General features: G+C 39.3%; 1 pseudogene; it reads right to left on the bottom strand.

Annotated features, from left to right (window-relative positions):
* Nucleotides 1-80,137: 80,137 nt before the first annotated feature.
* LOC138847565 (elongation factor 1-alpha 1 pseudogene) lies at nucleotides 80,138-143,726 on the bottom strand (annotated as a pseudogene).
* Between the last annotated feature and the right edge of the window lie 453 nt (nucleotides 143,727-144,179).

Genomic DNA, 144,179 nt, shown 5'->3' with positions numbered 1-144,179 from the left:
GTTGTGTGAATCAACTCCTTAAAATACATCTATCTATCTTAGTAAAAAATAAGAATGGGAATAGGAGAAAGAGGAGGAAGAAGGGTGGGAGTGTGGGTGGGAAAGCAGGTACAGTGGAAAGAATCACTATATTCCTAAAGTTGTATTTATGAAATGCATGAAGTTTGTATACCTTAAATAATAAGTTTCTGGAAAAAGATCAAATAAATAAATCTATCATCTATCAGATGTGTACACACACACACACACACACAGAGAGAGAGAGAGAGAGAGAGAGGCCCCTGTTGGTCCCATTTTTCTTGGAGAACTCTAATTAATACACTGAATAAAATGAGAGAGAAGACCAGATACATGGTTCAGGTATAGGTGATTTGGAAGATATGATCATGAGAGTTTACAAAAGTTATTTTTTATTGCTTCAGTAATCTCATCATTTGACAGTGAGAATGAGGAAAGGGGTATTGGGTGACTGGAGAGAGATTATGGAAAACTGTCTCTCAAGAGAGAGGAAGTAAGTGAAAAGGGGGAATATAGATGGATCAGGGTTTGAACATCTTATATGCACATGGTTGTGTCAGCCTAGCTATTTACTAATATGCATTTAGATCTAATCATACCTTCTGGACTGAAAGGTTTTCTGTTGAGCTACCCATGTCTGATGTATCCCCGATGCTTAGTTCCATGCTTATCTTAGTAGGTGCTGAGTAAATAAATTTTTAACAAATGACAAATTATTGGATGCAACTGAGACCCTGGGTAGAGGGATAGTGATAAGTGTTGGTAGCCCCTAAAGCCAAGCTTCTGGTGTATCTAGTTCTGTTTCCATTCTGGGAAGTAAAAACGAATACTTCAGCTTCTTCTCTTGACTAGTCGTCTGTATCTGAGATCCAGAGAGTGGAATACTTCATCCAAGCCAGTGGTTTTCAGAATGTGGTCCCCCAGCAGCAACAATATCATTTGGGAATTTGTTAGAAATACTAATTCATGAGCCCAACCCTATGCACACTGAATGAAAAGTGCTGTGTGTTGGGCCAAATAATCTGTGTTTTCACAAGCTTCCAAGGGAATTCTGATTCACGCTCAAGTTGAGGAAGCACTGGCCAAAAGTAAGTGTGACTTACCTTGTTTGGCTTACAGGTTTAAGTCATTCTCTGTTAATCAGAAAGTCCTTGAAAGCTGGAGTATTGGCACATTCATCTAAAACAAGGAAAGGCTTTAGTCTCCCAGAATGATGGATCAAGCGCCTCTCAAGGAGATCATTGGTCAGTTTTATCTAACACTCTCTTCAACATTTTCATTTCCCAGAAATGTTTGATTGGCCTGAAGGATTTGCACTAATTATAGCCATTTATAGAAACCACTTAATATTTTGGCCAAATTACCACACAAATCATTAGACATGTCTTACTTTAACTTTGTAGCAAGTGTTATTTGATTATAATACTAATTTTCTCCTGTGTGCTCTATCTTCCCAGTTTATCATTCATGTAACAGGTCCATCTGCTTCCAACTTAGAAGAATTAAAGAGATCTAAGAAAATATTGACCTAATTAGTCTGAACACATGAAGAGAACAATTACTAACTCCCTGTCCTTGCATAGGAATAGGTTTTAAATAAACTCAGTGCACCAAAAATCATACTTATAAAAACCAATGATGATATTCACATTAAAGAAAAGATATTTCAATTTACAAGAACTTGTTCTACAATAGTGATCATATTATGTTAATGCAAAACTTAATTATATATGCAAGTATGTGTAATTTAAGCACTAATTTTCAGAAGCATACTTATAACATTAACAGGGGGTATACATATAATATTCTCAGGCTGTTGCTGGGCATAAATTGAGAAGTTCAACAGCACTATTTGGATTCTCAATTATTCTGAGGCAGTTCTGTTACAGATATAGTCTGTTCCTGGAGTTTTCTCACTGATGACAAGGGCAGCTTCTTTTATGAAAGCTAGAAAACCTGGCAAGGTATGAATTATAATACAGTAACTCATGTCTTCTGGTTGATTCTTGGGAGTGCTGAAGCCTAAGTGCCATCCGCACAACTATGTGAGAATCAATTGGTAGCAGTTTGGAGAGGGAAGAAACTTATGATTCTGTGCTCAATTCCAAAGTGTTAATTTAAAGAAATATTTGTATTTTTACAAATTTTACAGCAGCTATATAAATCTTGTGGATTAAATTATCATGTAATGAAGTCATGGCTCAGAATTCTGATTAACCCACCAGGTCACTCAATTTCTTCTGCCCACTTTATAATGACAAATAGTCCATGAAGTATTCCATCTGGAAATGGACTTCCTCACAGTGTCTTTCAGAATCAAAGGGGAAATCCCTTGTCTTGCAATTGAACTTGATCCTCAATTATGTGATCAGCCTAAGCTCTGCTGTCCATGTTTCTCTGCGCAATAAGCTTTCCTTCCTGCACGCTGGTTCAGGACTCAAGTGCTAAGCAGACCCAAAACTTAATGTAAGAGGCCTCTTCCTGGGAGTCTTATTGGATGCTTTAAATTTTTTTAAAAAATATTTTCATTTTATTTGTAAAGCAGAGAGACAGAAATGAAGAAAGATATTCCATCTGCTGGACTGCTGTCAAATGCCTGCACCAGCAAGGGCTGAGCCAGGCTGAGGCTAGAAGCCTGGAACTCAATATAGATCTTCCACAAGGATGGCAGGGATCCAAGTAATTGAGCCATCACTTGTTGCCTCCAAGAGTGCCCATTGGCAGGAATTTGGATAAGAAAGAGAGAAGCCAGGATTTGAACCACATATTCTGATATAGGATATGGACATCCCAAGCAGTGACTTAACCAATGTACCACACGCTCACTACTCTTCTTAGAGTAATATCTTGAAATTTATCCCTTTTAGCTCCTCCCTTTCAGCTGGCTCAATTTCAAATCAGACTGTATTATTCTGCATTTAACATACTTCTTTGTTAAAGTAACAAGAGAGGGAAGAAGAGGAAAAGGAGGAAGTTTACATAAACATAGGGCTCAGCCTTAGAAGGAAACTGAATCATTGTCACAGCAAGAATTAAAAGCATTGTAAATTGTCTTTCCAATTTGGTGGGTCTTTTACAATACTTATTTGAAAGGCAGAGTGACAGAGAGAGGGGCACACATGTATGCACACATACACACACAAATTGATTTATTGATATTCCGTACACTGGTTCATCCCCCAAATGGCTGCAATAGCCAGGGTTGAGCCCTGCTGAAGCCAAGAGCCAGGAACTCCATCTTAATGTCTCCCATAGGTAGCAGGAACTCAAGTACTTGAACCATCATTTCTTACTTCTCAGCTGCATTAGGAGGGAGCTGTATCAGAAGCAGAGTAGTTGGGTCTTAAACCAACAGTTCAATGTAGAATGTGGGCATCCCAAGCACTGGCTTAACTCACTGTGCCACAATGCCCACAATGCTAACTCATCTGGTGGTCCTTAACCCTTGGGGGTGGTTTTAAAATCCCTAATACTGGGGCCAGCACTGTGGCATAGTGGGTAAGACTGTTGCTTCCAGTGCCAGCATCCTATATGGGCAACATTTTGTGTACCAGCTGCTCCACTTCTGATCCAGCTCTCTGCTATGGCCAGGGAAATCAGTATAAGATGACCCAAGTCCTTGGACCCCTGCACCCATCTGGGAAACTGGGAAAAATTTTCTGGCTCCTGGCTTCACATCAATGTAGCTCTGGCCATTGCAGCCAAATGTGGAGTGAATGAGCGGATGGAAGACTTCCCTCTCTCTCTCTGCCTCTCCTTCTCTCTCTGTAACTCTGATTTTCAAATAAATAAATAAATCTTAAAAAAATATAAGAGTGGGCCCTTGTCCTGACTGTTGATGTACAATTTAATACTTTATCCCTTTTAGTATTTTTTTGTTCTAGTTAATACTATTGGTTGAACTCTGTAATCAACACACATTTATTCTTAGGTGTTGAAATTTAACTGAAAAGTGATCCCTGTTAAATATAAGAGTGGGAATAAGAGAGGGAAGAGATGTACAGTTTGGGACATGCTCAATCAGACTTGCTCCAAATGGTGGAGTTAGAAACGTGCCAGGGGATTCCAATACAATCCCATCAAGATTGCATGTACCAATGCCATCTCACTAGTCCAAGTGATCAATTTAAGTTCACAATGGATCACACTGATAGGTCTAAGAGTCAAAGGGATCACACAAACAAGACTCGTGTCTGCTAATACTAATTGATAGAATAAAAAAGGGAGAAAATGATCCAACATGGGAAGTGGGATACACAGCAGACTCATAGAATGGCAGATGTCCTACACAGCACTCTGGCCTCAGAATCAGCCCTTAAGGCATTCGGATCTGGCTGAAGAACCCATGAGAGTATTTTAGGCATGGAAAGCCAAGACACTCTGGCAAAAAAAAAAGGGGGGGGGGGACCTAAATGAAAGATCTCTGCGAGTGAGATCCCAGTGGAAAGAATGGGCCATCAAAGAAGGAGGTACCTTTCTCTGAAGGGAGGAGAGAACTTCCACTTTGACTATGACTTTGTCTAAATAAGATCGAAGTCAGTGAACTCAAGAGGCTTCCATAGCCTTGGAAACTCATGACTAGAGCCTAGGGAGATTTCTGACGCCATAAACAAGAGTGTCAAATTGCTAAGTCAACAAAGGAGTCACTGTGTACTTACTCCTCATGTGGGATCTCTATCCTTAATGTGTTGTCCAATGTGAATTAATGCTATAAGTAGTACTCAAACAGTATTTTACACTTTATGTTCTGTGTGGGTGCAAACTGATGAAATCTTTACTTAATATATACTAAATTGATCTTCTGTATATAAAGATAATTGAAAATGAATCTTGATGTGAATGGAATGGGAGAGGGAGTGGGAGATGGGAGGGGTGCGGGTGGGAGGGAAGTTATGTGGGGGGGAAAGCCATTGTAATCCATAAACTGTACTTTGGAAAATTATATTTGCTAAATAAAAGTTTAAAAAATATATAAAATCCCTAATACTGTGGTGAAATCTAGAGCTCTTTTGCCTAGAAATATGCTCATGTGTGTAACACAATTAACAATTTATTTGAGTTTATAAACTTCATATGCTCCATCAATAGCTCTCAAGTCAAAAGTCATCAGTAGTGGCCAACAGCTCTCCATTATGAAATGCAATCACACTATCTGTGATTTGTGTGACATTTATTAGAGAATCATTTTATGAAAACAATTTATATAACTTAGAGTTGGCTGGTTTCCTAGGTTCTGTTTGGGATCTCCCTCTGTCCCCATTATCTCCATGTACACTCAATCACTACAAAGGGGTTAACTGTTCCCTGTATCAGTGGCTAATGATTCTAATCATTCTCAGTCTTCCTTGCCAAACTCATTAAAATTACAAAACTTCTATCCAGAAACATGCACATATGCATATACTCATGTCTCTGTAATATACCCTCTGACCTTACAGGCCCTCATATGTCCCCTGGTCCACCCATGGGCACACTGATAAGAACCTCCAGCTTAGAGGAGCCACATATCCCTCTACAAAATGTATTCATGCATTTTGCATTTTAACTTTCAGCTTAAGTCTATGCCAGTAATTCATAGAAACTGTATTAGTCCATTTGGTATTACTTTAAGTATCTAGGGTAGGATAACTTTATGAAGCAAAGAGGTTCAGTTAACTCACAGTTATAGAGGTTCAAGAGCATGGTACCAGCATCAGCTTGGTTCTGATGAGGATCTTATGGCAGATGACAATGGTGGGAGTTCATCAAGACAGTAAGCCAGAGAGGCTGAGCTTCCACAATCCCTTTTGAGGTCACACTTTCAATTGACCTAAGGAACTTCCTCTAGGCACGAATTTTAAAGCTCCACATCACTTCTCAACATCACTGCACTGAGGACCAAGCCTCCAACACATGAGTCCTTGCGGGATACAACCAAACCATAGCCATGCCAAAGAAAAAAACAAAGTTTGAATTTTCAAAGAGCTATATTTGTGTCAGATATTTCAAACTTCTAAATTGATTATGGAAATCCTGATCAATCCCCTCCAGTGATAAAAATGCAGGTGACTCACACATACCTCTGCAAAGCCAAATTTTGTTTCCTCAGACCTTGGCACAGTACTGTAGGGCACTGCTAGTAAGCAGGAAGGCCTTGGGCTACCATGCTCAACTGGGGACTAAAACAAGTTGCTTCCTTATCCTACAAAACCCCAAGTCTTTTATTTTGATACTATTTATAAGATAACAAGATCTATAAAGCCTAGTCATGAAAAAGATATATTGCTTGTAATGCATTCTAATTTTGAAAGTGGATCCATCTCACATCACTAGCTAAACTAAATATTACTGACCTGCCTTAACCTTGTTTGTAAATGTGATGCATTTGTACTCTTGACAATAAATATTCACAAACTAAGTTAAATTTCTTCTAGAAATCCAGCCCTTTCAAGTGTAAAGTGGAATGTTAAAATTGAAACAGCAGCTTTGGAGGTGTGTGGAAAGTATCTAAGTCCATGTTCTATCACTTCATAGCTGAATTAAATTATTTAAGCTTTCTGAGTTTCAGTTTCCCTGATCAGTAAAATGGGGCTAGTAATGGCCTTTTTGCAAGGTTATTTTGAGGACATAAATTAAATGAAGACTCACAAAAGGACTTTGTAAATGTGAAGTGTAAGATTATAGTTAATGTTTTCTGTTTAGGCACATAAATACTTTTTAAAAATACACATGACAAATATGGGAAAAGAGACTAATGATGTTGAACATTACTCAACAAGTATTAGTGGGAACTCATAGAATTCAGTTTTTTTTCAGTATTGGTATTAACCTTTAAGGATAAAAACACAGTGTTTCCTAGACTTTATGGAGACTAAGCAAATTCCACTGTTGCCAGTCTGATGTTCCCTTTGCAGTCAATGTGGTTTCAACTAAGGGGAAAAGTCACTGGCTAAGAGGTGGGACCTTCATTTCTAATCTGAATTCTAGCAGAACTGTGCCATTTCATGTCTTCAACATCTGCAATAACGTGCCACTCAATGACTTTTCTCATCTGTCAATGGCGCTAATACCATCTGCTCAAGTTATTCAGCATGATTAAATTGACTTTAATAATCAGAGAAAAGAGAAAAATATCTGAAGAATGTCAGCACAGTGGAGGGAGGAGAAAGAAGAGAATGTGAAGAAGGAGATTAAAAACAGTTAATGCCAGCAGCAGCATCTCTCCTCAGTCTTCCATGAGAGCAACAGGCAGAGTGGCAACCAGAAAATAAGATAAGAAAGAAACTTTTCCAAATTGGTAGAGAGAAAGCAAGCAGGAAGCATCATCCAAGGAAAGATTTGACATATAGATCCACTTCAAAACCTGAACAGAGATCGTGTGCAGGATACCCTGATTACTAATCCAATAGGCAAGAACCCTAGGGACATATTTGTTGTAATTAAATTCCCAGAAAGTAAAGGAGATTGATAGAAACTTCAGATCAGCAGAAAAAAAATGAACTTCTTTTGTAGGGTACACTAGGAGAAAAGACAGCAGGAATATGCTGGGAAGGATTCTATGAAATAGGTTCAGGTAACATATTTTCTTTAGGAATCTAACCATAGACTTAGGAGAGGTTTGAACATGAAGATGATAAGACTGTGACATATAAAGAAAGAAGTTTGAGATTTAAGATTTGGATTCTTTAAAGTGGGAGGGAAAGTTTGGTTCAATTCACTTGAAGGAAATCTGCCTTGATAACTTAAGGTCCTAGGCCTTAGGTTACATGTGATGCAAAGTTTTGGCCACTTGATAAATATTTGTTGCATAGCCACTAGATATCAGAGTGTGCAGCCTAGAATGTACTAAACATTGTATACTATAAACATATTCAATCTTCTACTACTCCTGTGACTGGGCAATCTTATTTCTCCCATTTTAGACAGATGAGCAAAGTGTAAAATACAAGATCTACATTTCTATCAAAATGACTGATACTCAGCATTGCATGCTTCTCCAACACCAGATTGCCCCCATTCCATTCATTGGAATAGGGATTTCAGATGGAGATGAGAACATTTAACCAGGGTCCTTTGACCATCACTGATATTGAGTCAGATAATCTTTTGTTGTGGAGGGTTATCCTAGGCAATGTGAGATGTTTAGCAGCTTCCATGTACTCTAACTGCTAGATGTCAGTAGCACCAACCTCCTATCAGCAATATGTTCTTTAGAGGGAGGGCAGGCAAAATTGCCCCCAATGAGGAACCACTTTGTTCCAGCAATAAGGAATGCCATGCATTATATACACATCTGAGGATGGAACACATGCTTTTCAGTCCCTCCCTTCTTTCTCTCTATGCCCCAGCTCAAGCCTTAAATATTCTACATTATGTGAGACTAGCAAATGTTCCTGTAGAACTTCTTCCTCCTATTGACCACTGCAAAGTGCTTATAAGCCCCATCTTATTCATAATGCATGTCCTTCTTTGTATTCAGCCTTGTTTCTTAATTCACATCCTGTTTCTTTGTTCTCAGAGTCCCACAGGCTATGCATGGAGTTTCCTGGGTTCTTATACTATTTGCATATCTGTTCTGAGAAATGCTTTCCTCCACTGGTGTGATTTTAATTAGTCCTTCCAGGTTTCCTTTGACTGCTCTTGTTTTCCCTTCCTCCTGTGTAGCCTCCCCTTAGTGGCTACTCTTCTGCACTTGTCTTTGTCTCTTCTTTCTTGAGCTGGCCTTATCTACCTTGGATCTGCTCTGTCTCTTGTCTTGTTCTCCATTGGTTTCTTGTAGGATTACATCCCCTACCTGCTCTACCTCCACCGCTATCTGATACAGTTTGAATATTGTTAGTGTATATTTAATCTCCGTTGTATCATATTAAGAGGAAATTTAAGCTGAATGTGATATTTAGAGGTGGGTCCTTTGGGAAGTGATTAGGATGGGATAAAGTCATCAGGATGGGGCCCACAAAATTGAATCCAGGTAGCTTTATAAGAAGAGGGAGAGATACTAGGAAAGATACATATGTGCACTCCCTGTCTCTCAGGAATCTTCTAGCAAGAAGGCCAGTACTCAATTGAGCGCTGAGCCTTGGACCAGAACTGTGAGCCAAAATAAGCCTCTAAAATAAGCCTCTACTTCGTGATTTACTCAGTATGTGGTATAGTGTTATTTGCAGCAGAACACTGAGTAAGACATCTATCCTGATCTCTTTCTTAGTGAAATATTACAAGTTATCTCTCCTGGAGGAAGAAATACTCAGCTTCCATTCCCTATCCCAACATCCTTTCCCTGGACCCTCTTGTTCCTGCCAAGCTTCTATCTTTGCTTTTATGCTTTATTTATTATCTATTGCAAGCTGAAGTCCAGCTTTTTATTTTTGGTCTTCTTTCATTTTTATTTTCATTTTAATTAATTTTAGCAGATTCAATGATTTGTAGATACAAGTCTAAGAACATAACGATATTCCCTCCTTCACTCCCTCCTTTCTTCTACCTTTTTTTTTTAGTTTTTGAGATAACATTTTAAAATTACATAACATAAAAAGACAATGCTCCTCACCTCACTGTCACACCAAAAAGAAACTCCACATACATCAGCATTCAATCCCCCCTCCTAAAATCTTCTGGCAAACACTAATCTATTTTCTGTCTCCATGGATTCGCCTATTCTGGGCATATCATATACATGGAATCACACAATGGATGGCTTTTTGTGTTTGGCTTCTTTCTCTTCACATAATGTTTTTAAGGATTATCCATTTTACAGCATGTACCAGAATTTCATTCCTATGTATGCCTAATGATATTAAAATGAACAAAGAGGCCACATTTCACTTATTCATTCACCAATTAATGGACATTTGAGTTGTTTCCACTTTTAAAATGTTTTGGATAATGTCTTATGAACATTCATGCACAGATTGTTGTGTGGATGTGTTTTCAATAATGTTGGGTATAGTCTTAAAAGTTTCATTGCTGTGTCATAATTTGATGTTTGAAGGAACTATGAGACTGTTTCATGGTAGAGAGTATCTATAGAGGGTTCCTATGGCAATATGAGTTAAGAATAAAAGATACATCAGTTTGGTGTTTTCAAAAATATTTCATTCCCCCCCACACACACACACACAGATGCTAGAGTGTAAAAGATCTATGTTGGGGCCAAATCTGATCATGTGACCCCTAAAATGAATATTAAAGGGAGAATAATCAAAAGTTGCTTGAGGGGTGATGATGAGAGGCAATGCCAACTGTTTCAAGATGACAGTGTTAGAGGTAGGAAGAAAATGTCAAATGTCCTTGGACCCCTGCACCCCCATGGGAGACTTGGAGAAAGATCTATGCTCTTGGCTTCGGATTGGCACAGCTCTGGCCATGGCAGCCATCTGGGGAGTGAATCAGTGGATGGAACGCCTCTCTTCCTCTCTCTGCCTCTGCCTCTCTGTAACTCTTCCTTTCAAATAAATAAATAAAATCTTAAAAAATTGGCTTAGAAGAATGCTGAAATAAAGGCTAGTTACTGATGCTCTCCAGGAATAAAAGCTACAACAAAGAAGTAGATTGAGAGAGTTGCTAGGAAAAAAATGCTAGAAGAATAGGTGCTGTATAATCAAAAGGAAAAGAAATTGACTTCTCTGATTATGTTCTAGTAACACGAAAAAAATTTCTCAAAAGACAAAACATTTGACATTAATATAGGAATAATATAGAAATTTCTATTAAAAAGACAGAAAAATTACATTATGGCAATGAAGACAATCAAGGAAAGTAATGCTTTTCTGTCTCCCAAAATGTCAGGGAGTTCTGAGACCTGCTAAAAAAAGTGAAATTGCCAAGGTCACAAGAGGTGTGCTTTCAAGAGATAGTTTCACATCTGAACTCTACGAAACTGTATTATGGGAGAATCAGCCCTTCTAAGGAGAACAGCAGCCTTGCACGGTAAAGGAGGGAGATTTTTTTTTTACTCAGGCAAGCTATAAAGTCTATCTTTATGACCTTTGTCAAGGTGCCCAACTCCCTAAGTCTCAGTATGTTAATCTGTAAAGTGAGAATTGTAATAATATTTAACTCTTAGGGTTATTGCCTGATTAGATGATACAACATCTGTAAAGAGTTTAGCATCTGGTAGGCATTCAATATGAATGTACAATAGCTCTTGGTATTATTATGGGGTATAACTACAATACTTGTAAGAGAGATGAGGGATATTAGAAACTGAATACCATCAGCATTATTGAATATAGAGTTACCAGCAAATATACACAGGACAGGCAAGACTTGCAGTGGACCTTATTCAGAGATAACTGATGGACTTGAACTTAGGATATTGAACAAAAAATGCCCATGAAATGAGGTTGAATGGATATTAATTATGAGTAAATAAAGAAAAAATGATTTGATTCCCAACAAATCTTGACTTTCTGTTCATGTCATGATATGGTGGGCTATATAATAGGTACACTGTGATTCCACGTGGATACTTGACAATGCGTTGTGCAGCCCACTCCTCTACTCCTCTTCAGCCACACCAGCCTATTCCCTGTCCTCAAACCTTGCAAGCCTCACACACTTCATGGCTTATTCACCGCTGTTCTCTCCACTTGGTACTTTCTTCCGCATGACATCTGCATGACTTGTGCTCTCATTTCCTTCAGGCCTCTCCTCAAATGTCACCTTCTCAGTGATGCTTTCCCTGACTGCCTGGTTTAAAGTTACCGCAGCACTATTGTTTATGTTTATGTTATCTCTTTTGCTGCACCATTTGCCATCTGCCTAATATTCTGTTTAGTGTCAGCTTCACCAGGGAAGGATTATCATCTCCATGGTTCATGGTTGAAAATTCGGTTCCCAGAACAGCATCTGGAATATGATAGGTTTGATAATATTCCTTAAAAGAATGATTTTATATACTATCAATACAATCACATGCTCAGGATCAATGGTTACAAATGTCAGAATAAGAACAGAAACGAATGTGAATCAAGGAGTGAGGCAAAGCTTCCCACAGAGACCCTTCTTCCATGTGTTGCTTATAGACTGAGTGATAAGGCCTACTGATTAGTGAAGATAAAAAACAATAGTTGATTATGGTTTAAAGGGGAGACCAACACATGATGCCTGGTACAAGTTTGAGATCCCTTCTATTTTGCTTTATTCTCAAAGAAGTAAATCTGTATTCCAAAACAGCAAGTATGATAAGGATGCAGTTTTGAGGTCAGCTTTCCAGCCCTCCTAGGCATCTCTCAAAGGCATGTTCTGAGTTTCGTGGTATTCACAGCTCACAGAAGATGTCCACAAGGTCAGAGATGTTTTGAACATTGTTTTTCACACAGTGTTTGCTGTTATTCATGCCTTTGGTGTTATGGAATGAATGTACATTTCCTCCCCCTCAGAATTCATGTGTTGAATCCCTAACCCTCAATGCAACAGTATTTAGAGATAAGGCCTTTGAGAAATAATAATTACAGTTGGATGAGGTACTAAGGATGGTGCCCTCATGACAAGATCAGTGTCCTTATAAGAACATACAGCTTAAGTCTCTTTCTTCACATGTGGTTTCATAGGAAAGGCAATAAAAACACACAGGCATCTAAAAACCAGGAAGAGAACCCTCATAAGAACCCAACCATGCTGGCATCTTGATCTCCAAATGTTAGCTTCCAGAACCCTGAGAAATGAATTAATTTATCCTGTTTATGCCATCAACTCTGTGGTATTTTGTTACAAAAACCCAAGTTGACCAGTTCAGCATGTGTTCAATTGGACTACCCCTAATGGTAGAGTTAGAAATGTGCCTGGGGATTCCAATTCAATCCCATCAAGGTGGCATGTACAAATGCCATCTCACTAGTCCCAGTGATCACTTTCAGTTCACAATTGATCATAATGATAGGATTAAGAGTCAAAGCAATCACATAAACAAGACTAGTGTCTGCTAATACTGATAGGATTAAAAAGGAGTGAACAATCCAACATGAGAAGCGGGATACACAGCAGACTCATAGAATGGCAGATGTCCTACACAGCACTGTGGCCTCAGAATCAGCCCTTAAGGTATTCGGATCTGGCTGAAGAGCCCAGGAGAGTATTTTAGGCGTGGAAAGCCAAGACACTCTGGCAAAAAAAAAAAATATGACCTAAATGAAAGATCTCTGCGTGTGAGATCCCAGCAGAAAGAATGGGCCATCAAAGAAGGAGGTGCCTTTCTCTGAAGGGAGGAGAGAACTTCCACTTTGACTATGGACTTGTCTAAATAACAGCAGAGCTGGCGAACTCAAGAGGCTTCCATAGCCTTGGCAGCTCGTGACAAGAGCCTAGGGTGATTACTGATGCCATAAACAAGAGTGTCAAATTGTTAAGTCAACAACAGGAGTCACTGTGTACTTACTCCTCATGTGGGATCTCTTTCCTTAACGTGCTGTACATTGTGATTTAATGCTATAACTAGTACTCAAACAGTATTTTTCACTTTGTGTTTCTGTGTGGGTGCAAACTGTTGAAATCTTTACTTAGTATATACTAAATTGATCTTCTGTATAAAAAGATAATTGAAAATGAATCTTGATGTGAATGGGATGGGAGAGGGAGCAGGAGATAGGAGTGTTGTGGCTGAGAGGCAGGTTATGGGGGGGAAAAGCTGCTATAATCCAAAAGTTGTACTTTGGAAATTAATATTTGCTAAATAAAAGTTAAAAATTTAAAAAAAATAAAGCTTTATTTTAAAAGTTAAAAAAAAAAACAAATTGACTAAGGCATTTAGTATTTAGCACCTAGAAATAAGCTACACTATATATAGTATTCATGAAGCAGATCATCTGGCCTCAATGTCTGTGTTTTTTAAAATTTGAAACTCCTCTTTTTCTAAATTTGATGGGGCAGTCTCCACTTTTCTACACCTCCACAAAAGGGCTTAGAGTTTAACATTTTGGTTCACATTGGAGCTTCCTTGGTGAAGCCTAGTATGGTCAATCACACCAGTCACAACTGATATAGCTGATGTGTTATATCACATGGCAAGAGGAGTAAGATGGAAAGTAGCATGTATTAAAATATATGAAGAGTAAGCTTAAGAAGCAGGAGTCAAAATTGGTGAAATGAGACATAAAGTAATAAACACGAGGACTCAAATGAAAAAGTATCAGTGTTCAAGATACAAAGGTAGAAAGGGTTATCAGGATGCTTTACAATCATTTGAAGAAAATAATGCTAAAAGAAATTGTTCTTCATGAAAAAAGGAATCCGAAGTGGATAGGATCATTTGGAGGATTTGGTAGATTGTCATTGGGAAATTGTGGAACTACTCAAGAATGTCCTATGGAGGTCAGACCAACATGGATGATATCTATTTATCCATGTATATAGCTCCAGAACAATAAAGGAAAGGTCACATTTCCAAGGGACTTACTGAGGGAAAACTTCAGCAAAAAAGTGGCGGGAACAGCAAATAGTGCAGAGACTCTGAAAATCAGCAGAGAGAAAGGAACAAAGCATTCTGCAGTCACTGTAGTTGCACCAGCTTCTACACTGGCTCCCCAGCTTGGGGAATGACATCTTGTTGGGATAATGAAAGCAGAAAGCACCCTGGCTCCATGCCACCACCACAGACTGGAAGACATAACTACATGAGAATTCCACAGTGCTCACTGACTTGAAATCCAGCCTAAAGAGTTAACTATTGCCCTGGCTCCTATTTTGCTTCAGAATAGGAGCCCACACTGCCTCCTTATGCTCCCAAAGCCCCAGGCTTTGAGCTGCTGTGGGTACTTTTCAGTGCAGTGAGAAGGCCCCCTGCTGTGGGAATTCTGGGCAGAAGACCTGAAGATACATTTTCTTGTTCTATGCAACCCAGGAAAGTTCCCTCACAGGTTCTTGGGGCTCAGCTCCAGCAATAGCCCATAAAAAATCCAAGAGGACCAGACAGGAGGAAGGCCACTCTGCATTTCTTAGCACACAGAGTTGGATTCCCAGTGCAAAAGTACATTGCAGACCTGAAACTGTAACTGTTGGTGCTACAATTCCTGGAGAAACTTGCATTTATCAACTGTATCTGGAGAGCCCTATTCTCATCCCTCTGCTTCAGGCTGGTAAACTGGCAGTCCACAATCTCCAACACAGCATTACCCTAAGAGACCTGGGTAATGACTCTACTGCATCCTGAAGTTCCAGAACTGTGACTTAATATTTGATTCCTCAGAGTCACCAGACTGTATCCTGTAGGACCTCGGGAAGAGCCTACACGTATTACAACATTCCAGACCCACACTTAACAGGGACAAATCCCCAGTATATCTTGTACTCAGCCTGTCAAACTGGAGCAATGTTCCTTTCACATCCTCAGTGCTTTAACTAGGGACTTTTGTGCTATCAGACCTAGCACCAGTCACAATTTCCCAGCAGGACATGGGGAATGTCCCATCCAAGACATACAATAAAAGAGCCACTACTACAAGCTATAGCATCACTCAGACTTTCCTAGCACAATAAGAGGACAGTTTCTTCTGTGTCCCACAGCACTAAGAATGAGGTCACAGGTGTCATAAACCCTAGGGTGACTGATACCAAACTCTCTGGGAACTGAAGATACCTACCCTGTCAAGCCTACATCCACATCATACTCATAATTCTTCCTCCACAAACTTATGCAGACTAGAAAATCATGGCACGCACAGACCCTGTAGACATTAAGCTAAAAAAATCACTCTGTATTTATACTTTTGGGCCCATCTAGACTCAAACTTCAAGCAACAATCCAAGTGATATTTTACATTCCATCTAAACAACAGTGTCTGCCAATGAAATCTACTACATAAAGAAGAAACTGTATGACAGATACACAAATTTCAATTTAGGGGAAAGAGGGAACAAAAGGAACAAAATGTAACACCTACAAAAGAAAATATTAGCTCCCCAGAAATAGATCCTAATCTAAAAGAAATAAAATGCCTTAAAAGATTCAAAATAATCATATTAAGGAAACTCAACAAGATGTAAGAAAATACAGATAGAAATGAGGAAAACAATAGATGATTTGAGTGAAAATTTCAATAAAGAAATAGAGTCAAACAGAAATTTGAGGGCTGAAAACTTCAAACAATAAAGAAAAGAATATAATCGAGCTTTAATAACAGAATTGACCAAGTAGAGAGATGAATTTCTTATTTGGAGGACATGACTTTTAACAAACCACTCAGGCAAAAATAAAGAGAAAAGAATTAAAAGGAAAGAAAAAGGCCTACATGACATATGGATTACCATTAAGCAAACAAATATTCATACGGCAGGCATACGTGAAGGAGAAGAAAAGGAAGAACACATTGAGAACCTAATGAATGAAATAATAGTTGAAAACTTTGAAAGTCTTGAAACATGTAAGGACGTCCAGATACAGGAAGTTCAAAGGACCCCAATGAGACGAAAAAAATTATATATGTGAAGGATCTCTGTGAGAGAGACCCCAGGAGAAAGAAGGGGCCACCCAAGAAGGAGGTACTTTTCTCTGAAGGGAGGAGAGAACTTCCACTTTGCTTATGTCCCTGTCTAAATACTGACAGAATCTGTGGTCACAAAAGGCTTGCATAGCCTTGGCAGCTCATGGAAAGAGCCTCGTATAATCACTGACATCATAAATAAGAGTACCAATTGTTAAATCAACAACAGGAGTCACTGTGCACTTGCTTCCCATATAGGATTTTTGTCCTTAATGAGTTGTACTATTAGAATTAATGGTAAAACTTCTCTTCAAACAGTACTTATACTTTGTGTGTCTGTGTGGGTGCAAATTTTGGAAACCTTTACTTAGTATAGAGTTGGTCATCTGTATATAAAGTTAATTAAAAATGAATCTTAATAAGAATAGGATGAGAAAGGGAGCAGGAGGTGGAACAGGAGTGGGGTTTGAGGGCAGGTATAGGGGGAAGGACCGCTGTATTCCTAAAGCTGTACCTATGAAATTTATATTAATTAAATAAAAGATTTCTAAAAAAATAAAAGGACCCCAATGAGATTCAGCCAAAAAAGACTTTTAAGAGGTATATAATCATCAAATTGTCAAAAGTTAAGGACAAGGAGTGACTACTAAAGATGATAAAAAAAATGTCAAGTTATATATAAAGGAAATCCTATTATACTAACCAGTAGTCTTTCCAGAAGAAACCCTACAGACCAGAATAGAATGAGATTATATATTCAAGGACTTGAAAGGAAAAGACTTTCATCCAAGAATACCAAATCCAGCGAAGTTATCCTTTGAAAGTGAAAGAGAAATAAAGTATTTCCTCAATAAGCAAAAACAGAGAATTTATCATGAGATCAGCCTTATAAGGATTCCTGAATGAAGTCCTATATTAAAAGTAGTCATCATGAACAGATATGACCAGGCAAAATTTACTAACAGAGCAGATACAATCAGTAACCAATCAACAAAGTGACAGGAGTTAGTGCTCATCTCTCAATATTATGAATATGAATGGATTAAATTCCCAAGTCAAAAGATAGATTGGCCAAATGTTTAAAAAAAGAAAAACAATTATGTGCTACCTACAAGAAACTCATCTCAAAGGTAAAGACACACATAAAGTTAAAGTGAGAAGTTGGAAAATATATTACATACAATGGAAACAATAAATGAGCTGGAGTACCTATACTCAAACCAGAGAAAATAGTTTTAAATCAAAAAACAAAGAAGGAAATGATATATTGATTAGATGATCATTTCAGCAAAAATATATAATAATCATAAATATATATGGACACAACATAAGACCACCATGATATATAAAGCATATATTATTGGACCTTCAGGGAAAGACAAATTTTAATACAATAATAGTAGGGGATTTCAACACCCCATTCTCATCAGTGGACAGATAAGACACAAAATCAACAAAGATACATCAGAGTTTAACCATACCACAGAGCTAATGGATCCAGTGGAAATTTACGGAACATTTAACCTAAATGCTACAGAATACCCACTCTTCTCATCAGCTTTCGAAATACTTTTAGGGTAGACGATATATTAAGCCACAGACTATAAATCAATAAGTTTAGAAAAACAGAATCTTATCAAGTGTCTTCTAAGATCACAAAGGTATAAAACTAGAAATCAACAACAGGAATAGAAAATTTACATATTCATGGAAATTGAACAACATTCTCCCTTTTGACTAATGAGTCAGTGAAAATTTGAAAAACAAAAAAATTCTTGAAACAAATGGAAAGTACAACATACCAAAATCTGTGGGGTACAGCCAAAGCAATATTAAGAGGGAAGTAGGTAGCCTGGAATGCCAGAATCCCATACGTGTGATACGTGTGCTAGTCGATGTCCCGGATGCTCCACTTCCTATCCATCACCCTGATAACATAGTATGTTCTTCAAAAAGTTCACTAAAAAGTCATATTGTGAAGAAACTATGTATGGTTTTCAATGTGGGGTTTTTGCACCACAGTAAACTTATCTTTTATTTCAAGTTTTCCACAAGCAATGTAAAGTACAATCCTATGTACTGTATTTGAAGGTCAGAAATACCACTTGCTTGATCACTGAAAAGCCATATTGACAGTGCTGTTGAAATTGATTGATGTATAGATATTGACAAAATCACAGCAAATTAGCAACAACAGAGTATTTCTATGTTGAATAAACTCTTAGTCACGTGTATCAAAATTCAATTGGCCTGCTTATAATTTAAGTTCATCTCTTACCATTACTAATCCACCTGAGCAAGGTTTATCTCTGCCTCTTCCTAAAATTCCTGATATGGCCTTTTGTAAGGCCTACTATATGCTATACATTGTTCAAAACTTGGAGTGTAGTTTTAGAATCAGAAAAAGTATTTCACATCTTCAGAGATCAAAGTCTAGCAGGGGATTGAGTTAGGACATAAACAAGTAAACGACCCAACAAGATCTTTTCAAGTGGTAATATGTATTATAAGATAGTAGAACTAAGTGATGAGAGGGGCATGAATCAGTAGTGGGAGAGTATGGAAACTTTAGACATATGGGCAAAGAGGACTTAGTTCCTCAGATTTATTTCATATGCAGAAACCAGCTCCAAATCAAACTGTTAGACAGAATGTACAAAGTACAGAGAAAATTGTTCATCAGCAATTAAAAATAATGAAGATCATTTTTGAAAACACTGTGTTCAACAACAGCAGCATAATGTGGGAAAAGAACATTGATACAGAAATCTAAGCCAGTTCTATTCCTAAGTGATTACTGCTACGGGCAGTAGACAATCAACATATGATGTCCCCTCTTAAGCCTAAATGGCAATGACAAGATTAGGATTGGAAAAAATCTATGTTCCAACAGAATCCAGGGGAAGAGACCAACTCACAAAGAATGCAATATTTCTTTATTTTTTTAAGATTTATTTATTTGAAAGGCAGAGTAAGAGAGAGACAGAGAGAGAGACAGAGAGATCTTCCATCTGCTGATTCACTCCCCCAAATGGCCACAACAACCGGGGCTGTTCCAGGCAAAAGCCTGGAGCCAGGAGTTTCCTCCAGGTCTCCCATATGGATGGCAGGAGCCCAAACACTTGAGCCATCCTCTGCTGCTTTCTCAGGCCATGAGCAGGGAGCAAGATGGGAAGTGGAGCAGCTGGGACCCAAACTGGAACCCACATGGAATGCTGGCATTACAGGCAGTGGCTTAACCTGCTATACTATAATGCGGGCCCCAGACTGCAGATTTCTGTACCATCATTCAAGATTCCTACTTGTCATCTAGTGATACAGAAATTTCACACTACTTATTCTTTCTTTCCAACTTTCTGTGGTTTGTTGGCTCTTTCCCACCAAGATTCACATGGATTTTAATTCAGTATGAGAATAAAGAGATAAATATGAAAGAATAATAAAGTTCAGTAAAAAATATTATAGTCTTGAATTTGAGTGTGAGAATATAATATTCCTAATTCTCCAGACTCAAGAAAGGAAAGTACTTTATGTTCCTTAGTCATAGTTCAAGCAGTGAACAGGAACCACCAGTAACGGCTTTAAACTACTGGTGTCAATGAGAACAGTGTCCAAGTTGGGAACAGAATTTGTTAAATTAGCATTTTCCTTGGTTTCCTCAGTATCTACTATGAGTCAGTGGTACCAAAAGCATTATCTTCCCAAGTAAGTCTCCAAATTACCCTGTATAAAGGAGATCTTGATATAATGTTGAATTTGCACACAGAAAATAGAAGTAAATAACTAAGTAATTATCACAAAGCTCTCTGTACTCAAAGAGTTTGAAAAACAAAATCATATGTAATGTCACATGATTTGAAGTATTGGACAGCATCCTTTATTTTAAAGACAACATGTGCCACAATTTATTTGTATTTTCTATTTTTCTATTGTACTGTAGTCCATCCATTGACTTCCTATTCATTTTTTGCTGCCCTACTTCTTAAGATTTGTACAAATAGTGATTTTATTGAACCTAATCACACATAATTTTTCTACCTTCTGCACCAGTTTGGGAAGTGGAAAGATATACTGAACAAAGGGAATTACATTTCAAATAAGAGGTGGAAGGAGGGAGATGGGGGGAGAGAATGACTAGAGAGAGAGACAGAAGGACCAGATTACTTAGTGACTATTACTCATAATAGAATTATGCTTACAGGTAATAATGTAGGGTATTTGAGTTCAAAGAAGAAACACGAAAAAAATGGAATTTTACAGTGCCTTGGAATAAAGCAGGGGTATTAGAGATAAAGAATCAGTCATTGCTGAAAGAGTCAATTGTTCTTTAATTTCTTCAAGGACACTTTCAACAAATCCCAAGGTATATGGTATTGAAATGGTTACAATATTAAAAAGGAACAAAATATTACAATATAGGGTGAAACTAAATATCAAATGATGATAATTTTACTCAAATAGAGTATCTATTAGTAACTATGATTTTCTTGCTAACCTTCACACATGAAATGGTCTCTTAAAATTTAAATTTTCATTTCTTTGTTTTTCTTTTTAAAAAGCAAATAATTCCTATATTGGTAGGAATATAGCCCTCTTGTAAAGAACATAATCTAGAGTAATATGTGTATACATTCTCTATATGAGCCCTTAACCTTAATTTACTAATATACAAAGTCATTAAAAACATGACTGATTGACTTAAACAATTAAGAAAATCCAGGAGGGAACAATTTTGTTTGATATAGAATAGATAGAAAATTCAGTAAGGCATTTCCATTTCCAGGTCAATGATTTAGAAGTGACATTATTAACATTTGTGATAATACATAAACTATGACTAAATTAATTCTGAATAGTTAAATCTTTATTTATAGCTGTTGTCAGCTCCACATTTCTTAAGAAAATTTTTAATCACCCACAGTACAAACTGCCAACCTGTGTGATTTCTGCATGGAAAACTATTGTTCCCTAGTGAAAAGGGAAAGAGAAAATGTCAAGCAATTGAATCAGTGCACCCTGATGATGACTTCCTCCTCAGAGAAAACAAAACTTTTACCTTTCATAGCCACAAATCAGTCACCCATTGGTTGCTAAAGCTATCAGATACTATTTCAAAGCCAAAGAAGATGCTGTAGAGTGGGCCAAAACTCTGACTTCCCAATCTCTGTATCCCCAAGGCCCAGCACAGGGCCTGGAATGGAAGAAGTACTGTGTGAATGGTGTTGAATGATGTCTCATCTGTGTGATGACTATCTCTGCATCAGGGACTACATGTTACAGAGGTACATTTTGCCAAATTATCAGAGTATTATCATAAGCTAAGTGCCTTTTCTTCAAGAACAAAACCATAGTAAGTTCTCAGAACTACCACTCAAGGATATTGTCCAACACTTTGGTTATTTTTTGCCTGTCAAAAGGAAGCACAGAGCATCCCATGTCAGAATCACCTGATTCAATCACGTAATTAGATTACAAGATAGATGGTCACCAAGATGAAAACTGTATGGTGACATAATGGACCCACAGTTCACTTTATCTTCATGTATGTCAAAGAAACTATTAGCTTGCCTATGACTATACCTATTCTGGAGAGCTACCAAGAAAGATTCACATAAAACTACAACATAGCTCATTTGTTGTACTTTTGTCAATGGAGATGTGCAGCTGAGTATATATAATGTGATCTGATTGATTCAGTTTTCACTGTGATTTTAATGTTTGTCTTAGCTGAAAGGAATACTATAATAGGAATATAGCTTTAAAATCCCATATGTTAAATCATGCAATCTAAAGATAATGGCATTGAACTGTTCTAAGTCTCTTCATCATTATAATAATAGCAATATGATTTTAAAAGGCCATGAAAGAAGGTACATAAATTTTGTTAGCCTATTTATTCAAGATGTTCAAAGAACAACAACCACTAGGAAAACATTGATTTTAGCTTTACATAAATATGTAATCATCTTGGTAGAGATATTTGCTGTAAAACAATACACAGACTTTTAGCTTTGAAGTCTCAAAGTGATGCCCAAGGTTACATAATATCTGTTCCTGTCCTTTGATAGATGGCATTCTAGTGTAGGTCAAAGGCATCCTAATTCAGGACCCTCCCCTGCTGTTTTCAGTAGAGACTGATCAGCAAAGTCTTTTATTTATATATCCTTCCTTGAAACTCTAGTTCAAAATGATGCATATAAGCTTACTGCTCTTGAGGAAAAACACTTAACCCTATTCTTAATCCTTACTCTAACCTGAAATCAATTTGGTATACAAAGACATAAACTACAACAAACTTTAAAAATAGCAAATAGAATAAAATGTTAAACATGAATTGTCAGACATTAGTCAAGAAGGTAACCTAAAAGTTTAGTCTAAGAAAATTATCAAAAACAGTGGAAATAATGAATTGTAGTAGTGTTACCTTCTCTTTAATGTTCTTTCCCTAGGCTCAGCATAGTAAAATAGTGTTAATTCTCTTTTACAATGGTCTTAAATGCCAGACTTGATATAATGTTGGAGTTAAGAAAATGGATTCTGGATCAGACTATCTGGGTTCAAATGCCAGCTCTAAATTTAATCAGCTATGTGGTCATGGTCAGTGAACTTCCCAGTTAAGGGAAAGGAAACATACACATCAAAGAGCTGGATGATAACTACATAAGATAATATGTACAAAATACTTAGAGTAATGTCAGATATGGAGTAAATGCTGCATATACTTTGCTATAATCATTACTAAGGGTATTTATTCCCTCTCTCACAATATTTTTTTAAACATTTACTTATTTATTTGAAAGGCAGAGTTACAGAGAGAGAGGGAGAGACATACACAGAGAGATTTTTCATTAGCTGTTTCACACCCCCCTCACATTCCTGAAGGTAGGAGCTTCTTCCATGTCTCCTATGTAGGTACAGGGGCTCAAGCATTTGCATTATCTTCTGTTGCTTTCCCAGGTGCATTAACAGGGAACTGGATTAGCAGTGGATCAACAGGGACTTGAAGGGACACCCATATGAGATGCCAGTGTTGCAGGCCACTGCTTAATCTGCTATGCCACAATGCTGGCCCCTCTCAAAAGAATTTATCTTTAGCTAATGATTACCTCTCTACTCATGGGTTCACCCATTTCTTCACACACTTCATAAACATTTTGATACTCATTGTACCTTAATAACTGTGCAAGAAGCTAGAGTTTCAAAAGTGAAGAATGAGGTTACTGCCTTTCAGAGGCAAACCCTAACACCATCCCTAATCATTACCCTGACCTGGCTCACTCAGGTATACAAATCCATAAGATACAAGGTATTGTTCTGTTTTTTTTTTCTTTTCTTTTTTTTTTTGACAGGCAGAGAGAGAGAGAGAGAGAGAAAGGTCTTCCTTCCATTGGTTCACCCCCCAAATGGCCACTACGGCCAGCGCGCTGCGCCAATCTGAAGCCAGGAGCCAGGTGCTTCCTCCTGGTCTCCCATACAAGTGCAGGACCCATCTTGGGCCATCCTCCACTGCCTTCCCGGGCCACAGCAGAGAGCTGGACTGGAAGAGGAGCAACCAGGACAGAACCAGCACCCCATCGGGACTAGAACCCGGAGTGCCGGCGCCGCACACAGAGGATTCGCCTAGTGAGCCATGGCACCGGCCACAAGGTATTGTTAATATACTGTAGTTGCTAAGATCTCAGCATGCATCTCATAAAATGGTGGTCTTAACTCCTCATCTCTGACATTCATTGGCTTTCTGTGCATCTCTGCCTCTTTGCATTCAATTCAGATCCATCCAACAAAATATCTTAAGCCACTAATGTGTAACAGACAATGTTTTAAGCACTGAAGGTATTTGAGTGAGAAAAATATACAAAAATTCCTCTCTCTTATGCTTCAGTGAGAATAGGGTTTGGTAGGATAGAAGATAGATTATATATCAACACATTAATTCTACATGTTACCAGGTTATAAATGCTAAGGGAAATATACAGCCCAGTAAGGAGCTAGAGGATATGGGTGACACTATTAATATGGTGATGAGGTTGGATCTCACTGAGATGATAACATATGAACAAAGACTTGAAGGAATTGTGGGAGGTTGCCCTGATGATATCTGGATGAAGAGTCTCAGTGGTTCAGGAAGAGCAACCAGCTAAAGCCAAGGCCCTGAGGCAGCAACAAGGTGTGCAGTATCGTTTGACTAATGAAAGTAATCAAGGGAGAGAAACAGGAGGTCTAAGAGACAACAGGGTGGATGGGTCATGCAGGGCCTCAGAGGCTACCATGGAGTGAGTTAGTGTTTTATTTTCCATTGGCTAATACATTTTATTTGGAAGACAGAGAGAAAGAGAGATGTACAAAAAAATCTCCTATCCTCTGGTTCATTACCCAAATGCCCACAAAAATCAGGGCAGTGGCAGGCTGAAGTCAGGAGCCCAGAACTCTATTCAGGTCTCCCATGTGGATAGCAGGAACCTGCATACTTGAGGGACCATCTTTCTCTCGGGTTGCACATTAGCAGGAAGCTATACTGGAAGTGGGGCCAGGGTTCAATCCCAGGCACTGTTACATGGGATATCAGCATCCCAAGCAGTGACTTAACTATGGTGCCACATGCCTACCCACAGGAAGGTTTTGGCCAGAGGATTCTTCTCTGATTCACATCTTATCAGGGTCACTCTAAGAGAAAGAAGGTCTGAAAGAGGAGTGCACAGAAGCAGTAACACCAGATAGGAGGCTACTTCAGCAATGCAGATGAGACCTGATGGTGGCTTACACAAGGCTCATAGAAGTGGAAGATCAGGTAATGCTCAGACTGAGGAATGTAATTTAAAGGTACAGCTATACTTACTGGGATAATGGTTGGTCTAGGAGTAGGCTGTGAGAGGTATCAAAGGTGATGCCAATTTTTAGCCTGAGCAACCAGAAGAATGGACTGTTGGGAAGGGGTGTGGAAGCTCAGGATTTCGATTTGGAGCCTGTTAAATTTAAAATGGCACTTAGCAATCCCAGTGGAGATATTAGGGAGTCAGCAGGATAGATAAACCATGAAGGACTAGGTGTGAACAGACTATCTTGGACCGTTTCTCCCACAAGCATCACAAAGGAGAAAAGCTGCACTCCTTCTTTAAATCCATAGACAGCTGTAGCAAAGAGGTGGGGCTACACTGGAAAAGCACTAAGTTTATAGTGAAGAAACCTGGTCTAAAGGACTTAACTCTTGCTTCCAGGAGCAAGTCCTTTCAATTTTCTGGATCTCAGTTTATTTACCTGTCAAAATGGGCATAGTAACACCTACCTGTCTATCTCACACACTGGTTGAAGACTTGAATGAGTGTGTGGATGGTAAAATGTTTTATGAACTGGAAAGTACTGCTTGGAAGTACTAAATAGTATATTACCTAAAATTCCTGGGCTCCAGAGTAATCACCCATCTTTGCTTTGAGGGGTTCTGTCCTTTGATCACTTGAAGTAGCACCCTTTCCCCCACAGGCTGTTTGCTCTATGTCTCTGCAAGGTCTTAGGGGACCTATGCTCTATGCAAAGAACTTGTAGTGTAGCAAGGATTCCTGTGGAATTCTTCAGGGAGAAGTTGGTTGATGAGCTCCCGTTCTTACCTGCCACTTCCTCTTTTTCCATTATCTGGAGACGGCACTCACCACAAGACAGGGGGGTAACTCACTCAACACTAAAACAGAGGACTTGCACTGGACCAAATGAGGGACACTGCAACAAGGAATGAAGGAAGTACCATTTCCCTCATTTACAAAACAAGAACCCTGTGCGTCAGACCACTGGAATGACTTGCTTGTGGTCATGAGACAGTTAAGTGGCAAAGCCTTAGGGTTTTCTTGCCATTTTATAGATAAAATCCATGCAATTTTAGCCCACAGAGAACACCTTATGCCCTTTAATTTGGACAACAGCTGGCCATGTATCTCTGATAATTCACCAGAAAATATGTGTGAATCTGCAGGATGCTCATTTACTGAAAATAAATAGTAAGGATTTTCAGTCTTGGGGCGGGGCAAACATTAAGTCCATGCACCATAGTTTCATCGCCTTTTTAGGATATTGTCAGAGTGAGGAGAGAAGATTGGGGTAGGGGTGTGGGGCAACATGGCTACCTAGCCCACAGACTTAAGCTTCAGAGATGGGTCATTGACTATCTTTCAACCAGAGACCAACCGAAATAACTGCCTTCAGGGCTGAGATGTCATACCGAGATTTCAGATGAAAGCAGAAGCCAGGTAGTAGCTTATGAAGCAATAGAAAGTCTCTAAAGACAGCTTGCAGTCCTTCCTGTGTATGTAAATAAGTATGTGCATGTGTATGTGCAAAGTGCACAAGCATGTTCAGGAGCACTGGGACTGGTTACAAGAATAATGTCATGAAGTTAAATGGCTCTATTAGATTTGTTCTACCTGAAAGTAAAAGATTTTCCCTTTGTGTAAGTACCCTAGCTTTTCCAACTTGATGTAATCTTAAAAATTGAAGTAGAAAGTCTTTCCTTTTGTTTACTAGGCTGAATTTCCAAAGATACAATGAGTACACTGTGAAGTACTTAAAAAGATGCAGCAAATTCCATGAGAAATCGATCCACTTCGGACAGTATTCTAACAGGATGCTTAAAAGCAACATAAACCTTGGTTAGTATTTCTTTTCTTTAACATGAGGCACCCTAAACAGCCAAGCATGTGAGATGGCCTCTGGTGTAGACTCATCAACAGAGGCCAAAGGGGGCATTGACAGGTGACTTCTTACACAAGCGGCTGACGAAATGATGTGAATTAGAGGCAAAGAAGCACACAGACAAGTTTGTCTCAAACAGCTTGGAAAATTTGACCAGTCATCTAGGAATAGACTTGTTTTCTCCTTTATCATGGAAGATACCTGATGAAACTGGATCCAATTTCCCAGCCTAGGATCTTGCACTGCTGCTTTGAAGCATTCCAACTTAATAGCTGGTCATAAAGCCATGGAACAGCAGGATATTTTTTCACATATTAATATAGGCTAATAAGGCATTGAGGCATAGCAGGTTAATCCACCAATTGTGATACAGGCATCCCACATCAGAGTGCTGGTTTGAGTTCTGACTACTTCACTTCCAATATATCTTTCTTCTAATGAAATTGGTAAGGCAGTAGAAGGCCCAAGTACTTGGATCCTTGAGATCTCTGTGGGAGACCAGGGTACACTGCCTGGCTCCTGACTTAAGCCTGGGTCACTCCCAACCACTGTGGCCATTTTGAGAGTAAACCAGCAGGTGGAAGATAGAGCATTCTCCGTCTCTCTCTCTCTCTCATATATATATGTATATGTACATATATATACATATATGTATATGTATATATATATAAAATTTCCCCATTACTCTTTCAAATAATTAAATCTTTAAAATTTGGACTAAAAATAAATTAGGTGACAGCAGCTTAATACTTCTTTAATTGTGACAACTTGATTTTGGAAGGAAGTATAGCATTGTGAAGTTAGGGACATAAGCTTGAATTACAATTCTTTTAATTTTCTGTGTGGCCATGAACAAATGGCTTAACCTCTTTCAGGCTCAGTTTTCTTATTTTAAAATGTCAATATCCTACTTGATAGGGTGAGGATTTGATGAGATCATACTGCATGGAGTCATTATCTCAGTGCCTGGAACAGAATGGATCTTCACTTAATGATAACCATTGGATAGAGTTCAAAACAGTAAATCTGTCAGAGGCTAAATATTTACTTATGTTGCAAAATATTATAAAGCAAATAGTTCCAACCTCCTAACTGATATCCCTATTCAGTTCCTATCTAACTCTAGCCCATATTCCCTGATTATTCTCAATTCAGAAACCAGCATGATCTGATAAAACTTCCTCTTCTCCAAATGCTTCTGTGTCCCTCACCTCATTAACGCAAAACCCAAGTTCTTTTTGGAGAAGGAAAAGTCGAAATTAAGTTGGGGTCCATACCGAGCAGAGAGCAGGCTGAGAGCCACGAGCCACGTGGAGCAAGCATTTGGTTATGAGCAGCCAAATGTAGCTTAACATGAGCAGTGAAGCGAAGGCGTAGAGAGCAAGGGCAGCCCAAAGTCCGCCCACCCCGAAGGCATGGGACAACAAGTGAATCCAGAGCAGCACGGGAGAATAAGGGCCAAGCCCACCGTGCTTCAAGCCTTTTATCCACTTATAAAGGGGCGTGGTTAATTAGTCTGATTGGCAGGTGGGCATACAGGTGTGGTCAGGTAGGGGGATGAGATCACATAGGGGTGTGGTGAGGGCATGGTCTTTCAGCTCACAGATCTAATCAATTTTATCCTATCTGCCTGCCTACATCATTGCCCCTCAGAGAGATTCCAGCCCTTAATCCTAAGAGCTGTTGAAGGGCATAGAATCATCATATCTCAATAGCTGCTTCCTGCTTATGAGGTGGGGTAGTGCAGGCCCTGCCTTCCCTGGGTGTGGAAATCTCTATATCTCATCTAACACATTTACTTTACGAGCTGGAGCAGTCTTGGTCACTGCCAATGGCTGTGTCCCCTGCATGGTCAGTTATTCCCAGAAGCTGAGTTCTGAAACATATTTTTGTTAATTAGCATAAGCAAAACTGGAACAAATTCAATTGTAAGTGGTGTGCCCCTTAAGATGGAAAGAGTATATCTCGCCATCTCCCAGATGCTGGGTGGTTATAGACTACCCCATGTAGATTATAAACCTGTTTGCTTGAGCATAGAGAATTATAATTGAAGAACTCATTAGGAATTTTATTGTCAATAACAGTTTCCAGAGAGAATCAAAAGAAGAGGAGGCAGGTACACCATGTTTGCCTTAAGGTGTAGCAGTTTTGATGTGACAAAAGTAAAGGCTTTACTTATCTTTTTGCTTAACATCTCTGATTGGCTTACAGGAAAAATCAGGTGTGTCTTTTGAGTTCACCTGTGAAGACTTAAGAGCTAGAAGTTTAATAGTAATTTCACTGAGGTAGTTGTGCTCAGTAGCACCTGGTAAGGTCCATGACATTTAAGCTGCAAATGATCTGAAGAGGATCTTCCTATGAATGGCATGCTCAGAATATCTAATATTTGGAGCTTCTATTAAAAGCTCTTTCATTCCTCAGAATACCTTTTGTAGCTCCCCTGTCCAGTACCGTGTGTCTGTGTCAAGGGCTTTTTAAAGCCTCATACAAAGGCTTGGAGTCCAAATCCTGGAATCCATATTCCATAGAATCCTACCATCAGCAATTCCCAATGTTGGAGCTTCTGTTAAAATCTGATTAATTCTTTGGAACAACTTTTGTAGCTACCCTTTTCAGCACAATGTCTGTATCAGGGCCTTTTACAGCTCCATACGAAAGCTTGGAATCCAAATTCCACAGAATATTGCTGCTCCCAGAAATATCCTTAGCTGCCTTTTTAATATAGAATAGCTTCCTTTCTCTTGACTTAGAGAACACACTTTCCGAGGTTAGAACATATCCCAGGTAATCTACCTCTCGTTTAAAACTGAGCTTTGTTTGGGAAGTTCTATATCCTCACTACCCCAGATTTTGGATTTAGTAGGATGTAGAAGAAATTATCCCTTAGGCAAAGGTTTAGCATGCAATAAAATGCATTGAAACAACTGTCTCATTAGTAGTCCTGAGGCCTTTAACCATTCTGTACTCTGTATTTGACCTTATGTTAAAACATATGAGGTATGAAGATCAGAAAGAGACATGTATCCAGAAGTTCATGTTTGAGACACTTAATAAACTTTTAAAAAACACCTGAGAATACAGGCAATGGAGTTTGACACTTAGACATAACCTAAACTCACATTGTTACCAGAACAAAGTAAATCTGGCAACAAGGTTTATTATCAAGGATAATACTGTAGCTCTTTGAGGACACAGGTCCTCAAAAACCCAAGTTCTTAAGAGGCCCTTTAGAATCCTTTCTAGCCAGTCCTACCCCCATTACTTTTCGAAATTCACCTTAATACCTATTTCCCTCTTCCCTCTGACTTCCACATCTCCTGTTGGCTGTTCTCCAAATAACCTAGGCAGACATCTGCCCCAGGGCCTTTGCAATTTCTTTGCTTCTACTTGGAATACTCTTGCCCCAAATACATATATATTATGCTCTATTGTTTCCGTGAGAGCTCTACTTACCTACCCTAATCACAAAACAGACAAGAGCACTTTCCACCGCCACTCCCAGCCCTCCTTATTCTCATGCCTGGATTTACTTGTCTTCTTTGTAATGTATCATGAACCTGCTCTCCAGTGTTCTTGCTTATTTTTTCCCTTGCCCCTCACTCCAACAGGATTCAAACTCCTTGAGGGTAGGTAATTCTTCTTGGTTTTGTTTATTGTTCTATTTTAAGTGCCCTGAATAGTGCTTGGTTCAGTATATGTAATAGAGATATAATATATGTTTGTTGAGTGAATGGTTAGAAAAAGAACCAAAGAAATCACTTATATTATTTCTCAGATAAATAAAAATGTAATAACTAACAATGAGAAATTGGTGTCTGAAAAATGAATCTGATAAGCACTAAAATCAATTAACTGACAAAGCAGGGAGAACATGGTGAATGTTTATTGTTGATTCAAATTACATATCTGAAAATGATGACAACTTACAGGACAAATTAAACTGAATTCTGTGAGTCCCATTTTGGTGTGTGGAAAACTGACACTCAATATCCTGAACTTGATGAAGAGATATTTGGAAGATTTGGCCAAGAGACTGTGGCGTAGTGGGTAAAACCTCCGCCTGCAGTGGCAGCATCCCATATGGGCGCCGGTTCAAGTCCCGGCTGCTCCACTTCCAATCCAGCTCTCTGCTATGTGTCCTGGGAAAGCAGTGGAAGATGGCCAAGTGCTTGGGCCCCTGCACCCATGTGGGAGATCCAGAAGAAGCTCCTGGCTCCTGGCTTCAGATCAACGCAACTCCGGCTGTTGTGGCCGTTTGGGGAGTGAACTAGCAGATGGAAAACCTCTCTCTCTCTCTCTCTCTCTCTGCCTCTCCTTCTCTCTGTGTGTAACTCTGACTTTCAAATAAATAAATACATCTTTAAAAAGAGCCCACACTGTGTGAAGACCTAGGACTTTGGCAGACAGGCTATACAGCCTTGCTCCTCAAAACACAGCCCAAAGCCCCGGAGCTTCAGCATCATCTGGTAACTCCTTAGAAGAGCAGATCCTAAGGCCCTTTCCAAGATCTAAAGAATTTGGAGGTCTTTGTTTTAACAAGATGTTTAGTTGGTCTGCCTGCATGTGGAGGGTAGAGGAGCCCTTGAGTGAAGTACTGTTGAAAGGTTGTCACCTAACTTCAGAATCTGGGCTCCTCTAATGTACTTGTGAAACTTTGTGCAAGTCATATGAACTTCCTGAGCCTCAGTTTCATCATCTGTAATATGTGTATCATAATAACACCCAAATAATAGACAAAGAAATTGTTTATTGAAGCAAAGATAATAGTGGCTAACATTTATTATATATGCGTCAGGCAATGTTCTAAGCACTTTATGAGTATTAACTTCCTTAACCCTAACCATAAAGCCGTGAGGCCTGTGATATTATTATTCCCCTTATAGGAATGAGGAAACATAGGCTCAGATAGAATCAGTGACTTAAGTGAGGCCACTCAGCCAGGAAAGGGTAGGGCCAGGATTGATTTCACTAAGGTAAGTGAGAAGTTGAGCCAGTGATCTATTCATACAAAGTTTCTAGCCACCTTAAAGGTGGTGGCCTTCAAGGTCTTTTTGCTTTTGTTCAGATCAATGACACAATCTTTTCCATGTGTTGTTCTTTCCTTCTCTTGCCTATAGCTCCTTATCCCTCTTTCTGCCCCAGAACAAACCACTAATTCACGGGATTAAGATTCTCCACTAGGGGCCAGCATTGTGGTGCAATGGGTTAAGCTGCCAGCAATGCTGGCATTACACAATGGTACCTGTTGGAGTTTGGCTGCTCCATTTCTGATCCCTTTACCTGCTAATGTTCCTCAGAAAGCAGCAGAAGATGGTCTAAGTCCTTATGCCCTTTGACTCACGTGGGACACCTAGAAGATGCTCCTGACTCCTGGCTTCAGCCCAGTCTTGCCCTGGCCTTTTCAGCCATTTGGAGAGTGAATCAGAGGATGAGAGATCTATCTTTCCTTCACTCTCTGTAACTCTGCTTTACAAATAAATAAATAAGTAAGTAAGTAAAAAAGAATGATTCTCCACTAGGCTGGCCTCCTCTGCACACCTCTGGCCCCCTTGCTCCCTTATGATCAGGGCACCCCACTTTCAACATGATTTCTTTCCCTGCTATTCTACTGGATGGTTCCTTAACTTCAAGGTCATGGACCTGTCAAAGGCCATTACAACCTACCATCTTGTTAAGCTTTTATTTCCTTAAGTGAATATGAACTTTTGGGCTCCTCCAAGATCAAGGTGAATGAAAAAGTCAACATCAGCATAAGTCTGCCAGTGTTGTTGGCATGATCATAATATATCATTTGACATGGTATGGTGTGTTTGGTATGGTGTGTGTGTGTGAGAGAGAGAGAGAGAGAGAGAAAGAGAGAGAATGGGAATGAGTATGTATGTATGCAAACGTGAATGTGTGTGCATGAGTATATGAGTTTTAGATGAACAGGTGTGTATTACTATAAGTGCAAATACTGTATAAAAAACATAAATTAGGTAGTACCTATTCAATTTACAGAAAAAGTCTTCAATTGGAAAAATCACTTGGTGTAATAAATCCTTGATTATCAAGTTGAGGTCACTGAAAATATTATTCAATTTACACATAGTATTTCATAAATGAAGCTACCATAGATCTTAAAGTTCATAGGATATGCACATATATGAGCACATAGAAACTGTCTCTGCCATCCCCTATCACAAACACATTAAGAAGGCAACCCTTGCCTTGCCTAAGTAGGGTAGTTTTTATAAAGCAAGATCAGCGAGCTTTTTTTTTGTAGGGCCAGATAGGAAATGTGTTTACTTTTGGAGGCCAGATGGTCTTTGTGGAAACTATTCATCTTTGCAGTTGTGGTATAAAAGCAGACACAAACACTATGTAAATATTTATAAAAATAGGAAGTGGGATGTATTTGGTTGGTGGGCCATAACTTGCTGACCCTTTTTATAAATATCAAAGGGTATATATTCAATGGAATAGTATATTCATCTATATGCATTAAAAAGAGCGAGATGTTTGTATGGAGATGGAAAATTATCCAAGAGAACTGAGAACAGAAGAAAAGGCAAATGAAAAACTCTTTCTTGTAATAGGAATGAACTATTTTTGTACTTATGCAGAGAACCAGGTTTGTAAGAAATAGACACTAAGCACTTAATAGAGCTAGTAGTTATCTCCAGTGATGTGGGATTGTTGGACACACTCTGTACTGGATGTTTCTTCGTTCTGATGCTTTCCTAAAAAAGCAACTACATGTGTATAATCAAAAAATTAGCTACTTAAAATAGTATGTGTGCATTTCAAAAGCTATATAGATTTCTGTACGTGTTATCATCATTGTTATTCATACTTTGAAAAAAAAACCTAGTGTTTTGTGGATGTAAGCCATTTCACTTGTACTTGATGCTAAGCTTTGTGAGGACAAGGACTGCATGTTTCTTCCTTGTATCCCTAGAACAAATACACAGATATGTAGATATATAAATACATACAAAGTATAGAGAATAGTGGTCCTGAAATGTATACACAGTGTAGACTCACTTATTGATGCATGAAGGATCTTAGATTAGTGTTGAAAAGTGGAGTTTATTTTCAAGAACAACAAAAAGGTGCTGGTTTCATATAAAAAGGCCATGTAATAAGTCCCACATCCCTAGTGTTTATTAGAAATGTCAGATTGTGTTACAGAGGTGTTTGCTGTTGGCCAACTTACATTTGTGTCATATCTTATTTAAAAACACCCTTTCAGAAAGTCATAATTAAAAAAATATATATGATATAGATCTAGACTGCTTAGGGTACAAATATAGAAGAGATGAAAAATATGTTTATTTCTAAACCAAGATTCATCTGAGCCTGTTCATTTTCACCAACCCACCTGGGATGATAGACTTTCTCTCAGGCCCCTAGATGACTCATTTTGAAAACTGACACATGATTTGAAGTCCTGTGGCGTCAGGGAGAACTTTCCATTTCCACATTCCGTACCCTCTCCCCAGGTGAGGGACATATTTAGAGCAGCAATACCAAGCCCCAAGCAGGTTTCTATAGGAGTCACCCTGGTTGATTTTCCTGGTATAAGATACATTAAATTAAGTAGAAAGAACACTGAGCTGAGAGTCAAGACACCTAGATTTTAGTTCTGTGTGTCCTTAGGATGTGTGATCTTAGAAAAATTGTCTCGATTCTCTGTGCCTCAGTTTTCTCACTATGAAATGAGGGTAACAATAGCCCTTTCTGCATGAAGTTCTTGTGTGGACTGAACGTGCTTCCTGGCAGACAGCAACTTCTCAATGTATGTTCACCTATGTTCTCATATGCTTGCTTTTTCTGAAGATTCCTCTGTTTACAAAATGCTTTAGTGGGCATTATCTCACTCATTTTCACAATCCACTAGGAGGTGAGGGTAGCAGTACTGTCACCACCCCCTTTTACAAAGAAGGATGCCAAGAGTGGCTCACTGATTCAGCCACGTAGTAAACACACAAATCCAGAACCTAAAATATAGGCTTTTTCCCCCACACCCTCTCTGATGCTGGAATTCAATCCATAGATATTTCCTGAGTTCCTGTCCTTCACTTTAGGTAAGGAATCGAGCCCAACCCTGGCCCTGGAGATCACAGTTAAATTCGAGAAAGGGAATGCTATAGTGCTGCATATTTAACTAGTTATCACACATCAAGATAAAGAATATGACAAGACAAGCTCAATATCTCCCATGGGGAACCCCAAAGGGAATCAGCTTTGGCATGTCCCAACTGGAAAAACTTGCTCAGAAAGGCCAGTCTTTAATATCATGAAATGAAAATGTATACAAATTTTAAAATCTTATCAGAAAAATGTTAGAAGACAATTTAGTTTCTAGAAGATATCATTTCTGCTTCATATGTGGTCTGTCCTCTGTTCTCATCACCCTCATCTCCAAAAGAAAGAAAGTTATATTGGTGGGTTTATATCACATGACCTACATATGCTAGAATGTCTCAGGGTAAAAGGATGAGTCAGTAACAAGAGATAAAGAAGCCCAAGGAGTTTTCAAAAAACAGACAGGCTATTTTATGGTGGAAAGAAAGGATCCTGGAGTCAGGAGGCCTCAATTTCAATTGGGGCTCTGCCCACCAGCTCACCATGGTATATGAATCATTTCCCTCCTTTTGTTCTCAGTGGATCTATCAAATGAAGCCTCCAATTGATTGTTCTTAAAGGGCTTTTTCAGCAGTAATGTTATAGGATATGATAATATTCAAAAATATCTCAAATATATACTATTTAATGATAGGTCTTTTATCTAAAAACATTATTGCTGAATTGCATGTTGAGGATATTCTAGGGGAATACAAAGGAGTTAAAACATAAATCATTAAGCCATACATACTTTTCCCAGATTCCCTTTACAGGGCTCCTCACTCTTTAGCTTAAACTCTGTACTTCAGATTAAAGTAAGGATCTTGGCTTGATTTGTACCAAAACAATGTCACACCCAATAAATAGATTTTTCCTACCAAATGACCATGTAAAAACTCCCTCACAGTTAAGTGTGCATTTATGTAAACATTCACATATAGCTATCAATCTCTCTCTTTTCTTTTCCTCTGTCCTTCCCATTCTGTGCCCACACATATGATCTGATCTGTTTAGTTAAATATCTGACACTCTTAAACAACATATGCTATGATTAATAAAATGATAATTGTCGCTCCCCCTCTTCGTGGAGGAACGACACAGGACCCTGCGCTGTTCTTTCTGTCTGCTCGGCCCTCCCCGGGTTTGCTGCTGGTTCTTCCCGGGTTGGCTACTATCCCTTCCACCTCCGTGGAAGGGCAGTTCCCCCTGGCCACATTCCCCACTTCCGCAGGGGAGCGGCACACCGCCGGCCGGCTTTCTCGGGGGCTGCACAGGTGTTCCCCTTAGGTGTTCCCCTTAGATGTTCCTGGTGCATGCCGTCTCTCTCCTCCTTTATAGTCCTCCTCCGCCAATCCTAACTCGGCTGCCCACACGCCAAGTACGCTGCTCTCCTCCAATCAGGAGCAAGTCCTACAGTTTATTGGCTGAACTGGAGGCAGCTGTGCAGAAGCTGTTTACTTCTCTCCCAGTGCCATATTGTGGGAGAGCAGATGCATAGAATAAGTCTTAATTCCAGTAACTCAGTCCAGTCCGGGCTGCTCCCCACAGATCCCCCTTTCTTTTTATTTTTTGGCGTTGATACGCGCCTGTCTTCGGTGTCCCGCGGCACACACTCTGCTCTACTTGCTAGAGTTGCCACAGGTGCTTACAAGTCCTATCAATCAGGCAAACCGAATCCGGGTCCTCTCTTCGCCATGTTGTGAGGAGGTTTTTAGGCGCTGATGCGTGCCTGTGTTCGGTGACCTGCGGCTCATACTCTGGTCGAGCCGCCTGCTGGCGCTTACCGCCTTAATCAGGCAGACCGAATCCAAGCTTTCTCATTGCCATGTTGTGGGGTGACTTATTGGTGTTGATAACGTGCCTGTCTTCGGTGACCTGCAGCGCATAAGCTGCTAGCCGCCCGCAGGTGCTCACCGCCTCCCTAATCAGGCAGACCGAATCCAAGCCTTCTAATTGCAGTATTGTGGGGAGGCCTTTCTGATGTTAATTCGTGCCTGTCTTCGGTGACCTGCGGCGCATAAGCTGCTAGCCGCCGCAGGTGCTCATCGCCTCACTAATCGGGCAGACCGAATCCAAGCTTTCTCATTGCCATGTTGAGGGGAGGCCTTTCTATTTCTCTATTTCTCTATCTCCGGGCATTCCTATTTCTCCCATTTTACTTCTATCTTCCAGCATTCCTATTTCTCTCATTTTACTTCTAAACTTCTGTTTCTCTTATCCCTGCGGCTTTCTGGCGCCCGCCCCGAGGCTGCTTCTCGGCGGCTTTCCGGCTCTGAGCCGCTTCAGCCCGCGCCTCTCTCATCTGCGCGGCTTCTCGGCTCTGCGCGGCTCGGCTTTGCGCGCACACTCCGCGGTCTCGCACTAGCCCTTTCGCGTCTGAACCACGGCCTCGCGCCAGCCCCGCGTTCCCTATCTATTCACGCCCCGTGCTCTCTCTGCACGCGGCGGCCTCCGCAAGTCACACAGCGTAGCTTGCGTCTCCACCACTAGCATTCAATCCAAGTTCCCCGGGCTAGCCTGGCGAATTCAACCCAGCTTACGTCTCCGCCCCACGGTTTGGCTTCCCGTCCTTTGCTCCCCGGGCTAATCAGACGGATCCCAACCAGGCTTACGTTTCCGCTTCTGGTTTTAACTTTTCGCCCCCTATTCCCGGGCTAACTTGAGAATCCCAAAGTGGCTTTCGTTTCCGCCTCGGCCTGCCCCCCGTGGCTTCAATTTCCCTAACATTTTTCTCTACCCGGTATGTTTCCCCAAGCTTTCCTCCAACAATACTCCTCCCTCATTTCTCCTGGCCTCTCCCCACAGTCCGCATCCGAGTCAGTCTGTTCTAGCTTTCACTTTCGCTTTCGACCTTAGAGATTTCTCCCAGCTTCCCCCCGTAGTCCGTATCCGAATCTATGCCTAGGCTTTCAATAGCTTCTTCCGGCACCCTTTTCGTCCGGCTTTTCCCTAGGCTGTTTGCTAGTCTCTCTCTCCGATATTTTCCCAGTTCTTCCCGTTTCTTCCCTCCTAAGTTTCCTTATCCGTCCTAGGTTTCCTAACCGTCCTAGGTTTCCTAATCCGAGTCACGGCCCCATTATGTCGCTCCCCCTCTTCGTGGAGGAACGACACTAAGCCCTGCCTAGGCTTCATATCCGAGTCACGGCACCATTATGTCGCTCCCTGTCTTCGTGGAGGAGCGACACAGGACCCTGCACTGTTCTTTCTGTCTGCTCGGCCCTCCCCGGGTTTGCTGCTGGTTCTTCCCGGGTTGGCTACTATCCCTTCCACCTCCGTGGAAGGGCAGTTCCCCCTGGCCACATTCCCCACTTCCGCAGGGGAGCGGCACACCGCCGGCCGGCTTTCTCGGGGGCTGCACAGGTGTTCCCCTTAGGTGTTCCCCTTAGATGTTCCTGGTGCATGCCGTCTCTCTCCTCCTTTATAGTCCTCCTCCGCCAATCCTAACTCGGCTGCCCACACGCCAAGTACGCTGCTCTCCTCCAATCAGGAGCAAGTCCTACAGTTTATTGGCTGAACTGGAGGCAGCTGTGCGGAAGCTGTTTACTTCTCTCCCAGCGCCATATTGTGGGAGAGCAGATGCATAGAATAAGTCTTAATTCCAGTAACTCAGTCCAGTCCGGGCTGCTCCCCACAATAATGAGCCAAATCTGTGACTTCATAGTTCAAAGGATTGGATTATCAATTTTTTCTATCTCTTTCCAAGGTCTATGATTTACTGTCCTTTGTAAATGCTTGCAGAGAATAACTCAGATTCACACGTTGATATATGTCATCTCTTGCAAGTAGAAAATCTGACTCCAGGGTTTCTCACAACCACTAGACAAGTTCCTTCCGACACAGTAGTTCTCATGTCATCCCTCCCTCTCCTGGGTCTATGGCCCAGTGAGGGTTGCAAGAGATTGGCTATGTGAAGAACTATACATGCATGTCATTTGTGTCCCCTTCCCTCTCATCAGCCTCTAGAGGTTTCTCCAACATAGTCCCAGTACTGGTTCCAATAATGCTGTAACCTTTCTCCACATTCTTTGAACCTGAAGATGGAGTCTTAGGACTCCCTATCAGAAGTACTCTTTCTTTTCCTGGTTCCCTCTCCCTATTCATCATCATTTTTCATTTTTTAAAAACTTTTTCGTTTATCTATGACTTTGGAAATCTTAACTTTCCAAGATTGTCCTATATCCAATATGTCCTTGTGTGTTCAATCACTGTCATCAGCAGCAGCACTGGCATTACCTCACATTTAACTTATTATGACAAGCATTGTACTAAGCCTTAACTATCACTTCCATTACCCTGCATATTCCTCAATAAAGACCTGTAATGAGAGGTCCTATTTACAACCTTATTCTATAGGTGAAGCAACCAAAACGGTTTACATAGCTAGTCCAAGGTCACACAGGTAATAAGTGACAGAACCCGTATTCAGAACCACATCCGTCTAGACACTAGAGCCCACGTACTTAACCACTATGCTCTAAGGCCTGAATTACTGTCAGACCCCATTACATAAAAATTATGCGGCCCCATATCCTAGTTTAAATATATCAGTGGGCTTCGTGGGCATTTTCAGTCACACCAGAGTAGTTTTCCGATTGAAATCCCAAATATTGAGGAATAATCTTAATTAGAACCATGTGAGACCTACAAAAAGAGGACTATAAAACTGTACTGAGAAATATATAAAAGAGAGTTGAATAAGTAGGGAGAAAGATCATGTTTCAGAATTGGAAGACTGAATTTATTAAAGTGAAATCAATTCTCTTTTAAATTATTTATAATTTTAGCTGTATTCTAATCAAAATACTACAAGGTTCCTTTTGGGAACTTGACAAAGTAACCCTAAGATTTAGTTGGACAAAAAAATAAAAAGAAGATTGTATAGAGAAGTTTGACAAAGAACGGTAACAAGGTGAAATTACCCCCATCAGACGTTAACATTTGTATTAATAACCACTGCATTTGAAATAAATGTAATAAATCTACAATTATTAAAGCACCAGTATACTGGAATAAATATAGGCACACAAATCAATGAAATCATATATATCATTCATGCTGATTCTACTATGTAAGTGAAATTAATATATGACATAGGGGATATCTCAAATCAAGGAAACAGAACATAATTATTAACAAATGGTATTGGGACAAGTAGTAAATTATCTAGGGAAAAATAAATCATTATAATACACCATGAAGTAAATTAAAGATGGAGAATTAAAAGATATATTTATAAATCAAAATGACAACACTGGAAAAAATAAGTATTTATCGAATTTCTAATGGAATAGGACTTTATAAATGTAAAACATTAATTAATTTGAATGCTCACAGATTTAAAAATGCCTATAAAACACCAAATCATTCAACTATGTCATATTCAAGTTTCAAAAGGAATTTTCATGGTGATAAAAGTATTAATGACAAGTAAAACAAAAGATTACTACATGTAATACATAAACCACTCATAAATCTATAAGAAAAATGCTAATATTCAACTTGACTAGTACTTTCAGCACATATTAATTGAAAACAGACTATGTTTCAAGAAATGTACTAGGCACTAGGGAAGGTAAAATTTATAAGAAACGACTTGCTTCTTGAAGTACTTAAAATCTAGAGAGAGATAAACTTGAACAAAAGCAGCACAATCACGTGGTACAGTCAGTATGATGGGAATGTGAATGAAGTGTAAATGAAACAGAGGTAAGGAAATGGCCAATTTTACTAAGATTTGTAGACTCAACATTCACGGAAGAAGTTATTCTTGACATAGTCTTTATTTATGAGAAGATATTCTGCAGTCTAACAAGAGATGGAATGTAAGGGTATTCCAGAAAAAGACAGCGATATAAGCAGGCATAGAAAGGACTTGCGTGTGTATGATGCTGGATGGCAGTGAGACTTTTAGCTAGAGCCATTGAAGCTATAGCTAAGATCATGGCAGGCATTGCTCTATCTCCTAGGCAATGCGAGAAAGCAGTTTTGTGAAAAGTGTTCATTTTAGAAAAAAAATTAACTTCCGAAGAAAGGACACACTGGAGGGCAGCAAGGCTAGAAGTCAAACATCCAGTAAAGGAGGCTGTTTAAAGCAATCTAGGCTAGAAATGATAAGATCCTGATTCATGACACTGAAACTGGGGTAAGAGAAGGGTATGATTCAACAGATGTTTAGAACAATCCCTAAAAGAGGAAATCCAAGTGATTCATATGGAAAATATGTAATGTAAAGTACCAGTAACCAAAGAAAAAAAGCTAAAATTTTAAAAGAACAATTTTCAAGCTATCACATAAATAAAAAATCAAACATGACAATATAAAATACTGACATTGTTGAAGTTAAATATACTCTTATAGCTTCTTTTAATAATCAACTGTCAAATAATATGAAAATGGTTTACTATGATATATCCATTGGCTAGGTTATTGTACAAATGTTACAAAGACAGTTCTGAAAATTGGTAATGACATGGATAAATTCTTATAATACATACACACTTATTTGCATTCAGACATCCAGTCAATACTTTTTGATCACATAATATGCACCAGACATAAAGGGTAGAGCTGGTTATAAAGAAGTAAAAAAGATAAAATGTTTGCCATTATCATGAAATTTAGTCTGTAGTGGATGGCACAGATTAAGAATAACAAAACAATTTATTGAAGCTAAATAACAAAAAATGGTGAGGAGTTAAACAAAAGAAGAGAGCAAAATGTCATCATTAACATAAGTAAAAGGTCAGGCAGGGTGAAAGTAACAAGTTACCTCAGGTAAGATCCCTCTGATGTGACATTTTAACAGATTTACTAAAACGAACTTAGCTACTTGAAGAGCAGGAGAAATGGTTGTCAAGCAAAGGAAAAGGCAAGTGCAATGGCACTGAGGAGGAAAAATACATGGTGGATTTGATTAAGTGAAAGATCAATTGAACTGGGAAGTTGTAAAATTGATAAGAATGATAGAAATGGTGAGAAATGGGAGATGAGCAGAGTCTTGATTAACCAAGATCTTGTAGGTCATGCCAAGGAATTGGTTTGATTCTAAGTGCAAGGGTGGCTATTTCCATTTTCACCTTTAAAATAGGGAATACATCCACATGGATCAAAAGCCCAAAATAAAAAAATTTACTGTGACAAGTCTAGCTCCCACCTCTGTACTTAACTATCCTTACCCATCCACAAATGATATTTTTAATACTTTTTATGAATGCTTTCAGAATTTTGATGCATATATAAACATATATGCTGTTTTACTTATATTTATTTTTAATATTTCATTTTTACTCTTTTTAAAAATCTCTATATTTTGTACCATGATCTCATTTGAGGAAGAATAGAAATGACTTGGTGATATATTGTGAGAAGTAAAGAAAAGGGAGGCGTCAAAGGGTGACTGCTCCATTTTTGGATTGATTCTCTGGTGTAGCATGGTATTATTTGCTAAAACAGGTTAGATTGGGGGAGGCAGGTGTGGAAAGGGGAAGTAATGAGTTCTGTGCATATCTATTGAATTTGAGCTTCTTGTGAAACATTCGAATGAGGATAATAAGTACATGGTCGGCTCCGGGTGCAGTGGATTAATCCTCTGCCTGCGGCGTCGGCATCCCATATGGGCGCTGGTTCTAGTCCTGGTTGCTGCTCTTCCAATCCAGCTCTCTGCTATGTCCTGAGAAAGCAGTGGAAGATGGCACAAGTCCTTGGGTCCCTGCACCCACGTGAGAGACCTGGAAGAAGCTCCTGGCTCCTGCTTCCTGGCTTAGGATCGGAGCAGCTCTGGCTGTTGCAGCCATTTGGGGAGTGAACCAACGTAAGGAAGACCTTTCTCTCTGTCTCTCCCTCTCACTGTCTGTAACTCTACCTCTCAAATAAATAAATAAAAAAATCTTTTAAAAAAGATTATAAGTACATAGTTGGGCTTATGAACTGTGGATCATTTTTTTTTGTTTTAAAATTTAAGGGTTTTTATTTTTTTAATTTTATTTAATAAATATAAATTTCCAAAGCACTGCTCTTGGATTACAGTGGCTTCCCCTCCCATAACTTCTCTCCCACCCACAACCATCCCATCTCCCACTCCCTCTCCCATTCCATTCACATCAAGATTCATTTTCAATTCTCTATATATACAGATCTATTTAGTATATATTAAGTAAAGAACTCAACAGTTTGCATCCACACAGAAACACAAAGTATAAAGTACTGTTTGAGTACTAGTTATACCGTTAATTCACATAGTACAACACATTAAGGACAGAGATCCTACATGGGGAGTAAGTGCATAGTGACTCCTGTTGTTGACTTAACAAATTGACATTCTTGTTTATGGGGTCAGTAATCACCCTAGGCTCTTGTCATGAGTTACCAAGGCTATGGAAGCCTCTTGAGTTCGCCAGCTCTGCTGTTATTTAGACAAGGTCATAGTCAAAGTGGAAGTTCTCTCCTCCCTTCAAAGAAAGACACCTCCTTCTTTGATGACCCCTTCTTTCCACTGGGATCTCACTCACAGAGATCTTTCATTTAGGCTTTTTTTTTTTTTTTGCCAGAGTGTCTTGGCTTTCCATCTTTCCATGCCTAAAATACTATCCTGGGCTTTTTAGTCGGATCCAAATGCCTCAAGGGCTGATTCTGAGGCTAGAGTGCTGTTTAGGACATCTTCTATTCTATGGGTCTGCCATGTATCCCGCTATCCATGTTGGGTTGTTCTCTCCTTTTTAATTCTATCAGTTAGTATTTGCAGACACTAGTCCTGTTTGTGTGATCCCTTTGACTCTTCATCCTATCTTTATGATCAATTGTGAACTGAAACTGATTACTTTGACTGATGAGATGGCATTGGCACATGCCACCTTGATGGGATTGAATTGGAATCCCCTGGCACGTTTCTAACTATACCTTTTGGGGCAAGTCAGCTTGAGCATGTTCCAAACTGTATATCTCCTCCATCTCTTATTCCCACTCTTATATTTAACAAGGATCACTTTTCAGTTAAATTTAAATACTTAAGGATAATTGTGTGTTAATTAAAGAGTTCAACCAATAGTATTAAGTAGAACAAAAAAAATACTAAAAGGGATAAAGTATTAAGTTGTTCATCAACAGTCAGGACAAGAGCTGATGAAGTCACTGTTTCTCATAGTGTCCATTTCATTTCAACAGGTTTCCTTTTAGGTGCACAGTTAGTTGTCACCGATCAGGGAGAACATATGATCTTTGTCCCTTTGGGACTGGCTTATTTCACTCAGCATGATGTGTTCCAGATTCCTCCATTTTGTTTTAAATAACCGGATTTCATTGTTTTTTACTGCTGTATAGTATTCTATAGAGTACATGTCCCATAATTCCTTTATCCAGTCTACTGTTGATGGGAATTTAGGTTGATTCCAGGTCTTAGCTATTGTGAATTGAGCTGCAATAAACATTAATGTGCATACAGCTTGTTTGTTTGCCAATTTAATTTCCTTTGGGTAAATTCCAAAGAGTGGGATGGCTGGGTTGTATGGTACATTTATATTCAGCTTTCTGAGGAATCTCCAGACTGACTTCCATACTGGCTTAACCAGTTTGCATTCCCACCAACAGTGGGTTAGTGTCCCTTTTTCCCCACATCCTCTCCAGCATCTATTGTTGGTAGATTTCTGAATGTGAGCCATTCTAACCTGGGTGAGGTGAAACCTCATTGTGGTTTTGATTGGCATTTCCCTGATTGCTAGTGATCCTGAACATTTTTTCATGTGTTTGTTGTCCATTTAGATTTCCTCTAATCTTACATATGAGGTTAATGCTAGTGATAGAAATGTGGGAGGCATGTGCACCAAAGTAATACTTAAGGTCATGATAATTAGGAAAACCATCACACTACACCAGAAGAGAAGAGGGGATGGGTATCAGCTTTGAATTCTAACATTCAGCACTCAGATAAACTCATGTGAAAAATAGACACTGAGAACAAATAGGAAATGAATTCAGAGAAAACTAGGAGAGCATGGTGATGGAGTAGGAGGAAATGGTGAAATGTGTGGGCTGATACTATTAGGTTAAAACAGATGAGAATGAAGAATGATAAGTAAAAGGGTTAGTAAATTGTAAACTCCTTTAATTATGTCTACACACACACGTATGCAGAGATTTCAACATTTTATGTACTTAATTTTTTAACTTCATTTTCCACAAATGTTTTAAAAGCATGCTTGTGTGTGTGTAATAAACACACACACACACACACACACATATATAATTATGCATAGGAAACTAACTATGCATGGAAGATAACTGAAAAGGAAATACATTTAAAAAATATCAATAATCAACTTTCAGAAGTAAGATTATCTCATTTTCTGTAGTTTCCCAGTTTTCTATAATAAAATTTTATTTATTTTATAATGGAAAAACTACATTAAATACAAGATTCTTAGCTGTAACATAGCTCCAACTTTGGGAATGGAAATGCAATATGACTAAGGAGTTCATAGAAGGTCATGCAAATTGCTTCTGTTTGGAAAATGCAATTTATACCTTGTGGGAGTATTCTCCAAAGGTAGACGCTCTATGGATGGAGTATGTGGGCAGGACAGGAGAATTCTACTGTAGGCTAAGAAACCTGATCCTTCTACAAGTTACACTTGCTGATCCTAAGGCATCTATATCAAGATTCTCACACACCCATGGCTCTTACCTTAAAATTGAAACATCCTAGAACAACTATTAAATAAAGCAAGATACACTTAGAGCCTACTGGTGGGTCTCAGTACCTTGTTGATACATCTCAGGATGTCATTCTAAAGGCTATTGACCTGATCCACTTTCAAATTTCAATCTTGCTAGTTTCACACACAACATAGTGGCCACTGCCTTGACTATTTGAAGATAATATTTTCCTGAGCACTTACGGAAGTCACATCAGTAGCCATCTCTCCAGATGGCTAGTAATGATGCATTTGGCTAGCAACCTTCAAGATGGAGCATTTCTAGTCAAGCTCCTGAATTGATTTCCAAGAGTAGTGCCTGCCAAACTTGATCAGTGCCTACTCTATTTGGCAAGACAAAGGGTCCTACAAACCTTCATCCAAATCTCAGCCATTGCCAACATCCAAAGCAAGAATTGTCATTAAGTGAGAATTGTGGCTTCACTCCAACTGCTCTCCTCCTGCCTCACCTTTTCACAAGAATTGTCCCACAAATTATCCCATGTTCATGTGTTAGTATGTGTAGTAGACGGAATAACACCCTCTCCACTGAAGATGCCCATGATACAATTCCTGAAACCTGAACATATATTACTTTATATGATACTTTTGTTTATCATGGATTTTTGGCATAAATTTGTATGAAAATATTTCATTAAAATGTTATTTACATTGATTACTGAGTTTTGAGAGCCTTCTTAAATTTTGTACCCTAGGAAAGTGTCTCACTTACCTTACACTACTCCCAAAGTTGCATAGAGTAATAGTACTAACAACACTGTTACTTAATTACCATTCATAAATATGTCTGCTCCCCAGACTGTGATCCTCTTAAGAATAAAGAACATAATGGATTAACTATGTGTCTTTTGTATCAGCAAAGGGTCTGGCATAGAGGAGGTGCTGAGTATGTTTTATAACAATTCATGAAAAACACCAAGAACTATTCATTTAATTTTTATGAGAACTCGAATATGTATAAAGGTATTTTGGTAAAAAGGATATATATATATATATGCATATATAAGTGCATGTATTATATAGATATGTGCACACCTACATGTATATAAATACACATACACATTGTAGCACTGACCCTTGTTATCCACAAGCAATTGGTTCCAGGATTCCCACAGATTCCAAAATCTGTAGATGCTCAAGTCCCTCATATAAAATGGCATAGTATTTTCATAGAATCTATTCATTCTTCGTGTATCTTTTACATAATTTCTATGTTACTTATAATACCCAATACTATCTAAATGGTATGCAAATATTTGCTATACTGTACAAGAAAAATCTTAATTATAAGTCTTGTATAGTTCCAATTTTTCTCAAATATTTTCAGTCCAAGTTTCATCAAATCCACAGATGCAGAAATCATGACTCACAGGGCCAACTATATGCGTGTGATGGTTTTATCATCAGTTAATCCACAGAGGAGCACATCAACCAGCTGATGCTGGTCATGGAGCAGTAGTTGTCCATAGAGATTTCTTAGAGCACTATGATCCTGCAGATGGTGTTCAGGTTAGTATGCCCTAAAATACCTGACACATCCTAACCAACTTGAGCAAATCAGAATTTTCCACCAATACCCCTTTCTATAAGTGCAAATCAAGCTGCCTCAAGAGAGGGTGGAATTACCTAGACTTTGGGGGTGGGGGAGGAAATCCCTTGGCGCATATTTATATATAGTCATATGTAGAGAGAAAGGCACAGAAAACAAGCAAGGGAGAGATTCAGGCATATAGGCAATTGTGGATCTGAAGAATGAAGCTAGAGTCAGATTTTGATACGTTAAATTCATCCAAAGGCAAGCTAGGGGTCCAGGCTGCCTGCCAATGCATCAGATGTCCAATCCAGCAGGAGAATACAGAAAGAGCTTACATTTGAACAAGCTGGAATAGTGTATAAGTCAAGCTAGATACAAAATGACTGAATAATGACTATACAAAAGGTATAAAAAGGACTTCAAATATTTGATGAAGTTAAGGATTTTGAGATGGGGGTATTACACTAGACTATCCCAGTGACCCATAAATGCAATAACATGTGGCCTTTTAAAGATTTATTTTATTTATTTGAAAGAGAGTGTTAGAGTTACAAAGAGAAGCAGAGAGAGAGAGAGAGAGAGAGAGAGAAAGGTCTTCCATTCGCTGGTTCACTCCCCAGATGGCCGCAACAGCCCAAGCAGCACCAATCCAAAGCCAGGAGCCAGGAGCTTCCTCCAGGTCTCCCATGTGGGTGCAGAGGCCCATGGACTTGAGCCATCCTCTACTGCTTTCCCAGGCCATAGCAGAGAGCTAGATTGGAAGAGGAGCACCCGGGACTAGAACCAGTGCCTATATGGAATGCTGGAGCTTCAGGGCAGTGTTTTAACCCGCTGTGCCACAGCGTCAGCCTTGGCATGTGGCCTTTTTTAAAAGATTTATTTATTTATTTGAAATGCAGAGTTACAGGGAGGGAGAGAGAGAGAGAGAGAGAAAGTCTTCCATCCACTTGTTCATTCCCCAAATGGCTGCAACTGCTGGAGCTGGGCCGATCTGAAGCCAGGAGCCAGGAGCTTCCTCCATATCTCCCAGGCAAGTTCAGGGGCCCAAGGACTTGAGCCTTCTACTAGTGCTTTCCCAGGCCACAGCAGAGAGCAGGATCAGAAGTGGAGCATTCAGGACTTGAACAAGTGCCCATATGGGATGCCAGCAATGCAGGTAGCAGCTTTACCCACTATATCACAACACCAGCCCCCCACATGGAGCCTTATAAAAGAAATGCAGAAGATTTTTCCCCAGAAACTGTTTATTTAAGAAATACAAAAGTCATGAATTTCTTAAATACAACTTTAGGAATATAATGGGAAGCCACTATACCTACCCTCCAACCCGCACATCCACCCCTTTTCTTCCTGCCTCTCCTACTCCCATTCTTATCTTTTACTAAGATCTATTTTCTTTTTTATCTTTTTTTAAGATTTATTTATTTATTTATTTGAAAGTCAGAATTACACAGAGAGAGGAGAGGCAGAGAGAGAGAGGTCTTCCATCCGCTGGTTCACTGCCCAAATGTCCGCAATGGCCGGAGCTGCTCAGATCTGAAGCAGGAGCCAGGAACTTCTTCCGGGTCTCCCACGTGGGTGCAGGGGCCCAAGGACCTGGGTCATACTCCACTGCCTTCCCAGGCCACAGCAGAGAGCCGGATCGGAAGTACAGCAGCCGGGACCCGAACAGACACCCACACAGGATGCCGGCACCGCAGGCGGTAGCCTCACCCACCAAGTCACAGCTCCTGCCTCTGGAATAAATCACTTTTTTTTTTACCGGCAGAAAAAACTTTATTTCCAGCAATATTTGGCTATCTCTCCTCTGTTGGCCAAGCTTTCAAATGCAATTTATTCTTTTTTATTTAATAAATGTAAATTTATGAAGTGCAACTTTTGTATTATTTGTGCCCCCCCAACCTCCCTGCCTCCCGCAGCCCTCCCCTCTCCCACTCCCTCTCCCATCCCACCCTTCACCGAGTTTCATTTTCAATTATCTTTATATACAGAAGTTCAACTTAGTCTATACTAAGCAAAGATTTCAAAGACTGCACTCACACAACCGCACAAGGTATAGGGTATTGTTCAACTAGTAGTGTTATCTTTAACTCTCACAGTAAAACACATTAAGGACAGAGATCTGATGTGGGGAGCATGTGCCCAGTGACTCCTGTTGTTGATTTAACAATTGGCACTCTTATTTGTGACGTCAGCAATCACCTGAGGCTCTTGCCATGAGCTGTCTAGGCTATGGAAGCCCCTTGAGTTCACCAACTCTGAACTTGTTTAGTCAAGGCCATATCACAGTGGAGGTTCCTTCCTCCCTTCAGAGAAAGGCGCCTCTCTCCTTGATGGCCTGATCCTTCTGCTGGGGTCTTGTTCACCAAGATCTTTCATTTAGGTTGTTTTTGCCACCATGTCTTGGCTTTCCATGCCTATGCGACTCTCATGGGCCTTTCAGCCAGGTCTGAATGCCCCAAGGGTTGCTAAGATCTCTTTTCAATTAAGTTATACACCTACAATTAATTCTATACTAAGTAAACAGTTCAACAAATTGTATGAAAAAAAAAACTGTTCCTCAACAGTCGAGACAACAGATATTCAAAGTAATTGCATCTTGAAGTGTTAATTTCAATTCTATAGATTACCTTTTATGTGCTCTATCAGTTATCACCGATCAGGGAGAACATATGATATTTGTCCTTTTGGGATTGGTTTATTTTACTAAGTAGGATGTTTTCCAGTTGCATCCATTTTGTAGCAAATGACTTTTTTTTTTTTACCTCTGGGTAGGATTCCATGGTAGGTGTGTGTCTCTCTGTGTGTATATTCCATAATTTTTTATGCTTTCTTCAGTTGACAGGCATTTAGGTTGATTTCATGTCTTTTCTATTGTGAATTAAGCTGCAGTAAACATGGGGATAGAGATAACTCTTTCATATATTGATTTTATTTCCCTTGGTTAAATTCCCAGTAGTGGGATGGCTGGGTCATATGGTAGGTTTATATTCAGATTTCTGAGGTATCTCCATACTGCCTTTCATAATGGCTGTACCAGTTTACATTCCCACCAACAATAGATTAGGATACATTTTTTCTCCCACAACCTTGCCAGAATTTATTGTTTGTTGATTATAGTATGAAAGCCATTCAAACGAGGGTGAGGTGAAACCTCATTGTGGTTTTGATCTGCATTTTCCTGATGGCTAATGATCCTGAGCATTTTTCATGGGTCTGTTGGCCATTTTCCTCTTTTGAAAAATGCCTGTTTAAATCCTTTGCCGATTTCGTAATTGAGCTGTTTGTTTTGCTGTTGCTGAGTTTCCTGATCTCTTTATATATTCTGGTTATTAATGCTTTATCAGCTGCATAGCTTGCAAATAATTTCTCCCATTCTGTTGGTTGCCTCTTCACTTTGCTGAGTGTTTCTTTGGCAGTGTAGAAGCTTCTCAATTTGATGTAATCCCATTTGACAGCTTTGGGTTTGATTGCCTGTGATCTGGGATCTTTTCCAAGACCTCTTTGCCTATGCCAATGTCTTGAAGGGTTTCACAAATGATCCCTAATAATTTGGTGGTATTGGGTAATAGACTTACTTCTTTAATCCATTTTGAGTGGATTTTTTGTAAGGTGTAAAGGAGATGTCTTGCTTCATACTTCTGCATATAGAAATCCAGTTTTTCTGAGCACCATTTGTTAAAGAGAGTGTCCTTACTCCAGAGAATGAGTTTAGCTAATCTGTCAAAATTAAGTTGGTTGTAGATGTATAGGTTGATCCCTGGCATTTCCATTCTCTTCCATTGGTCTGCCCATCGGTTTTTGCACCAGTACCAGGCTGTTTTTATTATGAATTCCCTGTAGTATGTCTTGAAATCTGGTGTTGTGATGCCCCCAGCTTTGTTTTTGTTGTATAAAATTGCTTTAGTTATTTGGGGTCTCTTGTGTTTTCATATGAAATTGAACATTGGTTTTTTTCTATCTGAAAAGAATGTCCTTGGTATTTTGATTGGTATAGTATTGAATCTATAAATTGCTTTTGATAACATGGACATTCTGATGATATTGATTCTTCCAATTCATGAACATGGAAGATTTTTTCCATTTTTTTATCTTTTTGAATTTCTTTCTTGAATGTTTTGGAATTGCCATCGTAGAGATATTTTTTTTTTTGACAGGCAGAGTGGACAGTGAGAGAGAGAGACAGAGAGAAAGGTCTTCCTTTGCCGTTGGTTCACCCTCCAATGGCCGCCGTGGCCGGCGCGCTGCGGCCGGCGCACCGCGCTGATCCGATGGCAGGAGCCAGGAGCCAGGTGCTTTTCCTGGTCTCCCATGGGGTGCAGGGCCCAAGCACCTGGGCCATCCTCCACTGCACTCCCTGGCCACAGCAGAGGGCTGGCCTGGAAGAGGGGCAACCAGGACAGAATCCAGCACCCCGACAGGGACTAGAACCCGGTGTGCCGGCGCCGCTAGGCGGAACATTAGCCTACTGAGCCGCAGCGCCGGCCATCGTAGAGATCTTTATCATCCTGGTTCAATTTATTCTGAGCTATTTGATTCTTTTTGAAGCTATTGTGAATGAGATCCATCATAGAAGTTTTTTCTTAATTGTGGCAGTGTTTGTGCATACAAAGGTTGTTGCTGTTTTATTTTTAATTTGTCAGTCTGTTGCTGTTTGTTTGTTGACTTTATATCCTTACCAAACTCTTCTATGAGTTCCAATATTCTCTTAGTGAAGTCTTTTGCATCCCCTATATATAGAATCATATCATCTGCAAAGAGGGATAGTTTGAGTTCCTCCTTCCCAATTTGTATCCCTTTGATTTCTTCTTCTTGTCTAATGGCCATGGCTAAAAGTTCCAGGACTATATTGAATAGCAATGGTGAGAGTGGGCATCCCTGTCTGGTTCTGGATCTCATGGGAATGCTTCTACTTTTCCCCATTCAACAGGATGCTGGCCGTTGGTTTGTCATAAATTGCCTTGTGTTGACGAATGTTCCTTCTATACCCAAGTTGCTTAAAGTTTTCATCATGAATGAGTGTTGTATTTTATTATCAAGTGTTTTATCTGCATCTATTGAGATAATCATATGGTTTTTAGCTTCAGTTTGTTAATGTGATGTATCACAATGATTGATTTGCAAGTGTTGAACCATTCCTGCAGACCAGGGATAAATCAAACTTGTTCTGGGTAAATGATCTTTCTGATATATTGTTGGATTGAATTAGCTAATATTGGGCCCGGCACCGTGGCTCACTTGGCTAATCCTCTGCCTGCGGTGCCGGCATCCCATATGGGCGCCAGGTTCTAGTCGCGGTTGCTCCTCTTCCAGTCCAGCTCTCAGCTGTGGCCTGGGAGGGCAGTGGAGGATGGCCCAAGTGCTTGGGCCCCTGCACCTTCATGGGAGACCAGGAGGAGGCACCTGGCTCCTGGCTTTGGATTGGCACAGCACCGGCTGCAGTGGCCATTTGGGTGGTGAACCAACGGAAGGAAGACCTTTCTCTCTGTCTCTCTCACTGTCTGTAACACTACCTGTCAAATAAATAAATAAATAAAATCTTAAAAAATAAAAAAATAAATTAGCTAGTATTTTGTTGAAGATTTTTGAGTCTATGTTCATAAGGGAAATTGGTCTGTAGAGCTCTTTCTCGATTATAGCTTTTTCAGGTTTGGGAACTAAGGTGATGCTGGCTTCATAGAGGAGTTTGGGAGGAAACATTCCCTTTCAATTGCTTTGAATAGCTTCAGAAGAATTGGAGTTAGTTCTTTAAATGTATGGTAGAAGCCAGCAGTGTAGCCCTCTGGTCCTAGGCTTTCTTTGCTTGGAGGCTCTTTATTACTGATTCAGTTCCCATCTTGGGTATTGGTCTGTTGAAATATTTTTTTAACTTTTATTTAATGAATATAAATTTCCAAAGTACAGCTTATGGATTACAATGGCTTCCCCCCACCCCATAACATCCCTCCCACCCGCAACCCTCCCCTTTCCCACTCCCTCTCCCCTTCCATTCACATCAAGATTCATTTTCATTTCTCTTTATATACAGAAGATCAGTTTAGCATATATTAAGTAAAGATTTCAACAGTTTGCTCCCACACAGAAACACAAAGTGAAAAATACTGTTTGAGTACTAGTTATAGCATTCAATCTCAATGTACAGCACACTAAGGACAGAGATCCTCAATGAGGAGTAAGTGCACAGTGACTCCTGTTGTTGACTTATCAAATTGGCACACTTGTTTATGGCATCAGTAATCACCCTAGGCTCTTGTCATGAGCTGCCAAGGCTATGGAAGCCCCCTGAGTTCACTGACTCTGATCATATTTAGACAAGGCCATGGTCAAAGTGGAAGTTCTCTCCTCCCTTCAGAGAAAGATACCTCCTTCTTTGATGACCCATTCTTTCCACTGGGATCTCACTCGCGGAGATCTTTCATTTAGTTTTTTTTTTTTTTTTAGAGTGTCTTGGCTTTCCATGCCTGAAATACTCTCATGGGCATTTCAGCCGGATCCGCATGCCTTAAGGGCTAATTCTGAGGCCAGAGTGCTGTTTAGGACATCTGCCATTCTATGGGTCTGCTGTGTATCTCACTTCCCATGTTGGATCATTCTCTCCCTTTTTTATTCTATCAGCTAGTATTTGCAGACACGATTATTGTTTATGTGATCCCTTCGGTTCTTAGACCTATCATTATGATCAATTGTGAAAAGAAATTGATTACTTGGACTAGTGAGATGGCATTGGTACGTGCCACCTTGATGGGATTGAATTGGAATCCCATGGCATGTTTTTTTTTTTCTTTTTTTTTTTTGACAGTAAGACTGGACAGTGAGAGAGAGAGACAGAGAGAAAGGTCTTCCTTTGCCGTTGGTTCACCCTCCAATGGCCGCCGCCGGCGCACTGTGGCCAGTGCACCATGCTGATCCGCTGGCAGGAGCCAGGTGCTTCTCCTGGTCTCCCATGGAGTACAGGGCCCAAGGACTTGGGCCATCCTCCACTGCCTTCCCGGTCCACAGCAGAGAGCTGGCCTGGAAGAGGGGCCACCAGGACAGAATCCGGCGCTCTGACCTGGACTAGAACCTGGTGTGCCGGTGCCGCAAGGCAGAGGATTAGCCTAGTGAGTCACAGCGCCGGCCACCCTGGTATGTTTCTAACTCTACCGTTTGAGGTAAGTCAGCTTGAGCATGTCCCAAATTGCTCATCTCTTCCCTCTCTTATTCCCACTCTTATATTTAACAGTGATCACTTTTCAGTTAAGTTTCAGCACTTAAGAATAATTGTGTATTGATTACAGTATTCAACCAAAAGTATTAAGTAGAATAAACAAAAAAAGATACCAAGAGGGATAACATATTAAGTTGTTCATCAACAGTCAGGGCAAGGGCTAATCAAGTCACCGTTTCTCATGGTGTTCATTTCACTTTAACAGGTTTTCTTTTAGGTGCTAAGTTAGTTGTCACCTATCAGGGAGAACATGTGGTATTTGTCTCGTTGGGATTTGCTTATTTCACTCAGCATAATGTTTTCCAAATTCCTAACAGGGATCACTTTTCAAAATCTAAAGATTTTACATTCTTCTCAGCAGTACATGGAACCTTCTCTAGGATTCACCACATACCAGGCCATAAAGCAAGTCTCAGCAAATTCAAAAGAATTAGAATCATACCATGCAGCTTCTCAGACCATAAAAGAATGAAGTTGGAAATTAGCAACTCAGGAATCCCTAGAGCATACGCAAACACATGGAGATTGAACAACATGCTCCTGAATGAACAATGGGTCATAGAAGAAAATAAAAGAGAAATCAAAAATTTTCTGGAAGTAAATGAGGATAACAGCACAACATACCAAAACTTCTGGGACGCAGCAAAAGCAGTATTAAGAGGAAAGTTTATATATGTAGGTGCCTACATCAATAAATTGGAAAGGCACCAAATAGATGAGCTTTCAATTTACCTCAAGGATCTAGAAAATCTACCGCAAACCAGACCCAAATCTAGTAGGAGAAGAGAAATCATTAAAATCAGAGAAGAAATCAACAGGATTGAATCAAAAAAAAAAAAAATTACAAAAAATAAGCCAAATGAGGAGCTGTTTTTTTGAAAAAAATAAACAAAATTGACACCCCATTGGCCCAACTAACTGAAAAAAGAAAAGACCCAAATCAATAAAATCAGAGATGAAAAAGGAAATGTAACAACAGACACCACAGAAATAAAAAGAATCATCAGAAATTACTACAAGGACTTGTATGCCACCAAACAGGGAAACCTATCAGAAATGGATAGATTCCTGGACACATGCAAACTACCTAAATTGAACCAGGAAGACATCAAAAACCTAAACAGACCCAAAACTTAGACAGAAATTGAAACAGTAATAAAGGCCCTCCCAACAAAGAAAAGCACAGGATCAGATGGATTCACTGCTGAATTCTACCAGACATTTAAAGAAGAACTAACTCCAATTCTTCTCAAACTATTCAGATCAATCGAAGAAGAGGGAATCCTCCCAAATTCTTTCTATGGAGCCAGCATCACCTTAATTCCTAAGCTGGAAAAAGATGCAGCATTGAAAGAGAAATACAGACCAATATCGCTGATGAACATAGATGCAAAAATCCTCAATAAAATTCTCGCCAATAGAATGCAACAACACATCAGAAAGATCATCCACCCAGACCAAGTGGGATTTATCCCTGGTATGCAGGGATGGTTTAATGTGTGCAAAACAATCAATGTGATACACCACATTAACAGACTGCAGAAGAAAAACCATATGATTATCTCAATAGACGCCGAAAAAGCATTTGATAAAATACAACACCCTTTCATGATGAAAACTCTAAGCAAGCTGGGTATGGAAGGAACATTCCTCAATACAATCAAAGCAATCTATGAAAAACCCATGGCCAACATCCTACTGAATGGGGAAAAGTTGGAAGCATTTCCACTGAGATCTGGTACCAGACAGGGATGCCCACTCTCACCACTGCTATTCAATATAGTTCTGGAAGTTCTAGCCAGAGGTATTAGGCAAGAAAAAGAAATTAAAGGGATACAAATTGGGAAGGAAGTACTCAAACTATCCCTCTTTGCAGACGATATGATTCTTTATTTAGGGGACCCAAAGAACTCTACTAAGAGACTATTGGAACTCATAGAAGATTTTGGCAAAGTAGCAGGGTATAAAATCAATCCACAAAAACCAACAGCCTTTGCATACACAGGCAATGCCATGGCTGAGGAAGAACTTCTAAGATCAATCCCATTCACAATAGCTACAAAAAAAATCAAATACCTTGGAATAAACTTAACCAAGGATGCCAAAGATCTCTACGATGAAAATTACAAAACCTTAAAGAAAGAAATAGAAGAGGATACCAAGAAATGGAAAAAACTTCCATGCTCATGGATTGCAAGATTCAATATCATCAAAATGTCCATTCTCCCAAAAGCAATTTATAAATTCAATGCAATACCAATCAAGATACCGAAGACCTTCTTCTCAGATCTGGAAAAAATGATGCTGAAATTCATATGGAGACACAGAAGACCTCGAATAGCAAAAGCAATCTTGTACAACAAAAACAAAGCCAGAGGCATCACAATACCAGATTTCAGGACATACTACAGGGCAGTTGTAATCAAAACAGCATGGTACTGGTACAGAAACAGATGGATAGACCAATGGCACAGAATTGAAACACCAGAAATCAATCCAAACATCTACAGCCAACTTATATTTGATCAAGGATCCAAAACCAATCCCTGGAGTAAGGACAGTCTATTCAATAAATGGTGCTGGGAAAATTGGATTTCCACGTGCAGAATCATGAAGCAAGAACCCTACCTTTCACTTTACACAAAAATCCACTCATCATGTATTAAAGATCTAAATACAACGCGACACCATCAAATTATTAGAGAGCATTGGAAAAACCCTGCAAGATATAGGAACCGACAATGACTTCTTGGCAGTCAAAGCCAAAATTAACATTTGGGATTGCATCAAATTGAGAAGTTTCTGTACTGCAAAAGAAACAGTCAGGAAAGTGAAGAGGCAATCAACAGAATGGGAAAATATATTTGCAAACTCTACAACTTATAAAGGGTTGATAACCAGAATCCACAAAGAAATCAAGAAACTCCACAACATCAAAATAAACAACCCTCTTAAGAGATGGGCCAAGGACCTCAACAGACTTTTTTCAAAAGAGGAAATCCAAAGGGCCAACAGACACATGAAAAAATGTTCAAGATCACTAGCAATCAGGGAAATGCCAATCAAAACCACAATGAGGTTTCACCTCACCCAGGTTAGAATGGCTCACATTCAGAAATCTACCAACAATAGATGCTGGAGAGGATGTGGGGAAAAAGGGACACTAACCCACTGTTGGTGGGAATGCAAACTGGTTAAGCCACTATGGAAGTCAGTCTGGAGATTCCTCAGAAACCTGAATATAAATGTACCATACAACCCAGCCATCCTATTCCTTGGAATTTACCCAAAGGAAATGAAATTGGCAAACAAACAAGCTGTATGCACAATTAATGTTTATTGCAGCTCAATTCACAATAGCTAAGACCTGGAACCAACCCAAATGCCCATCAACAGTAGACTGGATAAAGAAATTATGGGACATGTACTCTATAGAATACTATACAGCAGTCAAAAACAACGAAACCCGGTCATTTGCAACAAGATGGAGGAATTTGGAAAACATCATGCTGAGTGAATTAAGCCAGTCCCAAAGGGACAAATATCATACGTTCTCCCTGATCGGCGACAACTAACTGAGCATCAAAGGGGAAACTTGTTGAAGTGAAATGGACACTATGAGAAACAGTGACTTTATCAGCTCTTGTCCTGACTGTTGATGTACAATGTAATACTTTATCCATTTTAGTATTTTTTTTGTTCTAGTACCATTGGTTGAACTCTGTAATTAACACACAATTATTCTTAGGTGTTTAGATATTTTTTTTATTTCTACATGGCTCAGTTTTGGTAGATAGTATGTGTCTAGGAATCTATTCTTCTAGGTTTCCCAATTTTTTGGCCTACAGATCTTTGTATTAATTCTTGATTATTCTTTTTATTTCTGTAGTGTCTGTTGTTACATTTCATCTTTTTAAATTACTAATTATATATATTTCTGTCTTTCCCTCATTTTTTTGGTTAGTTGTTACAATGGGTGTTAATTTGGTTCTTTTTTTTTTTTCAAAAAACAGCTTTTTGATTTGCTGATCTTTTGTATTTTTTGTTTAAATTTTGTTTATTTCTTCTGGAATTTTAATTATTTCTGTTCTCCTTTTAGTTTTGAGTTTGGCTTGCTGTTGTTTTTCTAGGTCCTTGAGATGCATTGATAGATCACATATTTATTGTCTTTCCAGTTACTTGATATAGACACCAGTTGCTCTAAGCTTTCCTCTTAACACTGGTTTTTCTGTATCCCATAAGTTTTTGATATTGTAGCCTTCATTCATTTCCAGAATTTTTTGATTTCTCTTTTGATTTCTTCAATGACTCACTGTTCATTCAGGAGCATGATGTTCAGAATCCGCATGTTTGCATATGTTTTAGAGATTCCTGATTGGTTGATTTCCAGCTTCATTCCATTGTGGTCAGAGAATATGTATGGTATGATTTCAATTTTTGTTGAATTTGCTGAGACTTGCTTTATCACTTAGCATCAATCCTAGAGACAGCTCAATGAACTGGTGAGAAGTATATGTAATCTGAGACTTTTGGATGAAAAGTTCTGTAGATATCTGTTAGGTCCATTTGGTCTATAGTGTTGATTAACTCTGTTGTTTCCTTGCTGATTTTCTGTCTGGTTGATCTATCCATTGCTGAAAGTGGAGTAGTGAAGTCCCCCATTATAATTGTATTGGAATCTATATCTCCCTTTAAATCCCTTAACATTTATTTTAAATAGTCAGGTTCTCTGTAATTAGGTGCATATACATTTATAATATTCACATATACCTGTTGACTTTATCCATTAATCATTAAATAGTGCCCTTCTTTGTCTCTTTAACAGTTTTTATGGTAATGTCTTGTCTGATATTAGGATAGCTACACCAACTCCTTTTTTGATTTCTGTTAGCATGGAATATATTTTGCATGCTTTCACTTTCAGTCTGCATGTATCTTTGTTGGTGAGATATGTTTCTTACAGGCAGCAAATATATGGGTTTTGTTTTTTAATCCATTCAGCCAGTCTGTATCTTTTAATTGGAGAGTTGTTACCATTTACATTCAAAGTGACTACTAATAAGTAATGAATTTGTCCTGCCATTTTTTCATGAATATTCTTATGGTCTAGTTTGTATTTCCTGTATACTTTTATTGTGATATTTTCTGCCATTACCTCTTTTGTAGTGATGACCATATTTCTGTGTGTAGCACATCCTTAAGTATCTTTTGTAAGGTTGTATGAATGGAGAGAAATTCTTTTAATTTTTGTGTGTTATGGAAGGTCTTTGTTTTTCCCTTGCTCATCAATGACAGCTCTTTGTAGGATACAATATTCTGAGTTGACAGTTTATTTTCTCTTGATATTTGGAATATATTTTGCCATTCTTTCCTAGCCTGTAGGGTTTCTGATAAAAAGTCAGCTGTGACCTTAATTGGAAATCCTTTGAAATTGGTCTGGAATTGACAGGGATGCCCACTCTCAACACTGCGATTCAATATAGTACTGGAAGTTTTAGCAAGAGCCATTAGGCAAGAAAAAGAAATTAAAGGGATACAAATTGGGAAGAAAGAAGTCAAACCATCCCTCTTTGCAGATAATATGGTTCTTTATTTGGGGATCCAAAGAACTCTGCTAAGAGACCATTGGAATTCATAGAAGATTTTGGCAAAGTAGCAGGATATAAAATCAATGCACAAAAACCAACAGCCTTTGTATACACAGGCAATGGCACAGATGAGAAAGAACTGCTAAGATCAATCCCATTCACAGTAGCTACAAAAACAATCAAATACCTTGGAATAAACTTAACCAAGGATGTCAAAGATCTCTACGATGAAAATTACAAAATCATAAAGAATAGAAGAAGATCCCAAGAAATGGAAAAAACTTCCATGCTCATGGATTGCAAGATTCAATATCATCAAAATGTCCATTCTCCCAAAAGCAATTTATAGATTCAATGTGATACCAATCAAAATACCAATGACATTCTTCTCAGATCTGGAAAAAAATGATGCTGAAATTCATATGGAGGCACAGGAGACCTCGAATAGCTAAAACAATCTTGTACAACAAAAACAAAGCCAGAGGCATCACAATACCAGATTTCAGGACATACTACAGGGCAGTTGTAATCAAAACAGCATGGTACTGGTACAGAAACAGATGGATAGACCAATGGCACAGAATTGAAACACCAGAAATCAATCCAAACACCTACAGACAACTCATATTTGATCAAGGATCTAAAACCAATCCCTGGAGCAAGGACAGTCTATTCAAAAAATGGTGCTGGGAAAATTGGATTTCCACATGTAGAAGACAGAAGCAAGACCCCTGCCTTACACCTTACACAAAAATCCACTCATCATGTATTAAAGATCTAAATACAACGCGACACCATCAAATTATTAGAGAATATTGGAGAAACCCTGCATGATATAGGTACCGGCAAAGACTTCTTGGAAAAGACGCCGGAGGCACAGGCAGTCAAAGCCAAAATTAACAATTGGGATGGCATCAAATTGAGAAGTTTCTGTACTTCAAAAGAAACAGTCAGGAAAGTGAAGAGGCAATCAACAGAATGGGAAAATATATTTGCAAACTATGCAACTGATAAAGGGTTGATAACCAGGATCTACAAAGAAATCAAGAAAGTCCACAACATCAAAACAAACAACCCACTTAAGAGATGGGCCAAGGACCTCAATAGACATTTTTCAAAAGATGAAATCCAGATGCCCAACAGACACATGAAAAACTGTTCAGGATCACTAGCAATCAGGGAAATGCCAATCAAAACTACAATGAGGTTTCACCTCACCCCAGTTAGAATGGATCACATACAGAAATCTACCAACAACAGATGAGAGTATTTCAAGCATGGAAAGCCAAGACACTCTGGGGAAAAAAAAAACTAAATGAAAGATCTCTGTGAGTGAGAGCCCAGCGCAGCGGAAAGAACGGGCCACCAAAGAAGAAGGTACCTTTCTCTGAAGGGAGGAGAGAACTTCCACTTTGACCATGACCTTGTCTAAATAACAGCAGAGCTGGCGAACTCAAGAGGCTTCCATAGCCTTGGCAACTCATGACAAGAGCCTTGGGTGATTACTGATGCCATAAACAAGAGTGTCAATTGTTAAATCAACAACAGGAGTCACTGTGCACTTACTCCTCATGTAGGATCTCTGTCCTTAATGTGTTGTACTATGTGAATTAACGGTATAACTAGTACTCAAATAGTACTTTGCACTTTGTGTATGTGTGTGGGTGCAAACTGTTGAAATCTTTACTTAGTATATACTAAATTGATCTTTTGTATATAAAGAGAATTGAAAATGAATCTTGATGTGAATAGGATGGGAGAGGGAGCAGGAGATGCTATGGTTGCAGGTGGGAGGGAGGTTATGGGGGGCAAAAGCCACTATAATCCAAAAGTTGTACTTTGGAAATTTATATTTATTAAATAAAATGTTAAAAACAGAAGTGTTAAGAAAAAAAAAGCAAATGAAGTTTGTCCTCATGATTTCTAAATATATTCATTACAAATTTGAAACTTACTAACAGTTTAAAGCAAATTTAGTGGAAGTTAGATCAGATTCCCAACACTGGTTTTGTGACACCTCAGAGTGCTTGCAAGAACCATAAGAAACAGAATGAAATTTTATTCCTCCACCATGAAAATAATTTATATTAATATAAATCTGAAATATAATGAATGTATGTCATTCACTACTTTTAATGGAGCTTGAATGGAAGAGTATTAAAATGAATGATACAACATCTCAACTACAGTGGAGTTAGGATTCCATGGTTCATATTCTGGATTGGATTGACATGAGTAAATGAGTGTCCTGTCCACCCACACCTACTGTCCATTTGTGCTACAACTTCCTATTTCTTGTGGGTATTCTCATACTTCCATACATTTATTTAATCCTGTAGATGCTTCACTAAATTATATAAATTCCTAAATATTATCTTTATGCTTTAACTGTAGACCAAAAATAAACTGCCATGGACTGATAATGTATAGATTTGTTATATACTTCACCTCAAAGAAGGAAAGGAAAATTGGACTTTCTCCTTTCTCTATGTAGTAATTGGAGACTGCTTGTACCTTCTTAAAATAATGATGTCTGGATGTTTGTTCCTGTTTGTCCTTCAAGGAAGAGACAGAAACTCCACAGAGAAGCAGAAAGTCTGGTTACAATCAACATTTTACACTGAAAGTAACACTTTGTAAGGGGACTCATCCTAGGCAGGATAAAAGAAGCACAAACATTCAACTCTTTTGTGGATTTTCAAGTCCTGATGAGACCAATTTCTATTATTCCTATGCACAGATGTTTCCAGCTAGGGAAATATCATAGTGAATGAAATAGTGGTAAATTTGCCTGGTTTGAATAAAATTTTACTCTAACTCCTTATTTTTTTAGTCTTTAAATATTCTGAAACTCATTTTAACTTATTCCTAAGGCTATGAATTCTAGCTCTCAGAATCCTAGGAAAGATTGGATAGGAACCAAAAGCATTACATCAGTTGGGTTTGGAATCATATTTGCTCTTCCTGCCCTCTCTTGATTTCATATACATGTTCAGTTGGTTCATAATGCTTCCAATTTTACAGGGAGCAGTTCTGATAACTCATCTTTATAGTTTTTAAGAACAAGCCTTAAATCTGCACACTATGATAACCAAATCCATCCACAGCATCTAAGTTGAAGGGTAATCTATCTGAAGTGTTAATCACTAAAATAAATCATCTGTAAGCCAGTTAGGTTTTAGATTGAATGAGCCTGAGGTGGGAACAGGCTTCTAAGTGATACCTCCTGTCAGAAAAGGAACGAGGCCAGTGCATTAGTGAGCTGTGAATGCCAGGCCCTTGATGAGACGGTGAGCTTCGAAGACACAGTGTCACTGTATGAATGGCTTTAAAAATACGTGTTTGTAGAGTGCAAAAATGTTTCAGTCACCTGATTATGGCAAAACTAAGTCATTATATAGCCCTAAAAGCGGAAGGAAACAACGAGGCAAGCAAACGTCCATTCAGGACATGGAAGACAGCAGAAAGCAAATACTGATGTCAGGTGCTGAGAAATGCCTCTCATGAAGAGTATTTCACCCATTGTTTAGATCCTCCGACTGTTTTTTTCAAGACTATTCCCCCAATTAAATATGTATCCCATTTATCATTCTGCCCATTAAAGAAGGTTCAGATTCTATACAAGGATAGCCAACCAAACATCATGAGTCTGACAGACAGATGTAGATACAAAAATATAAAAAGTTGCAGAGTACCCTCAGGAGGCAGGGTGGAAGAATAGAAGAAAATAGTGTGACTCTATTTTTTTTCCTTCCCAAGACAGAATTTTTATACACTGTATGTTCTGTAACCTCAACTTTCAACAAGGACAAACTATCTTTGGAATAAAATAGCATTCTGGGTGTTTTGCTAGCCCCAGGTTTAGTAACACAATTGCAGCAGTCAGTTAGCAAGAAAAATCAATCTCCTGAAATTTGAACACACACACACACACACACACACATACTCATCCTCTGCAATGGAGCCCTATCCATTATATGAGCTCTAACACTTCAATCTAAATTAAATCCAATTAGAGGTAATCATAGTGGATCATATTAAACTAATTCTTAGACAGGAAAGATTATAATTTTAAATGACTCCATAAAGCACTAATGAAAAAAAATCATTTATTTCAATTAAGTAGGCCAATAACCAATACCTAAAGGTCAGTAAAAACTGTCAGGGAGGCTATTTCTCTCCTCTGCCTGAAACCCAGCTGAGCCATAAGAACCCAGGGTTCTGAAGTGAGATCCACCTGTGATAGGATTTGGCACAAAGCATCATGTTAGACTGAGTGATCATGGAGCTTAGTAATGACAGGAGTGATTATCTCTCAAGATGGATGTAATACTACATTTCAAAACTTAGGTGCATAACTACTTTTCTATTATTACATCTCCCGTTTGTACTTGATGTATTCTAGTCAGTAGTCCTGTAATTTCCCAAGCAACATTGGCTTCTGTAAGAAGCTCTCCTAATGACCATGCCTAACCTCTTCCTTTTCTGCATGGAATTTAGAGCTACCAAGCACTAAACAAAAGTTGTTTTCCTTTTTACTCTTAAACTCTCAATTTAATAGGGGAAAGAATTAATACAACTTTCTGTTTTGTGTTAATTATTTCTGAAATGTCTCACAAGGTGACAGTTTGAGATGCCTAAAGAGCTCAGGCATCTTATATCTTCCAGTAAATGCCTATTAGCATCTTGACTCTAGCCCAACTGAGATCTGGGTTCTATGACTAACTACTACTTCTGCCTTGTTTGTTGTATGACCTCAGCCAAATAATTTCGCTATTCTGAACCCTTAGTCTTACCATCTGTGAAATTGGTGTGTTTTCTAATTGCTGTTCTTCAGCTCCTGTAAGGTACTTTTTGCGAGGGGCAGTGCAGCTGATAGGTCTAGCTCCTTTTCCCATTTTTACCAAAGAAGTTCTGCTTTCATGTGTGTGGTGTGTGTGTGTGTATTCAAAAAGTCCATTGAAAATTTATATTATCTTTTAATTCAATTTCCCACAAACTTTTGAAACACTCTTATAAAGGGATTTCACATAACATTTCATTTTAAAAAGAATTACATTGCTAGAATTTTAAACCACTTAACTTTAAGGCATAACAAGTTAAGATTTGATGATTCTATTTCTATTCCAATAAAAGAATTAAGTAAGGTAAGTCTTTTAGAAAAAAAAATCAACTTGAAATTAGGATTGGCTTTTCATATTCTACTATGTACAGTTAATATTTGAATAATGACAGTCTGCTTTTTTTCTCCATTAGGTGTCTTTCTTTGACTTGAGTTCACAACAAAGATATTTTTCACTGAAGAAGCTGAAGCAACTGATAAACTTCCTAAGCAACATTTTAACCCTTCATCAGTTTATTACTTTTACTTTTCTTATAACACCTTTTCCAGTTTAGGAGTCAGAAAAAGTATATGCTTGAAATAACAAAAACAATTGATTGGATGGTGTTATCCACACTAGTGATGAAAAAGAGCTTGAAGGGGGAAGTTTCTATTTGACCAAGAAATTCCAGACAAATCATATAAGTGCTTGGAGATCCTCCAATTAATCTGATAGAAAACTTAAGTACGTTTACCTTAAAATATAGTCTGCTTCAATAATATCTTGCATTCTAAATGAAGTAAGGATATTCACAAAGGCACTGGATTGTATTCATTTCACTGAATTCATTTTCAAATATTCAAAGATGTACCTGTACCTACTATCTCTATATATTATTCCTTTAAATGATCTAACATATAATAGCTCTTGTACGAAAAGGGTTGAATAAAGGGTTTCCTCTTCAGTGTAACTGTTAAATCAGCAGCTCATCCAATAATCTGATGCAGAATGTAACAAGTTCCTGATAGAGTTGTGTTCCCTTTGAGAACAAGTATTTTTTCATCACCCTCTTAGTCACCTAATTTGACTGAAATCTGAGATCTTAATGCATCAGTCTTGTTAATTCTCTTGCCAGTAGTAGGAAATTGAAGCAATAAACCCCAACTTGTTTGTAGTGGTGTTAACATTATTAAGTACTCAGCTAGCTGACAAGAGCCCCATTTTTCCATTAAACTTCAGTAGCAGCTTCATGCATATTTAGCTCTTTGGCACTTTTCTTATTTTCCCCTTGATGACTTGTTTGAAAATCTGACCCCCAATTCACTACACTCCACTTTTTGCGAAATCTAAATTTTGACACATTGGCTTAGCAAATTACTATTGTCTTTTTATTACTGTTTTTTAAACACTATTCAACTGCTTGTTATCTGTGAGGACATACCTAACATTTTCTTCTCAGTATGCTAGTTAATGGAAATGGACCTTGAAATTGCAGTACTGAATTTCAAAAATGGTATTTCAATGGTTAGGTATCTTAAAAATCTGTATTATTTATCATTATTGTTAACAGTTGCCCTGGGACTCATTTGTACTTCATTTGATTGATTAATTTGCTCCAATTTGGATTTGAATGTATCTGCTAGAATTCATGTGTTGGAAACTTAATCCCCATTTTAACAGTGTCAGGAAATGGAGCCTAATGGGAGGTATTTCTGTCATGAGGCCTCTGTCATCATGAATGGATTATTTTAACTGTAAAAAGGGCTCACAGGAATGAATTAGCTCTCTTGTGTTCTTGCCTTTATGCCATCTGCCATGTGATGACACAGCAAGGAGCTCCTCACCAGATGCTCATGCCTTGATCTTGGACCTCCAAGTCTCCAGAGCTATAAGCCAAAAAATTGGGTTTGTTATAAGTCACCCAGTCTCAAGTATTGTGATAACAACACAAAATGGAATGAGACAATCTACATTCAAAAGCTTCTGTCTTGAAAGACATAATAGCTTTTCTGCTCAGTGTCATGCGCAGAAAATGTTATGGCCTTGTTATCAGGCCACTACTATAAATGGATTGAATGTAACCACTATGTTATATAACAAGTAGATAAAATCAGTTTCCTACAATCTCCACACCTAATTTGTTGTAGATTATTTGAAAACTTCCAAATTAGTGTCTTTGCATTTTTAAGTCCATATTAATAAACTTTTTTTTCAACATTATTTCCTGCTGTTGTCATACAGGAATCCTGTGTACAAGCTCTATTCATTGATCATCAATAAGATCTTAAACCCCTTGAGGTCATATATCTTTTAGATGCTCAGAATTTAGCATGAAATCATCCTTATAATAGAAATTTAGCTCATTGATATTGTTGATATGAACTAATTTTACATTCTAGTTCATAATTCTGAATGAGATGTCTGGACTGTATTCTCCACTGACTCCTTGGATCCATCTCTTTCCTTGTAATTATACTGCATTGTAATAATCTGTAGGCTCCACGAGAGTATTATTAACTGATAGATAACAAAGCCTTTTCTCCATTTTATGTTTTTGTTTACTCAGAAACTAGTATAGCACCTGATACATAAGGTACCCTCAATAAATTAATGAATAAGTAAAGGAATGAATGGACACCAAAATAACTTTCACATGATGAAATTCATGCTCTCTATGGGCCGGCACCGTGGCTTACTTGGTTAATCCTCCACCTGTGGCGCCAGCATCCAATATGGGCGCCAGGTTCTAGTCCCAGCGGCTCCTCTTCCAGTCCAGTTCTCTGCTGTGGCCCGGAAGGGCAGTGGAGGATGGCCCAAGTGCTTGGGCACCTGCACTCGCGTGGGAGACCAGGAGGAAGCACCTGGCTTCGGATTGGCGTAGTTCTTGCTGTGGCGGCCATTTAGGGGGTGAACCAATGGAAGGAAGACCTTTCTCTCTGTCTCTCACTGTCTAACTCTATCTGTCAAAAAAAAAAAATCATGCTCTCTAGAAGTATGCAAGTAATCAGGTGACTAAAAGCATTCATTTATATGAAAATCAGAATGGCTTCTTAAGACATTTGATTGCTTTTAAAATATTATCTGACAAATTAAAGGTAAGTTTAGGAAGAGGTACAGCAAGATGGTGAGGGTAGGACTCTCCACATATCATACTTTCTTAGAAACATAAATTTGATAAAACTATCCACACACAAAAATAGCTTCACAGGAGCTAACGAAACCAGGTGAACGATCACAGTAACTGGCATTAGCACATTGACAAGAAAAAACACATTGAAAAAAGTAGGAAGGATAGTTTTATATTACCTATATCCCCTACATTAATCTCAGGCACCATAGCATGGAGATTTACCATCTGTTTTGGACCACGATTCTTTATGCTCAATAGTAAAACTCAGTATTGGAGAAAACCAAATTCCCCATATTTCACGTAGGCCCCTGGATTGAGCCTCTAGGCTTGCCTGAGTGCCAGGCCCCAGCCTCAAAAAAAAAAAAAATGTTCTCCAGCACACACAACTGCGTGACTGACATCAACAGACTCAGACTTCAGGAATTCCTCAGTAGCAGGCAAACCCTTGACCTCAGGTGCATTCCAGATCTGCACTAGCTGCATCTGCCTGGGGCTTCTGGTGTGCCCCAGTGTTACCTACCATGAGATTTTCCCAAAGTCAGTCCATAAAGATAGAAATAAGTACCTATTTTATCTAATGTAGATGTTGACACACAACTGCAAGAATCAAGAAAAATCAGGGAAATAGGACACATATAAAGTGAAAAAATAGAAGCCCCTAACTAACCCTAAAGAAAAGGAGATGTATGAATTATTTAACAATGTAGTCAAAATTAGCAAACTTCTAGAAAATACAGAAAAACAATGCAACATAAAAAGGAAAACAATAAGTTATTGGAACCAAAAAATGTAACAGAAACTGAAATAAAAATCTTCAAGCTGAACAATACAATGAAAGAAATGAAAAAAATATAATAGAGAGCACCAAAAGCAGAATGGATTAAGCAGAGGAAAGAATCTGTGAATTTAAAGTGTATTTGAAAATACAACGTCATAGAAGAAAAACAGAATGAAAAGTAGTAGAGAAAGCTTATGAGATTTATGGGGAAGCATTAAAGGAGCAAATTTTCAAGTCATAGAAATTAAACAAGGAAAGAAAATGTGCTAGAAAGCTTATTTTAAAAAAAGATTACTAGCAGAAATCTTTTAAAACTTTAAGGAAGACATACATATCCAAGTACAGGATGGTCAAATTTTCCAGTATGATTCTATCCAAATAAGACTACACCAATAAATAAACAAGTAGTCAAAAATCAAAGACAAAGAGAGCATCCACACACTTATTAGAAGACTTCTCAGAGGAAAACTCACAGATCAGAAGAGAGTGGGATGCCATCTTGAAAGTGCATAAGGAATAAAACTACAAACCAAAAACAGTGTCCACAGTAAAGCCGTCCTCCATTAATGAAGGAAACACATAGACTTTCCCAAAAAAAGCTGAGGGAGTTTATTACCAGACCTGTCTTATAAGAAATGCTAAGGTACGTCTTCAAAGTGAAAAGATGATGACAAATAACATGAAAATATTAAAACTATAAATAAAGATCTGAAAAGTACATAGGCAAATTCAGAATATTCTAATAATGTAATGATGGTGTGCAAATCTCTTATCTTTAGTATGAAAATTAAAGATAATACTATTAAGATATTAAGATAAAAATTTGCTAAATGATATGCAATATAAAAAGATATAAAGTAAAACATCAAAACTTATTTTTTTCTTCCTCTTTTTATAACTTTTAATTAATAAATATAAATTTCCAAAGTACAACTTTTGGATCATAAACTCCCTCCCACCTACAACCATCCCATCTCCCACTCCCTCTCCCATCCCATTCACATCAAGATTCATTTTCAATTCTCTTTACATACAAAAGATCAATTTAGTATATACTAAGTAAAGATTTCAACAGTTTGCACCCACACACATACACAAAGTGCAAAGTACTGTTTGAGTACTAGTTATAGCATTAATTCACATTGGACAACACATTAAGGACAGAGATCCTACATGGGGAGTAAGTGCACAGTGACTCCTGTTGTTGATTTAACAATTGACACTCTTATTATGGCATTAGTAATCACCGGAGGCTCTTGTTATGAGTTGCCAAGGCTATGGAAGCCCCTTGAGTTCGCCAACTCCAACCTTATTTTAGATAAGGTCATAGTCAAAGCGGAAGTTCTCTCTTCCCTTCAGAGAAAGGTACCTCCTTCTTTGGTGGCCCATTCTTTCCGCTGGGATGTCACTGACAGAGATCTTTCATTTAGGTCTTTTTTTTCTTGCTAGAGTGTCTTGGTTCTCCATGCCTGAAATACTCTCATGGGCTTTTTAGCCGGATCTGAATGCCTTAAGGGCTAATTCTGAGGCCAGAGTACAGTTTAGGACATCTGCCATTCTATGAGTCTGCTGTGTATCCTGCTTCCCATGTTGGATCATTCTCTCCTTTTTAATTATATCACTTAGTATTAGCAGACACTAGTTTTGTTTATGTGATCCCTTTGACTCTTAAACCTATCTTTATGATCAACTGTGAACTGAAACTGATCACTTGGACTAGTGAGATTGCATTGGTACATGTCACCTTGATGGGATTAAATTGGAATCCCCTGGCACGTTTCTAACACTACCATTAGGGGCAAGTCCGAGTGAGCATGTGCCAAACTGTATATCTCCTCCCTCTCTTATTCCCACTCTTATATTCAACAGAGATCACCTTTCAGTTAAATTTAAACACCTAAGAAAAATTGTGTGTTAATTAAAGAGTTCAACCAATGGTATTAAGTAGAACAAAAAAATACTAAAAGGAATAAAGTAGTAAGTTGTTCTTCCACAGTTAGGACAATGGATGATCAAGTCATTGTTTTTCATAGTGTCCATTTCACTTCAACATGTTTCCTTTTAGGTGCTCAGTTAGTTGTCACCAATCAGGGGGAACATATGGTATTTGTCCCTTTGGGACTGGCTTATTTCACTCAGCATGATGTTTTCCAGATTCCTCAATTTTGTTGCAAATGACCAGATTTCTTTTTTTTACTGCTGTCTAGTATTCTATAGAGTACATATACCATAATTTTTTTATCCAGTGTTCTGTTGATGGGCATTTAGGTTGATTCCATGTCTTAACTGTTGTGAATTGAGCTGCAGTAAATGTAGGGTGAGGAGTGGAGAAAATCTGTACAGGTTTTTTGTAAACAAAGTTGTTATCAGTTAAAGTATTCTGTATTTATAATAAAATTGTAACATATGAAAAAATATATACTACCTATTGTAGACACACCAAATAAATATCAGGGAATCAAATATATCACTCTATAAGTTTGTATATATATATATCACTATATCAAAATATATCACTATATAGGTTTGTAAATATATCAAAATATATCACTATCTAGGTTTGTATATATATATCACTACATACAAAACAGCTAGAAAGTAACAAGCAAAATGTTAAAAAGAAGTCTTTATTAATTACCTTGAATGTAAACTGATTCAATTATCCCATCAAAAGAGATAGAATGGCTAAATGTATTTCAGAAAGACCCAACTATATACAGTTTGCAGGAGACTCAGTTCACCTTTTAGAACACACATAGACTGAAAGTAGAGGTAATAAAATGATATGCCATACAAATGAAACCAAAAGGGAAGAAGAGCAAATTTACTTATATCAGACAAAATTAACTTTAAATAATAAAATTATAATGATAAACAGAGAAGGTTATTTTGTAATGATAATAGAAGAGTTTATAGAAGTAAATATTTATGCACCTAACTTTAGAGCACTTAAAAATTTAAAGTAAATATTAATACATCTGAAAGAGAGAGAGACTGGAATAAAAGTAGGAGACTTCAACACTCCACTTGCAGGAATGGACAGATCATCCAGACAAAATCAATAAAGAAACAGTCAATTGAACTATATTTTAGATTAAATGTACCTAGCAAATATATATATAGCATTCGTACCAACAGCAAGAGAATGCACATTCTTTTCAACTGTATATGGAACACTTGCTAGGGTAGATCATGTATTAGGTACAAGTCTTAACAAATTTAAGAAGACAGAAATCATATAAAGAATCTTTTCCATCAAAATGGTATGTAAACAAAAAATCAACAAGAGAAATTTCAGAAACTTCAAAATACAAAGAAATACAAGAAATTGAAACAGTAACTAAATATTTTGAGACAAAGGAAAATGGAAACACAACATATCAAAAATCTATGGGATATAGCAAAATAAATTTTTAAGATTTTATTTTAACTGGCATAAAATTATTCCCGTGTGATATTTCTATGTATATATACAGTGCAAAATGTCTAATCAGGGTAAACATATTTCATCAAACTTTTAATATTTACTTATGGTGACACATTCAAATCCTTGCTCCTATTATTTTAGAAAAATTGTTAGCATATTATAATTTATAGTCACCCTACTGTGCAATAGAATCCCCTTAATCCTATCTAATTATAACTTAGTACTCATTCATCAGCCTTTTTCTATCTCCCTCCATTCCACCTCTAGTAACCACCATTCTACTTATAACTTCTATGAGATCAGCTTTTTAATATTCCAAATGGTACTTATCTCTCTGTGCTTGTCTATTTTCGCTTAACATAACAACACCCAGTTCCATCCACATTGCTGTAAATGACAAGATTCCAAACATTTTATGACTAAATAGTATCCCGTTGTGTGTGTGTGTGTGTGTGTGTGTAATGTATTCTTTGTCTATTAATCAGAGGATGAGCACTTGGGGTGTTTCCATTTCTTGGCTCTTAGGCATAGTGCTGCAATAAACTTGGGAGTACAAAAGTTTTTTCAGCAGACTCATTTCATTTCTCTTGGATATATACACCACAATTAGTTTTTTGAGGACACTCCATACTGTTTTGCATCATGGGTATGCTAATTTACATTCTCACCTACAGTGTGCAAGGGTCTCCTCCTCTGTACATCAGGGCCAGTATTTATGATCTTTTGTCTATTTTGATAATAGCCATGCTAAAGTAGGTGAAATGATTTATCTTAGAGTGGTTTGTTTTTTATTTAAAAGGCAGAGAGGGAGAGAGACAGAGACAGTACACTCCCATCTAATGATTCATTCCCTAAATGATCATGATGTTCAGGGCTGGACCTGGCTGGGGTAGGTATCAGAAGATCAATCCAGGTTTCCTAGGTGGTTGGCAACAACGCAATTACTCGAACAATTACTGCAATTTCCAAAGGGTTTGTACTACCAGAAAACCAAAATCAAGAGGCAGAGCTGGGAGTCAAACCCAGGCAAACTGATGCAGGACATGGTCCCGGTCACCAAACTGGTATCTAAACCACCAGGACAAATGGCCAAAGGCACACCATTCATTGTGGTTTAATTTGCAGTTCCTTGATATTAGTGTTTCTCAATATTTTCTCTTGTAACTCTTAGCCATTTGCATACCTTCATTTGAGAAATGTCTGGTTAAATCTACTGGCATTTTTTTTAACTTTTATTTAATGAATATAAATTTCCAAAGTACAGCTTATGGATTACAATGGCTTCCCCCCCATAACTTCCCTCCCACCCGCAAACCTCCCCTCTCCCGCTCCCTCTCCCCTTCCATTCACATCAAGATTCATTTTCATTTCTCTTTATATACAGAAGATCAGTTTAGTATATATTAAGTAAAGATTTCAACAGTTTGCACCCACACAGAAACACAAAGTGAAAAATACTGTTTGAGTACTAGTTATAGCATTCAATCTCAATGTACAGCACACTAAGGACAGAGATCCTACATGAGGAGTAAGTGCACAGTGACTCCTATTGTTGACTTAACAAATTGACACTCTTGTTTATGGCATCAGTAATCACCCTAGGCTCTTGTCATGAGTTGCCAAGGCTATGGAAGCCTTTTGAGTTCATCGACTCTGATCATATTTAGACAAGTTCGTAGTCAAAGAGGAAGTTCTCTCCTCCCTTCAGAGAAAGGCATCTCCTTCTTTGATGACCTGTTCTTTCCACTGGGGTCTCACTCGCAGAGATCTTTCATTTTTTTTTTTTTGACAGAGTGTGTTGGCTTTCCATGCCTGTAATACTCTCATAGGCTTTTCAGCCAGATCCGTGTGCCTTAAGGGCTGATTCTGAGGCCAGAGTGCTGTTTAGGACATCTGCCATTCTATGAGTCTGCTGTGTATCTTGCTTCCCATGTTGGATTGTTCTCTCCCTTTTTTATTCTATCGGTTAGTATTAGCAGATACTAGTCTTGTTTATATGATCCCTTTGACTCTTAGACCTATCCTTATGATCAATTGTGAACAGAAATTGATCACTTGGACTAGTGAGATGGCATTGACACATGCCACCTTGATGGGATTGAATTGGAATCCGCTGGTATGTTTCTAACTCTACCGTTTCGGGCAAGTCAGCTTGAGCATGTCCCTACATCACTTCCCTTACTGTCATTTTTAAGTTTGATTTTTTTATAAATTTTGCTACTAAGTCCTTTATAAATTATGGTTAGTAAGTTTTTGTGAGATATATTACTTGTCAATATTTTCACAATTTCTGGTGTCCCTTCGCTCTGTTAATTCTTTCCTATGTTTCGTGGAAGCCCTTTAGTTGATAAGCTCTCATTTGCCTATGTTTGCTTTTTTTCTAGTGTTTTTATGGTGTGTTTCAAAAAATCCTTGCATATTCCTGTCTCCTGAAGTTCTCCTTTATGTTTTCTTTTAGTAAAACTATTTCTTCCAGCAAAAATATTTCTAAGAAGGAAATTTATAGCAGTAAACACCTATATCAGGGGTGGGCATTTAGTGTAACACTTAAGATGCTGTTTGGGACATCTACAATGTCCCATATGGGAGCACCTGAGTTCAATCCTCAACTCTGTTTCCTATTCTAGCTTCCTGCTAATGTGTATCCTGGGGAGCAGAAAGTTATGGCTCAAGTACTTGGGTCTGTCACACTCATGTAGGGGACCTAGATGGAGTCCCAAGCTCCTGGCTGCAGTTTGGCCCAGAACCAGCTATTGCAGGCATTTGGGGAATGAATCAAGCAATGGAGATATTTCTCTGTCTCTTCTCTCTGCCTTTCAAAAACATGAAAAAAAAAATAAAAAACATAACCAAAATCCTATCAATAAAGACATAACTCAGATAAATAACCTTAAGAAACCAGAAAGGTGCATGCGCTGTTTCACAGCAGGGTAAGCCAATGCTTGAAATATCTGCTTCTCTTATCACAGTGTCATTTTAATTCCCAACTACAAATTTGCAATCCAGCTTCCTGATAATGTTCTTGGGAAGGAAGCAGATGATGGCTCAAGTACTCCCAGCCAACTACATGGGAGGCACAGAAGAGTTCTTGGCTCTTGACTCTGGCACCCTCTCTGCCTCTCTCTATGTGTGTGTGTGTCTCTCTCCCTTCCTCACTCCCTCACTCTCTCCTTTCCTGTCATTCTGTATTTCAAATCAATCAGTCTTTTAAAAGAGAAACCAAAAAAAAAACAAGAATTGAGTTCAAAGTTAGCAGAAAGAAGCATATAATAAAGATCAAATCAGAAATAAATGAAATAGACACTAGAAAAACTATATAAAAGGTCAAAGAAAAGTCCATGAGAGTATTTCAGGCATGGAAAGCCAGGACACTCTGGAAAAAAAAAAAAAACCTAAATGAAAGATCTATGCAAGTGAGATCCCAGTGGAAAGAACGGGTCATCAAAGAAGGAGGTACCTTTCTCTGAAGGGAGGAGAGAACTTCCACTTTGACCATGGACTTGTCTAAATATGATTAGAGCCAGTGAACTCAGGGGGCTTCCATAGCCTTGGCAACTCATGACAAGAGCCTAGGGTGATTACTGATGCCATAAACAAGAGTGTCAATTTGTTAAGTCAGCAATAGGAGTCACTGTGCACTTACTCCTCATGTAGGATCTCTGTCCTTAGTGTGCTGTACATTGAGATTTAATGCTATAACTAGTACTCAAACAGTATTTTTCACTTTGTGTTTCTGTGTGGGAGCAAACTGTTGAAATCTTTACTTAATATATACTAAACTGATCTTCTGTATATAAAGAGAAATGAAAATGAATCTTGATGTGAATGGAAGGGGAGAGGGAGTGGGAAAGGGGAGGGTTGCGGGTGGCAGGGATGTTATGGGGTGGGGGGAAGCCATTGTAATCCATAAACTGTACTTTGGAAATTTATATTCATTAAATAAAAGTTAAAAAAAAGGTCAATGAAGTTAAGAGATGATTTTGGAAATTACAAACAAAATAAACAAACTTTTACCTAGATGATGATAAAAAGAGATTAAGTAAAATAAGAAATGGAAAAGGTGATCTTAAAATTGATTCAACAGAAATATGAGGGATCTTCAAAATATTTGTGATAAATGCATAGTATTAAAAAGCAATGCATCTCTTTCTTTTTTAAAAAAAATATTTATTTTACTTATTTGAAAGACAGAGTTACAGAAAGAGGTAGAGACAGAGAGAGAAAGGTCTTCCGACTGATGGTTCACTCCCCAGATGGCTGCAATGGCCGGAGTTGTGCCAATCCAAAGCCAGGAACCAGGTGCCTCTTATAGGTCTCCCACGTGGGTGCAGGGGCCCAAGGACTTGGTCCATCTTCCACTGCTATCCCAGGCCATAGCAGAGAACTGGACAGGAAGAAGAGTAGCCGGGACTAGAACCTGCACCCATATGGGATTCCAGCGCTTCAGGCCAGGGCATTAACCTGCTGTGCCACAGCATCGGCCCCAGCTTTCAAAAACCTTTACACCAAATTAAGCTTTTCTTTTAACTCCATTTTCCCAGGAATTTTTTTGAAGTACCCACATACAAGGGATTCATTATATGATAAATTATGAAAGTTATGTGATAACTTATGAAAAATTATATGCCAACAAATTAGATATTGTGTGAGAAATGGATAGATTCCTTGATGTATACTACCTCTCAAGACTGAACTACAAATAAATAGAAAATCTTAATAGATAAATAATAAGGAGATTGTTAATAAAAAATTCTCCCATCAAAGAAAATTCCAGGGCTTGAGGGCTTTCACTGATTAATTCTATTAAGCATTTAAAGAATAACATAAATTCTTTTCAAGCTGTTTCAAAAAACTAAAAAGGAAGGTATAGTTTCACACTCATTTTATGAGGCCAGTATCACCTTATATCAAATAGAGACACTACAAAAATGAAGAAACTACACACTATTTTCCTTGTTGAAAATCTTTAGCACTTTATTAACAAATTGAATTCACTAGCACATTAAATATTATTCACCAAGATCACGTGATTCATCTCAGATGCAAGGATGGTTCAAAATATACAAAATAATAAAGGTAATACATAACACCAACATAAGGCAAAATCTATATAATCATTTCAATGTATGTAGAAATATATTTGACAAAATTTAACATAATTTCATGCTCAAAAGCTCTCAAAAATTATAGAAGGAATACACCTGAACACAATAAGTGCTACACCTGATAGAACGATGGTTAATATCATACTGAATGGGGAAAAGTTGAAAGCTCTTCTTCTAAGATATGAAACAAGACAAGTATGCCCAGTTTCTCCATTTCTATTCAACATAGTACTGGATGGCATAACCAGAGCAATTAAGGAAGAGAAAGTTACATTTAACTTGGAGATGAAGATAAAATGTTTCCTATTTGCAGAAGATATGATTATGTGTGTGTGTGTGTGTGTATAAAATCCTATAGATGCCAACCAAAAAAAAAAAAACTCTGTAAGAATCAGTAGGTTTAATACAGTTATAAGGTATTAATCAACATAGAAATCACTACTATTTCTATATGCTAGCAGTGAATAATCTGATAAAGAAACCAAGAAACAACTTCATTTATAACAGCTATAAAAGTAATATACTTGGGAATAAGTTTAACCAAAAAAATTGAAACACCATATACTGAAAAGTATAAAACTCTAAGGAAAAGAAATTGAAAGAGATACAAATAGATAGCCTGTGTTTGTAATTATATTAATTGTTTTTCCTTATTAAATTTTGCTTTAATGGGTCTCAAAATTCTGTGACAATTTTCAGTCACTTTGTTTCTATTAAAATTATTAGTTTTTCAACCGTAATGGAAGACAATATGGAGATTCCTCAGAAATCGGAAAATAGATCTACCACATGACTCGGCCAGCCCACTCCTGAAAATGTATCCAAATGAAATGAAAACAGCATATACAAGAGTTACCGGTACCCCATAGTTTTTGAAGCTCAATTCACAATGGCTAAAATATGGAATCAATCCAGATGCTCATCAACTGATGACTAGATAAAGAAAATGTGGGATATGTACCTTATGGAATGCTACTCAGCTATAAAAAGGAATGAAATCTTATCTTTTGCAACAAAATAGATGCAATTGGAACCCATTATGCTTAGTGAAATAAGCCAGTCCTCAAAAGAATAATATCGTATGTTTTCCCATATCTGTGGAAACTAATGGAGTACAAAAAATGTAATATATATGAGCAAAATTGACATGTTGATATTTGATTATTGTTACAGCCCTTATCTATACTCTTGAGAAACACTTGTGTTTGCTACTTACCACCTGTTGAATTCTTTATTTCGTGGAGGGGTAAGCTTGTAATTGTAAAATGAACTGTTTTTTTTTTTTTTTTTAAAGCACTGGATTTTAAAGCTAATATCTTAAAACTGCCCTCCCCACACTAGTGGTCTACAAAACATTCTCCTTTCCTTGTGAAGGTTTTTACCATCCATTGTTATCATTAGCCAGTCTTTTACTATTAAACTCAAATGGTCAATCGAGACAATTGCTTCTGAAGTCATTCCCACACAACTGATTCAGACTGGGCTAGCAAGGGATCAAGGGCAATAGTCACTTGGCCTTCTCATCTGTCTGGGCAATCTCAGTGACCTTGACAACTCTAGTAGCTTTCTTGTTTTTTACTTTGAAAATACTGACAGTAACTGCCGCATGTTGCAAACAGTGAAATGATCCAGAAGAGAAGACTCATCGAAGCTCTGAAAACACATGGGTTTGCCAAGAACCATATCAACAAAGACAGTATTACCAGATTTCAAGAAACTCAGAACATTTTCCAGCATCTTACCAGAAGCAACGCCCAAATTTTACATAAGCTCAGCAAACTTATAAGCAGTATACCCATCAAGTACAGCACTGAGTTGGTTTGGAATACTCAAGATAATCACCTGAGTAGTAAAGCTAGGTGGTCATGTTTGCTGTCATCAAAAATGTTGCAATGATAAACATCTTTGACAAACACATTCATATTTTTAAAGATTTTATTTATTTATTTATTTGAGAGGTAGAATTACAGACAGAGAGAGGGAGAGACAGAGAGAAAGGTCTTCCATATGTGGGTTCACTCCCCAATTGGTCACAAGGGCCAGAGCTGAGCCAATCTGAAGTTAGGAGCCAGGATCTTCCTCTGGGTCTCCTACGTGGGTGCAGGGGCCCAAGTGCCAGGGCCATCTTGCACTGCTTTCCCAGTCCACAGCAGAGCGCTGCATCAGAAGAGGAGCATCTGAGACTAGAACTGGCACATCAGGATTAACCTATAGTATCACAGTGCCAGCCCCCATATCCAGTATTAATAGTGAGTTTTGATGAACAGAAATTAGTCTTTTTGATGTAGTCAGATTTATCAGTCATCTCCTTTATGATTAGATATACCAACTGCTGGTTCACTCCGCAAATGATGGCAACAGCTGGAGCTGAGCTGACCTGAAGAGACAGGAGCCAGGAGCTACTTCCAGGTCTCCCACACAGTACAGGGGTCTAAGCACTTCTATTACATTCCCAGGCCATAACAGTGAGCTGGATTGGAAGAGGAGCAGCCAGGACTAGAAGTGGCACCCATATTGGAATGCCTCTGCCACAGGTGGAGGATTAACATACTGCACCACAGCGCCAGCCTTGACAGACAAATTCTTGACAACAAAGCCCTCATTGCCTCCAGAAGAGCTTCACTCAAACATTCATGCTTCATTTCAATATACTTAACTTCAAGGTTACCACCATGTCAGATTTGAGAATACCAGTCTCTACTCCACCCACAATAGTACCAATATTTCCAATTTTGTAGAGATTCTTCAGCAGCAAACACAAGGGCTGTGAGTTGGATGAATTGGTGCTAGGAAGCAATCCAGAGCTTCCAGCCTTGTGATCCACTGTCATTTCCATATCTATGGGTCTTTCTAGCCTTTAAATGAAGGCATATTAGAGCTTGGCTCCAACATATTTTCACCATTCTACGGAGAAATTCACACAAATGTTGCAATGTCAGTGTTGTAGTCAAACAATGTAGATGCTGAGTTCTTTGGTCAATTCCTCATATCTCCTCTGGATATCTGGTAGCTTAATGGAATCCACGGTGTTAACACCTACAATCACACCCAATATGTGAGCCAGAAGGGCATGCTCATGGGTCCATCCGTTGTTGGATATACTAGCTTCAAATTCACTGGTACCCACAACAATAATCAAGACAGCACAGTCAGCCTGAGATATGCCTAGAAACATATTTTAGACAAAGTCTCTGTTTCCTGGGGCATCAATGATAGTTACCTAGTATTTAATGGTCTCAAATTTCCACAGCATGACAACTATGGCAGCGTCACACTCACATTCAGCTTTCAATTTATCCAAGACCCAGGCACACTTAAATGTATCCTTCGTTATCTCAGCAGACTCCTCCTCAAATTTTTCAATGGTTCTTTTGTCAATCCCATCACATTGGTAGGTTGATAGCCAGCAGGAGATGACTTACCCAAAACTATGTGAACAATGATGGCAATGTTGATATGAGTCTTTTCCCATTCTGGCTTTCATTTAACAGTTTTCATAACACCCTTATTCTGACAGCAAATGCACAGCAAAAAACTAAAATAATTGATATTGTTAAAATGTCCACATTACCCAAAATGATCTTCAGAGTCAGCAAAATCCCTATTAAAATACCAGAAATATTCTTCATAGGAACAGCAAAGCAATCCTAAGTCATATGAAATCTCAAAAGACTCTCAATATCTGAACCAAACTTGAGCAAAAAAGCAAAGCTGGTAGCATCACCCTACCTTATTTCAAAATATACTACAAATATACAGTAATAAAAATAACATGATACTGCCATGAGAATGGAAACATAGACCAATGGAACAGGATACAGAGCCTGGAAATAATTTCACACATATATAGCCAACCGAATTTTAACAAAGGTGCCAACTGAAACAGTATTTTACACTTTGTGTTTCTGTGTGGGTGCAAACTGATGAAATCTTTACTTAATATATACTAAATCGATCTTCTGTATATAAAGATAATTGAAAATGAATCTTGATGTGAATGTAATGGGAGAGGGAGCGGGAGATGGGAGGGGTGTGAGTGGGAGGAAAATTATGGGGGGGGAGCCACTGCAATCCATTAACTGTACTTTGGAAATTTATATTTACTAAATAAAAAAATATAAAAATATATAATGGGGAAAAAGACAATCTTGTCAAAAATTATAGTAGGAAAATTGCACATCCATATGAAGAATGAAGGCAGACTATATCTGACATCATATATAAGAATAACTCAAAGTTAATTAAAGACTTTAATGAAAGGCCTGAAACTGAAAAAACTAGAAGAAAATATAGGAGAATCGTACCATGGCAATTGGTCTGAGTAATGGCTTTTTGGATATGATCTCAAAAAGGAAACTTAGGGACCAATGGTTTTTTTATCTTTTATTTAATAAATATAAATTTCCAAAGTACAACTTTAGAATTATAGTGGATTTTCCTCCCATAACCTGCCTCCCACCCGCAACCTTCCCATCTCCCACTCCCTCTCCCATTCCATTCTTCATCACGATTCATTTTCAATTATCTTTATATACAGAAGGTCAACTTAATATATAGTAATAAAGATTTCAACAGACCGCACCCACACAGAAACACAAAGTGTAAAGTACTGTTTGAGTACTAGTTATAGCATTAATTCACATTGGACAACACATTAAGGACAGAGATTCTACATGGGGAGTAAGTGCACAGTGACTCCTGTTGTTGATTTAACAATTGACACTCTTATTTATGGCATCAGATATCACCCGAGGCTCTTGTCATGAGCTGCCAAAGCTATGGAAGCCTCCTGAATTTGCCAACTCCGATCTTATTTAGACAAGGCCATAGTCAAAGTGGAAGTTCTCTCCTCCCTTCAGAGAAAGGTACCTCCTTCTTTGATGGCCCATTCTTTCCGCTGGGATGTCACTCACAGAGATCTCTCATTTAGGTCATTTTTTTCTTGCCAGAGTGTCTTGGTTCTCCATGCCTAAAATACTCTCCTGGGCTCTTCAGCCAGATCTGAATGCCTTAAGGGTTGATTCTGCATAATAGGTTACACTCTGCCTGTGGCACCATATGGTCACGAGTTCAGACCTGGATCCTGCATTTTGGAAACAGCTCTCTGCTAATGGCCAGGGAAAGTAGCTGAAGGAGGCCCCTGCACTCACATAGGAGACTCAAAAGAAGCTCCTGGTTCCTGGCTTCTTACTGGCTGAGCTCTGGCCATTGTGGCCATTTGGAGAGTGAACCGGTGGATGGAAGATTTCTCTCTCTCTGTTTCTCCCTCTCTCTCCAACCCTGCCTCTCAAATAAATAAATCATTTTTAAAAAGCAAAAGTAGACAAATAGGATTATATGAAGCAAAAAATCTTTTGAATAGCAAAGGAAAAAATTCACAGAGTGAATATACAACCTATAGAATGCAAGGAAATATTTGCAAAGTATATCTGTGGCATGGGGTTAATATGCATAATATATAAGAAATTCAAACAACTCAACAGCAAAAAACAACCTGATGAGTAAATGGCATGAATAAACATTTCTCAAAGGAATACATGGCCAATAGGTATATGAAAAAAAGTCAACATCATTAATCATCAGTGAAATGCAAAATAAAACTTCAAAGAGACATCTCCTCCAAACCTGACAGAATGGCTATTATCAAAAACACAAAAGATAACAAGTTTGAGTGAGCATGTTGAGAAAAAGGAATACTTATACACTGTTTTTATAAATGTAAATTAGTGTTTCCATTATGGAAAACAGTATGGTAGTTCCTCAAAAAATTAAAAATAGAAACCACATGATCCACCATTTGCACTCCTGGATACATATCCATAAGAAATGAATTCAGTATGGCAAAGACATATCTGCATTTCACATTTACCGTAGTTTTAATCACAAGTCATTTAGTCAATATGTGTATGAAATGATGATTGTATACAGAAAATGTGGTATATATATATTAACAATGGAACACTATTCAGCCATAGAAAGGAAATCCCGTCACATTTGGGACAACATGAATGGACTCAGAGGCCTTTATCATAATATAAACCAGGCACTGTAAGAAGAATACTACACAATCTTATTCATACGTGGCATCTAAAAAAGTTGATCTCATAGAAGTGGAGCGTAGAATGGTGATTATCAGCAACTGGTGTTTGGGGGCAGGGAAGTTGGAAATGTTGATTATAGGGTAGAAAATTTCAGTTAGACTGGAGGAATAAGTTCAAGAAATCTATTATATGACATGGTAACTATAGTTAATAATATATTGTATTCTTGATTTATGCTAATAGAGTAGACATACAGTGTTCTTATCACAAAAATGATAACTAAGTGAGGTAAGTATATGTTAATTAGCTAAATTTAGTCATTCCACAATGTGTATATACTTCAAAATATTATTATGTACATAGTGAACAATAGAATTATATATGTCAATTAAAAATAAGCTTGCATTTTTCTTGAAAATATGCATTGCTTATACATGATTTTCACATTTAGGTTCACATCTGTCTCTGCAGACATGCAGACATACACATTTATGTAGGAAGTTCATATTAATCGTCCAACCAGTTGCTATTCCAAATAATAGTTCTTTAGAAAAGAACATGGAAGCTATTCTTTTAAAAGAAAGTAATATGAACACAAACCCTAAATCCCAAAGGGAGTCCCAATGTTGGAGACGGATGCTATTACCAGCCACTATATATCATTCAAATACAGCTTTTAAGAAGGAAACCATAACCCATAGGGATCATGTGGAGGAATTTGCAATTCATCATCTGTATTTTGGGGTCTGGAACTCCAGTCTGTCTAACCTCATTAAATGTTCCCTCCATCACAACCATGCAGGCATTCCAGCTAGTTAGAAACATATTTAGAGTATTATTTTTGAGTGAATAGTTGAACTACATACTTCTTGGTTATTATGTAACTGTATTTTCTAACTATTTAGCAATTTCTAAGAGTTACTGTGCAAAAATTTTATTCCTTTCCCAGGGCCCAAAATATGATCTTAAGAATTTCATAAAATGAGTAAAATAGTACCTATGCACCTAACTACTTTCCTAGGCAGCAATACTTAGATCCATCAATTTCTCCCAATAAGCCAAACTATCCTCAGTTATATCATTTCTCCCACCTATGAAATTCTCCGTAGAGCAAGTGGCATGTTTTGATATTTTAAAGATTTTATATACTTATTAGAAAGGTAGAGAGACCACACTACCCTCCATTGGTTCATTCCCCAAATGCCTGCAAAAGCTGGGACTGGGCCAGGCCAAAGCCATAACCTGAGAATTCCATTCAAGTCTCCCATGTTAGGGGCAGGACCCCAAGTAATTGAGTCATTGTCTGCCGCCTTCCCAGGCACTTTAGCAGGAATCTGGAATCAGAATTGGAGCTGTTATTTGAACCCAGGCACCCCACTAATGGCCTGTGTGTCCTAAGTGGCGTCTTAACCACTGCACCAAATGCCTATCCCCATGGCCTGCTTTCATAGTGAGCTCTTATAGAATATTACCTTTGTGACCAGAAAAGCAATGAGGTTATTTTCATTTTGAAAAAGTAAGGGAGGCATGCTGGAAACAGAGAATAGGGAGGTTGCTGCCAAACCCACACAGACCAGGAAGATGGGAAAAAAATGGGTCCATTGAGCTGCAGCTTGAAGTGGGAGGGAGAGCTTGGTGAATTGCATTTGAAGCTCCACATAGGAAATAAGAGAAGATATAGGGGAAGAAACAGAGAGCCGGGCACCAGCTGCCCATCTACATCTCCCCTCATTTCCAAACTGGTCCTGCAGCCAGCTGGAGAAGCCATATTGTTTGTTTACATTTTCTTTTATTTTCTTTTTCAACTTTTATTTTTTATGCATTTTTTAACCTTTATTTAATAAATACAAATTTGCAAAGTACAGCTTTTGGATTACAGTGACTTTTTCGCCCCTTAACTCCCCTCCCACCCGGAACCATCCCATTTCCCACTCCCTCTCCCATTCCATTCACATCAAGATTCATTTTCAATTCTCTTTATAAACAGAAGATCGATTTAGTATATACTAAGTAAAGGTTTTAACAGTTTGCACCCACACACATACACAAAGTGTAAAGTACTGTTTGAGTACTGAGTACTAGTCATAGCATTAATTCACATTGGACAACACATTAAGGACAGAGATCCTACATGGGGAGTAAGTGCACAGTGACTCCTGTTGTTGATTTAACAATTGACACTCTTGTTTATGGCATCAGTAATCACCGAGGCTCTTGTTGCCAAGGCTATGGAAGCCTTTTGAGTTCAACAACTCTCATCTTATTTAGACAAGGCCATAGTCAAAGTGAAAGTTCTCTCCCCCCTTCAGAAAAAGGCACCTCCTTCTTTGATGGCCCGTTCTTTCCACTGGGATCACACTCGCAGAGGCCTTTCATTTAGGCTTTTTTGTGTGTGTGTGGAAAATGTCTTGGCTTTCCATGCCTCAAATACTCTCATGAGCTCTTCAGCCAGATCTAAATGCCTGAAGGGCTGATTCTGAGGCCAGAGTACAGTTTAGGACATCTGCCATTCTGAGGCTGCTGTGTATCCCGCTTCCCATGTTGGACCATTCTCTTCTTTTTAATTCTTTCAGTTAGTATTAGCAGACACTAGTCTTGTTTATGTGATCCCTTTGACTCTTAAACCGATCATTATGATCAATTGTGAACTGAAACTGATCACTTTGACTAGTGAGATGGTATTGGCACATGCCACCTTGATGGGATTGAATTGGAATCCCCTGGCACGTTTCTAACTATACCATTTAGGGCAAGTCCGATTGAGCATGTTCCAAACTGTACATCTCCTGCCTCTCTTATTCACACTCTTATATTTAACAGAGATCACTTTTCAGTTAAATTTAAACACCTAAGAATAATTGCGTGTTAATTAAAGAGTTCAAAATATAGTATTAAGCAGAACAAAAAAAATACTAAAAGGGATAAAGTATTAAGTTGTTCCTCCACAGTCAGGACAAGGGCTCATGAAGTCACTGTTTCTCATAGTGTCCATTTCACTTCAACAGGTTTTCTTTTTGGTGCTTGGTTAGTTGTCACCGATTAGGGAGAACATATGATATTTGTCCCTTTGGGACTAGCTTATTTCACTCTGCATGATGTTTTCCAGATTCCTCCATTTTGTTGCAAATGACCGATTTCGTTGTTTTTTTACTGCTGTATAGTATTCTATAGAGTACATGTCCCATAATTTTTTTATCCAGTCTACTGTTGATGGGCATTTGTGTTGACTCCAGGTCTTTGCTGTTGTGAATTGAGCAGCAATAAACATTGAGGTGCAGACAGCTTTTTATTTGCCAATTTAATTTCCTTTGGGTAAATTCCAAGGAGTGGGATGGCTGGGTTGAATGCTAGGGTTATCTTCAGGTTTCTGAGGAATCTCCAGACTGACTTCCACAGTGGCTTTACCAGTTTGCCTTCCCACCAACAGTGGGTTAGTGTCCCCTTTTCCCCACATCCTAGCCAGCATCTGTTGTTGGTAGATTTCTGAATGTGAGCCATTCTAACTGGGGTGAAGTAAAACCTCGTTGTGGTTTTGATTGGCATTTCCCTGATTGCTAGTGATCTTGAACATTTTTTTCATGTGTCTGTTGGCCATTTGGATTTACTCTTTTGAAAAATTTCTACTGAGGTCCTTGGTGCATCTCTTAAGTGGGTTGCATGTTTTGTTGTTGTGGAGTTTCTTGATTTCTTTGTGGATTCTGGTTATTAATCCTTTATCTGTTGCATAGTTTACAAATATTTTCCCATTCTGTCAGTTGCCTCTTCACATTCCTGACTGTTTCTTTTGCAGTACAGAAACTTCTCAATTTGATGCAATCCCAATTGTTAATTTTGGCTTTGACTGCCTGTGCCTCCGGCGTCTTTTCCAAGAAGTCTTTGCCGGTACCTATATCGTGCAGGGTTTCTCCAATGTTCTCTAATAATTTGAATGTGTCGGGTCATAGATTTGGTCTTTAATCCATTTTGAGTGGATTTTTGTGTATGGTGTAAGGTAAGGGGTCCTTCTTCATGATTCTGCACGTGGAAATCCAGTTTTCCCAGCACCGTTTCTTGAATAGACTGTCCTTGCTCCAGGAATTGGTTTTAGATCCTTGATCAAATATAAGTTGGCTGTAGATGTTTGGATTGATTTCTGGTGTTTCTATTCTGTTCCATTGGTCTATCCATCTGTTTCTCTACCAGTACCATGCTATTTTGATTACAACTGCCCTGTAGTATGTCCTGAAATCTGGTATTGTGATGCCTCCGGCTTTGTTTTTGTTGTACAAGATTGTTTTAGCTATTCGAGGTCTCCTGTGCCTCCATATGAATTTCAGCATCATTTTTTCCAGATCTGAGAAGAATGTCATTGGTATTTTGATTGGTATCACATTGAATCTATAAATTGCTTTTGGGAGAATGGACATTTTAGTGATATTGAATCTTGCAATCCATGAGCATGGAAGATTTTTGCATTTTTTTGGAATCTTCTTCTATTCTTTATGATTTTGTAATTTTCATCTTAGAGATCTTTGACATTCTTGGTTAAGTTTATTCCATGGTATTTGATTGTTTTTGTGGCTATCGTGAAGGGGATTGATCTTAGCAGTTCTTTCTTAGCCATGGCATGGCCTGTGTATACAAAGGCTGTTGATTTTTGTGCATTGATTTTATATCCTGCTACTTTGCCAAACTCTTCTATGGGTTCCAGTAGTCTCTTAGTAGAGTTCTTTGGATCCCCTAAATAAAGAACCATATCATCTGCAAAGAGGGATAGTTTGAGTTCTTCCTTCCCAATTTGTATCCCTTTAATTTCTCAAAGTACACCTTTTTCATCATAGCAGCTTTTCTCCCCATAACCTCCATCCCACCCATAACCATCTCATCTTCCATTCCCTCTCCAATCCTATTCTTCATCATGATTCATTTTCAATTATCTTTATATACAGAAGTTCAACTTAGTATATACTTATTATATAACAAACTACACCCACAAAGACACAGAAAGTATAAAGTACTGTTTGGGTAGTTGTTTTACCATTAATTATCATACATAAGCAGGGGGCTACTGGCTTTGACTCACATGCACATACCCATCAACTGCGGGGACCACCTCACCATATCCCCCTAACCGAGGAACAAGGACCACAACATGTCAAATAATTTCTTCCCCACCATGCAAGCTGTACAACAAGGAGAAGTCTTTAATATCTAAAACTTAGGCTCATTCCATGCACCAATGAGAGATAAGCTGGCCCCAATTAGATGGGGATCAGTGCACCAGAGCTTGTACCTGCCGCTATCACGATTGAGAAGTGAACTGGGCTCTAGGAGGCAGGGCTGCTTGCTTCCATTTGAAACACACAGACACATAGCAGCTCATATCAGAGGGAAACCACAGCACAAGCACAAAGACACAAATTAAAGAGAACAGTGACCAGACAAAAAAAGAAAAAATACACAAATGCTGAAAAACAAAGGTAAACCCTAAATAAGAATAAGACACTATGAGCACCCCAAAGGAACACTACAACTCTTCAATAATAGAAGGTAAAAATGAAGAGATCAAAGATATGCCAGAAATGGAATTCAGAAAATTAATCATCAGATTACTAAGAAGCAATCAGAAGCAAATTCATCATCCAAATGAAAAGTGCTCCCAAGTAATTGAGATATTAAAGAGGAATCAGAATGAAATACTAGAAATGAAGAATTCAATAGGTCAAATAAAAAATGCAGTGGAAATCCTTAATAACAGAATAGGTGAGACATATGCAAGAATATCAGAAGTAGAAGACAAATTTCAGGAAATATTACAGTCAGACCAAATAAAAGAAGAAAATTAAACAAGAAGAAACAAAGTTAGAGATCTATGAGATTTTATCAAACAAACCAACCTACAGATCCTAGTAATTCCAGAAGGCTTGGAAAGAGAGAAAGGATTAGAAGGGCTTCTTAATGAAATAGTAACAGAAAACTTCTTGAATCTGGAGCTAGAAAGAGACATCCAGGAGTAGCAAGTACACAGAACTCCCAATAGACACAACTGTGGGGAGCAACCGGACTAGACTGAGTTACTGGAATTGGGACTTATTCTATGCGTCTGCTCTCCCACAGTGTGGCGCTGGGAGAGAGGTGGACAGCTTCCGCACAGCTGCCTCCAGTTCAACTGATGAGCTGTGGGACTTGCTATTGATTGGAGGAGAGCGGCGTGCTCAGCGTGTGGGCAGCCGAGTTGGGATTGGCGGAGGAGGACTGTAAGGGAGGGGGGAGACGGCATGCACCAGGAACATCTATGGGGAACATCTAAGGGGAACACTTGTGCAGCCCCCGAGAGAGCCGGCCGGCGGTGTGCCGCTCCCCTGCGGAAGTGGGGAATGTGGCCAGGGGGAACTGCCCTTCCACGGAGGTGGAAGGGATAGTAGCCAACCCGGGAAGAACCAGCAGCAAACCCGGGGAGGGCCGAGCAGACGAAAGAACAGCGCAGGGTTTAGTGTCGCTCCTCCACGAAGAGGGGGAGCGACATAATGGTGCCGTGACTCGGATATGAAGCCTAGGCAGGGCTTAGTGTCGTTCCTCCACGAAGAGGGGGAGCGACATAATGGTGCCGTGACTCGGATAGGAAACTTAGGAGGGAAGAAACGGGAAGAAGTGGGAAAATACCGGAGAGAGAGACTAGCAAAGAGCCTAGGTGCCGGAAGAAGCTATTGAAAGCCTAGGCATAGACTCGGATATGGACTGTGGGAAAGAAGTTAGGATTGAAAGCGAAAGTGAAAGCTTTCATAGACTCAGATGCGGACTATGGCGGGGAAGCTAGGAGATTGAAAGCGAAAGTGAAACCTGGAGGAGGCTTGGACTCGGATACGGACTGTGGGGAGAAGCCAGGAGAAATGAGAGGAATATTGTTGGAAGAAAACTTAAGGAAACATACCGGGTAGAGAAAAATGTTAGGGAGGATGAAGCCGCGAGTGCAGGCCGAGGCGGAGATATAAGCCACCTTGGAATTCTTCAAGTCACCCCGGGGAGCAAGAGGCGAAGATCTGGAACCAGAGGCAGAGACGTGGGCCGCCAGGTTGAAATTCGCCAGGTTAGTCCGGGGAACTTGGACTGAATGCCGGTGGTGGCGGAAACATTCGCAGAAGCCGCTGCGTGCAAAGAGAGCACGGGGCGTGAATAGATGAGAGAAGCGCGGGCTGAAGCGGCGCAAAGCCGGGAAGCCGCCGCGGGGCGGGCGCCGGCGGGGCGAGGTGCCGGGAAGCCGCGCAGAGCTGTGAAGCCACCGCGGGGCGGGCGCCGGCGGGGCGAGGCGCCGGGAAGCCGCGCAGAGCCGTGAAGCTGCCACGGGGCGAGGTGCCGAGAAGCAGCCTCGGGCGGGCGCCGGGAAACCGCGGGGATAAGAGAAACAGAAGTTTAGAAGTAAAATGAGAGAAATAGGAATGCTGGAAGATAGAAGTAAAATGGGAGAAATAGGAATGCCCGGAGATAGAGAAATAGAGAAATAGAAAGGCCTCCCCTCAACATGGCAATGAGAAAGCTTGGATTCGGTCTGCCTGATTAAGTGAGGCGATGAGCACCTGCGGCGGCTAGCAGCTTATGCGCCGCAGGTCACCGAAGACAGGCACGAATTAACATCAGTAAGGCCTCCCCACAATACAATTAGGAGGCTTGGATTCGGTCTGCCTGATTAGGCGATAAGTACCAGCAGGCAGCTCGACCAGAGTATGAGCTGCAGGTCACCGAAGATAGGCACGAACCAACACTAATAAGTCTCCCCCACAATACGGCAATGAGAAGGCTTGGATTCGGTTTGCCTGATTGTTAGGGCTTGTAAGCCCCTGCAGGCAGAGCAGAGCATGCGCTGCAGGGCACCGAACACAGGCACGCATTAGCGCCTAAAAACCTCCTCACAACATGGCGAAGAGAGGACCCGGATTCGGTTTGCCTGATTGATAGGACTTGTAAGCACCTGTGGCAACTCTAGCAAGCAGAGCAGAGTGTGTGCCGCGGGACACCGAAGACAGGCGTGTATCAACGCCAAAAAAATAAAAAGAAAGGGGGATCTGTGGGGAGCAACCGGACTAGACTGAGTTACTGGAATTGGGACTTATTCTATGCGTCTGCTCTCCCACAGTGTGGCGCTGGGAGAGAGGTGGACAGCTTCCGCACAGCTGCCTCCAGTTCAACTGATGAGCTGTGGGACTTGCTATTGATTGGAGGAGAGCGGCGTGCTCAGCGTGTGGGCAGCCGAGTTGGGATTGGCGGAGGAGGACTGTAAGGGAGGGGGGAGACGGCATGCACCAGGAACATCTATGGGGAACATCTAAGGGGAACACTTGTGCAGCCCCCGAGAGAGCCGGCCGGCGGTGTGCCGTTCCCCTGCGGAAGTGGGGAATGTGGCCAGGGGGAACTGCCCTTCCACGGAGGTGGAAGGGATAGTAGCCAACCCGGGAAGAACCAGCAGCAAACCCGGGGAGGGCCGAGCAGACGAAAGAACAGCGCAGGGTTTAGTGTCGCTCCTCCACGAAGAGGGGGAGCGACATAATGGTGCCGTGACTCAGATATGAAGCCTAGGCAGGGCTTAGTGTCGTTCCTCCACGAAGAGGGGGAGCGACAACAACAAAAAAGATCTACACCATGACACGTTGTAGTAAAACTCCCCACATTAAAACATAAAAAAAGATCTTCAGTGATGTGCACAAGAGAAATGCCAAATCATATTTAGAAGAAATCCAATTAGACTCAATGCAGATTTCTCATCAGAAACTACAGGCAAGAAGAGAATGGTGAGATATATTCTGGGTCCTAAAAGAAAAAAATCTCTCAGCCCAGAATACTGTACACTGCAAAGCTCTCATGTATGAATGAAGGAGAAATAAGGATCTTCCACAACAAATAGTAATTGAAAGAATTTCTAACTACTCTTCCAGCCCTACAAAAGATGTTCAAGGATGTGCTACACATAGAAACACAGAAACAGGAACATCACTGCAAAAGAAGATGAATGAAGAAAAGGACCAAGCACAACTACAAAGGAAATCCAAAACACAAAAACAGGACTATTTATGGAAACATGGCAGGACAAACTTGGAACTTAACAATAGGTACCCTGAATGTAAATTGTCTCAATTCTCCAGTTAAAAGACATAGACTGGCTGAATGGATTAAAAAAGAAAATCCATCTATTTGCTGCCTACAAGAAACACATCTTACCTACAAAGATTCACACAGACTGAAAGTGAAAGGACGGAAAAGATATCCCATACTAAAATAAACCAAAAAAGAGCTGATGTAGGCATTCTAATATAAGACAATATAGACTTTAACACAAAAACTATTAAGAGAGACAAAGAAGGGCACTAATCAATGATTAAGAGATCAATTCAACAGGAAGATGTGACTATTACAAATCTATATGCACCTAATTACAGGGCACCTGGCTATTTATAAGAAATGTTAATGATTTAAATGGAGATATACACTCAATTACAACAGTAATGGGGGACTTCAATACCCCATATTCAGCAATGAACATTCAACCAGTCAGAAAATCAACAAGGAAACAACAGAGTTAATCGACACCATAGACCAAGTAGACCTAGCAGATATTTATAGAGACTTCTAACCTATAGCCACGTAATACACATTTTTCTCACCAGTGCATGGAACTTTCTCTAGGATTAACCATACGCTAAGCCACAAAATAAGTCTCAGCTAATTCAAAAAACAAAAATTGATGTCATACCATGATCTTCTTAGACAACAATGCAGTGAAGCTTAAAATCAGCAACTCAGGAATCTCCATAACATACATAAATACGTGGAGACTGAACAACATACTCCATAATAAATGGTGATTCATAGAAGAAACCAAAAGAGAAACCAAAAAATTTCTGGAAAAAAAATGAGGATTACAATACAACATATCAAAATTACTGGATACAGCAAAAGCAGTGTTAAGAGGAAAATTTATACAGCACTCTGCCCTCAGAATCAGCCCTTAAGGCATGCGGATCTGGCTGAAAAGCCCATGAGAGTATTTCAGGCATGGAAAGCCAAGACACTCTGGGGAAAAAAAAAAAAAACCTAAATGAAAGATCTCCGCGAGTGAGATCCCAGTGGAAAGAACTGGTAATCAAAGAAGGAGGTACCTTTCTCTGAAGGGAGGAAAGAACTTCCACTTTGACCATGGCCTTGTCTAAATATGATCAGAGTCGGTGAACTCAGGGGGCTTCCATAGCCTTGGCAACTCATGACAAGAGCCTAGGGTGATTACTGATGCCATAAACAAGAGTGTCAATTTGTTAAGTCAACACCAGGAGTCACTGTGCACTTACTCCTCATGTAGGATCCTTGGCCTTAGTGTGCTGTACATTGAGATTTAATGCTATAACTAGTACTCAAACAGTATTTTTCACTTTATGTTTCTGTGTGGGAGCAAACTGTTGAAATCTGTACTTAATGTATGCTAAACTGATCTTCTGTATATAAAGAGAAATGAAAATGAATCTTGATGTGAATGGAAGGGGAGAGGGAGTGGGAAAGGGGAGGGTTGCGGGTGGGAGGGACGTTATGGGGGAGAAGCCATTGTAATCTATAAGCTGGACTTTGGAAATTTATATTCATTAAATAAAAGTTAAAAAAAGAGGAAAGTTTATAGCCATTGGTGCCTACATCAAGAAATTGGAAAGGCAGCTATAAATGCACCTCAAGGTTCTAGAAAAAGAACAGCAAACCAAATCCAAAACTAGTAGAAGAAAAGAAATAAATTAGAGAAGAAATCAACAAAATTGAAACTAAAAAGCAAAGCAAAATATCAGCAAAATGAAGAGCTGGTTTTTTTGAAAACAAACAAACAAAATTTACTTACATTGGGCAAACTAACCAGAAAAAAGGAGAGAGAAGAGCCAAATCAACAAAATTAGATATGAAAAAGGAAATGTAAAAACAGACACCACAGACATAAAATGAATCATCAGAAATTACTACAAAGAACTGTATACCAACAAATTGGGATACCTAAAAGAAATAGATAGATTCATAAACACATACAAACTACCTAATTTGAGCCATGAAGACATAGAAAACCTAAACAGACTGATAACCAAGTTGGAAATTTAATCAATAATAAAGACACTCCCAACAAAGTAAATCCCACACCGGAAGCCTTCACTGCTGAATTCTACCAAACATTTAAAGAAGAACTAATTTTACTCCTTGTCAAGTTATTCAAAACAATTGAAAGGGGGGGAATCCTCCCAAATTCTCTCTGTGAAGCCAGTATCACCTTAATTCCTAAACATGAAAAAGATATAACAGAGAAAGAGACTGAAGGCCAATTTCTCTGATGAACATAGACTAAAAATCCTCAACAAAAGTCTGGCCTATTAAATCCAATAACACATCAGAAAGACCATTCACACAGACCAAGTGTGGTTTATCCCTGGTACACAGGGATGGTTCAACATTCACAAATCTATCAATGTGATATATCATATTAACAAATTGAAGAATAAAAAACATGATAATCTCAATAGATGCAGAGAAAGCATTCAGCAAAATACAACACCCTTTCATGATGAAAACTCTAAGCAACAATACAATCAAGGCAATTTATGACAACCCCACACTCTTCATCCTATTGAATGGAGAAAAGTTGGAAGCATTCCCACTGAGATCCAGAACCAGACAAGGATGTCCACTTTTACCATATTGCTATTCAATATAGTCCTGGAAATTTTAGCCAGAGCCATTAGGCAAGAAAAAGAAATCATAGGGATTCAAATCAGGAAAGAAGAAGACAATCTATGCATATTTGAAAATGACATGATTCTATACATAGGCCATCCAAAAAAAGACTGCAATAAGAGACTATATTGGAACTCATATGAGTTTGGTAATATAGCAGATATCAAATCAACACACACGGGCAGGCACTGTGGTGTAGCAGGTGAATCCACTGCCTGCAGTGCCAGCACCCGATATGGGCACTGGTTTGAGTCCTAGCTGCTCCACTTCTGATCAGGCTTCCCGCTATGGACTGAGAAAGCAGTAGAAGATGGCCCAGGTCTTTGGGCCCCTGCACTTACATGGGAGATCCAGAAGAAGTTCCTGGCTCCTGGCTTCGGATTGGCAAGCTCCAGCCATTGCAGCCATCTAGAGAGTGAACCAGTGGATGAAGGACCTCTCTCTCTCTCTTCTCTGCCTCTCCTTCTCTCTGTGTGTAGCCCTAACTTCCAATTAAATTAAACAATCTTTTAAAAAATCGACACACAAAAAAACAACAGCCTTTGTATACACAGACAATGCCATGGCTGAGAAAGAATTTCTAAGATTTATCTCATTCATGATAGCTACAAAAAATCAAATACCTTGGAATACATTTAACCAAGAATGTCAAAGATCTCTACAATGGGAATTACAACACACTAAAGAAATAGAAGGAGACACAAAAGAATGGAAAAAATGTCCATGTTTATGGATTGGAAGAATCATTATAAAAATATCCATTCTTCTGAGAGCAATTAACAGATTCAATGTGATACCAACCAAAATACCAAAGACATTCTTCTCATATCTAGAAAAAAATGATGTTGAAATTCATTTGGAAACATAGGACAACTCGAATAGCTAAAATAATCTTATACAACAACAACAAAGCCAGAGGCATCACAATACCAGATTTTAAGACAGACTACAAGGCAGTTATAATGAAAACCACCTGGTACTGGTACAAAAACAGATGGAAAGACCAATGGAACAAAAGACAAATGTGAGAATCAATTCAGTAATCTACAACAAACTTATATTCAACCAAGGAACTTAAACCAATCCCTGAAGCAAGGACAGTCTCTTCAACAGATGGAAAATGGGATTTCCACATGAGAACTATAAAGCAGGTCCCCTACCATACACCTTACACAAAAATCCAATCAAATTGAATTAAAGACCTAAATGTATGACCTGATACCATCAAATTATTAGAGAGCATTTGGGAAACCCTATAAGACATTGGAAGAAGCAAAGAGTTCCTGGTAAAGACCCCAGAGGCATAGGCAATCAAAGTCAAAATTAACAAATGGAATCATATCAAATTGAGAAGCTTCTGTACTACAAAAGAAATGCAGAAGTGAAGAGGCAACTGGCAGAATGGGAGAAATTATTTGCAAACTATGCAACTGATAAAGGATTAATAACCAGAATATATAAAGAGATCAAGAAACTCCACAATAACAAAACAAACAACCCAGTTAACAAATGGGCCAAGGACTTGAGACATTTTTCAAAAGAGAAAATTCTAGTGGCCAACAGAAACATGAAAAAATGCTCAGGATCACTGGCCATCAGGGAAAAATGTAAATCAAAATCAGAATAAAGGGGGCTAGTGTCGTGGCTCACTTGGTTAATCCTCCGCCTGCAGTGCCAGCATCCCATATGGGAGCCAGGTTCTAGTCCTGGTTGCTCCTTTTCCAGTCCAGCTCTCTGCTGTGGCCCGGGAGGGCAGTGGAGGATGACCCAGGGGCTTGTGCCCCCGCACCCGCCTGGGAGAGCAGAAAGAAGCACCTGGCTTCTGGCTTCAGATCGGCACAGCGCCAGACATAGTGGCCATTTGGGGAGTGAACCAATGGAAGGAAGACCTTTCTCTCTGTCTCTCTCTCTCACTGTCTATAACTCTGTCAAATAAAAAAAAAATTAAAAAAACACAATGACGTTTCACCTCATTCCATTAGAAAGGCTTTCATACAGAAATCAACTAACAGTAAATACTGGTGAGAATGTAGGGGAAAACGTACCATAATCTCTTTTTGGGAAAGTAAACTGGTAAAACCATTATGGAAATCAATTTGGAGATAGCTCAAAAATCTGAATATAGTCCTACTGTATAAACCAGCCATCCGACTGACTCCTGGGAATTTACCAAAGAGAAATGAAATCAGTAATAAAATAGTTATCTACACCTTCATGTTTATTGCTGGTCAATTCACAATAGCTAAGACATGGAATCAACTGAAATGCCCATCAACTGAAGACCAGATGAAGAAATTATTGAATATGTACTCTGGAATACTATACAGTGGTAAAAACAAAGAAAAAAAAAGAAATCCAGTCATTTGCAAAAACATGGATGAATCTGGAAAACATCATATTTAGTGAAATCAGCCAGTTCCAAAGAGACAAACACCATGTTACCCTTGCTCTGTGATAACTTACAGAGCACTTAAAAGGAAACATGTAAGATGTACAATTTGGGACATGCTCAATCGGACTTGCCCCAAACGGTGGAGTTAGAAACTTGCCAGGGGCTTCCAATTCAATCCCATCAAGGTGGCATGTACCAATGCCATCTCACTAGTCCAAGTAATCAATTTCTTTTCACAATTGATCATAACGATAAGTCTAAGAGTAAAAGGGATCACACAAACAAGACTAGTGTCTCCTAATACAAGCTGATAGAATAAAAAAGGGAGAGAACGATCCAACATGGGAAGTGAGATACACAGCGGACACATAGAATGGCAGATGTCCTAAAGAGCACTCTGGCCTCAGAATTAGCCCTTAAGGCATTCAGATCCGGCTGAAAAGCCCATGAGAGTATTTCAGGCATGGAGAACCAAGACACTCTGGCAAGAAAAAAATGACCTAAATGAGAGATCTCTGTGAGTGACATCCCAGCGGAAAGAATGGGGCCATCAAAGAAGGAGGTACCTTTCTCTGAAGGGAGGAGAGAACTTCCACTTTGACTATTACCTTCTCTGAATAAGATCGAAGTTGGCGAACTCAAAAGGCTTCCATAGCCTTGGCAACTCATGACTAGAGCCTAGGGAAATTACAGACGCCATAAACAAGAGTGTCAAATTGTTAAGTCAAAAACAGGAGTCACTGTGTACTTACTCGTAATGTGGGATCTGTCCTTAGTGTGTTGTCCAATGTGAAGTAATGCTATAACTAGTACTAAAACAGTATTTTACACTTTGTGTTTCTGTGTGGGTGCAAACTGATAAAATTGTACTTAGTATATACTAAATTGATCTTCTGTATATAAAGAGAATTGAAAATGAATCTTGATGTGAATGGAAGGGGAGAGGGAGTGGGAAAGGGGAGGGTTGCGGGTGGGAGGGAGTTATGGGGGGGAAGCCATTGTAATCCATAAACTGTACTTTGGAAATTTATATTTACTAAACAAAAGTATAAAAAAAGGAAACATGTAGATGTGACATTGACACTATGAGAAGCAATGACTTGAACAGCCCTTGTCCTGACTGTCAAGGAACAGTTTTCTTTCCTTGTTTTTTTAACTTTTATTTAATGAATATAAATTTCCAAGGTACAGCTTAAGGATTACAATGGCTCCCCCCCCATAACTTCCCTCCCACCCGCAAACCTCCCCTTTCCCTCTCACACCCCCTTCCATACACATCAATATGCATTTTCAATTTTCTTTATATATAGTGAAGATCAGTTTAGCATATATTAACTAAAGATTCCAACAGTTTGCACCCACAAAGAAACACAAAGTGAAAAATACTGTTGGAGTACTAGTTATAGTATTAAATCACAATGTACAGCACACTAAGTACAAAGATCCTACATGAGGAGTAAGTGCACAGTGACTCCTGTTGTTGACTTAACAAATTGACACTCTTGTTTATGGCATCAATAATCACCCTAGGCTCTTGTCATGAGCTGCCAAGGCTATGGAAGCCTTTTGAGTTCACCGACTCTGATCATATTTAGGCAAGGTCGTAGTCAGAGTGGAAGTTCTCTCCTCCCTTCAGAGAAAGGTACCTCCTTCTCTGATGGCCCGTTCTTTCCACTGGGATCTCACTCACAGAGATCTTTCATTTAGGTATTTTTTTGCAGAGTGTTTTGGCTTTCCATGCCTGTAATACCCTCATGGGCTTTTCAGCCAGATCCGAATGCCTTTAGGGCTGATTCTGAGGCCAGAGTGCTGTTTAGGACATCTGCCATTCTATGAGTCTGCTGTGTATCTTGCTTCCCATGTTGGATCATTCTCTCCCTTTTTTAGTCTATCAGTTAGTATTTGCAGACAGTATTCTTGTTTATGTGATCCCTTTGGTTCTTAGTCCTATCATTATGATCAATTGTGAACAGAAATTGATCACCGGGACTAGTGAGATGGCATTGGTACATGCCACCTTGATGGGATTGAATTGGAATCCCCTGGTATGTTTCTAACTCTACCGTTTGAGGTACGTCATCTTGAGCATGTCCCGAATTGCACATCTCTTCCCTCTCTTATTCCCACTCTTTTATTTAACAGTGATCACTTTTCAGTTAATTTCAACACTTGAGAATAACTGTGTATTGATTACAGTATTCAACCAATAGTATTAAGTAGAACAAAAAATACTAAAAAGGATAAAGCATTAAGTTGCTCATAAACAGTCAGGGCAAGAGCTGATCAAGTCACCATTTCTCATAGTGTTCATTTCCTTTCAACAGGTTTCCTTTTTGGTGCTTGGTTAGTTGTCACCGATTAGGGAGAACATATGATATTTGTCCCTTTGGGACTGACTTATTTCACTCTGCATGATGTTTTCCAGATTCCTCTATTTTGTTGCAAATGACCGGATTTCATTGTTTTTTACTGCTGTATAGTATTCTATAGAGTACATATCCCATAATTCCTTTATCCAGTCTACTGTTGATGGACATTTGGGTTGATTCCAGGTCTTTGCTGTTATGAACTGAGCTGCAATAAACATTGAGGTGCAGACAGCTAGTTTGTTTGCCAATTTCATTTCCTTTGGGTAAATTCCAAGGAGTGGGATGGCTGGGTTGAATGGTAGGGTTATCTTCAGGTTTCTGAGGAATCTCCAGACTGACTTCCATAGTGGCTTAACCAGTTTGCATTCCCACCAACAGTGGGTTAGTGTCCCCTTTTCCCCACATTCTCTCCAGCATCTGTTGTTGGTAGATTTCTGAATGTGAGCCATTCTAACTGGGGTGAGGTGAAACCTCATTGTGGTTTTGATTGGCATTTACCTGATTGCTAGTGATCTTGAACATTTTTTCATGTGCCTGTTGGCCATTTGGATTTCCTCAAAATTGTCTATTGAGGTCCTTGGCCCATCTCTTAAGTGGGTTGTTTGTTTTGATGTTGTGGACTTTCTTGATTTCTTTGTAGATCCTGGTTATCAACCCTTTATCAGTTGCATAGTTTGCAAATATATTTTCCCATTCTGTTGGTTGCCTCTTCACTTTCCTGACTGTTTCTTTTGCAGTACAGAAACTTCTCAATTTGATGCAATCCCAATTGTTAATTTTGGCTGTGACTGCCCGTGCCTCCGGGGTCTTTTCCAAGAAGTCTTTGCCGGTACCTATATCGTGCAGGGTTTCTCCAATGTTCTCTAATAATTTGATGGTGTCAGCTTCTAGATTTAGTTTCTTAATCCATGTTGAGTGAATTTTTGTGTAAACTGTAAGGTAGGAGTGTTGCTTCATGGTTCTGCATATGGAAATACAGTTTTCCCAGCACCATTTTTTGAATAGACTGTCCTTACTCCAGGGATTGGTTTTGGATCCTTGATCAAATATAAGTTGGCTGTAGATGTTTGGATTGATTTCTGGTGTTTCTATTCTGTTCCATTGGTCTATCCATGTGTTTCTCTGCCAGCACCATGCTATTTTGATTATAACTGCCCTGTAGTATGTCCTGAAATCTGGTATTGTGATGCCTCTGGCTTTGTTTTTGTTGTACAAGATTGTTTTACCTATTTGAGTTATTCTGTGCCTCCATATGAATTTCAGCATCATTTTTTCCAGATCTGAGAAGAAGGTCTTCGGTATCTTGATTGGTATTGCATTGAATTTATAAATTGCTTTTGGGAGAATGGACATTTTGGTGATATTGAATCTTGCAATCCATGAGCATGGAAGATTTTTGCATTTTTTGGTATCATTTTCTATTTCTTTCTTAATGATTTTGTGATTTTCATCTTAGAGATCTTTGACATTTGGTTAAGTTTATTCCAAGGTATTTGATTGTTTTTGTGACTATCGTGAAGGGGATTGATCTTAGCAGTTCTTTCTCAGCTGTGGCATGGCCTGAGTATACAAAGGCAGTTGATTTTTGTGCATTGATTTTATATCCTGCTACTTTGCCAAACTCTTCTATGGGTTCCAGTAGTCTCTTAGTAGAGTTCTTTGGATCCCCTAAATAAAGAACCATATCATCTGCAAAGAGGGATAGTTTGACTTCTTTCTTCCCAATTTGTATATCTTTAATATCTTTTTCTTTCCTGATGGCTCTGGTTAATTCTTCCAGAACTATATGAATAGCAGTGTTGAGAGTGGTCATCCCTGTCTGTTACCTGATCTCAGTGGAAATGCTTCCAACTTTTCCATATGGGTAGGATTTAATGTTAAAGGGATCATATAAATTAGATCAAATGTCTGGTAATAACAATAGAATTCGAAAGGAAAGAATGTTCCTGCATGGGTAGTAGTCTACAGAGCAGGCTCATAGAATGACAAATACTTCAAACAGCACTCTGACCTCAGAATCAGCCCTTAAGGCATTCTGGTATGGCTGAAAAACCCATGAGAGCATTTCAGGCATGGAAAGCTAAGTCACTGTGGCAAAAAAAAGAGAATGTTCTACATGAACGATCTCTGTGAATGAGACCTCAGGGGAAAGAAGGGGCCATCAGAGAACATGTACTATTCTCTGAAGGGAGGGGAGAACTTCCATCTTGCTTCTGGCCTTGTCTAAATATTCACGGAGTTTGTGAACTCAAAAGGCTTCCATAGCTTTGGCAAATTATGTCAAGGGCCTTGGGCAATCGCTGACATCATACATAAGAGCATTCATTGTTAAATTAACAACAGGAGTCACTGTGCACTTACTTGCCATGCAGGACCTCTGTCCTTAATGAGTTGTACTATGAGAATTCACTATAAAACTTGCTCTCATACAGTTTTTTCTATATTTTGTGTGTGTGTGTGTGTGTGTGTGGGTGCAAATTTTTGAAATGAAATCTTTAATTGGTATAGAGTTGGTCTTCTGTGCATAAAGTTAATTAAAAACAAATCTTAATGGAGAAGCGGATGGGAGATGGAGGAGGAATCACAATGGGAATGGGGGGGAGGGCAGGTATGAGGGAAAGAACCACTATATTCATAAATTTGTACTTATTAAATTTGTACTCATTAAATAAAAGGTTTCTTTAAAAAAAGTAAAACCAGACCTATTGTCATGTTTAATCCCAGTGAGAGTCAAGTTGGGAGTTGATAATTTTTTTTTTTTTTACAGAGGATCAGTTTAGTATGCATTAAGTAAAGATTTCAACAGTTTACACCCCCATAGAAACACAAAGTGAAATATATTGTTTGAGTACTCGTTATAGCATTAAATCTCAATGCACAGCACATTAAGGACAGAGATCCTACATGAGGAGTAAGTGCACAGTGACTCCTGTTGTTGACTTTACCAATTGACACTCCTGTCTATGGCATCAGTAATCTCCCTATGCTCCAGTCATGAGTTCCCAAGGCTATGGAAGCCCTCTGAGTTCTCCGATTCTTATCTTATTCCTCACTTTATGTTTCTGTGTGGGAGCAAACTGTTGAAATCCATACTTAATGTATACTAAGCTGATCTTCTGTATATTAAGATAATCGAAAATGAATCTTGATGTGAATGGAAGGGGAGAGGGAGTGGGAAAGGGGAGGGCTGTGGGTGGGAGGGACGGTATGGGGGGGAAGCCATTGTAATCCATGAGTCGTACTTTGGAAATTTATATTCATTAAATAAAAGTTAAAAAAAAAAAGTAAAACCAAATGATCAAAATCTAATAATGTTGTGTTTTAATTGGGCAGAACTATTTGTAGAACTATACAAGTTGCTAAATGGAGAGGAAAAGAAAACACCAAAACAGGAAGAGGATAAATTAGTTTTACCTATGAATTTTAATACAAAGATAAGAATCAACACAAAATACTATAACTTACAAGAATACCATAGGTACAGAATTTGGGAGTCCTATTCAAGTGATTCCTAATACAAGAAGTGCATGCTGGTGCTTTTAAAAAAATATGCTAGCAAAATTCCCAGAATTCAGCATTCATACTATGTTTAACTGAATGCATCGGTCTTCCAGGAAAATGGAGAGATGAGTGAGGTCACCAGAAAAGGTCTTCCAAATCACCGTTAATGCAGGTATGAAACAATCAGGAAAAAATGAGCCTGCTCTATAGCCCGAGTGAAAATAAAGGAGCAAGAATATCCTACAGTCATTTAGGGTTATAGTATCTACCAAGCTAGGATGAATTTATGAGAAGGGATAAATGGACTTGACACTACAGAAAGCTGAATTTTTGAAACACAGACATAGATTTTTAAGTATTCATAAAATACTCCATAGATATCAGAGGAAAAAAAGTATTGTGGGAGAGAGGTCACATAGTCTACCTATTAGTAACAGGTGTTTGTGGAAAACTAAATGGAGCTAATATATCAAAAACAGCAAGAAGAGTAATAATAGAAGAAAACTTTCTAGTTTTCAAATTTAGAAAAATGATTTGATTGGATATTGGAGAGGTTTGCTGTATTGTATATTACAGACAAAATTAGCAGAAATCAGTATCTCTAGATATGTCCTGTGTAGGTTATTAAAAGGACTCGTGTTGGTACCCAAACATCTAACAAGAATCCAAATTAAATTTTTTATGATTTGTTATTTTTAACAAAAACCATCAAAAGAAAAAAGAGCAATGGGTTTTGAGGGAGAAATGTGGCACTTGAAGGATTGAGACCCAGCAAAGTTGTCTTTCATATATGAAGGCAACAGAAGGGTAGCCTGAGATTTGCAAGGGATCAGATAATTTTCCTTAAAGAGGTGACCTACATTACTGAACATAAAAATGAGCAGACAGGGTAAGAGATGTGGCTAGAAGGAGAGTTTTGAATTTCTCTTCATGAAAATGAAAAAACAAATTCTTTTGAAGTGTTTTCAGTGGTGGAGGACAGAGACCAATGATGATAACCCAGACAAAGGCAGGCAATGGGACAGAAGCAAGGCTAATTAGGTGGTCATTTCTTTTGTCTCAATTTCATTTTGTAAGAATTCATTCAGATACCTGTGTAATCAATCAGATAGGTAATCAGTTTAATATAATGTATTTGGCAAGAAACAAAATATTAAACAGTGTGATTTCTTTTGAAGACCATAACTGTATGAAGAACCTCTAGAGGATAGCATTGTTCTCTGCTCTGTCTCCAGGACCTCTTAGAGTGGCTTGTACAAAACAGGAATTTAGTAAATATTTGTTGAATGAATGAATGAAGAAAGGAGCACCCAAAATGGCTTCACCAATTTTGACTTCATTGGAATGATCATATGAATATTTTTTCTAAGGAGATCAGTCTGAAGGATAATGTTTGTTGAGAAAGAGAAAAATTTGGGTACATTTGTTTAAAACAGGAAGAGGAAGCATAGTAAAACATATCTTCCATTTTGTAGCAACAATCTGCCGTTCATAATTTCACCAATAATACGCAAAATGTCAAATATTGGCCACAGTAGGAAGAAAGTGATAAAATTAATTTGTTGCTTTTAATTAATTTCCTGTGTTCGTGAACATATTCCTATTCCAAAAGCCAATTGCTGTTTAATTATGTTCCCTTACCAAAGAAAAAATGGGATGAACCTGGATTTATTGTGAATGTCTGATTATTAAACTATCTAGGAGAGAAATGCAGCAGCTACCAGTGATTAAATGACTGTCTCAGGACAGGCTCTCACTTGCACAGGATAGAAATTTATTACATTGCTAGTTATTCTTTATTTTTCTTTATCCAGAATTAAAATTCTTCTAAAACTTTTTAAATATTCAAATTTCCATGACTTATGTAATAAAAACCAAATTTCATCCTATGAAATGTGTTCTATAAGGATTTATTAAGAACTCTCATAGATCCTAGGTGTTCAAAAATTAAGACCTGTCCCCACTAGGGAGCACACATTGTAGTGGGCTATATCAAAAATGGGAGGGCTCTGCTGGACCAGACAAATCATTTCATCCAGTATGGTAATGGGGATTTCCTCTAGTAATTTCTTAATATATATTTCATTTTATTGAAAACATACTAAGTAAAGTCTGATTTCAACTGTGGGTTGCATAACAAAGTTAAAAAAAAACACCTAGGTAGCACTGACAAAGAATACGTAATTGATTCTAAATTATGAAAGCCTAAAAGAGAGTCTCAATATCCCCAATGGCTCAGCTCTGCTATCAAAGACCAGCATCTGCCATATACAAATGAGAAAATGGGGGGTTCCTTTTGCTCGTAGGCAACTTGAGTCTCCTGAGAGTTATGAGTACCGCATGTTTTCCACACAGTGGCTATTGTCCTACAGGGAGAGTCCATATAGGTATGCAACACTAAACTCGTACAAGTGAATGCTCTCTCCCAGTTTTGTATCTTCTCTTAGCCTTGCCCAGCAGCATACATTTTATAAAGAAGCTCAAAGTCTGCACTGTCCTCTTAAAATACCAATTTTGAGCTTTACTACAATTCTGTTCTCCCACTAATATATAGGTTGGGGTTTTTGATGAGGTGTCTCCCAATTCAAAAGAGTAATATGTCACTGCTCTTTTCTTGAAAAAGGTAAGAATCAAGATTCAAAGACCAAGAAACATCTGATCCAGAGGCCTTGACCTTGCCCTTGTTGTAAGGTCAAAATATTTGAGATCTTTTTGAGGCTCTGCCTGTGAACATGAAAACTAAAGACAATAAGGAAAAACACAATAGAAGATTGTCTTGGGAGCACTGAGAATGAATACTAGGATGAAATATTCCTCATGGATAATTAGCATAATCAAGTGTGGTATGGATATGAGACTGCAGAAAAAAGAGCAAGTAGGAAGGAAAAAGGCAAGCACACATTTGTATCATAGTTGTGGGAGAGGAATTGCTATTGGCACTGAAAAAGTTAAAGAGATTCTGGAAAATTAATGGAGTGAAAACTGAATTAGTTAATGAAGTAAGCACCACAAAATTAATGAAGCGGAGAGTGGTAGAGCTCATTTTCAAAAAGTAACTCTGTACATGCAAATTTGAAGCCTGGTCTCTGAATGATTTGAGAACCTGGCTACTAAGACAGGATTAGATAATGTCAATGATACTTCCTTTCAAATAATATCAATAAGCAACACATCTTCAAATCTCTAAGCCATGACTTTGTTTTCATCCTGCTGGAAAGGTTGGGCATAAGACTAAATCAGACCAAGAGATCAAAGAATAAAAAATGGGGGAGCACGTGAGGGAAATACTGATTGAAACAGTGACAGCGTCACTTTAAGGGGCTTGCCTCACATGGCTCTCATCACCCATGAGCCACTAAGCACATGTCCTTCCCATACCAGAGATTATGGAAAGAAACTAAAAATGGGGCTTGAGTAACAGCTCTACATTGTTTGGACTGCCCCATTTGACTTGTTCTCCCCATATTCATTTCAAGTGCATCCCCATTTCTTAGCTTTCTACTCTGGCTCCTAGTAAGTGCTCCTGGCTGTCCCTCTTAGCTTCATAGGCTCCCTTGTAAGGTTTACTGATTTTTGCCCTACCCAAGGAAGTCCACAAGCTTCTACCTCCCTATGAGGAGGCAGATGTACACAAGCCCTTTAATTAGACCTGCCATTCATTGAGGGTTTTATAACATAGTAACATGTATTATATATGCTATGCCATTTGTGGCTCATGATCTTTCTCATAACAACTCCATGGACTAGATTTTTCCCTTGTTTCATTTCGTAAATGACACAATGGAGGCCCAGTGAGCTGAGCTAACTTCCCCAGATTGATAGGGCTAGTAAGTGGAATTTCCAGGATCTAAACGTAGGTAAATCATATGCAAGAACCTTATGTGGGTAGAAAAGTTGCAAGGATAGCATAGAGAGTTCTTATATATCCCCCCACCACCAACACTGGGTTTCCCAGCTAGGCTAGCATGATACATTTGTCACAGTTAGTGAATCAATATTAACAGTGTCATTAATTAAAGTCAGATTTCTTTAATTTTCCCTAAAGTCCTTTTTCCCATCCAAGATATCATATCACATTTAATGGTCATGTCACCTGAGTCTCTTAACTGTGACAGTCTCTCTGGCTTTCCCCTGCCCCTGCCAATGTTTTAGTCGCCTTCACAGTTTTGAGGCATATTGCTCAGGTATTTTGCGGGATGTCTGTCAATAGAGATTTGTCTGCTTTTTTTCTGATGGGTAAACTGGGAGTATGGTCTACTGGGAAGAAGTGTACAAAGTGCCATTCTCATCACCTCAAGAGAACTCACTATGAATATGATTTCTAAGTTTTAACATTGACATTGCTCACCTGACTGAGGTAGTTTATACGAAGTATCTCCTATGTAAAGCAACTATTTTATTCCTCCTTTCCACACTGTGCTCTTTATAGAAGGAAGTCACTAGTCACAGCCCATAGTTAAAGAGTGGGGTATTACACACTATCTCCTTGAGATCAGAGTATCTAGATCACTCTTCTGCAACAGAGATTTGCCTTTTTTCCATTTTATTTATTAAACCATTTATACATTACATTTATAATGTATTCCAATTCTACTTCATTTTGCTGCTCACACATTGATCTGCTTTAATAGTTGGGAACTCTTTTAGTTGGATGTACCTCTTTGATATATACATATCAATTTTTTTTATTTCTTCACTTTCTAGTACTCTAAGATACCCTGAATTCATCTTACATATTTCTTGCCCCAGTTCTAGATTCAGTCATTTCTTTAAGGATCCCTGGCTCTCTTTTATCATAACATAGTATTGGAAACAGAAGTGAGCACTAGGTATGATCATTGCTACTAGGGTGTCACAGCTTTTAGGCCCTCTCAGTCAACAGAACAAGGAGATAGATATGTGTACTAACCTGTTTATATGTATAGGCATCACTCTATATCTGTATTACGCTAAACCTGAATTCGTACCAATGCTTCCAACCATCTGCCATGAATTGATTTCATTTTCATACTCCAGGATACATATATAGCAGAATTTGACTTGTTAATCTATACCTTTGTGAGAAACAATTTTATTAAGGAGGTTTCAGAGCTTATGTGCAATTCCTTTGTCTTTAAAGACTGCATTCATTTTCAAAGTTACTTCTGTCAGCACAATTTCCTTCAGAGAGGTTGTTTTGTATATTTGTTAGTCTATTCAGTTAGTCTATTCTGTCACAATTTCCATTCCAATCTGAGCTTCTCACCCTCTACAATAATTTAAGGCATGTTGATCCTACTGAAAAGCCCATGAGAGTATTTCAGGCATGGAAAGTCAAGACACTTTGGCAAAAAAAAAAAAAATGACATAAATGAAAGATCTCCGCGAGTGAGATCCCAGTGGAAAGAACAGGTCATCACACTAACCCACTGTTGGTGGGAATGCAAACTGGTCAAGCCACTATGGAAATCAGTCTGGAGATTCCTCAGAAACCTGAATATAACCCTACTGTTCGACCCAGCCATCCCACTCCTGGGAATTTACCCAAAGGAGTTTAAACTGACAAACAAAAAAGTGGTCTGCACCCTAATGTTTATTGCAGCACAATTCACAATAGCCAAGACCTGGAACCAACCTAAATGCCCATCAACGGTAGACTGGATAAAGAAATTATGGGATATGTACTCTTTAGAATACTATACCGCAGTAAGAAACAACGAAATCCAGTCATTTGCAACAAAATGGAGGAATCTGGAACACATCATGCTGAGTGAAGTAAGCCAGTCCCAAAGGGACAAATACCATATGTTCTCCCTGATCGGTGACAACTGACTGAACACCAAAAAGGAAACCTCCTGAAGTGAAATGGACACTATGAGAAGTGGTGACTTGATCAGCATAGCCCTGACTGTTAATGAACAACTTAATACATTATCCCTCTTAGTATTTTTTTGTCTGTTCTACTTAATATGACTGGTTTAGTTCTGTAATTATCACACAGTTATTCTTAAGTGTTGAAAATTAACTGAAATGTGATCCCTGTTAAACATAAGAGTGGGAATAAGAGAGGGAAGAGATGTATAATTTGGGGCATGCTCGGGCTGACTTGCCCCAATTGGTAGAGTTGGAAACATACCAGGGGATTCCAGTTCAATCCCATCAAGGTGGCATGTGCCAATGCCATCTCACTATTCCAAGTGATCAATTTCTGTTCACAATTGATCATAATGAAAGGACTAAGAGTCAAAGGGAGCACATAAACAAGTCTAGTACCTGCTAACACTAACCGATAGAATAAATAAAGGGGAGAGTGATCCAACATGGGAAGTGAGATACTCAGCAGACTCATAGAATGGCGGATGTCCTAAATAGCACTCTGGCCTCAGAATCAGCCCTAAAGGCACTCAGATCTGGCTGAAAAGCCCATGAGAGTATTTCAGGCATGGAAAGCCAAGACACTCTGGCAAAAAGATCTCTGTGAGTGAGATCCCAGTGGAAAGAACAGGTCTTCAAAGAGGGAGGTGCCTTTCTCTGAAGGGAGGAGAGAACCTCCACTTTGACTATGACCGTGTCTAAACAAGATAAGAGTCGGAGAACTCAAGGGGCTTCCATAGCCTTGGAAACTCATGACTGGTGCATAGGGAGATTACTGATGCCATAAACAGGAGTGTCAATTTGTAAAGTCAACAACAGGAGTCACTGTGCACTTACTCCTCATGTAGGATCTCTGTCCTTAATGTGCTGTACATTGAGGCTTAATGCTATAACGAGTACTCAAACAGTATATTTCACTTTGTGTTTCTATGGGGGTGCAAACGATTGAAATCTTTACTTAATGTACACTAAACTGATCTTCTGTTAAAAAAAAAAAGAAATTATCAATTCCCAACTTGAATCTCACTGAGATTAAACATGACAATAGGTCTGATCTGATTTCATCATCATTTAAAAAAAATCATCTATTATTTTTCACTTTATGTTTCTGTGTGGGAGCAAACTGTTGAAATCCTTACTTAAGGTATACTAAGCTGATCTTCTGTATATTAAGATAATCGAAAATGAATCTTGATGTGAATGGAAGGGGAGAGGGAGTGGGAAAGGGGAGGGTTGTGGGTGGGAGGGACGGTGTGGGGTGGGAGAAGCCATTGTAATCCATGAGTCGTACTTTGGAAATTTATATTCATTAAATAAAAGATAAAAAAAAAAGAAAAGAAAGAACAGGTCATCAAAGAAGGAGGTACCTTTCTCTGAAGGGAGGAGAGAACTTCCACTCTCACTACGACCTTGTCTAAATATGATCAGAGTTGGTGAACTCAAAAGGCTTCCATAGCCTTGGCAACTCATGACAAGAGCCTAGGGTGATTACTGATGCCATTAACAAGAGTGTCAATTTGTTAAGTCAACAACAGGAGTCACTGTGCACTTACTCCTCATGGAGGATCTCTGTCCTTAGTGTGCTGTACATTGTGATTTAATGCTATAACTAGTACTCCAACAGTATTTTTCACTTTGTGTTTCTATGTGGGTGCAAACTGTTGAAATCTTTACTTAATATATGCTAAACTGATCTTCTGTATATAAAGAGAATTGAAAATGAATCTTGATGTGAATGGGAGGAGAGAGGGAGCGGGAAAGGGGAGGGTTGCGGGTGGGAGGGAAGCTATGGGGGGGAAGCCATTGTAATCCATAAGCTGTACTTTGGAAATTTATATTCATTAAATAAAAGTTAAAAAAAATTCAGAGTTACACAGAGAAAGAAGGAGAGGCACAGAGAGAGAGAAAGAGAGAGAGGTCTTCCATTCGTTGATTCACTTCCCAAATGGTTGCAAAGCCAGAAATGGGCTGATCCAAGCCAGGATCCAGGAGTTTCCTCCAAGTCTCCCATGTGAGTGCAGGGGGCCCAAGGTCTTGGGCCATCCTCTACTGCTTTCCCAGGCCATAGCAGAGAGCTGAATCGGAAGAGGAGCATCCAGGACTTGAACAGACACCCATATAGGATGCCAACACTGCAGGCAATGGCTTTACCCACTACACCACAGCGCTGGTCCCAAGGCCTACCTTCCAGAACTCTCCGGCCCACTGTCCAGAGTTCAGTTGAGAACCATTTCAGAGTATATTCAGCACTTCTGGTGTACCCAGAAGTGATAGACAACTCAGGGCCTGTAGGCAAACTGTGGGCCTGAGTTCTTACTATGTCCTATTCTTCTTATCTTAAGAAGAAATATAAGAAAGTTGATTCCCAGTGTGTCATTTATCAACTATTTCCAGGTAGCAACTGTAGTTACTAAACTACAAAAGCAGTGCCAGTTTTCTCACTAATGTTGCTCAATAAAGTAGGTAAGCTAATTTGTAATCATTTGAATTTTTGCCATGTGACTCTACACAGCAATTTAGTTTTAAATGGGTAAACATGAGTCCAATGAATACTTTTATTTTCCAAAATTCTTCCCCATGCACAAAAGTTTGCTCACTATTGGAGGAAGGCATGTGCTTTGCTACTCCAGGATACAGTTGATCAGGGTCAGTGATCACGGTTGGAAGTGTAATTGGTTCTCCCATGCAGATGACAAGGAAAGCAAATTAAAAAACCCAGGCTCAAGTCATAGCCCCCTGCCTCTACCACCAAGAATTTTCCCAGGCCCACCCACTCACTCACTTAGCTCTCAACCCATGGCCTCTGACCCTTATCTCCCCAGATCCCAACTTCCTTGTCTTCACAGTAGCATCTCAACCTTTCTCTTTCTCTGATGACCTGTTTGTTCCCTTCTTTGGTGTACTGACCTCAGCCACCCCTTCTTGATTTCCCTAGCCCCAGATGCTCTGGGCCAGACACATTCCCCTCTCCTCCCCTACCCTCACCTCCCCACCCCCGCAGGACCCCCTGCTATTTGCATCCCTGCAGAGGCCCCTACAGCTGCAGCCAGGCTTTATCCTCCTTGTCAGGACACAGGCACATTATAAAGGAGGATTCTTATTCTTAGCAATAAGGCCTTTGGCTTAGGGATAACCACACGATTGTGGCTAAGAGGAAATGATGAGGAGAGATTTCCTGGCAAATAGATCTGAACAGTATGCTTTAGAAAGGATTTAAATATCTGTCTCTCTGACCCTTAGAATCCTTATAGCTACCCAGAAGTTTCCAGTTTAGTGCACACTTTCTCTTTCATGAGGGATACTTATTTTTTCTACTGAAGCCTGGTAGAATTCTAACTATGGTAATCCCTAAAATTAACAGCAAAAATGCAAGAGATGATTGCAAATCTGTTGACCGGGAAGCTAAAACTCAACCCACTCTCAGAGTAAATGATGTCATTTGTCAGTTTGTTCATATAGACAATGAGATTTTCAAACAGTTAAGGTCTCAGGAGTCTTAATTGCTTTGACAATATCAGCCGAAAGGTGATAAAGGATAAAAAAAGGATAATAATTAAGGTTGTATGAAATTTGCAGTTATAAATTCAAACAAGGCTGCTTGAGCTTGATGGTATCCTCTGCTTTCATTCCATCAAAAATGAATACAACCCTGCAACTGATAACTTGACTTTTTGTAAGGCTTACCACAGGTACTAGCCACCACCACCAAAGGAATTAAGCAAAAAACAAAAAAGCAGACTCTGAGAGACACATCAAAATTCAAAGAAATGAGACAAATACATTTATAGAAATATAAATGGCAATTCAAAGCCAACTGGAAAACAGGATTTCTGGAGTTTTCTCACAGTTGAGAATTAGTGGCAAAAGGAAATATGAAATTAGTTTCCTTTACTGAAAAACTGTACAGGCAGAAAACAATCCAGTTATCCCATTTTAGAGGCATCTTCTTCAAACTGTCCTTGAGGAAATCCAGTTCATGGGAAAGCATTAGAAAGTATCTAAGCATCTTGTCAATGCATATGACAACCACAGAGATGTCACTATTGCCACTGTGCTGGGTTACCAGTCAGGACAACAGTGACCACTGCCTCACCTGCACTTTGAGATACGAGGTGAAGGATTAGTTTAGCTGAAAAAGCTGACACAAGATTCACAACTTAGAAAGGCTCATAGCAGGTGACTCAGCAACCAGGTGGAAATATCCAACACAATGATTTGGTGAAACACAAACTCAGGAGACATAAAGAATACCCTTGGGAGAAGTATCCTAGGATTTTGAATGTTTATCCAAAGATGACAGCATTTTGTCCTTAAGCTGCTCTCTGAAAGACACTCACTCACAGAGAGAATCAGCTGTTCACTTTATCAATGTTGGAAAAATAAGACTCTATTGATACACCTCATCCTAAAACCTGTGGTTTATGGACACTAAATATACTTAAATCAGCTCCTCTAGCAAAGGACCAGAGAATCATTGTGAATGAATAAACAAATAATTCCCTAATGTAAATTCTAATTATTTTACCTAATTTAGGTTTTACAGTGTTTAGAAATAAAAAATGGGATGATGGACCAATAAGCCAAAATAAATGCTGGAGGTGCTGCTGTACTGAAGAATCAACCACTGAAAATTCACCAAATTAGTAGCACATGGGTTGGCAAAGCTTAAGCCAGAGAGAAATAGCAAAGAATTGTCAATTCCCCATCTTTTATGGATAGGAGTACTTGGGAAGAGGATGAGCAAAATTTATAATGGTGTTTCATAACGTGCAAGTCATTCCCTCTCTATTATTTCACCTAATCGACACAAAAATACATTCATATTATTCACATTGATTCATTTTTACAGAAAACATTATAGAATACGTACTATGTGTCAGGCAGCTTTATAGATGCTGGAAAACTGGAATAAGACAAATGAAGTCTTGTTCTCAAACAGCTTATGGTGTGGGGTAAAAGTCATAATAAACACAAACAACCCAAATTTAAAAATATGTACAGGGCAGGCATTTAGTGAAGGTGTTAAGACATCCCTTGGATTGCCCATGTCCCATATCAGAGTACCTGGGTTTGAGTCTCAGCTCCCCTTCTGATTCCAGTTTTATGATAATGCATACCCTGGGATACAGAAGTCAAGTACTTCGGTCTCTGTCACACATGTGGAGACATGGACTGAATACTGGGCTCCTGGGTTCAGCCTGGCACAACCCTGGCTGTTGTGGGCATTTGTGGAGTGAACCAGTGTATGAGGGATTTATTTCTGCTGTCTATGACTGTCTCTCTGCCTTTCAAATAAATAAAAATTTTAAATACGTACAAATAAAATAAACGATACCCCCAGTGTGTCAGATGGTAGACAATCTTTCCAACAGAGTGCACAGAAATGAAGGTTACATCTGAATTAAGGCCTGAAGGATTAGAAGAAACTAACCATACAAAATTGGAGGTAGGGAAACAGGGATAAGAGTATTCCAGGAAAAAGGAACAGCCAGGCAAAAGCCTTGATGCTGCGGAGTGTTCCCTGTGTTCTAACTCAAAGAATGTTGCCAGAGTAGCTGGAATTTAGGGAGCTATATGGAAGAGAACACTAGATGAAGCCAAATAAGTCATCGACTGATTGGTGAGGTGCTTACAACCAAAGGAATAGAGTGTGGAAAATGTGTTTTATTCAAAGTGCAATGGAAGCCAAGGGGCATATTGGGTCAAAAACTAATCTGCATTTATTTATTTTAAAGATTAATTTATTTGAAAGGCAGAATGGCAGACAAAGAGAAAAAGACTGAGATCTTCTGTCTGATGGTTCAGTACCCAAATTGATGCAACAAACAGCATTAGGTCAGGCTAAAGTTAACAGCCAGGAATTCCATCCAGCCAGGGGCCAGTGTCCAACATGAACTCAACAACTTGAGTTCAAGAGCTAAGACTTGGCTGGCGCCATGGCTCAATAGGCTAATCCTCCGCCTGCAGCGCCGGCAAACCAGGTTCTAGTCCCAGCCAGGGCGCCAGATTCTGTCCTGGTTGCCCCTCTTCCAGGCCAGCTCTCTGCTGTGGCCCGGGAAGGCAGTGGAGGATGGCCCAAGTCCTTGGACCCTGCACCCTCATGGGAGACCAGGAGAAGCACCTGGCTCCTGCCATCGGATCAGCACGGTGTGCCGGCCGCAGTGTGCCAGCCATGGCGGCCATTGGAGGTTGAACCAATGGCAAATGAAGACCTTTCTCTCTGTCTCTCTCTCTCTCACTGTCCACTCTGCCTGTCAAAATAAAAAAAAAAAGAGCTAAGACTTACTGTTTCCCAGTGATATTAGCTGGGAGCTGAATCAGAAGTAGAGCAGCACAGGCACTCCAATAAGGGAGGCAGGTGTCCAAGCAAGGGCTTAACCTGTCCCTAATTTGCAGTTTTAGAAGGTTACTCTAGGAAATAGATTGAAAGAGAACTGGAGTGGGCATAGGGATTAGAGTTAAAGTGAGAGTGTTGGTGAGAGACAACCAGGGACTGGATAGTACCTAGCTGGAGGAGATGAGGAAAAGAAGCTGTAAACTGGGGCTATGGTTTGGAGGTAGAATTTTCAGAACTAGCTGATGTTTTAGATGTGGGTGGAGGGAAAAGAGAGGAGTCAAAGACAACTCATGGGTGTGATGATTGAGTAACTTATTGGACACTGTTGTCATTTTCTGAGATGGAAAGCACTGAAAGACCAAGATTAGGGTACAATGTGGGTATCTAATGATCTCAGAATGTGTTACACTATTGTTTTACAGATAAGAAAACTCAAACTCAGAACCATGAAGGCAGTATTCTAACTCTGGTATTCCTAGGTCCCCTATTTGTAGAATATCCAGGATTAAAAAGCAAACATTCCTGCAGAGGCCTTACTTTAGCCAGTAACTCCTGCAATGGAAAAAAAAATCCCCTACTAATATCACTTTCTGTGAAATTCTTCCTGTCTTTTCTTCTCATTGCTCCTCTGGTCATTACCCTTGGACTGACACCAGCCACATCAAGGCCTGACATCAGGATGTACTAAAGATTACTTGGTAAACACTATACTTTCAGGGATCATTTCTATAGTTTGTTACTAAAGATTACTAGGTGGCTTATTTCCAGGGCCTATTATTACATTGGAAAAAGTCAACTTTCATACAGTTGTTACCAACCTAGAAATAAGGTTTCAAAAGCATCCCCACTATGCCCAGGTGAGAACCATTCACTAATCTAGTGGGGAATCAAAGTGAGCTCATCACTGGCATATTTTATATCCATTTTGGTCATGATGGAGTTCTAGACACTATCCAAATGCTTTTGTTTGCCTGACAGTGATCATAATGACTGCTTCTTGGAATAAGTGCACTTTTGACTAGGTTTGGGAATCCTGTCACATAGATATTTCCTCTGGAATGGGACTTTTATTCTGGGGATTGGAGTTTTAAGGACTGCACATGGAATTACAAAGAGAAACAATAGTGCACAAATGTTTCTTCAGGGTAAGAAAACACTGTCACTGGGTTACCTTTCAAAATAAAGGACAAAGGGATTTTCCTGAATTGTCCTTGGAAGCAAGCAGATAACCCTGGAAGCAGCTCAACACAGATGGAGGAGAAGGTGTTTTGTGTTGGGCTTTTCTCTAATCAAACACGCCTCTCTGCCCCAGCTGAGGCTTTCTGGGCCTCTCTAAGGGGCAGCCCCAAGGAGTTCAGGTCAGAAGGTTAGAAAACGATGTGGAGAGAGGTCCTAGGGTCAGCTTTGGAAAAAACAAAACACAAAGAGGAAAAGGTTGTTGCCCACTACAGAAGGGACTGACATTTGGAAACACATCTGCTCCTGGGGAGTTCAGGGAAAACGGGGTTCAAAGATCGCCCATTGCCTGTGAGCTCTGACAGCCACAGACCACAAGTGAGAAGCGGCAATTACCTAAAGTCGCTCTATTCTGGTGCCATGGTCCCTAGCTTTTTGTCTGAAGCCGACCCTTTCTGGCATGAAATAAATGTATCAGATGCCCTTTTTCTAAAATTCCATTTGTGTGTTTCCTTTTCCCCTTCTGTTCCTCAGCATCTGTGTTCACAATTACTGTCGTCTTTGATGTTCTGCACTTCCACCACAACTGCCATAGTAAGATCCCCATCATCTCTCACCAGGACTCTCATTAATAGTACCCTGTGATTTCTGTACCCATTATTGTCCCCCCATAAATCTATCTCTCAGAGTAACCTTCTGAAAATGACCTGTTATTCTATCCATGTCTAGTACAACTACTCCCTAGAACCGCATTTCAAACGGAATATTCAGTAATAGATCTTTCTCATTTCCTTGCCCCAGTGTCATCTCCAAAATCTTTCCCATAAACAATAATTTAATTTTTTAATTGTTCTCTGTGCAGTATCCATGCCCACCCAATGCCTCTTACCATTATCACAGCACACTTCACCAAATCCAGCTCCCCTAGTTATCCTGCTCTACAGAGCACAATAAAGGGAGGAGGGAAAGAAAGAGATTTGGAACATGATCTTCCCCAGAAGGAAACTCTTGATACTTGGTTCAGGTCTCCCTCCCAGGATATTGTGAGCATGCCAAATGTCTTCTAGAATCCCATGTTCCCACAACCAGATTTCATGAATGTTGATAAAGGAAGTAGAATGTTTATTTGAGGAAATAAAGAAAGAGGACAGATAAAGAATGTGGAGAGAGGGAAGAGAAATGCCATAGTAGTAAGTGCCATACTAGAAGCTCAAAACAAGTTCCCTATTGGGATTTTAGAGACTATTTCAGGGAGGTGATGATATTTGCAAAAGATCTTGAAGCACAGATAGGATTTATCAGGCAGATATATCCATGCTAAGTTTCTTTTATTTTTAAAAAATTTATTTATTTATTTATTTTTATTTGAAAGGCAGAGAGAGAGAGAGAGAGAGAGAGAGAATGAATCTTTCACCTGCTAGTTCACTCTCCAAATGACCACAATGACCAGGACTGGGCCAGGCCAAAGCTAGGAGCCTGGAACTCCATCTGGGTCTCACATGTAGGTAGCAGAGACCCAAATACTTGGTCCATCTTTTGCCATTTTACCAGGTGCATTAGCAGGAAGGTGGATTGGAAGTGGAGCAGCTAGGACTCAAATCAGCACCCATATGGGTTACAGACAACAGTTTAACCCCAATGCCAGCCCCACCGTGCTAATTATCTAAAGAATAAGCTATGTAACTATGATCATAGAAGTTTCTCACTATTTTTAAATTGAGTTTAACCATACAAAACACTTAAAATTGTGGTATTTATCCACCTGAATACCTGTAAAAGATATAAGATACATCTCCTTTGGGGGAAATTGATTCAGAAATTGACTAGTGAAACACTCAATAGTTCCCACTTAAAACATGTATTTTGTCTCCGTATGTATTTTATTTTTATCACATGGCCAAGAGACCACTTACAATAGTAGGAATTTGTACAAAAGCTGGCATCAAAAGACAGAGCCAATACTGTATTCAGAATTGTGAAATCCACATTGCCTCTTGTACCAGGTCCCTCCATTATGCTTCCTGAGCCAGAGCCCCAGTTAAGGTTCATTAACTCCCATGGCACTGAAGCAGTGAATTCCTAACTAGCTTCCTGATTCTGGCACAACTACATGTACCTGCCAAGTAATCTTCCAAGAGCACATCTCTCAAAATGTTATGCTTCTGCTCAAAAATCTCACATGGCTCCTTATTTCCCATTGACTTTTATACAACCTCCTTGCTGTGCCTTTTAAACCCTACCCACTTAGGCTCTGACTGCCCTACATGGATCTTGTATATCAGATAGATACATTACTGCTGTTCCCCAAGTATGCTCAATAATTTCTTCCTATCACAGATTTCTACATTGCCTCCTCCATCAAGCATACCATACCCATCAATCTCTACCTGATAAAGTCTATCTATCCTTCAAGGATTTTCTCAAATGCTGTCACCTCTCTAAAGCATCCCCCTCACCCCCAACAGAGAACTTGCTGTGACTTTTTCTTATGGTACTTTCATTATGAAGGCATTTTTCTAACTCTTTCCCTGCTCAACTACAATAGTGGACTTATAAATTTTTAACAGTTGCTGATTACCATAATGTAAATAATTACATGGTCATTTTCAAGCTATCAATGTGATATTCTTTAACTGTAGGTTTGCATTATTTAATGTTAATAATAGTTATGTTTAATAATAAGCTCTCAAAATTCCTAAAAATTGTAATGATCTGCCCATCTGAGCTGGTTTACCCCAGTTCCAGAATACCAATGTCCCACTAGCCACATGAACACATAAGATCATTGAAGAAAGATATTGTGTCTTTTATCATCCTTATCCAGTCAGCTCATTACTTTGCATAAGATAGTTTCTAGATAAAGTGTTAGAATACAAAGAACCTTACTCCAATTGGACACCTGAATTCATACCCTGGAATGATGTTCTAAAGCGAGCTGTCCATAAGGATGTAGAATGCTGAGGTCCTGTTATTGACAGAATGGAGGAAAGGGGCGGCAGATCAAGGATGAATTCAGTGCCAAAGCAACAAACTTCATATTTGTCTTGTAGGACCATTCCTATTGCCACTTTTTGTTCCATTTATTGGAATGTAACCATGCTGAGTAAAAGATTTGGGAATGAAGAGCTCTATTTTCTCTAAAATTCTACGACTTAAACTATAGCAAGCTTCAACAACAATAAATGCAATGAAAACAGCATCCTGTGGTTTAATATTTGGATGAATAAAAACATTTAATCCACCAAAACACTGAAGCAGGAATTATATCCTCTATTATACATATAAGGAAACTGAGACTGAGAGAAGTTCATAGACTCGACAAATATCACACAGTTAAAATGTGAGAGAGCTACGGTGTGAATTGTGGTCTATCAGGGTCAGAACTGTATTGAAGAGGGTTAAGCTGTTGTCTGTAGTGCTGGCATCCCATATGGGCTGCTCTTCTTCTGATCCAGCTCCCTGCAAATGTGATTGGGAAGGCAGGGGAGGATGGCCCAAAGGCTTGCTTCTGCAAGGAAAATTCCATGTTTTGTTTCAAGTGTCAGTTGCAGCTGTAGAGGTGGGAAAGAGACAAAGGTCGGCACTGTGGCACTCAATTACTCACATAGAATCCCTGCCCCGCTCCAAATAAAAACTATTCTGACTCCAACATTCACTCCTCCCCCCTCCTCAGTATAATAACACCACCAAATGAAGATAAATTGCCTTTCTTTGGAAAGGCTTACACATATGAACTGGAAGAACCAATTGATGAAGTTACAGTGACTTTAAAAGAGAGCAATCATTTTCAAATCATGTTTAGGTCTCTTCCTATAAGGACAGGCAAAACATTCTCTTTTTTTTTTCTTTTTTTTTTTTTAAACTTTTATTTAATGAATATAAATTTCCAAAGTACGACTTATGGATTACAATGGCTTTCCCCCCATACCGTCCCTCCCACCCACAACCCTCCCCTTTCCCACTCCCTCTCCCCTTCCATTCACATCAAGATTCATTTTCGATTATCTTAATATACAGAAGATCAGCTTAGTATACATTAAGTATGGATTTCAACAGTTTGCTCCCACACAGAAACATAAAGTGAAAAATAATAGATGATTTTTTAAAATGATGATGAAATCAGAGCAGACCTATTGTCATGTTTAATCCCAGTGAGAGTCAAGTTGGGAATTGATAATTTCTTTTTTTTTTTTTTTTTTTTTTTTTACAGAGGATCAGTTTAGTATGCATTAAGTAAGGATTTCAACAGTTTGCACCCCCATAGAAACACAAAGTGAAATATATTGTTTGAGTACTCGTTATAGCATTAAATCTCAATGTACAGCACATTAAGGATAGAGATCCTACATGAGGAGTAAGTGCACAGTGACTCCTGTTATTGACTTTACCAATTGACACTCCTGTCTATGGCATCAGTAATCTCCCTATGCTCCAGTCATGAGTTTCCAAGGCTATGGAAGCCCTCTGAGTTCTCCGATTCTTATCTTGTTTAGACAAGCTCATAGTCAAAGTGGAGGTTCTCTCCTCCCTTCAGAGAAAGGTACCTCCTTCTTTGATGGCCTGTTCTTTCCACTGGGATCTCACTCGCAGAGATCTTTTGCCAGAGTGTCTTGGCTTTCCATGCCTGAAATACTCTCATGAGCTTTTCAGCCAGCTCCGAATGCCTTTAGGGCTGATTCTGAGGCCAGAGTGCTATTTAGGACATCTGCCATTCTATGAGTCTGCTGAGATTCTCACTTCCCATGTTGGATCACTCTCCCCTTTATTTACTCCATCAGTTAGCGTTAGCAGGTACTAGACTTGTCTATGTGCTCCCTTTGACTCCCAGTCCCTTCACCATGACCAACTGTGAACTGAAACTGATCACCTGGAACAGTGAGATGGCATTGGTACATGCCACCTCGATGGGATTGAATTGGAATCCCCTGGTATGCTTCACACATCATGCTGAGTGAAATAAGCCAGTCCCAAAGGGACAAATACCATATGTTCTCCCTGATCGGTGACGACTGACTGAACACCAAGAGGGAAACCTGTTGGAGTGAGGTGGACACTATGGGAAATGGTGGCTTGATCAGCATAGCCCTGACTGTTAATGAACAACTAAATACATTATCCCTCTTAGTAGTTTTTTTTGTCTGTTCTACTTAATATGACTGGTTTAGATCTGTAATTGATGCACAGTTATTCTTAAGTGTTGAAAAATTAACTGAAATGTGATCCCTGTTGAACATGGTGGTGGGAATGGGAGAGGGAAGAGATGTATAATTTGGGACATGCTCAGGCTGACTTGCCCCAAGTGGTGGAGTTGGAAGCATACCAGGGGAAAACATTCTCTTTTAGGTTCAAAGTGTTTGAGTCCTTAACTGAGTGCTGATAGGATTCAAATATCACAGTTCAGCTTTGCTGTTTTTTAGTTTAATGGAATAATTTTGTCACTTTCATCTAAACTTAATGTGAGGTTTGTTAGAAAGTGTAAATACATCTTGTAAAAAGCACAATAGGGAGGATTAAAAGCCACTGGGAATGTCTAAAGCCTAGAGACAGTATAGACTACCTTGGAAGTGGGCTTGGAGTTCTTATTTATAATGTTGCCAAGATAATCCAGAGTCCCAGAGTTAGTTTTGTGCCTCAAATGTATCGAAGGAAAGAGGTATGTGGTAATAGGCAAAAGGATTATGGGCGTGCTGAGCCATTTCTATACAGGAAAGTTGGCAAAGGCAGGAAGGGGTAACTGAACCAGAAGCCAAACTGAGGTGAAAGATGAAGAGGAAACAAGGATGTGAGAAAATGGGATGGACTGGTGATTGTGGCCAGCAAATGAGATACTGAAGTTTAGGATATCAAGAGAGAACTCAATGAAGATGAGGAACCTCTAGATTGCAGAGTTCATAGGAATATAAACAGAGAGCAGTAGGACCAGGGTGACAGATAGGAGGCTTTCTACATGAAACTGAAAACACCCGGGATACTAGCAGGCAATAGAATGGAAAGGGAAACCCTGAGTGAGGAGCTGCAAGGGTGTGACCAGGGTAAGTGACTTCAATCAGTAGGTGGTCCAGCACTGAGATAAGGCCATTTTACACAAAGGAGGAAAGGAAAGGCAGAGGGTTGTGGGAACTGAGAGTGCCTCCCCAAGACATGTCCATGTTTTAATCCCTAGAATTATTGAATGTGACTTTATTTGAGGAAAAAAGTTTTGATTAAGGATTTTGAGAAAATCATCCTGGATTATCTGGATGGGTCCTAAATGCAGCCACAAATGTCCTTGTAAGAGAGAGGCAGAATATGACACAGCGACACCCTGAAGAGAAGGAGGCCATGCACTTTCAAAGGCACAGATTGGAGGGATATGACCACACAAGCCAAGAGACACCAGAAGCTGGGAGAGGCAAGGAAGGATCTTCCCCTACAGCCTCCAGAGGGAGCATGACATATCTGCACCTTGATTTTGACCCAGTGATACTGATTTCAAACATGCAGGCTCCAGAATTGTAGGATATTTCTGCCATTTGAAGCCACTAGACTAAAATCTCCTGCCCTGCTGGATTTTCAATAATGGAGGAAACAATCTAGTCACTAACCAAAGAATAGCCCTGACAGTTTTCAAGTTATGAGGCTGCAAAGGACTTGGAAGGAACATGGAATAAGGACTTTCTGGAAGCAGATAGAGGGTAAGCCTATCTCCATCTAAGGAACCAGGGAAGAAGCTTTTGGAAAAGGCCAAACTGAAATTTGAAATATCTCTTCAAGATGAGAAAAACAATATAGGATGATGGAAGTACAGGTCTGAAGGTGAGACTTGAAAAATGGCAGAGTGCATTGAAAGATGAAGAATTTTAGAGTAGCTGAAGTAGGAGAAAGTATGGAGGGATAATGATAGAAATGAGGCTGTTTGAGGAAGCAAGCAAAGTATCCCTCTGTCCAAAGAGTGCCCTGGGTGTAAGTTATCTCATCTGCCTAATTTGATGTAAGGATATCAACCAGAAAGAGTTCTTTACAAAGAATTGGACAAATATGACATGAAAATGCCTACTTTGGTAGTGGGGACAGAAAAAACACTAAATACGTATTATCTGAATCTTAAGTCACTGATAACCTCTCTTGAAACCTCACCTAAGAGAAAACAATAACCTTAAATCCTCAACTCTCTTCTTCACAAGGGTTTGGTGAAGCTCATAGTCACACCTGTGAGCACTGAAAGACATGAATATATGATATGAATTGTCATTTTTCCATGATATCTGACAAGGCCATATGAATTATACAAAGTAAGCTGCACACACCTGAATTTCAATAGTTCTATCCTTTGTCTCATTCAGAGGCATATCATTTCCTAAAGACTGTACTATATATGAATCAATTACATTAAACTCATTGATTTCTTTAAACAATGATTGCATCATCACTATAATTATTGGATTAAGAGATGATTCAATCTAATGATAGAAAAATATAGGTCAGGGGCCAACACTGCGGTAGAGTAAGTTAATCCTCCACCTGGGGCACTGGCATCCCATATGGGTGCCAGTTCTAGTCCCGGCTGCTCCTCTTCCAATCCAGCTCTCTGCTATGGCCTGGGAAAGCAGCAGAAGATGGCCCAAGTCCTTGGGCCCCTGCACCCGCCTGGGAGACCAAGAAGAAGCTCCTGGTTTCTGGCTTTGGATCGGCGCAGCTCTGGCCATTGTGGCCATTTGGGGAGTGAACCAGCAGAATGGAAGACCTCTTTCTCTGTCTCTCCCTCTCACTGTCTGTAACTCTACCTCTCAAATAAATAAATAAAATCTTTAAAAAAAATAAAAATATAGGTCTACTTTAAATTTGGTGGTTTTTTGGTTAGCATCCTTAAATTTAAATTTTGCTATAGGCATTTTTAGCATAACACGTATTGTATATTTTTTACATTTTAATAAACCAATTTTCTTGTACACATAGCACTTGGTAATTCAGAGAAATGTATCTTGGTGGCTCCCAATTGCTGCTTTGTTAAGTTGGCTCATGATTATATTTTTTTTCTTTTGAGTTAAGTGAAAACTATAAATTCTCTGGGAGTAAGAGTAAAATGATTGTCTTTGAGAAAAATAAATTCATTTGTTTCCCTTCCCTTTGTCAGAATCATGTCACATGGAGTGGAAGAAGCATCAGCGATATTTATTTATAATAAAGTGATCATAGGAGGAAAGCAAATGAGTAATTTTAGTGAACATTGTCATTTGCCGTTAGCTTTATACCATACCAATGAGATATCTTCCTACACTTCCCATATTTCCTCAGAGCAAGGAGGAAAGACTCACTCCAAGTATAAGCTTTGCTGCCAAAAAGATCTGATTTTGAATCCTGGTTTTATTAACTATCGGCTCTATGGCAGAAATGATGTTGCATGACTTCCAAGACCATATAGCTTTTGCCTATCCACTAGGGCATTCACATTTGCAGGCCCAGACTGCCAGGCAAGGAGTCTTACCCTGAGTCTGTCATGGTATATGGTGTTCCAAGTACAAGCACTCTTGTGGCAGTCCTCCTCTGTGAATCACTCCGATGTAGCCACAAGATACAGGAATAAAAGCATCTGAGAAACTCCAGATCAGCTCGTGTACCAGCTGAGTATCACTGAGTGACATTAGTTGATTCCACAAAGAGAAAAAGAAACACCTGAATTCTTGACCCACAGAATATCTGAGCTTAAAAAAGTAGTTGTTATTTTAAACCATTAGGTTTTGGGATAATTTGTTATATAGTAACATAATAGAAACAAGATGTAAGTCACACAAACATAATCTCACTGGGACCGGCAAGCCCATGAAAACACCCTAAGCTACAAGTCAATAGGATAAGAAAAATAACAGGAACATCAGTAACAATGAATTGATAGGACGTACTCTGTGTTGGACACTGTTGGCAGTGACTGATGTATATGAACTCATTTAATGCTCACAACAGCCCCATGTGATAGGGGATGTTGTTATCCCCACTTCACAGATGCGGAGGCTAAGTCACAGAGAAGTTAAGTGCCTGGCCCATCCTTCTAGTGAGTGCATGGATAAATGCATGCAATCTGGTGCCAGAATCCTCGCCTTCCTTTAGTCACCACACTATCTAACTTTTATCTAAATTTCTGGCAAATATGCGACAGAAACTTCGATGTTTTGTTTGGGCCTCCTAAAAACATTGGTTTCCTGAGAGAAAGTCCTTATAAAGTCAGCTGTAGAGCTGCCTTCCTGATCCTGTTCACACCCACCAAATCCATCTGGAATGGTGCATCCAGAGAGTTTGGGAATGGGCTGTTCTGCCCCTGGGTCAGTCTGACTCCCAGTCGTGCGCATCTTTTTCCAAATGTCAGTCTCCAAGCTTAGAAGGTGATCACTCCACTTCTTTCTAAAGACTCTCACCCCCTTCTGGGACGTAGTGACAAGAGATACATCACAGAGCTCATTAGTAATGTTATTTAGGATTAGACTTTGTCATTACTGTCCTAGGTGCTGAAGAAGAGGCTCATAAAAATAGCAGCTACAATGTGAGTATTGCTCACTGGGCAAGTCTTATGCTCAGCACTGCACATATAGCATTTTCTTTAATTCTCATTATAACAGTGACCCATGATGTAGCTAACATACTTTATATCATCATTCTATGGAAAAGGAAACTGAGGATTACAGAGATTAACAAACTTGCCTAAAATCTGCCATTCACTAATGGGTAGCCAGAATTTGAACTCATAATGGTGTGATTTTCTTAAAGATTTATTTGTTTACTTGAACGTCAGAGCTACACAGAGAGAGAAGGAAAGGCAGAGAGAGAGGTCTTCCATCTGCTGGATCACTCCCAGATGGTCACAATGGCCGGAGCTGTGCCAATCCGAAGCCAGGAATGAGGAGCTTTTCCTGGATCTCCCACACAGGTGCAGGGGCCCAAGGACTTGGGCCATCTTCTACTGCTTTCCCAGGCCATACCAGAGAGCTGGATCGGAAGTGGAGTAGCCAGGACAGGAACCAGCGCCCATATGGGACGCCGGCACTTCAGGCAGCGGCTTTATCCACTATGCCACAGCGCAGGCCCCAATGGTGTGATTCTAAAGCCAGTCTACTTGATTGGATCAATGTGACTAAACACATTGCATACTACCTTCCTGGCTTGGTGCTCATTTCATCACTTCCACTCTTAGTGGATTTTATTGGAGACAATAAAAGACTGCCTCTTGCACCCTAGGTCTATACAACAGAAACGAAAAGATGTGTTTACACAAAACTTGTACAGGAATACCTATGGAAGCATTATTGTTAATAGTCACAAACTGGGGTTCAGTGCTGTGGCACAGCAGGTTAAAGCCCTGGCCTGAAGCACTGGCATCCCATATGGGTGCCAGTTCTAGTCCTGGCTGCTCCACTTCTGATCCAGCTCTCTGCTATGGCCTGGGAAAGCAACAGAAGATGGCCCAAGTCCTTGGGCCCCTGCACCCGCCTGGGAGACCAGGAAGAAGCTCCTGGTTTCTGGCTTTGGATCGGCGCAGCTCTGGCTGTTGCTCCATCCACTTCCAATCCAGCTCCCTGCTAATGCACCTGAGAAAGCAACAGAGGATGACCCAAGTGCTTGGGTCCCTGCCACCCAGATGGGAGACCCGAATGGAGTTTCAGATTCCTGGATTCAGGCTGACCCAGTCCAGCCTTCAAAGCCATTTGGGGAGTGGACAAGTGGATGAAAGAACTCTCACTTTCTCTAATTCTGCCTTTAAAGTAAATAAATATTTTTAAAAAAAATTACACTAAGTGAAAGAAGCCAGGCATAAAAAGCTCACACATCGTATGATTCCATTTATATGAAGTGTACAGAAGAGGCAAATCCATACAGTCAGAAAATTAGTTGGTGACTTCCTATAACTGAGGGAAGGAAGAGATAGAAAGTGGCTGCTAACGGGTATAAAGTTTCTTTTTGGGGTGGTTTTTGCACATTTCTGTAGATGTACTAAAACCCATTTAGTACATAGTTTAAATGGTTATTCTTATGGTATGTGAATTATATTTTAATAAATCTGTTTTTAAAATGTTGCTTTACCATATGATGTCATTGTTTGGCATAAATGAATTAAGTGCCCAGAACCATGTCTGTTACATAGTCAGAACTAAATACATGTTAGCTATTTTTATGTTTTAAAAAGTTGTACAGAATGTACCAGAACAGACTAGGGATGTTGGTTCTTGTTTGGGCACCATAAGGAATCACATTCAATTTTCACTTGGATTTTATGGTATTTTCTTGAAACTTGTTAACTGTCCTCTATCCTCTCATTTGAAATAAAAAGTAAGAAGTGCCAACTTTCATGGGAGAAATAAGAGAAAAGCAGAATAAAAATAAAACCACTACTCTGATGGGAAATACCAACAGTAGTGGGAAACTATTTCATCCTATTTGTGTTTGGGGGATTGATTAATCATCCAGGAGATACCATTTTCTGGGTCTTTCCAGTACTGCTTCTCTTCTGATCCTGTTGTCACCCTCAAGAACTTTAGCTACTTCTTCAAACACACACTTACCTTGAAAACTGCAAACCGAACACGTACAGGATAGCAGTAACTTGTCCTCATGCCTGGTACAACATGAAGCACTAAGAATCTCCAAGAACGAGCTGTTGATTGGCTTAAGGCTAACTGTAGCCTTGAGATAAAGGACAGCTCTGGGTTGCTTCTCTTTGCACACTGTGGAGCTTCTACTCCAACAAGAGCTTCAAAAAAAGGAAGAGAAATATAAAAGCACTTCAATGTACAGGGGAGTGAATGTGTGTTTCCCACCTTTCCCAAATGTCTCATTCCACTTTAATTAAGGAAATTAGATTGTGTTGCTTGCAGATGTTCTTGAATTAGGTTTCCTTGTCCCTAGCATTGTATCCTAGTAGGAACTTCCTTCAAATAACACCAACATATCACAAATGGCAGGGTTCTGGCAATTTTTCTTCCTCAGATTTTACAGAAGGAGGCTTGGAAAAGGGGCATGTTTCAAAAGCACATTGGTGAGTTAGTCCCTTATGTAGTGAGCTTACCAGTCTAGCTCACAAATGTATAATTAATCTGTAAGCAAGTTAAATATGAATACTTTCAACAGCAGGACCATGATTCATCACCTGAAATACTTGGACCATGTGTTTCAGATGTCAAAATTGTTTAGATTTCAGAATGAAATCCAATGAATATAGCTGTATATCATGTAACACCCCTGTTGGAATCAGCAGCAGCACCCTAGAATAATTATTTTTCTGAGGTGAAGCATATGAATATCCAGATTAAGCAGGATATACAGCCAGGTTAGGTCAAGTAGTCAAGTTCTGACATGAAAGAAGTTTTCTGGAAACACACAAAAAAAACAACTTATAATTTTGTATTTGTTAAATATTTTGCAGAATGCTATACATTAAGCCTAGGCACCTGTACTGAACCCAAAAGTCCAAACTAATACAGAATTTAATCGTAGTAACTGAATTTGCCTGGTTGCAGAAGATCCTGATTGGACTGTAAACAACAAGTTAAGCTGTAACCAACTGTCTTGTTGGAGTCAATTAAGTTGCTTTCTATGTCTCCCTTCCAGTTTTTTACAAAGGCTGTCAGATCATGTTGCTGTGGAGGTCTCAGAACCTGCTATAGCTCCAGGAGCTGCTTGATTTACAGATTGTTTTAATTAGTTCTACTGAAAGAAATTCTGGTAACTTTAACTGATCAAAGCAATTTTCCATTTAAAAGATTTCACAATTACAGACAAGGGATTACAAACTTATACATTCATGTAAATTTACCAGTTTGATAGTCTTGGGCAACTTCTCATTGTCCCCATCTGCAAAATCATGTCAACAATGGTCACCTCGGGGTCAGCATTGTGGTGTAGTAGGTAAAGCCACTGCCTGATATGCCAGCATCCCATATGGGCATGGGTTCCAGTACTGGATGTTCCACTTCCAATACAGATCCCTGCTAATGGTCTGGGAAAGCAGTGGAAGATGGCCCAAGTCCTTGGGCCCCTGCACACACCTGGGAGACCCAGAAGAAGTCCCTCGCTTCTATCTGGCCCAGCTATGGCTACTGTGGCTACTTGGGGAATGAACCAGCAGATGAATGATCTCTCCTTCCCTCCTCCCCTCCCCTCTCCATTTCCCTCAATCTGCCTTTCAAATAAATAAATCTTTTAAAAAGGGTTACCTCATTCAAAGGGACAATGCATGCACAGTTTGGAGCAGTGCCTCACACACATGGTAAGATATCAAGAAATGTTACTTTGGCCTGGTCATTGTGACTCTGTATGTTAATCCCTGCTTGAGATGCCCACATCCTTTATAAAGTGCCTAGGTTCAAGTCCCGCCTCTGTTTCTGATCCAGTTGCCTGCTAATGTCCAACCTAGGATGCAGTGTTGGGGACCGGGATTCAGTTCCTGGCTCCTGGCTTCAGCCTGCCCCAGCCCCAGTTGTTGTGGGCATTTAGGGCGTGAGCTAATGGATGAAAGATTCTCTTTCTCTTTCAAATAATTAAAAATAAATCAATATTTAAAAATTAAATGTTATCTTGGTGGCTACTGCTCCTGAGGTCATTATAAGCATTATTTTTTAGGAACTGGAAGCAACTGAGTGGTGCCAGAGAATCCTAGATACAAAAAAGTTGTTAATTCTCCATATATGTAAAAAAGGCATGTATTCAGGTTTATCACTTTCCAAGTGTTCTGAATCAGCAAAAGAGCAGCTGCTCTTTTGGGGAGGGGCAGTTGCCCGTTTAGCATTAGCCACTAATCATTTATATGCACGAGATGCCTGCTTGTCTGAAGTTTATCAATCATATTGTCAGTATATCAATAATTGCTAACTATTTGTTGAGCTTCCAAATGTTCCCAGCACAACACTAGGGCTGCAGTCTTATACGAAAAGTGTTATTACTATGACTTAGAGTGATTTGCCCAAGATTGTGGAGAAGCTAAGAAATGACAGATCTGGCTGGCACCGCGGCTCACTAGGCTAATCCTCTGCCTGCGGTGCCGGCACACCGGGTTCTAGTCCCGGTCCGGGCACCGAATTCTGTCCCAGCTGCTCCTCTTCCATTCCAGCTCTCTGCTGTGGCTTGGGAGTGCAGAGGAGGATGGCCCAATTCTTTGGGCCCTGAACCTGCATGGAGACCAGGGGAAGCACCTGGCTTCTGGCTTCAGATCAGCGCGGTGCGCCGGCCACAGCGCACCGGCCGCAGCGGCCATTGGGGGGTGAACCAACGGAAAAAGGAAGACCTTTCTCTCTCTCTCTCTCTCACTGTCCACTCTGCCTGTCAAAAAAAAAAAAAAAAAAAAAAAAAGGAATGACAGATCCAAGATTCACCCTAGTTCTCTCTGACATTCCAAGCCTGTCCTCTTTGCACTACACAGCCTCTGCTTAGAAGAATGGAATTTGACCATTTGGTTGACAAATAAATGAGGGTTAATCTAACAGGGATAAATAGAATCACCCAAAGATATCTATCTCTATCTCTATCTCTGCACAAATACACATGTGCACATGCAGAGAGATGATATCTTGCCTTACTTGAGAATAACTGACCATTAAAGCTAAGAAAATAAAACTATGTGAGGCACATGGAAGAACAAATGACCTGTACGAATTCTTCTGGTTTTAAGAACTAATAAACATAACAGTCTATGTATGGTCTTTGGGGGGGGGGGGTAGTGAGGCTGATTATTCTTATGAAATTTCATTATGGTTTAATTGTTTTTTTCATGAGGTAAGCCCAGAAGGCCTTTGTTTCAAATATTATTTCTAATTATTCATGGCTTATGAATGCAATCACAAATAAGGGTGAGAAGGTAGGTTTATTATTTAATCAACTGCATAAAAATGATGTACTATTCAAATTTAAAAGGAAAGCAAGTCATATTATAATTAAAGTCCTTATAATGAGGTCTTATTGGTTATATCTATTCTCCAGCTGCTGAAACTTTGGAGGATTAAAGTACTCAAATCACAACCTGGTTAGGGTGGTTCTTGGAGTCTAAAGGATCTCTGAGAGGCCAGCCCCTCACAAGAGAACTTAAGGTCAGATACTCCAAATTTCTATTCTTTGCAGTGAGCCCTTCTGAAAGCCAACTAGTGGTTGATCACCGGGCCTCTGAATTCACACTTTAAATAATGGGAAGCTCACCATTCCATGAGGGAGCTTGAGCTCATTCTTCCGTTGGATAGCCCAGTGGGTCAGAAAGCATCAACCGACATGCTGAAATCATATTTATCTGTAGCTTTTATCCACTGGCCTAGCTTTATCCTCTATAGTAATCATATGAAATCTATTATTCTAAGCCATTTTGTGAGCAAAGGGGCTTCAAAGACAAAGACACACACACACACACATGCCTACCTATTCATCTGGGACAAATAGCTTATTTTCCATCTTCCTCTTAAGTGGTATGATTTCTAGACTTCTTGCTACCCCTCTATGAAGGGACTTTAATAAGCTCATGGAAAATTGAATTAATAGATATTTACTTTGGTACAAAAATTGAAATACATACATAGGTTTTTTTTAATAATACACAATTTTCCCATGAACATTTTTTAACTTTTATTTAATTAATATATATTTCCAAAGTTCAACTTTTGGATTATAGCGGCTTTTCCCCCCCTAACCTCCCTCCCACTTGCAACCATCCCATCTCCCACTCCCTCTCCCATCCCATTCACATCAAGATTCATTTTCAGCTGGCGCCGCGGCTCACTAGGCTAATCCTCTGCCTTGCGGCACCAGCACACCAGGTTCTAGTCCCGGTCGGGGCGCCGGATTCTGTCCCAGTTGCCCCTCTTCCAGGCCAGCTCTCTGTTGTGGCCAGGGAGTGCAGTGGAGGATGGCCCAAGTACTTGGGCCCTGCACCCCATGGGAGACCAGGAGAAGTACCTGGCTCCTGCCATCAGATCAGCACGGTGCACTAGCCGCAGCGCGCTGGCCGCAGCGGCCATTGGAGGGTGAACCAATGGCAAAGGAAGACCTTTCTCTCTATCTCTCTCTCTCACTGTCCACTCTGCCTGTCAAAAAAAAAAGATTCATTTTCAATTATTTTTACATACAGAAGATCAGTTTAGTATATACTAAGTAAAGATTTCAACAGACTGCACCCACACAGAAACACAAAGTATAAAGTATTGTTTGAACATGAACATTTTGAGGACCTCTTGTTTCCACCTACTTCTGGGTGTTCTCTTTAATGCAGTACTTCTCACATTGGGCTAAATAATAAAATTCATAGTGCCAAGGCGAACTCCATACCAATTGAATCAGAATCTCGGGGGTTGGGCCCCAGGCATCAGTATTGTAAGTGTTTTCAGGGGATTCGAATGTGTAGCCAACTTTGAGATCTGGGGCTCTAGTCCCTCATTATTCAAACAGTGGTCTATAAACCAGTGGCGAAGCTGACCTGGGACCTTCCTTAGACACATAGGGCCTAAGACCCATCCCAGTCTTACAGAATGACAATTTGCATTTTACAGGATACACTGAGATTCCCACGCATATTTACAATGCAAAATGCCAGGAGAAGCCAGGGGTGTGGAACTTTGCTCTGCTAAGGGCCGTTTGTATATTCATAACATCATCCTTTGGCCATACAAAATTATCAACTTAAAAACTAGCCTGCTATAGATTTATTGAATTTCAATGCCAGCCTGCTGTTGCCTTGGCAAGACCAGAGCAAATGATTTTATGGCCTTCTATGTTCCACAAGCCAGATACTCCCCACCCTTGTTCTAAGGCATGCTCTGTGTCAGTCCTGGTTAGATGTATTATTTTCTTAGATCTTATGCTCAGTTATTCTCAAAGAAAGCAAGACTTTATCTGACACAAGGTTTATCACAAAATGTTGAGACTTACTCTGACTCATTCCTGAGCCATGTTGGGGTTACTAAATCTTTTCAGTCCTCTAGCTGGATCCTGCTCACCCAACTTGCCCATATTTAGCCAGCTTGATCTAGTCCACTGTTTCCTAAATGCAAGCCCACTGTCATATTCTCAGTGTTCTGCCATTCCAAAATAATGTTTTAAACTGGAGATTTTAACCAAATCATAAACTGAAAAATTAATATCAGTATATGAATTTCAGAAACCATCTGGATGACCACCTATAATTAGGCACTGCCTAGTGATTTCAGTGCCCATGTTGGCTTTTGTGTTTATAGTCACACTGAAGCCAATTAGAAATATTTTAAGTTTTTCAGGCTAATGAGAAAATAACAGAGTTCAGTCTAGGATGTGGAGCCAGGATTTAAATCCAGATCTGTGACTCTGTTGCCTGCTCCTACCCCCTTTTGGCAGGTTGGACTCTTAACACAGTGCCTTGCAAGACACTTGGATGCCACCAGCTAACTTCCTAGTTTCTCCACATGCTCCCCCAGGATCAATCCTCATCACCAGAATGCTGCCTGCTTGAACCATTGTCTTTGCTCCATCCAAGACACTTCCAACATGCCCATAAAGTCATGAGAAAGTACTCTGTTGACATCAGCCTTGTTTCTGCTTTGTTCGCTGGGGAGACGGGATAAACTTAAAATTCCTCACCATGAAATACTCTCTCAAGAAGCCATTTTTCATTAGAAATAAATTAATTATGTAACATAATGTTTCTCAAACTGGGGCCAAATGACAAATTTTAGAGGATCCTGGAGTTTTAAAATATTTAGTTTATATTTTCATTTTTATTATAAAGGAATCACTTTCATATAGTAGCCAACTCTTAACTAAATACTGGAACATACTTTCAGAACTCACAGTTGCAGAACAGGTTTTTAGCACATTGGTTAATATGCCACTTGGGATGCCTGCATTCCATGTCAGAGTACCAGGTCTGAATCCCAGCTACTCTTCTTCTGATCCAGTTCCCTGCTAATGCACCTAGGAAGTTAGCAAAAGACCCAAGTATCTGAGACTCTGCCACCCATGGGGGAGAATTGGATAGAGTTCTTGGTTCCTGAGTGGGCCTGGCCCAGACCTAGCTTTTGCAACCATATGAGAATTGAACCAGTAGATGGAAGATAGCTCTTTCCTTCTCCCCCTCCCTATCTGTCACTCTACCTTTCAAATAAACGAATAAAAAGGAGGCCGCACTTGCATTTTTGTACAAGAGCTTTGGTACCAAGTGAAAGCCAAGTTTCATCATAGAAGACAAAGAGGAAATAGAGTAATTCAGAGAAGGACACAAGGGTGATTGGACTGAGATGACATGTGGCCTTTACTCTCTAGGCACACAAAGTTCCCAAGAACCTGCAACACAGCAGTCAAACCAACCCCTATGGGAAACAGATATAACTACCAAGGTGTACAACTAAGGGTAATTTAATGTTTAACAATGAATTTCTCTTTGAATGGTATTTTTATATTTTAAAGTATTTATGAGCACTAAATTTACTCTCTTCTCAAACAAATCAATATTTATCCAAAATCTAGTTCCCCCCAAAATGAAAAATAATAATAAATAAACTGGACCCAAATAATCTGTTATTCTTGAAAGGAAGAGAAGAGGAAGTGAAGGAAGAAACTGGAATATACAATATATCTTTGCTATTACTAAACTCAACAGTAAACATTGAATTTTTTTGCAAGAATCCTCAACCACATTACTGTTAAGCTTATTGGCTGTTGATGTAGCTTCTTTCTTAAAATATCTACAAAGGCATCTGATAAAGGAAGACATAAAGAAATGATAAGCGTTTGAGGATATAGGTAAGTTTACCCTGATTTGAATATTACACAATGTACACATGTATGACAGCATAACATGGTAGATGCTCCATAAATATGTGCAATTTCCATGTATCAGTTAAAAGTGGAGAAGAAAAGAAAGGACAGAATTCAAAACACAGATCACTGGGACTGATGACAAACCTATTGCCGAAATCTTAGGGGTAATTCTTCCAGCTACAACTGCAAAGTAATTGACCCTACACTGGACACTGCATCCAACACCTTAATCTGTGCTACACAACTACTTCTAGAACTTAGCTGACTGATATCTCCCCATTGAGTCAGTTCTGCATGGCTTTCCTAATGAGAAAATTGGGTCTCTATTCCATACTCCATGGGGCAACTTTGTTATATGGTCAAAACATCCCTCAGCCAATTTATATAGCTCTTCTTTATTTAGTTAGAGAATATAACTCCCAATAAAGACTTGGTTAGAAGGTGTATGAATGTGCAATGGTCAGTCAGGTACGTTGCATCACTGGAGGACTAGACTTCACCAACATATGGCACCAGGTCTTCTAAACTGTAGGCTAAGTCCTATTAATGAGATGTGAAATTCATTGGGTTGTCATTGTCTCTTTACAAAAAGAAAAAAAAACGCAGAGATAAAAAGAAGATTGAATATGTCTGACATAGTAAAATTGAGTACTGTTATATAACACTTACATATGAATTATGTGTGCATTCAAGATCACAATGTAAAATGCATTTTGTGTGAACCATGCTTCTGTTATCTAAGACATTATCACTTTATGCATTTTGATTTTATATAAAAATTTGGTGAAATTTTTATATAGATTTTATTTTTTTGAGAGGTAGAGTTACAGACCGAGAGAGGGAGAGACAGAAACGTCTTCCAACTGCTGATTCACTCTCCAAATCACTGCTATGGCTGGAGCTGGGCCAATCTGAAGCCAGGAACAGGAACTTCTTCCAGGTCTCCCACATGGCTGCAGAGGCCCAAGCACTTAGGCCATCTTCTACTGCTTTCCCAGGCCATAGCAGAGAGCTGGATTGGAAGAGGAGCAGCTGGGACCAGAACTGGTGCCCAAATGGGATGCTGGTACAGGTGGAGGCTTAGCCCACTATGCCACACACCAGCCCCAGTGAGGTTTTATATATCCTATATTGCAAGTATGTGGCATGATGATTATGAGGACACACTCTGGATCCAGGCCACAGTCACGCTAGCCTTATCACCCAGGATAGTTTATCTTTCCTTTTGTTTCCATAGTATTATCAGTAGGGTGATAATTATAATAATGCTTACACATAAGGCTGTGTTGTGAATTAAATGAATGAACATTAGTTAAGCAATTGGAATTGTGATTTGATTGCATTAATTGCTGCTTGAGTGTTAGCTATTATTAATATAATCATGATTATTTACCAAAGTCAAAGGAATTGCATTTGGTGGTACCACCAAGTACAGAGCTCCATGGAGACTTCCATACATTAAACACACTGGATATAATAGTTCTACCAGCCAGGAATTTTCTTAACTGTTATTGTATGCAGTTTTCATTTCTCCATTTTCAAGATCCCATAAGATACTCTGGCATCCCATTCATCTCACAGTAAACTTCAAGGTTTCAAGGTTTTCACAATGACAGGAAGACATTATATGCCCCCCCCCCCACCAATTCCTGCAGTTGCTCTTCACCAGGTACAATCATCTGCAGTTATGCTGGTCTCCTTGCCATTTTTCAAACACTAACCCTTGTGCTTCAGGATCTCCACAGTTGCTGTTCCCTTTACCTCGAATGCTCTACCCTGACAGGATTATGCTTTTCTTGCTTTTCTCTTTCCTTTCTTTCAAGTCTCCACTCACAGTCACCTTATTAGAGGTCAGGCCTGATTATTCTGTGCTAAATAATATCCTCCACCCTAACTCAGGCCCCACCAGCCAAGTATCCTCTAGCTCCTGCATAGCATCATTGATCAGGCTGTACTTATTATTTATTTGGATGGTCTCTCTCTTTCTGACTAGAATGTTAGCTCAAAAACTCATGGATTTTTGACCATCCACTGTTGGGTCCTCAGTTCTGACAAGAGTGACTGTCACAGAGCAGCAGAGAGTTGGCAAATATTTGCTGAATGAATAAATATCAAATACTGTTCAGAATGTTTTTAAAAAACAAATGTATTGCATCTATAGAACTCTCCTGATCAAAGCAGCTAGTCATAGATTTTCAGACTTCTTTTCAAGTAGATGTTTAAGGTATGAAGTTTACATTAGCATGACTTGCTCTCAGTACACATAGAATTTTATATATAATGAAACAACTGTCATTTTGCACAGCATATGAAGCCCTAATAAACACTACTCTGCTGCATTTGTAGATTGTTCTGTGTTTTTGTTGTCACTAGAAATTAGCTCTCTCCAAATGGCCTTGAACCATCATTGATAGGCATCTCAGTTCTGCTTCAGAAGGTTCTCACCGGCACCACAGATGAAATAAAGGTAGGGATTTATACTACTTTGACCAGAGGGTGAAGAAAGGACATATCTTCATCCTGCTTCTATTCAATCTTCACCTTAATAACATATTCAATCTTGAAATCAGATTATAGGGCATTTCATTATTCCTATACAAATTCTAAATTGCTGTTGTGTGCAAATATAAAGCTTCAAGTTTTTGGCTGCTATTATCATTCATTTCATTTATTATCTGTTCCTATTGACATTTTTTACATATTTGTGTTTTTCTCCTATTTTATGTCATTTAACAGATTTCAGTTGTTCACAAGACCTGGTCTGTCTTGCCAAGTTAGCAATATATAACTCTACAACTTGTTACTTGGTGACAGGGTCCTAGGAAAACTTCAAATGAAGAGTACTGATGATCATTGTTCACAATCGATAAACTGCAGAATAAGTAGTCATCAAGCTCCTTCATTCATTTCCAAAGTACAGCTTATGGATTACAATGGCTTCCCCCCATAACGTCCCTCCCACCCGCAACCCTCCCCTTTCCCACTCCCTCTCCCCTTCCATTCACATCAAGATTCATTTTCAATTCTCTTTATATACAGAAGATCAGTTTAGCATACATTAAGTACAGATTTCAACAGTTTGCTCCCACACAAAAACATAAAGTGAAAAATACTGTTTGAGTACTAGTTATAGCATTAAATCTCAATGTACAGCACACTAAGGCCAAGGATCCTACATGAGGAGTAAGTGCACAGTGACTCCTGTTGTTGACTTAACAAAATGACACTCTTGTTTATGGCATCAGTAATCACCCTAGGCTCTTGTCATGAGCTGCCAAGGCTATGGAAGCCCCCTGAGTTCACCGACTCTGATCATATTTAGACAAGGCCATGGTCAAAGTGGAAGTTCTCTCCTCCCTTCAGAGAAAGGTACCTGCTACTTTGATGACCCATTCTTTCCACTGGGATCTCACTCGTGGAGATCTTTCATTTAGGTTTTTTTTTTCCCCCAGAGTGTCTTGGCTTTCCATGCCTGAAATACTCTCATGGGCTTTTCAGACAGATCCGCGTGCCTTAAGGGCTGATTCTGAGGCCAGAGTGCTGCTTAGGACATCTGCCATTCTATGGGTCTGCTGTGTATCTCACTTCCCATGTTGGATCGTTCTCTCCCTTTTTTATTCTATCAGCTAGTATTTGCAGACACTAGTCTTGTTTATGTGATCCCTTTGACTCTCAGCCCTATCATTATGATCAATTGTGAACAGAAATTGATCACTGGGACTAGTGAGATGGCATTGGTACATGCCACCTTGATGAGCAACTTGATATGTTATCCCTCTTAGTATTTTTTTTGTTTGTTCTACTTAATACTTTTGGTTGAATACTGTAATCAACACACAATTCTTCTTAAGTGCTGAAACTTAATTGAAAAGTGATTACTGTTAAATATAAGAGTGGGAATAAGAGAGGGAAGAGATGTGCAATTCGGGACATGCTCAAGCTGACTTACCTCAAACGGTAGAGGTAGAAACATACCAGGGGATTCCAATTCAATCCCATCGAGGTGGCATGTACCAATGCCATCTCACTAGTCGCAGTGATCAATTTCTGTTCACAATTGATCATAATGATAGGACTAAGAGTCAAAGGGATCACATAAATAAGACTAGTGTCTGCAAATACTAGCTGATAGAATCAAAAATGGAGAGAACGATCCCACATGGGAAGTGAGATACACAGCAGACCCATAGAATGGCAGATGTCCTAAACAGCACTCTGGCCTCAGAATCAGCCCTTAAGGCACGCGGATCTGTCTGAAAAGCCCATGAGAGTATTTCAGGCATGGAAAGCCAAGACACTCTGGGGGAAAAAAAAACCTAAATGAAAGATCTCTGCGAGTGAGACCCCAGTGGAAAGAACAGGTCATCAAAGAAGGAGGTACCTTTCTCTGAAGGGAGGAGAGAACTTCCACTTTGACCATGGCCTTGTCTAAATATGATCAGAGTCAGTGAACTCAGGGGGCTTCCATAGCCTTGGCAACTCATGACAAGACCCTAGGGTGATTACTGATGCCATAAACAAGAGTGTCAATTTGTTAAGTCAACAACAGGAGTCACTGTGCACTTACTCCTCATGTAGGATCTCTGTCCTTAGTGTGCTGTACATTGAGATTTAATGCTATAACTAGTACTCAAACAGTGTTTTTCACTTTATGTTTCTATGTGGGAGCAAACTGTTGAAATCTTTACTTAATGCATGCTAAACTGATCTTCTGTATATAAAGAGAATTGAAAATGAATCTTGATGTGAATGGAAGGGGAGAGGGAGTGGGAAAGGGGAGGGTTGCGGGTGGGAGGGACGTTATGGGGGGAAGTCATTGTAATCCATAAGCTGTACTTTGGAAATTTATATTCATTAAATAAAAGTTAAAAAAATATCTTTTAGAAACAAGTTTACAGTGCAGTACTTAATTTTGGCTGCTTACTGAAATTGCCTACAGGACTTTAAAAAATCCAGTGCCCAGCAAAACACCAGACCAACTGTGTCAGAATCCCAAGTAGTGGGATCTCAGGAACAGTATTTTCTAAAGCTCCCCCAGGAGGTTCAAATGTACATTCAAGGTGGAGGACCACCGCTATACAGCATTCTATTTCAAAAGCCTATTCACTTTCATGATTAACAGCAGATTCCTCCAGAATTTCCTAGCCTGGGAAAACTATACCGGTGGACCAAGTCCAGGGCTGCTCACAAAGTCATGCACTTCTGAAAATAACCCAAAACTTTGGGGACTAATTATAACCAATTATGGCATTTTTGTGGCATGTTTCCAAGTGATTATTTGCATTGCATTCTTCAAATACCAAAGCATAGGCTATTGTAGACTCTAGTTAAAACAGTGGATGATGTTGAATCTTTTTATAAAAATAATATTAAAATGTTGCCAAGTCTTACACTCTGAATCTCACTGTATCTTAGTTCTCTTTTGATCTTTATAATTTATTTTAAAAATCACATTGTATCTATCCTTTGCTCTATAAGTCTAGCAATGGCCATTGGCCAAAAGTAATAAAATTCTGACCTGAAGATATATAATAAGGAATTCTCTGCTGTTCTTTCCCCAGAAACCTAATAAAAACCATAACACTGTGAGCAAAAGTCTTTATATTCTTTTTATGATGCCAAATAAGTGGTGTTTCCCCAGGACGGTGACAGTGGATTTTAAAACCAAGAAAAACAGGCAATGACAAGTTATTCTCTCTGCACATATTGCCTTAGAACAAGACTGTGCCTATGTCCTAAGTCTACAGAAAGAAGTTATTCCAGAGATGCTCTTTATAAGCCTTTCCCAACCCACTTACCATATTCATAGCCATTAAGCCAATAACGTTGAGTCCTAAGGACATTTAATATATGTTACCGTTAATACTAGCTCAGCCGTCTTATAAGAGGTTAGAGGCAAATGGCCCTTTGAGATAACCAGGCATAACCGCTCTCCTTGCACATATGTCCAAAGTAGGTCCAAGAAAGGACAAGAAATTGCCCAAAGGTTCACACCTCAGCCTTCTGCTGCTTTATCCCTCTTATTTCAATTTGATTCTAGGTGAATCGAAGACACCTAGAAAGATGATGAGGACTATCTCTAAAAAGGAAATAATCCTCAAAACCTGACTTCTCTTCCATTCTAGTGATGATGATAAATGTACTGCTGAAGGTAAAGTGAAGGATCCTGGGGTAATTCCCCAGGCTTCTAGCTCTAATTCTAGTGTTCTCTCTTTAAAACCATTGGACAGAAAGTCCTCACCATTTGAAGTAACATACTTCTAAAGTGGTCCAAAGCAGTCAGGTCTACTCTGTTGTTCCTATTGACTGACAGGCTGAAGATGTCAGCAGAGGGAAAAGAGCTGAGGACTCTGCCATATATTAACTGTATATTCTCTCTCTCAGAGCCTCAGCTTCCCTCTCTTTAAAATGGGAAGAATAATGACAGCTTCCACATAGAATTGGAAGATAACATTAGAGCAGTGGTTCCCTGCTGATAATGAATTCCACCTCGGGACATTTAGAAGTGTCTAGAGACATATTTGTGATGACTGGGGCTGGGGATGCTACTGGCATCTAAGGGTAGAGGCCAGAGGTGTTATTCAACGTCCTATAAGAGCCCTTTACAACAGAGTTTTCCAGTCCCAAACTTTAGCAGCGCTGAGATTGTAAAATGTTTCAGAGAGATGTGTGCAAGGCTTCAAACTCTTTGTGTTCAGAGGGCTTGCTTACAGAGACCAAACTCTTGGTTTGCTCTACAGGAATCCTTAATATGCATAGGTGAATGTTCAAGTGGCTTTCCCAAACAAGCACTAATCAAATGTACGTCCTAAATAACTATTTTGCCCCAAAGAGAACCCCATTTATGTGCAAAGAAATACCTATACTAGTTTGTAATCAGATAGCTTCCTTACTTTGTCATCCAATTTCTCAGTACAAACATGGCTTTTACTCTAGAATCAGGCACAAGCCTCTGAAAATCTGGCTTAACAAGAATTTACACCTAGAAATTCATGGGAAAGGGGGCCCAAGAAATCGTTTTCTAGTTAAAACATGCTTGAAGGAGGAGGACAGGATCCACAGAATTTCTCCATGCAATGTCTTTCCCTTACCTTCTCAGACTAAATGCTGCAGTTGAAGTTAGAAAGTTCTCTTCAATTTGTCTTCAGCCATGAGAATAAATTTGTATTCATGTCTCTGAGTTATGTCAGTATGTGTGTGTGTGCATGCGCATGCATCCATGCACATGCGTGCATGCCAAAACAACAGGTCTTGACAATTCTGGGGCAAAGCCTATTGTTTAGAACTGGCAAGCAGTGCTCATCTTCATGTTCCACAACAGTAGGGAATTTTCCAGGTATGTGGGAGGTAGGCTGCTTGGAGCCATTATAATGCTTGTTCCCAGCATGATTTCCTTCATTAAATAATCTTTTAATGCAACATTAATAGCAATTACAAGATTATAGTTCAAAATATTTGATAATAGCCCACTATGGAGCTGAAACATTATCTTTTTTTTCCTTACAGAAGTAAGTGCAAAGCAGGCCACCTGCACAGTGCAACCACTAAAGTCCCTAGATACAGAGGAAAGCAAACTGTTTGCTATCCCTCTCAAAAATATGGATTGATTAAGCAATAAAAATTCTACTCATATATGAATGGGAAAGTACACAGACAACCATATCTGTTTCAAGAGAACATATACTGCTGCGGCTCACTTGGCTAATCCTCTGCCTGCGGCGCCAGCACCCCAGGTTCTAATCCCAGTTGGGGCACCAGATTCTGTCCCGATTGATCCTCTTCCAGTCCAGCTCTCTGCTGTGGCCCGGGAAGGCAGTGCAGAATGGCCCAAGTGCGTGGGTCCCTGCACCCGCATGGGAGACCGGGAGAAGCACCTGGCTCCTGCCTTCAGATTGGTGCAGCACTCCAGCCATAGCGGCCATTTGGGGGGTGAACCAACGGAAAAGGAAGACCTTTCTCTCTGTCTCTCTCTCTCTCTCTCACTGTCTAACTCTGCCTGTCCAGAAAGAGAGAAAGAAAGAAAGAAAGAAAGAAAGAAAGAAAGAAAGAAAGAAAGAAAGAAAGAAAGAAAGAAAGAAAGAAAACATATACTCACCTATGGACATGTGTACCATATGCACATAATTAATTCTTTTTCTTTTCCTTACCTCCATGACATAAGCCTTTCATTGAAAAATACACAAATACATAGCAGCTTTACATTTATTAAACTATTCCATACCACTACACTGTCTCAATACTGATAATTTTCTTCTTCAAGGTGCTATTCTGTTTTTAAATAGCGTAACTCAGAACATAACTATTGTGCTCCATACCTTCTTTCTTAGTGATGTGTGCATATGTGAGAAAATTCAAATGATTAGTTGACTGATTTTGTTAAAAATGAACTGGAAGGGGGAAGAAACTCATGACACTATCAGTGATTTGGTTTCTCCTCTCCCTTGCTCTATAGGCGTTGTTGTACTTAAGGTCCTGGGCAGCCCCAGTGGCTTGCCAAATCCATGGAGTTTCCAGCTGCTTAAGCGACCACTGCCAAGACCTCACCCACCAAGATGAAT

The sequence above is a fragment of the Oryctolagus cuniculus genome, chromosome X (genome assembly GCF_051225735.1).
Source record: "Oryctolagus cuniculus isolate XC-2025 breed Fujian yellow rabbit chromosome X, ASM5122573v1, whole genome shotgun sequence".
In the NCBI taxonomy this organism is placed as follows: domain Eukaryota; kingdom Metazoa; phylum Chordata; class Mammalia; order Lagomorpha; family Leporidae; genus Oryctolagus; species Oryctolagus cuniculus.
Note: the sequence above shows the minus strand (reverse complement) of the source record. Positions and strands in the feature narration are given on the sequence as shown.